This window comes from Polistes fuscatus, unplaced genomic scaffold, assembly GCF_010416935.1.
Source record: "Polistes fuscatus isolate 324 unplaced genomic scaffold, CU_Pfus_HIC Scaffold10, whole genome shotgun sequence".
NCBI lineage: Eukaryota > Metazoa > Arthropoda > Insecta > Hymenoptera > Vespidae > Polistes > Polistes fuscatus.
This window is the reverse complement of record NW_025112998.1, coordinates 1,368,011-1,512,189: the sequence shown is the minus strand read 5'-3', so window position 1 is coordinate 1,512,189 and position 144,179 is coordinate 1,368,011. Positions and strand designations below refer to the sequence as shown.

General features: G+C 32.8%; 8 protein-coding genes across 18 annotated transcripts in view; 3 read left to right on the top strand and 5 right to left on the bottom strand.

Moving 5' to 3' along the window:
• The window catches only part of LOC122526113 (transcription elongation factor B polypeptide 3-like), a 5,647-nt gene extending 17 nt beyond the window's left edge, over positions 1 to 5,630 (top strand). Inside the window, exons 1-9 of the mRNA XM_043649284.1 lie at positions 1 to 272; positions 935 to 1,221; positions 1,303 to 2,255; positions 2,356 to 2,540; positions 2,657 to 2,826; positions 2,917 to 3,008; positions 3,255 to 3,454; positions 3,539 to 3,818; positions 3,933 to 5,630. The exon at positions 1 to 272 is cut by the window's left edge and continues 17 nt beyond it. Of these exons, the coding sequence (XP_043505219.1) occupies positions 201 to 272; positions 935 to 1,221; positions 1,303 to 2,255; positions 2,356 to 2,540; positions 2,657 to 2,826; positions 2,917 to 3,008; positions 3,255 to 3,454; positions 3,539 to 3,818; positions 3,933 to 4,009 (2,316 nt within the window). The 5' untranslated portion in view covers positions 1 to 200 and the 3' untranslated portion in view covers positions 4,010 to 5,630. The remainder of the gene's footprint in view (positions 273 to 934; positions 1,222 to 1,302; positions 2,256 to 2,355; positions 2,541 to 2,656; positions 2,827 to 2,916; positions 3,009 to 3,254; positions 3,455 to 3,538; positions 3,819 to 3,932) is intronic.
• Positions 5,631 to 6,861: 1,231 nt separating this feature from the next.
• On the top strand, positions 6,862 to 15,425 carry LOC122526112 (mitochondrial glutamate carrier 1-like). The gene is made up of 8 exons (XM_043649283.1): positions 6,862 to 7,115; positions 8,260 to 8,329; positions 8,815 to 8,949; positions 9,183 to 9,332; positions 10,732 to 10,868; positions 11,146 to 11,331; positions 14,822 to 14,972; positions 15,046 to 15,425. Exons 2-8 carry the CDS (start codon positions 8,286 to 8,288, stop codon positions 15,182 to 15,184), a joined length of 942 nt encoding a protein of 313 aa, XP_043505218.1. The 5' UTR covers positions 6,862 to 7,115; positions 8,260 to 8,285; the 3' UTR covers positions 15,185 to 15,425.
• Positions 11,819 to 14,795, bottom strand: LOC122526109 (nuclear cap-binding protein subunit 1). The gene has a single exon (XM_043649277.1). The coding sequence runs from the start codon at positions 14,515 to 14,517 to the stop codon at positions 12,133 to 12,135; it is 2,385 nt and encodes a 794-aa protein (XP_043505212.1). The 5' UTR covers positions 14,518 to 14,795; the 3' UTR covers positions 11,819 to 12,132.
• LOC122526111 (peptidoglycan-recognition protein LC-like) lies at positions 15,122 to 22,976 on the bottom strand. 4 transcript variants are annotated; one of them, XM_043649281.1, is made up of 5 exons: positions 21,071 to 21,636; positions 19,681 to 20,392; positions 17,405 to 17,563; positions 16,614 to 16,886; positions 16,364 to 16,533 (listed from the first exon to the last, which is right to left on the bottom strand). In XM_043649281.1, exons 1-5 carry the CDS (start codon positions 21,077 to 21,079, stop codon positions 16,502 to 16,504), a joined length of 1,185 nt encoding a protein of 394 aa, XP_043505216.1. In that variant the 5' UTR covers positions 21,080 to 21,636; the 3' UTR covers positions 16,364 to 16,501. The 4 variants fall into 4 exon arrangements, with proteins under 4 accessions (XP_043505215.1, XP_043505213.1, XP_043505214.1 ...); XM_043649280.1 differs by lacking the exon at positions 21,071 to 21,636 and adding an exon at positions 22,754 to 22,976 and having other exon boundaries at positions 15,122 to 16,886; XM_043649278.1 differs by having other exon boundaries at positions 15,122 to 16,886.
• Positions 22,977 to 24,678: 1,702 nt separating this feature from the next.
• On the top strand, positions 24,679 to 31,201 carry LOC122525138 (transcription initiation factor TFIID subunit 4-like). Of its 4 annotated transcripts, none has more exons than XM_043647804.1 (10): positions 24,679 to 26,024; positions 26,342 to 26,557; positions 27,874 to 27,990; positions 28,210 to 28,542; positions 28,629 to 28,775; positions 28,852 to 29,114; positions 29,250 to 29,416; positions 29,516 to 29,646; positions 29,737 to 29,919; positions 30,055 to 31,201. In XM_043647804.1, exons 1-10 carry the CDS (start codon positions 25,167 to 25,169, stop codon positions 30,331 to 30,333), a joined length of 2,694 nt encoding a protein of 897 aa, XP_043503739.1. In that variant the 5' UTR covers positions 24,679 to 25,166; the 3' UTR covers positions 30,334 to 31,201. The 4 variants fall into 4 exon arrangements, with proteins under 4 accessions (XP_043503739.1, XP_043503732.1, XP_043503722.1 ...); XM_043647797.1 differs by having other exon boundaries at positions 27,871 to 27,990; XM_043647787.1 differs by having other exon boundaries at positions 26,342 to 26,620.
• Positions 31,202 to 52,033: 20,832 nt separating this feature from the next.
• On the bottom strand, positions 52,034 to 62,520 carry LOC122525888 (BTB/POZ domain-containing protein KCTD1). Of its 4 annotated transcripts, XM_043648915.1 has the most exons (7): positions 62,188 to 62,520; positions 57,065 to 57,242; positions 56,507 to 56,640; positions 55,995 to 56,081; positions 55,488 to 55,691; positions 53,354 to 53,559; positions 52,034 to 53,268 (listed from the first exon to the last, which is right to left on the bottom strand). In XM_043648915.1, exons 4-7 carry the CDS (start codon positions 56,021 to 56,023, stop codon positions 52,661 to 52,663), a joined length of 1,047 nt encoding a protein of 348 aa, XP_043504850.1. In that variant the 5' UTR covers positions 56,024 to 56,081; positions 56,507 to 56,640; positions 57,065 to 57,242; positions 62,188 to 62,520; the 3' UTR covers positions 52,034 to 52,660. The 4 variants fall into 4 exon arrangements, with proteins under 4 accessions (XP_043504850.1, XP_043504851.1, XP_043504849.1 ...); XM_043648916.1 differs by lacking the exon at positions 56,507 to 56,640; XM_043648914.1 differs by lacking the exons at positions 56,507 to 56,640; positions 57,065 to 57,242.
• An 11,322-nt stretch (positions 62,521 to 73,842) lies between these two features.
• Positions 73,843 to 75,657, bottom strand: LOC122526085. The gene is made up of 3 exons (XM_043649249.1): positions 75,438 to 75,657; positions 74,098 to 74,199; positions 73,843 to 73,999 (listed from the first exon to the last, which is right to left on the bottom strand). The coding sequence occupies exons 1-3, from the start codon at positions 75,502 to 75,504 to the stop codon at positions 73,872 to 73,874; spliced, it is 297 nt and encodes a 98-aa protein (XP_043505184.1). The 5' UTR covers positions 75,505 to 75,657; the 3' UTR covers positions 73,843 to 73,871.
• A 3,070-nt stretch (positions 75,658 to 78,727) lies between these two features.
• LOC122526084 (discoidin domain-containing receptor 2-like) lies at positions 78,728 to 143,654 on the bottom strand. 2 transcript variants are annotated; one of them, XM_043649248.1, is made up of 18 exons: positions 143,471 to 143,654; positions 143,124 to 143,409; positions 108,566 to 108,696; positions 96,022 to 96,124; positions 93,769 to 94,000; positions 92,844 to 92,991; positions 86,824 to 86,991; positions 86,042 to 86,175; positions 85,742 to 85,949; positions 85,429 to 85,530; positions 82,142 to 82,317; positions 81,828 to 81,999; positions 81,244 to 81,644; positions 80,878 to 81,015; positions 80,233 to 80,603; positions 79,827 to 80,064; positions 79,565 to 79,714; positions 78,728 to 79,447 (listed from the first exon to the last, which is right to left on the bottom strand). In XM_043649248.1, exons 3-18 carry the CDS (start codon positions 108,648 to 108,650, stop codon positions 79,298 to 79,300), a joined length of 2,976 nt encoding a protein of 991 aa, XP_043505183.1. In that variant the 5' UTR covers positions 108,651 to 108,696; positions 143,124 to 143,409; positions 143,471 to 143,654; the 3' UTR covers positions 78,728 to 79,297. The 2 variants fall into 2 exon arrangements, with proteins under 2 accessions (XP_043505183.1, XP_043505182.1); XM_043649247.1 differs by having other exon boundaries at positions 143,124 to 143,654.
• Between the last annotated feature and the right edge of the window lie 525 nt (positions 143,655 to 144,179).

The window sequence follows — 144,179 nt, the reverse complement described above, 5'->3', positions numbered from 1 at the left end:
CGTGAGAATTCGAATTTATCATGTAATAAAATTCGTTAATTTCGACTTTAAAAAATATTAGTTTAAAAGTAAATATGTAACATGTGAATTTGACATAAATAAAATAGTAACTTTTGTATCTTAAAATATAGTTAAAAAAAATCAGTGCATACATTTGGTAACCGTGCATAAACGGGAGTTAGCAGCTGGAAGTTACAACGATGTCGTCTGTTGTAGAGAAAATACGGCATTGTCAGCGAAATATTAAGAAATATTCTGATAAAGAAGAAAAAGTCAGTATTTTTAATTATTATTATTATTATTTTTGATAATAGAGAAGATAACAAATTGTGATATGAAAAGAAATAATTTAACAAAAAAACCTTTAATGTATACGATAACCTATGAAAGTTATCGAAAAGAATGAATTTGAGATATCAATCTCTTAATGAAATGATGTTACATTTAGAAAAATGTATATTTATATTGAACTGCTTTTAAATGACTTTGTAATAAAATGAAAATATATTTAACTCTCATATGTATGTATTTACTTAAATACATATTTATGAAGAATATAAATTTAACATCTTGATCTCTTGCTTATTTATGAAAAAAAAAAAGGAAGAAAAAAATATTGTATGCATATTAGTTTTAAAGATAATATTTTCTTTATAATTTTCATTTCTATTATAATTATACCGTTAATATTAGTTTTTTTCTTTTTTCTTCTAAATATAAACACATGCACAGACACATACAACTGTCTCATATATATATTTATTTGTCTATAAATTCAGATAAAGATCTGAATGCTGTTGTTTACTAACCAACAAGGAAGATTTAGCAATTAATATAAATAGTTTTGAATAATGTTCTCGCATATTTCAGATCTAATGAACAGAATTAAATTTAATTCTATTTTTTTTTTTTTCTCTACGATTACTTATTATAGATGCTGCATTATATACAAAGACTGTATAATTTACCGGTAACAGTACAACATCTTCAAGATACAGGAGTAGGGCGTACTGTTAATGGATTAAGAAAATATGAAGGCGGCGTTGGGGATGCTTCCAGAGCTTTGGTGGCAAAATGGAAAGCTATGGTTGCAGATGAGGAAACAAGTGAAGGGGAAGACGATGAAGCCTGTGTTCCTGATGCTTCTGAGAGTTACGATAGACCGGAATCTCCATTATTACAGAAGAAACAAGAAGCAGATAGTACGGTGAAAATATCAAGGTATGTTATAGAAATGAAAAAGTATAAATACAAATAATACCAAAGTTATGTGTATTAACAAATGATAATTCCAAAATACAGACACGAACAAAAATCAGAGAAAAATGAAATATCAGAGCACAGTTCGAAACATTCTAGTAAGCACGATATAAAAATTAAATCTGAAAATGAATCTAACGTAAATAAGGATTCATCGAAAAATTTGAAACATGAATCGCAGAAAGAAAAACATGATAAAAGTCATTCTAGACACGAGTCAAGGGATAAACGATCTTATTCCAATGATGCAAAAAGCAGCAGTAGTTCTTCTACGCATGTAAAAAAATCTATTGATAAATCTTCTTCTCATAGTAATAAATTAGATAGTACTGCAGACAAACAAGACGAATATATCAAAAAAAGAAAATTGGATAATTCTAATAGTGGAAAGAAGAAATGTAAAAAACCAAAACTTTCTGAAAATGAAAGTGATGATGATAGAACTAGTTCTTACAATACAGATAAACAAAATGTCAACGATTTTCAAACGGAATTAAATAAGAAAACACATGTTACAGTAAAACAGGAAGATGTAAACAAAATTGAATCCAAAAGAGAAAAAAGTAAATCTCGTGAAAAAGTTAAATCAAGTTCTTCTAGTAAAGAGGACAAAGTACATGATGATAAAAGTAAAAAGAAATCAGAGGAAAATAAGGAAAAACAAAAAACGGACAGTCATCGTTCTAGTAAAAGTTCTAAATCAAAAAGTCACCATAGTTCTAGTAGTAAAGATCATGCTAAGGATAAGGACAAAGACAAAGATAAAGATAAGGATAAGGATAAGGATAAAGACAAGGATAAAGATAAAGACAAAGAAAAAAGCAAAAGAAAAGAAAACGAAGAAAGAAGACATAAGCATCAAAGTAAAAGTAGCTCTGATTCGAAAGAAAGCAAATCTGATTCAAAAGAAAGCAAATCTGGTTCGAAAGAATCAAAAGAAAAAGTCAAAATCAAACAAGAAATCAATGGAGACGAAGGAATCGATTGTAACTCCGGTTAGTTTTTATATTTTTTATATTACATAATATATAAAAAGAAGCATATATATATATTTTAAGATTTATATATATAGTACACATCTTATCTTATTTGCAGGTGCAAGTTTTGCAGAAGCTCTTGGAATGTGTACAGTTGCACCAGGGTTAAAGAAGCGTCATAATAATTCTCCTAATTTAAATTCTTCAAAATGTTCCAAGTTAGAAACAAATGTATCGTCTACTGTCAATAACAAAAAGCAATCGTCTGTGAAATCCGAAGCTACAAGCAGCGATAGTTTACATGTAAATTATTTTTGTATATATGTTACTAACATACTTTTAGTAATAACACTCAATGAAATTACTTTAACAAAATTAATGTTCAAGTTTGTGCTGTTCATAAAGATTTTCATTTGCAGCCTTTGCCTCTTTTAGCACCAAATGTAAAGTTAGAGCCATTAAGTGTGAATCTGGCATCTACATTACCTGAAATAAGTCCTAATTACAAACCACTGTCATACATTAATCCTGTACATCGTAAAGAGGAAGATAAGACTCTTAATGACGTAATTCATGTTAAAAATCAAAGGTAATTTAATAATAAATCTAGATATGTTCGGGAGAGATAGAGAACGTTGTCAGAAAATGAAGTTATATTATATTATATGTTCTATTTTAGGACCAAAGTATACTCGGGGAATAAAACTGGTTATACAAGTGTACCTTCTCTTTATGAAATTTGCATAAGAGTGCTGATAGAGAATATTGATGGTAATATTTTATTTTTATTAACTCTTAAATACTTTAACTAATTTTCTATTTATATATGAAATACATACATATATATTTATATATTATATATGTGGAATTCGTGAAAAAATTAGGCCGTTGAATAACTAAACTGGGACTTGAACCTGGGTCATTTTTTGTATCCTTCGGTCATAACTTCTTCACAAATGCCTATTTATTTGAAATGAAATTTTTAAGTTCCTATGTAAATATGATTTTATTCTATAGCGCTTGAATTTACTGGTGGTGTTCCATATGACATAATAAAGCCAGTCTTAGAACGAGCTACGGCAGATCAGTTATATATGTTAGAACATTATAATCCTTACCTAATTGAAGATACGGATTCTTTATGGCAATTTCATTGTAATCGAGAATTCAGAAATAAACAAAGACAGGAAATAGAAACATGGCGTGAGATGTACATGGTATAAGCTTTTTTATTATTTATAAGATAATAATAATAATAATTATAATAATAACAACAATATTTATGTATTTTTATAATATAGCGTTGTTTGGATGAAAGAGAAGAAAAATTGAAAACCTTAACTGCCAATATAAAACAATCTATAGATAAGACTGTACCACTACGATCAGCTAAGCTTGCATATGTTGATAATGTTGTTAAACCTCCTAGGAATATTTTAAAAAAGCAAGCTAAGTATGGAACTAATTCGATTCCTACATCCACATCTGATTTGAAAAAAAAATTGATTGTTGGTGGTGGACCTACCGCAGCAACTAATATATCTGTACCACCACCTCCAATGAATCGAGTTAAACCATCTTGTAAGTAAAATATATGATAAAAAACATTTGTATATTAAAATTATTATTCGATGATAATACTTTTACATCTTTTCCTTCTTGAATTTTTAAAATTTTTATCTGTTTCATTAATAGCGAGCGTGGTAAAGAAGACAAAAGCACCTCTTATGGCAAAAGCTCTACAATTAATAAAAGGGCGTTACAAGCGGTAGTTTGTATAAACATTTGTAGGTATATTTTAACTATAATGTATAAATAATGTTTCCACTATAATATATTTTTAAAATTATGTTGTGATATGGGTAATATTCTTGTATTTTGAAAGAAAAATTATGTTACAAGATTATTTAACATTTATATTTTGGTAATATTGATTTTTAACTTACACATATATAAATATGATCATTATAGAAATCATTATAGAAATATTTGATGCATTTAAAAGGAATGATCTAAAAGGAAGAGAAAATTGTTAGGCTTATATTATCTGAACTATGAAATTATTATTAATTTACTTCGGTTTGAATAGTAAAATATTAATTTGACTAATTTTAATAACGTGTGCTCGTTTTCAAAATTTATATGCTTCCACATTTTATTATGTGTTTTATACTAAATATACGTATTTCTGTTTTGTGACATTACATATACCGAAACAGAGACGTGCAAATTTTTAGTTCGAAAAGAAATTATTCTTTCGCTAATGTTGTTTAATCGTCCTTAGTCAAGCATGTTTACTTTTCCAACAATTCAGATAAGAAATATTTGTGTTGGTAATTATGACAGTAGAGTAAGTTAAAAAATGGAAAATAAAATGATCCCATATTTATTTTATAATATAAATAATTATAATATGTAGCCAATCATAAGATTCATTTTTTGATTCATTATTTAATTTACTCTACTGTCATAATTACAGGCACATTTATATAAATCGATCATTTTTATACTAACACAAAAGAGTTGTGGCTGTGAAAATATAACGATGATAAAGAGAAACAAAAAGAAATCTAATAATAAAAGCCAATCGGCTTAGCGAGCTAATCTTGTGTACGTCTCTGTACCAAATCATCGTAAATATGTGATCAAATTTTTATTTACTTTTAATTTTAATAATAAAAATTTTAGGAGTGAAACATATACACATTTGATCATAATTTATGATAAGATAAAAGAATAATTGTTAAGAAGTATGCGTTCTCATTTTAAAGTTTTAACTTAAGTTTAATTTAACTCTTTGTGGACAGAGTAGCAAAATGGTCAGTCTCCTTTTAATGCTACTATTATCATTTTAGTTTGTTAAATAATATTCAAATATTATATTCATACAGTATACTTATTATTGATTATTTTGTATTAAATAGTAATTTAATTTTTAAATTCATTAATATACCGAACGTATATATGAGTTTATTAGATACCCAAATGGTTCACGTTGAACACGCATATGCCTCTTTTGTCCGCAAAGGGTGAAATGTTTTTAAGTGTCGAGTAACATCAGTATATCATTTTCGTGTTTAATATTCAATTGAGTTGTATCAACTTGAAATTCCAAAGTTTTGTTGATCTCTTTGACTATGGCATACTCTTGCATGAAACCATCAATTTATTTCGTAGGTCAGTTGATATGATTTATCTTTGCAAATCGTTATAATTCATCCTTCTCTATAAATAATGTGTATATACGTGCCTTTTTTATAGTCAAAGAGTTAATTAATTTTTCTCAATACATCTACGATATTTGTTAAATGGTTTTGCGTTCGTATATAGAATAATTGTATGTGTTATAGAAAATCTAATTTTAATAAACACATAAAAAGAATGAAAAAAAAAGTAAAAAACAAAATACTTCAAATTGAAAAATGATATAAATAGTTGCCATTTTAATTAATCATTATGCTATTATGGAACATTGGAAATTTATATTAATAATTAATGAAACGTTAGTGTTCCTACAATTAATTTTAAAGTATAATTACCTCTTGTACATATAACATTATTATAAAATAATAATACATTTCTGAATAATTTCATTCGTATCATAATAAGTGGATTGCAATGACATCATGCTCTAATATGTTTAACAATAAGTTAATAATTTTGTAGCATAAGAAAAATATTTTATATACGCCATGACATTACAGTTATTTGTAAAAATACAAATATAATTACATCACGAATCAAAATACAATATAATATAGTTTGAATCAATTTAATTGTAATATTTTCTTTATTTATAACTGCAAATCTATTGGTTGATAAAGATACTTTATTAAAACATGTAATTAATACTTTAGTTTTTTATAAATAAGAATGCATACATTTTACACATTTAATTTCATATGCATAAATTTCTCCGTTTAAATGAATATATCATCTAGTAGTAAGTGTATATTATTAAAATATGTGCATGAAAATTAAATTTCAATATGTGAAAATTTGCATAGAATTGAATTGAATAGTACTGAATATTTTATTTTACATTATAATTGATATTAGCATAATATGATATTTTTGTGCGAATGTGATAAAACATAATAAATGATCAGGTAAATTAATTTTACGTTTATATATATAAATATATATATAATACGTATATAATATATACGTTTCCATATATTTGTATATAAAAATAGTATTAGTTATATTAGTATTATTATTATGATATAGTTAATATTCTGTATTTATAATAGGGAGTATTTAGAACAAAATTATTATCCTATAAACTGATGTATGCATCGAAAATACTAAAATTTGATTAAATTCCACATAAAATAAAATGTGGAATTTACATCATCGTGTGAACATAAATTCTTTCAACAATAAATGTTTCTGATCATTTATTTTTTTCCATCTCAGCGTATACATAAATATATACATGTAATTATGATTTACAAAAATCATAAATAGAATAAAATCAAATTGTCGTGTAAAATATATTTGAAAAGCGCGCTCAAATTGTTACTGTGGTATTGTACTGTGAATTTGTATTCGTATAAAGTGTTTACAATGTCGTCCAATCATGTGCCAGTATTAGATAGAAGATTTCATTGATTAGTTGATTTCAGTTGATGCAAAAAGTTATGCAATTGTGAGTGGATACTTAAACGTTATAGCCAAAGTTTATCACTCATTATTGTATATCAGATGACATTTCATTGAGGATCAACCTTAAAACGACGACAGAACTTCAGTGGCTCCTGTCAAAGGTTGAACGAATGGGTTTTAATGTCAGTGAACGTGCACTAATCTTATAATAAATTAAATTGTGAGTGATAAAACAAAAGTTTTATCGTTATCATCTGTTCTTAGTGTGAGGTAAGCACCACCTATCAAGTTATATTCTTTTTTTCCATGACATTTTGATATTTCAAGAAGAAATGTGTTGCATTTTCATTAAGAATATTATTCGCTATTCTAAGAGATGATCATAGTTAAATAATAACTATAAATCTTTGCATATATACTTCCCGTTAAATAAATTTCAATGATTTAATGTTAATGTTATTATAACAATTTAAGTTTATGTTATAAATTTTATTATTTAAAAAAAAGAAAGGAAGAAAATAAGTCTTCTTTCTAATATTCTTTCTTTCTTTCTTACTTTCTTTCTTTCTTTTTTTCACTACACGTGTAAACGAGCTTTAATTGTATGTACATACTTATTATTGATGTGACACATTTCCCAAATTTTGTATTCTCAATTTAATTTAGCCTCAATTCACTCTATATGTCTACAGTATCGTTTTATTACTATTGAGAAATACAAGCTATAATAATCTTCAAATCAGAATCTCAACTGATTCTCTTATATTCTATATATATATTTGACAAACAATTTATACATTTTTAAACAATATACCTATCTCAGTCTAAATATATATTGAATATAAATGTGAATGTGTATGATAGTAATAATAATAATAATAATTGACTACAATGATGTAGAGATGTCTAATAAATATTTTTAGAACAAGTAGAAAAAAAAACGATTTTAAATGTAACTCAATTCTTTGAAAGAGAAGAGAAAAATTATACATTGATATTATAAAATGATTATTATTATCGTTTTATTATATTTGCACATGATTAATTAGAGATTTGTGATTATGCATAATAGCAAATATTTTATAGATTTAATGTTACAATTATTGTTTTTTATTAAGAAAAATAGGATATATAATTATTTAGATGAAATACACACAAATAAAAGAATATGAATTATTATTAATATTAAAAGGAATTCTTGTTAAATTTTCTCTGTAATCTGAGTTCAACATATTTTATCTTTTATACTATATTTTTTTTATAATAGTTAATGATAAGAGAGTATTATGTAAGTCTTATATATATATATACAACAGTAAATTGTCTCTTGTATATTGTAAGAATAAAAATGAATATTTTTACAATTATTAAATAAAATATGAATATTATTTAATTATTACAATATGAATTACAGATATTAAATAGAAATACTGATTTTCAATGGCGCAGAAAGATTCACCAAAGTCAATTCCTGATCAATTTAAGTAAGTAAGATTATTGTACGATCGTCTTACAATTGCCAAGAAATAACTGCTTGCTGGTTTCAATTGTGTCCCATTAAATACGAGATCGTTTATTTAAATTGCTACACGAGGTCGACTGTATTAATAAATACAATGTAATTTGTTATTAAATTAAATTGCGTTTAGATTTAATTTATGTGTTATAATAAATTGACACTAAAATTATATTTTTATGTAATAATAAATTGTATTATATTTATTAATATGATTTTAATGCAATTTTATGTAATAATGAATCGCATTACGTATTATTAAATTAATAATCGTATTAATAAATTGTCTGTGTGTGTGTGTAGATATTTTATAAAATATCTTGCATTCAAATCTCGCGCGTTTTTCTATTTTTGGTGCGGATATTTGAAAAATATAGAAACTCGATGAACAAGTTGTAAATCAATATATATATCGTTTATCGATTTATACAATATAAAATGTTTTTATTTTAGGCTTTTACCAAAGATAATAAATGGAGGAATTGCCGGAATTATCGGCGTATCTGTAGTATTTCCTTTGGATTTGGTAAAAACGCGGTTACAAAATCAAGTAATTGGACCAAATGGCGAACGAATGTATAGCTCGATGTAAGTTAAAACTTGGATAAATGAGAACTCTGCTCAATTAATTCGTATGTATGCTAATTAATAGTGTTTAAATTTTCAATGTCATTTTAAAAATATCACTAACACGACAATAACGTTTTATATTACACAATTTTATTTTTAACTTCAATCGATAATTTTCTTGTTGACGAATTTAATTGAAAAAGAAAATAAAAAAGAAAGGGAAACTTAATAATAAATAAATATTTTTATAGGTTCGATTGTTTTAAGAAGACTTATAAAGCGGAAGGATATTTTGGAATGTACAAAGGATCCGGTGTAAATATTTTATTGATTACACCGGAAAAAGCCATTAAACTCACTGCCAATGACACATTTAGACATTACCTCTCCACTGGTCCTGGGTATGTTTATGTGGATGTTTAAATACGTATCAACTATATTTTTATCAGGTACGATGTCTCTAACAAGGCACAACACAAATCGACAAATTTAAACAAGAGAGTCCAACGTTTATAATATATATGTATATATATTAGATGTTGGAATTATTTTGTTGTATTATTTGTCGAATTTACCATCGTTTTGCCCTTTTTTTAATTTTCTTTACAAATTTTCAATTGATTTATTTAATTTTCTTTTAAAATATTATTATTATTATTATTATTATTATTATTTAATTAAAAAAAAACATCGCACTTAATTGTTTGATTACAATATTTGCCTATACGCAAGTATATCAAAGAGAGAAAGAAAACAAATAGATTATGCACGTCAATTAATTTATTTCACTATAAATTTTTAACTGCACCTGCATTGATACAAACAAAAAAAAAAGAAAAAGAAAAAACGAAACATTAAAAAAAAAAAAAGAAGAAAAAAGAAAAAAACAATTTACAAATTTCTTTTTACACAAAATTTTATAGATTATTATTTATATGATTATGTTCTTCCGTAACAAAGCGTATATCATGTATGGTATGGATGATACACAAGCCTGACAAGAAAAATAGAAAATCAGGAGGTGGCAGTAAAAAAAAGTATTTTATCACTGAGGGATGTGTGTACAAGCATACAGGCAGAGTCATGAAGAATCTCTATAGCGCAAATGCAACATACACTAACAAAAAAAGTACGTGTAAAAAATGTCAAATGGTTGAATTGAGATCCGTAGAGCATTTTTTGGCGAGTTCCTCCTATACTAACAATAAGAGATTGCAATAAAATATTATAGAACTTTTAATATTATCTTTTTCCCTTTCGTGTTTTTATTCGTAAATAAATTTGTCTATATGATTATTAATATAATTAATTATAAATTCTCGCTAAAAAATGTCATTACAATAAATTGTCAACACTGGATCTTTCCTATTCCTCTATCTAATCATATTAAGAAAAAAATATGGTTTTTGACAATATTTTTAACATGTAATATGTATTTATGTTATTTGTTATAATGTATGTGTAATACTGGTTTATCATTGAGATGAGTTTATCACTGCGCAAGCAGTGTACTTTTATTGCAATTGTTAAGTTACAATATATAATGAGAAAAGAACATATGTTAACAGATAAGGCATATATTAAAAAGAAAAAAGAAATTTGTGCGATTTCCCCCACAAGTAGATGTGATTGTAATCTTTAATCACACGAATAGTTTCACCATTTCTAAAGCATATGACCCAATTATGATAGCCCCATTTGTATTTATTAATTTAGTGTGAAAATTTGTTCAAAACAAATCTTTTCAATATGTTATCTTTTTATTTGTTCTATTCTTTTTTTCTTCGTTAATTTCCATAGCCAACAACTGCCATTAGAACGTGAAATGTTGGCTGGAGGATTAGCAGGAGCTTGTCAAATAGTTATTACTACACCAATGGAATTACTTAAAATTCAAATGCAGGATGCAGGAAGAGTTGCTGCAGCTGCAAAAGAATGTAAGTAATTGAATATTTGTTAATTATATACTTATTTTATTTCTTTTTTCTTATTTATTATATTATAAAAATTATATTATATTATATATATAAAATTATATTATATTATATAATTATATATATATATATAGAAATTTTTAAATTATATTTTATTACAATACTGACATTATGCGCCATGTATATAAATAATTTAGAATATATTGAGATATAAAATATTAAAGATATGACTAAACTATTTGTCAAATTTGTTTTATAATATATTTCTTCTTTGTTATAGCTGGAAAGACTGTACCGAAAACATCAGCGTTATCTTTAACTAAGGATCTTCTTAAACAAAGAGGAATACTGGGACTTTATCAAGGAACAGGAGCAACGGCACTAAGAGATGTTACGTTTTCCATTATTTACTTTCCTTTGTTTGCTAGACTAAATGATCTTGGGCCAAAACGAGAAGATGGATCATGTAAGTTATTGATCTACTTATTTCGTATAAAATATATTTATCAAATATATTTTCAACAAATCCTTTTCAAGAGTCAATTTTACAGAAAAAGTACATTTAATAAGATTTTAAAAGAAATTCTTTTAGAATTTATAGATATTATTTTGAAGATTATAAGTTTTTCGATTCATTATATAATTAGTTTCTATTGCCTATCTATTATAGATGCAATGAATTTCTTTGGGGCTCGTAAACAATACAGGCTTGTTACAGTGAAAGATTATATAATATCTGTTTGGTCATCTAAGATTCTTTTATTAAGATTTATTTTGTGTAATGATAATAAGTCTTTCTACAAAATTACAGCAGAGTCGAGCATGTATTTAAGATACTTTAGATATAAAATAGTCATAGTTATAGAACATATAGTTTTAGTCAGAAAACATGTATACGTTTGGTATCTCATTAATTTAGTTAAATTCACAAAATATTATACGAATCCCCATAGTTATGTATCAATCGAAGAATACTTTATTCTTGCTAATACTAGTTCCCATACTTATAAATACTTGTACATAAATGCATTATATATAAGCAATATATTTGCCTTGTTATTTTTTCTGTCATTGATATTATAATTAGGAGTGATAAAGCAGACTTTTCTTATATTACTGTACAATTACATCGTATTGTACAGTTACAATATAATTATGAATGTAAATAGGATCTTTTACCAACTCATGGTAATCATGATTTACAAATTTAAGCCACTTAAATTATTTGTTTTTGAATATAATTACAATTATGCGTTTTATATTAGAATTATGCTCTTAAAGATACAAACTGATGAAATACATCTAAAATATGAGGATCCAAATCTGGAGTAAATAATAATGTTTCTAAAGTTGATGAATATTTCTGTACTTGTTCGTGATGGGTCAAGAACACTTGTTGTAGTCGTCCTATAGTCCATTTATACCAATGAGTATTGTAATCAATATTATCTGTATCACATCTAACTAAATGCTCTGAAAGAATCATTATAAATCGCTGAAATATGATGAGAAACAAATTTTTCTGATCTGCTTGTGCTGCTTCTAGTTTCTCCTCCATTCTTTCTACAACATCTTCTGATGGTTTCTCTCTATTACGGTCTTTATTAGTGTCATCATCCTCCGAAGAAGAACCAGATCTACTTTCAGCCCTTCTTAATTTTTCTCTAGCTTCTGCCAATTCTGTGGTTAGTTTAATGACGTGTTTATTTTTTTTCCTTATCGTAAGATGCAAGATTTCCCATATATACAGTTTTGTAAATTCTGATGCCATTTCTTTAGAAAATATCCAATTAGCGATAGCACTGCATTCTATTATGCCAGTTTTCAAAAATTTATCCGTTAATACTGTCATCATTTGATAATGATTCTTCCATAATGCATACATATTTCTTAATATACATATTTCAGCTTCTTCCGTTTCGGCAAGTACTTTAAAGACATAATGAAATTTTCCTATAGCTGCAAAACTGTGACTAAAACTTTTAGAACCAAGATTAAGTAACGTTTGAACAAAAACATCTATTTTCAGCGGATTGAAATTGTTTGTTTCTTCGTGATCCTTAGGTCCTGGCAAAGTATTTAGAACATTTAAAACTTCTTCAGGTGTACATTTACGTCTTATTGATACAACTAGTTCATGAGCTGCAGCAGTACCAGGTAGAGAGCTTGCTCCTTCTGATGAATATTTATATACAGGTTCTGGTAGTGCAGGTATTAATTCCGCATACGATTCTGGCATCATATCACGAATCCTCTGATAATATGATAACCGTAAGGCTTTCTGCAATACTTCTCTAATAAATTTAGGTCTTGGATGCTCTGGATCACGTTGTAAACAAGAATCCCAATCTTCCCAGGACCATCGGAATTGAAAGTTACTCAAATGATATGAAAACCACCAAACAAAACGGTCGAAAGCAGTAGCTGCCATGCTGTCTATTCGACGAAACAGAATTTCCGTTGCTTGAGCCAATACTTGTGGCATTGTTGAAGGCTGTAGTTTGCAAAGTTCTATCAAAATAGATCCATAACAAATTTCAAGATGTTTAGGCGTTGGTAATCTAAATAATTCTCCAAATATTACTTCAACTATACAATAATCCAAAGGAATTTTGGCTTTATATGGAAAGTTCAATAATTGTGCAGCACAGTCTTTCCTTTCAAAATAGTAATTGTTAATAATTTGGCGCAAATGTTCCTCTATGAGAAATCTTTCAATGGCATGGCTACCAGGTAATAGAGGTCCTTCTGCGGGACAATCTGTATAATCAAACATACGAAAGACAGCAGTAGGCAATGGATAGGTACAATTTTCATGATGCGGAGGGGGTATTATTGCAGGCAAATTGTGTTGTAACGCTTCACACAAAATAGAGTCAAAAGCAAGGTATGGTCTGGGAATATGTTTCTCTGCCCAATTGTCTTGCCTAAGTTTTCTAACTTGTGCCCATAAGCAATCCAAATATTCTTCTTGGGGATGAGGTGTGTCGCTCGACCAAACTCTTAAAGCTGGCTGATGTTTCTTGCTACGTTTGTTTAAAAATATTTCAATGGTTACCATTAAATGATCCAATTCTTGTTCTTTTTTCTCGTAGAGTTCTCTTCCGACCCATGGTAATGTCGATAAAACAGCAAAAACGTACCAATCGCGTCTTACTTGTGGTACACTATCTTCATTTGCAGCATCTAACATATTATCAAATAGCTGCATTAATGAGCCACACGATAGAACATGACAATTAACTAAATCTGCAAGGAATCTCAGCGAATATCTTGCTACATTCCATTTGCATGCTTTCAAAGCATCTTTGAAATTCTTTACCATGTAATCAACAAATTCACCCCCAAAATTGAAATTTTTTGCATTTAGTAAGCCAACTAAGGTTGTATAAATGGTACATTTTTCTGGCATTTTAATAGCACAATCTGTTAAAATTCGTAGTATCTTACTACGAAATAATCCAAGATCAGCTTCCAAAACCGAAGCAAGACCTTCTAAATTACTTTCTAAGGAAGATGTTGATTTTTCGCCTACTCTTAGAATTAAAGATTCTAAACGATCTTCAATTTCTTGATTTTCTGAAACACGTCTTCGCTTTTTATAGACACGTTCGTATCCATCGTCTTCCTCGTGTACTCTTCTACGACTCATTTTGTACTATTTCAGTCGTAGAAATGAATTCTTACAATGTGATCTTTATTTCGTGATTTTATTTATAGCAAAATTTAATAGTTATTTACGGTTAACTTGAAACTACACTCACAAATCTATGCATTGACGAAACTTTTCAACATATCGCCAATGATGACTCGACAACGAGAGAGAAAAGATGACGCTATGGTAGCTAAATTCGAGGTTAAAGTTTCCACGATAAACTCATAGGAGGCGCTGTATGCACTTTGCCGCCATTTAATTTAAAACATGCGACTAATGTATTGTGCTTTATCTTTTCTAGCTGTATTTTGGTGTTCATTCCTTGCTGGATGTGCTGCTGGTTCCACAGCTGCATTATTAGTTAATCCTTTTGATGTTATTAAAACAAGATTACAAGCTATTAAGAAGGCACCTGGTGAACCTTCATACGATGGAGTATTAGATTGCATTAAGTGAGAATACATTTTATATATTATTATCTTTTTATATTAATATCATCAAATTCATATTTTTGTTATTTTACAGAAAAACATTTGTCAACGAAGGACCAACCGCGTTCTTTAAAGGAGGTGCATGCAGGATGATAGTAATAGCACCGTTATTTGGAATTGCACAAACAGTTTATTACCTTGGAGTTGCAGAGAGGATTTTAGGTTTAAAATAAAGTATAATATATCTATAAACGATGCCATTCGATAACTCTGGGAAACCGACAATAATTGGCATAGAAATATATTTAAATGTGTTGTTTAAATGCTATCACTGAAATATTACATCTAATGTTATATTAGGCAGTCGCATATTTCCATATCTTATATACAACTGCTTGTGTCATTTTTCTTTATATTATTAAGAATTACAAATATCTATTTTGTAGTTCCAAGTGATCAAAGTTATTCCGAATACGTAGCTTATATTATTTAATCGAATCACTGCTTATATTATTAGCACTAAAGGCGAATTTAACTTTGTATTAATTTTGAGAATTTTTATATGTGTGTTTGTATGTATATATATTTATTTATTTATATGCATACATACATACATATATACATGCATACATACGTATAAAGAATAAGTAATTTAGGAACTATTCAGAATAAAAATCCATGCTGGGTTCATGGATTATTATAATTATGTCGTTTTATGTTGCCTTAAAATAATATTCATGTAATCTTTTAGACATATATACACACATATACATATATATATGTAATGTGTAACAAAGTTTACAAGGAAATAAGAAATTAGGAATGTTTGTCATATTCACGTTACGAGCCAACATCGAAATAATATACAAAGAGTTTATGTATAAATGTGAATATTTTCTTTTTCAATGAATTACATTTATTTTACATTTTCTTTTTATTTTTTTTTTTCTTATAATCGCTGTATAATATTTGTGATGTAAAATTTAAATTAAGTATAAATAGTATAGTGCATTAAATCGTTGCATGCTTCCATTCATGCATAAAAAAGAGCGAAGGATATTCGAGCTCATCAGATAAAATGTAAGATACCCAAAAAAAGATAATCCCCTATGAAGAAGCCTACGTTTAAAAATAATACACATGCAATCATAAAAATTTACAGACAGGCATACACGCACACGCATATACAGAATGTAAAACACGCAAAAGAAAAATAAAATCAGAATGTTCAGTTAACAATTAGGAACCACTGAGAATGAACACGTTTGTTCGTTCAGTGTTTAAAAACTTAGAGAGAAACATAAAACAAGAACAAAAGGAAAAAGTTAGTAGAGTATTCAGATAAATTTATTGGAATGATACTTTGAAGAAAGAGAGAAAAAAGAGTTCTACATTAAGATTCTAAAAAGATGTATTAAGGAAAAGGTACCCAATGAGGCCATGTTTTTATTTTGCTGTAAAGTGCATCGCCAGGACTTAACGTTTTCGATACTTGCCGGTGGCCAAGTAATTTATAATCCTTGTCGATTTTTCCAGCTTTAACGCCTAATTCAATAATTTTTTCTGCGGCATGTAGCTGAACCTTTGGCGGTAATACAGAGTTAAACGTACCAATGAATGATATTCCTATGCTTTTATTATTATAACCAAAGGCATGTGCACCTATGTAATCCCAACTACGTCCAACGTAAGCAAGACCATCACCACCAACGAGAAAATTGTATCCAATGTCCGACCAATTTCTTGATTCGATGTGAAACGTTTGTGCGAATCTCACGTGGAGAGTACATTCCGATTGCGTCGTACAAAACTCAGTGGCCGTATGGCTGATGATAACGTAAGGGACAGGTAGTTTCAATTTTCCCAAGGGTTTCACTGGTGGCTGTGCTCCCCATTCATTTCGCTGAATGAATCTCACGTTATTTACTATGACTCCTGAAATGTGAATTTTTATTTATTTATTTATGGATAATACAATTCTCCTATTTTTATATAGGTAAGTCGGTTTTGTTAATCATACGTTGGATGCAGTAAAATAATTTATTTTTCAATTATACATTTATTTCTTTGAAACATGGTAGAATTTGAAGTGTCCCTCGTTAATATGTAAGTGTCATAGTGGGATATTGTTTATACCACAGTATTAAGAGATTATTTATATTTCATTCTATAATTAAATATCGAAATATAATTTCTATTTTATTTATTTTATATAATATAAATTCCTTGAAAGATAATATTAGAATGAATCTTAACAAAATAGGATACGAGAGTTGCAAATGGAAGGATCTTGTATTTCTGTATCTCTTATATTTATTTATCTATTTATATAAATATCTCTAACGAGAATATTAAAAAAAGAACGGCACCGTTTGTCGATTATGTTCAGAAAGAAAATATATCAAACGAGAAATGATTTTGATTTTGTTTCAAATTACGAACATTGATATTACCCTCGAGAGAAGAATCTGGTATTTCCGGGAAAACCAAAGCTGGTGGGACATCGTGTCTGTGTGTGAGAAGTACAGAAGCCACGACGATTGTGGTCACAACTATTAACGCTATTGTACACAAAAGTGCTGCGCATCGCCACGTCCATAGCCAGTTTTTTACTATAAAATAGTGATTAATTTAAAAAAATAGAAAGGACACAATAATACACAATGCAAAAGATCAGAATTATTTGATTTTTATATTTTTATCGATCAATATGTATGTGAGAAAGATAAAGAAAATGTTATTTGAATGTGCATTAATAGTTCATTATTATGAATAAAAAGATAACGTCATACATGCCGATTTTTTTCGTTACTGTTGCAAGATCAATAAAATTAAAAATAATTTAAATAATAATGAGAGAAAGAGAGAGTAAGAAAAATACTTTTTATACAAGTCAAATATTTTCAATTTATAATTATATAAAATCCAGAAATGTTAAGTTATTCGTAGAAGACAAATTTTATTAAAAAAAAAAAATATATATATATATATATATATTTATCTATTTTTATTGGTTCTATGATAATTTAAAAGTAGGTGTCTACTTTTATCGAGTTAATCCTATCCCGTTAGAATCGATGATACCGTTAGTTAGAAAAAGAACTTTAAGATTTGCAAATATTATTATCTGATTAGCCACGTCTATAAATTTAGTACAATGGAAGACAAATGAAAGAGATTGAAAAATTGATAAATTTACCATTTTCTAAACAATTAAGGCGTTCCCTGTAAAACTGAATCGGTTGATTTATCTCTATGGAAGTACAATAAGAATCACAGGAGCAACATTTACTGTACTTTACGAAATGATATTTGTTCCAGGAATAATTAAATAAATTAAATATGTCGGTGAAAAAACATAACATTATTGAATGTTTAATAAATAAATAAATAAATAAAATGAAAATGCAAGAACGCGCGTTCTATTATTATCGTTACTGAAACGGCTTTTGCTTTTCGACTTTCTTAAGTTCCATTCTAATCTTCTATTATATATAGATTTCGATAGGACCGTGTAATCCATTGTCTACCGGAAATTAGATCAAGATAATATTTTAAAACTTGTACAAGGATTGATAACAAATTTGATTATACATTTCCATCAATGTACGTATTGTTGTTGTAAAATGAAATATCTCGACAAAAATGAAAGATAAAAAATTATTAAATCGCAACGAACAAATATGTGACACATACGATTTAAATAAATCCACTTAATGCTACTTTATATCGAATGTTAAGTACGATATAAAAATAATCTCGCGGAATAACTGATTGGATGTTATTTTATTATTATTATTATTATTATTTTTTTAGGGGGGGTTTTTTTATTCCTTCTCGTGGCCCTTATCGCTGCGATGTTTTCTTTTTTTTTTTTTTCGTTAGAAAGATAACGTCTTCTTTGAAAAGATAAAAAATAAGAAAAATAAAAAAGAACTAGACATATATATTTTAAAGATTACATCCAGCTAATAAATATTCTGATTGAAGTATTTATAGTCTTTTTATACAAAAGTGATAAGTAAACGAAATTATTGATGATACCAATAAATTTGATAATTATTAATTAGAATAATAAGAAAAATAACTATTTAATGTAACAATCATGTACACATCTGTAATCTATGTCTGACCTTTATCATAATTCAGGCCATTTTTGATGTTCGATTTATTCCGAATAAACACACGTGCCTAATGTTCAAGTTCATAATTTTTGAAAAAAAAAAAAAAAAAAAAACAAGAGAAAAAGAACAATTTCTACGATTAGGAGCCTAATCTATCCAACCATGACGATATCTACATCATAGATAATTATAATTTCCTCGCGTTCTAATTTAATAGTTTTATTTTCAAGATCTAACAAAGAGTTTCTCGAATGAATAAATTAGGTAATAAATAGGTAAAAAATTACATGTAAAAGATTGAGAAAGCTAGCCATAAACAAAGATGATTAAAGTGAAAATTTTCTCTCTCTCTTTCTGTCTGGATGTATACATGCGTCAATGGAATAATAATAATAAAGCGAAAGTTTTTTCCTTTTATCCTCAATTATCGAGATAAACGTTTTTCTCATCGCGGCATGTCAGACGCGCCATATTTACGCAGCACATTCTGCAACACGGTAGAGAGAGAGAAATTTGGCATATTGGTACTAATGAACGTGAATAAATGAAAAAAAAGAAAAGAAACAAATAATATAAATAAATGATTATTATCATAAAACAATTACCTCTCTCATAATCATTCTTTTGTGATAAAATAGGCCTGCTGAGACCATTTCCTCCTGTTTTACCTAATGATAAATCGGATGCGTTAGCGTCCGATGTACGTGGTCCATCAAATTCATTTGTTTCTTTATTTTCCACCGAAGGTGGATTCGAATAAATGAACTGTCTTATCGTCACCGGACCCTTGTACAAAGTTTTGTTACCCAGATGAACGTTCGTTGAGTTTTTCACGCATATATCACCGAAAGTTGATGGATCAGCATTCGGTAAGACCACTTTACCATTTGGCACCAAAATCTGTTGTTGATGTTGCACAACAGTGGACACTGGTAAATCTTTCGTCCATTCTTCTTCCTCAAAATCAGTATCATTTTCGTCTTCATCATCGTCATCATCTTCTTCTTCTTCTTCTTCTTCTTCTTCTTCAACGCTTCCATTATTTGCACAACGATCAACTACATTTTTTGTATTATTTATGTCACTGCACTGCGTAGGAGTACTGTTAATAACACCATTAGAATTAACTGCTGTTATCACTGTATTATTATTGTCTTTAGATAATTGTAATTGTTCGAATTTAACACGACTATTAGGCGAATTATGTGACGAATCGATTTGTGACAATTCGTTGACTGTTCGATTATCTTGTTCTTTTTCATGTAGATTATTGTCTGCTGTTTGTTGACATTGGATCAGTGTCACCATACCCGTTTTCTGTTTCAAAAATTTACATTAAAAATTGCTAATATTTTATATCAAAAAAAGAAATATATCTACACATGTATTATAGAAACTTATGCAACTGTTAAAATATACGCGACCATAGTTTTAATCGGAAACTGTACGATCGTACCAAGTAGAGTCGTCTTCTCTCGTTTTTTTTTCTCCCCACCACGGATTATTCGTAAGTTTTATACAAGATAAATAAGCACAATAGTAAGACATATCGATTATATACTGAATATATTTAATGACCGATACAATATATTTACCATAATTATTTGATTTCTTAAATGAAGTATAACGTCGTTAAAAAATTCATAATTGCCGTCGTAACGTCTCGTTGATATTTAATTGCAACAAATAATTAATATATTGACAATATTATCAATACATATTGTCACTAGTTAAATATATATTTTTATCGAAGTTCATCAAATGCATGATGATTCATGTCTACTTGAAATTACAAATGCAAAACTGAATAATTTTAGTATTCTCTCTTCTTTATCTTTCTACTACGCGAAGTTAATATTTATCAAATGGTCACGAGTTTGAAACTATTAATTAGATAGGAAATGAAATGAAATATGTAGATATATTTGACGAAATATCTTTTGAAAAATATGTTATCACACCCGGTTACATATAAACACATACATACATACATACATCATACATACATCGAGAGATAATGAAAATCGATTGATCGATTATTACCTCTCGCAAATCATCATTTTCATCTAACGTGGCCTCCACTCCTGATCGATAAAATAAAACGTCGTTGTATTTTACTCGTTATTAATATGTATATGACAACAGATCTTCCTCGATTTTCTTTTTTCTCTTTCACTTCCACTTGAAACAACGATTTCTTCAATGGCGTCGTTGAACTTAGGCGTACTTGCAATTATAGAAACAAACACCTGTTATTGCGATCTCGATCATACCTATTATTTACGACAAACTAATTTCAATGTAACTTTCTTTACTTGAAAGCTAACGATAATAAATCGATACACTCGTTTTGTTAAAACAGCCTTTCGATACTGTTCTTCTCTTTGTCGTCGTCGTCGTTGTGTCGTCAGCGTCATTGATGACGGCACGATTTTTAACGAAGGTCGTATTCGAGAATGTCGAATCCAAATCAAGAGACAATCAAGAGTGAAACAAAAAACCTAGAGGGAGAGAGAGAGACAGGAAAAAACTGGTTAAGGATACGCAAAGAGAATACTGAAAAATTTTTCTCTTCTTATTATCAATATTGCTATCTTTTTCTGCTTTTTCCTGTCTTTCTTTCTTTTTCATTCTTTCCATTTTCCCTCTATTACTTTCGATATCGATTGCGCGGGATAATTTACGTTTTCAAATGTAGAACGTATGCACGTAAGTATCTTTGTATTTGAAAAAAACAAAATAAGAAAAGAAGAAGAAGAAGAAGAAGATCGCATGCAAATCTTATTATGTGTGTGTGTGTAAGATCATACGATAATTATAAAATATAATTAAAAATCACGCATTGTTCGTCCGTCTTATCTAAGTTTTTAATATTATAAATAATTGATACCTTATTAGAAATTGGTCGATGCTTGTATTTGTTTGATGCTCGATCCTAAAAAATTATATTTAATACACATATTTAAAGACCTTTTCTACCCTTCATTTTCTGCCATTTTATATGTACTAAGTGGTTGCCTATTTATTTCAATACTTGACTGTATTTGCGCGTTTTTATATGGTTATCATTAAATGTGATAATTTAAAAATATATATTTTACCGCACCATAAAATAATAATAACATTAAAAGAAAATATATAATTTTCTAACTTACCTGCTGAATATGCATATACGAAGATTGTCGAAAGGACAATAAATAATAATTGAACTAGAGTAATCGTAGGCCTCATCTCTTTGTTTTGATGATTAAACGATTTAATAAATTAATTTCTTCGTATAACCAATGTCTTCACATTTATATACTTTTGTTATCATGCGATAACATTATTGTTATCAAAAAAGAAAGATTTTGGATATAGATCGATATTGATAAGAGAGTAATATAAGAAACATATTTAGGGTAGCTTAAATATAATTGATTCTTTTGTATATAAATATGTTTATTATTATGTAAAAGAATAGCTTAAAAGATTTAAATATAATGACCTATATACGTAATTTAAAGATAAGTCAATGCTATAATCATATCTGATATATAATCTTATAAAAAGTATATATTATATATTATATATTATTATGTGTGTGTGGTGTATGTGTACGGTGAAGATGATTGGACAATTAAAGCGAGTTTACATTTCACATATCACAGAAGTATGCGACGATTAATAAAAACGTACCTTTAACGAACTGAAGATCTGATTGGTAGAAATTTTCTGTTCGCTGATTGAACGTTCTCTTTTACGCGCATTGAACTCTTCGTTACGATTGGTTGATGTATTTCTATACTCTAGTCCATTGGGTTGCCACTTCTTACCCCCTCCACTTTCTTATTTGACATCGGTTCATTTTTAATGCCACAATAATATAATATAATAAAAAACTGGTGTGTGTACTTATGTACGCACGTAAGAAGTTATACTTCTTTGCCGTACCAAAACGAATATAACCTCAATAACCTCAAAAATAACTTCAAAAAAAAACTTCAAAGAAAAAAAATAACTTAAAAAAAAAATAATTATTATTATATATATATAAGAAAGAATAAAAAAAGAAAAAGAAAATATCAAAATATAGATATTAGTCCACACTAAATATAAGAGAGATATATCGAATTACTTCACGCGTCAACAGCCATGGCGCGGTTACAGCATTAGTTCTCGCTTCGATCATTTGAGTAAAGCGGCGCTGAGTACGATTAGTATTTGGATGGGTGACCCGCTTAAGAAAAAAAGGGGAAGAAGAAGAGAAAACAACTTCATGCCGTATACTTGAAATCGCTTTGCCGCGTGTCGTAAATACTGACAAACTTCATGGTGTCGTTTTTCCAGACGCTCGGAACAAAATCACTCCCCATTACATTTTCCCCAACGCGCTAAAAGAAGTATAACTTCAATAATATATAATAATGCACTAAAACAGGGTTACCATTAAATATAGTGGAAAACCTAAACTAACTACTAAAACTTAAAAAATTTATTGTTAAAGATAATTGAGTTGGTATTACTGTTGAACCCTACTGTTTAGCATTGAGCACCGCTGGCATTGAGTGCAACACGCTGTTGGTTATAGCTATAATACATTTGAGAAGTTATTTGTGAACTATATTTAAAGTTAAATAAATATTCTTTTAAAGTAAATTAACAATAAGAAAAACAATAGTTAAATAAGAATCGTGTATATATAAAGATTATAATTATTAATATAATGTGAACTTATATATAAGATATTCACAGATTATTCATGTGCCATTAGAGGTTATACTTTAACAATAATTATTATCAGTTGAAGTATTTTGTTGTTGTTTTACAATATATATGTAAGTAGAAATTATGAAATAAAAAATTTATTTTTTTCTCTAATTTTTTAAAATAAAATTCTATGAGAATACAATTGTAAACATTCTTAATTCTATGATTTAGATGCTGAAATTGACTTATTATATTTTATGTATAGAATTTAACTTCTGCTATTTTTTTATCTTAACAACTTTTTCTTATTCTTTGCATATAACATTCTAAGTTTTACAATTTAAATTATTATGAATAAAAGTTAAATGAATATATTTAAAAGTAACCTTTTTTTTTTATATAACTAGATATTTATTATATTATTCTACTTATTTACATAATCTTTTAACCATCAAATTTCGTTTATAATTGAGATATATTTAACAAAAGTACTTATAATTATAATTATTGTTGTATGAAAAAAGTAGAATGTTTGAAATATGATATACATAAAAAAAACAAGTACAATTTGTGTATAGCATTGTATTCAATAACATTGCAGAAGTTACATGATATTTCACTTATGAAACTACTATTCATTATCATTATGATCACTTTTTATATTTGTTGGTTATATCACATTATTTTTCTTTATTCCTGTAATAAAAAAATTCTTTTTTTTTTAATTATATGGAATAAATCTCACACACAAATATACAGTATATTGTATTATGTTATATCTGTATATATATTATTAAAAACCAAACAATTTTATCTAATATAAATCAAATAACGTTTCACTTTTGTGAATGAGTCACACATATATACATGTCCATATCATATCATATAAATGCATATGTTATATGCATATACATTTTTTTGTTAAATAAATTCACATACAGTCAATTAGAGAGAGATCCATAACAATAAAAAGAAATAATAATTATTATGAACGTTTATTTGAATTATATGAAAGTATAGAAAATATTATTGAATAAATGAAATAAAGTAACTAGTGCGTGTAGTTAGTAAAAAAAGTGGCCATTTTGGCGGGGTTGATGTTTTCACGGCGTGCATCGAATAGTCGTAATACACGAGGTAGATTAATAATAAAGAAAAATAAATATGAAAAATCTTAAAGAAATAATCGGTACACGAATGTTACACTAAAAACCGTAAACGAATACCGTTATTCGTAATGACGACTAGTCTAGGAACAAAGCGTGCGATTTAAGCCGACGACAAACGAGGACACGTCGTGTAAAATTTTCAACCACGCTAGGGTGGGGGAGCCAATGCACTATGGGAAGAATTTACGACAGACGCATGCGTAGTTCAGTTTACAGTTGGAGCTTGGAAGAAAATGGCGTCTGCTAAGTTTCTGGAGGAAGCTCTGAGTACGGACATTGACGAATCTGCAGTGAACGCAATAGTAGGCTCCCTCGAAACACAGCTTGTAACATCGACGCCAACCGTTTCTGGCCATCAAGCAAGTTCTGCGACGGCTAGTCAACAGAATCATCAGGTGAATAGCAGTATTTCCAACGGGGGCACCATTACTGCATCGATACAACCACAGAAACATGGGGTTTCCAACGGTGGCGGTGCCACCCTTGTGAACAATCTTTTGACTCAAGAAGTTACAAAATCGATCACCACGAGTACTTTGCTACCAGTGAACGTAGTAACCTCGAACGCGGTAGCGCCAGGACAAGAACCTGTTAAGATAATATATCCTACGATCGGACAAGTTATTGCTACAACGGGAGTAGCAACGGCTAATAACAAGCTTCCTTTCCCTACACAAACTGTTGGGCAATTGGCTAATGGTACATTGGGCATAACCTCACAAGCAGTGTTACAGACAACATCCAACGCTGTTTCGAACGTTGGTACCATCAGTCAAACTGGTAATCAGGCAGTGACCGGAGTAAACAAGCAGACAGGCACTGCTTTAGTGATAAAGACTAGTGTAGCACCTGGTGGAATGGTTTCCGTCCCAATGTCTGTTCCGGTCTCTGTGACTAGCAGTGTCGTTAGTTCGGCACTGCAAGGTAAAGCTGGTGTTACACCAACGATAGTACCCAGCAATGTGCAAATTCTCAATGTTAATGCGATGAGACCAGGAACACCAGTAGCAGCTCAACAGGCAGGAAAGCAAGTTGCACCAAGAGTGGTTATCGGTCAACACATGGTTGGAACAAAACCTGGAGCTCAAGGGGTAAGAGAAACATACTTTAAATACCATTACATTGTTGAAAATCATTTTGTAATGCATTACATTGATTAATTTCTAACTATCTTATAACGTTTAATCACATTTAATCTTTTCATAAGCAATTTATTAAGTTTCAATATATGTGTCTTGGTTTTTTAGTAAGTAACATACACAAATTTTATAAAATGTTATCTGTAAGTAATTACCATTACATTTATAAGTGATTTAATAAAATTCATTCTAATCTGTATATGTAGATATATGTATATATTAGCATTGTATATATATGTGTATATATTGTTTATTGTTTTTATTTACAGATTACATTGCAAGCACTGCATGGTCTCCAACCTGGAGCTCAAGGTCATTTATTGTTAAAAACAGAAAATGGTCAGTATCAGTTATTAAGAGTAGGACCAGCACCAACAGCGGGAACACCATCCGGTACTGCTGTTACTCCAAATAGTATCACAGGAAATGCAGTGGTTGCAGCACCATCCCCTGGCACTACCTATCGTCTAGCCTCTGTGCCGGCTGTAAGTAGGCTGAACACTCAGTTCACTGGTCCACCACTCGCCACCTTAAGAAAACCCGTTCAGGTGACGCTCTCTTATACCTGCTATAAGACTCGATGTAGTAGTTGTAGAAACTTATTGGTTTGTGATTTTAGTTTGTTGGAATGGTGTTCTATAGTAGACTATGTATTTTATTTCAATATTATTAGATTTGACTGCGTTCCATTTATTTAAAGTTTGAAATTACTTTGTATTATAGATATTCTATTTAGTCGTTGATCATTACCAAATTATAATAGTCTTTTTATTATTTGGATATGCTTGTATTTTTAAATATGCTATTTTTCAATATTTCTAGATCTATAGTAAATTATTATTTACTTTTTCTTTTCTTTTTTTATTCTTTTCTTTTTTTTTAGTATCATTGATACAAGATATATCATCTATCAATGTGATAGAATTTTGTTGTTCATTTATCTGTTGGAATGCTGTTCTTTGTTTAGAGTAGTTTATATCTGTTTGTTAGTAGTAGTGAGTTTGGTAATTGTTATAATATATTTATATATTTTATGTGGTATTATATACATATATATACATTTTTAGCGTATTTTATAGGGATGTTGGAAATATGAATTTAATTGTAAATGTGGCTATATATTTAGATTTTTTACAGATCTATTTAAAAAGTAAATAGATAAATATATTGTCTAAATAATTTGATTTATCGCTGAAAGTATTTTGATAGCAACTTCATTTTTTAGATCGATGTAATATGTTAATCGATATAATATTATTATTATATATCATATTTGCCTTTTATTACAATATTTCAAGTCATTAATTTTGCTTGTTAAACGTAATTATTAGAATTAATTATTACGAAGTGCTAAATTCAAATACATTTGTCAAATATAGTACATTACTTCTGCTAATCTTTTACTTTTAATAAGATATTAAAATGCATTAAAATGCATTAAAAGAGAGAATTGATAATAAGCGAGTCTATATAAGGTACAAGTGCGTCTAAGATTATACATCAACATTATTATGATAAATGATTTTAACTGTTTAATACAAGGGAATATTCGATTTAGATTTATCTCAAGTATAAATTTTGTTTGTGCATGTATACAAGTATATATATACACTTATAATTTTATTAGTTATTTAATTAAAAGAAAATGCAATACGCTAAAAGTAAATTTATTTTTTTAAATTTATCTACTTATGTTATTTTTTAAATAAATATTTCTATGTATATACTGTAAAATAATATGAAACTATATCAATTCTGTTTATTATAGTTATGCTAATATTATTCTTGTTTATTAAAGCAGACGGTGGCAGCTTCCATCGCTACAACAATTGTAACTCCTCCTACTCTTACTACCGCTGCTACTACAACAGCTATTCCAACCGCTACTACAGTTCAAGCAGTTCAGACGCCGGCACAGGTGAGCTTATTTTTATATTAAATTGTCTTATTAAATCTGTGTTTGAAGAATATCTAAGTTATCATAATAATATAGACAAATATGATAGACCTTAAGTAGAATAAGATGCGATAAACAAATTTGTAGAAATGATCTTAGAAAAACTTATGTGTATTAAAATTATATTATGTAATATTTGTATATATTTATATTATCTGTTATTTTCTTTTTTGTTTTTAGCGTCAAACTTTAGATAATACCAAAGAAAAGTGCCGTAAATTTTTAGCAAATTTATTAGAATTGTCTAGTCGTGAGCCTAAATCAGTGGAACGAAATGTTCGGACTTTGATACAAGAATTAATTGACACTAAAGTTGAGCCTGAAGAATTTTGTGATAGACTTGAAAAATTATTGAATGCATCTCCACAGCCATGCCTAATTGGCTTTCTCAGAAGGAGTCTACCACTTCTACGTCAATCTCTTGTGATGAATGAATTAGTCATTGATGGAATAAAACCTCCTCCAGCTAGTGTTGTGTTTACTATAGCATCTGCAGCACCAGTAGTAACGCAGGTAAATATTTTTTTGTTTAACCCGTTAGCTGTATTCAAATATCATTATATAGTGAATACTTTAGCTGTTCATTTTGTAACGTTTAGCAACAAAATCAAATAAGACCAACAGCAGCAATTGCCCCTACAATTCCTGTTGCAACAACACCAGCTACACAAGTGAAAGTAATGGCGCCATTACCTACAGCAACAACGACAGTACCTCGACCTACCCAACCAGTACAACAAAGGGTGGTAAGTATGTTTGTTCAATATATATATCTTACGAAAATTTATCTTGAAATTTACGTAAATATTAATTTTTTCTTAGATGCGTCCTATGCCAACTGTTGTACGCAGCCCAGCTTCTTATGCTGTTAAATCAACAGTAGCTGTTACTAATATACGTCCTACACCACCCGTCGTTCAAAAGGCACCAATTGCGACGACTGTTGTTAAAACAGTAACAACTACTGCACAAGCTAAAACAGTTAACACACCTTCTATCGTTAACAGGACCATAGTGCCTTCTTTGGTGCCAAAACCCACTGCCAAAGAAAAAGAAAAGAAGACTTTTTCTTCAGCTGGGTATACGTAAGTATTTTGACTATTATAATATGGATTGAAATAAGAAATATATTTTTACAACAATGTTGATATAAAATATGATGTCGAGATAAATATTCTAAAATGATATGGAGATGTATATAACATGTATTTTAATTATAGCGGAGATGATGACATTAATGACGTAGCAGCTATGGGTGGTGTTAATCTTGCAGAAGAATCTCAAAGAATTCTTGGCTCAACAGAGTTTGTAGGGACACAGATACGTTCTTGTAAAGATGAAATATTCTTACATATGGCACCGTTACAACAAAGAATTAAGCAAATAGGTAACGTGCAATGTTTATATTCAAAATATATTATTTATCTTTTTATATAATCCATTATACTGATGTTTTCAAAGGAAACATTAATTTTTTCCTCTTTAGTTTCTAATTATGGCTTAGAAGAACCTAATCAGGAAGTGGCTGCATTGATTTCCCATGCTACACAAGAAAGGCTAAAAAATTTGGTTGAAAAATTGGCATTAATTGCCGAACATAGGATAGATCTTATAAAGGTAATCCGAGTTATTCATTTTTAATATTAGTTATTAGACTGTATATGTAAATGTTTGATTTATTAATCAAATTATACGTGGAACGATCAGGTGGACCCAAGATACGAAGTAACGCAGGATGTAAGAGCACAGTTAAAATTTCTGGAAGATCTAGATAGGGTAGAACGCAGAAGACACGAAGAACAAGAAAGAGAGGTACTGCTGCGCGCTGCTAAAAGTCGTGCTAAAACAGAAGATCCTGAGCAAGCTAAACTGAAGGCCAAAGCCAAAGAGGTATTTATATAAATTTAATTATTTCTTTGTTTTTTTTTTTTTTTCTATTAATGAAATTGTCAATGAAGGGTCAAAATAAAAAATGAAGAAAAGAATTGGACGAGTCTTAATGATTAATGATTAATTATTTTTCAGATGCAACGTGCAGAAATGGAAGAATTAAGACAAAGAGAAGCAAATTTAACTGCTCTACAGGCAATTGGTCCTCGCAAAAAACCTAAATTCGATGTTGGAGGACCTGCTAATAGTCCAGGAAATAATTCCAGTTTAAACACCTCAGTAACAGGAATGAACAGACAAATGCCATTGAGACCGCGTTTAAAGAGGGTAAACTTTCGCGATTTATTGTTTCTTCTCGAACAAGAGAAAGAAACGTGTAGAAGCACAATGCTATACAAGTCTTACTTGAAGTGATGTTCTATGAAGGGCAGGAACTCGAATGATCCGCCCGACATATGGCGTCCTACATACACGGTCTTGTGTGAGCTGGTCTCAATGGACCTGAATGGACAGTGCGGTTTTACACTGTATGTTGTATCGTATGGCATTTCATATCGTATGTTTTACGATGACATTTGCTGCGGATCAGCCTTGTGATATCGCATACATTTAAAATGACGTTATTTCTACCATGCTTCCCTACTGTAAATGACTGACAAAAAATTTTTTAAATGTAATATAATAGATCGTTCTTTATTTTTCAACACGAAATTCACATTAATGAAGAAGAGTAATGTGTATGAGCACATCTCTCGTCGCGTTAGTCTTGAATAGCCTTTATGGCAAGGAGTAAATGTGATTAACCATATATGAATATTGTTATATGGTGGATGTGTGTTATCATAGAATGATTATATGAAAATGAATGAATGTGTGTACATTGTTATGCTATATATATATGCCTGCTGCATTATAATACTTGACCTATACTTTTGGACATTGTAGCGATAGTGTGTAAGAGATATACATGCGTGCAGGTTTTGTTAAAATAGTAAATCGTATTTTTGCAAATAATACAACATAATATGACACGAGCACATTGTCCAAAATGTATGGAAAATTTGTACAATATCTTACACGTTAATATCATATAGAGATAATTTCAATGTTGGTACAACAAAATATAGCTACGCTCCACCAATACGATGGAATTGTTATCAGTATATTATGTTGTAATCTACATTTTCAGTGTTTATAAAAAAAAAAAAAACAACCAACTAGCTGTTACGTTTTTTATTAAAGAAACATTTACAAAAGTATGAATAATGATGAATATTCTTTCGATCGATGTTAATTTAATTATTTATTTCCTGTTTGGGATTTAGTGCAGGTTCTATTTGAAAAAGCAAAAACCTAAAGAAACACAAAAAAAGAGAGAGAATTGTGCTTTGCATCATAATCGATTGAAAAAATTCAGAGTGTGTACCTGATTTGTATGTAAAAACAAGAAGAAAAAAAAGAGAGAAAAAACAAATTTCAATGGATGTACACGGGTGCCTATATTATAGAAAATATCACAGTGCAGTTGAAAGAAGAAGGAGAAAAAGAAGAAGAAGAAAAAGAAGAAGAAAAGAAAAGGAAATAGAGAGGAAGGAGATTAAGAGTAATAATAATAATGTGTACATTTCTCTGAAGGTGCTCATGAAAGAGCTAACTGCACAGGCGCTTTGCATTTTGTAGATATGCCCAAGTTAATTTTATTTTGCGCAATTATAGTACAATGTTAGTTGTATATACGAATCCTCTGCGAAGGAATTTATTAGGTGCGTTTATTATTTTGGGTACACGTACTAATATGTAGTCAATTGTCAGAGAGCAATATGTTTTTGCGGTGATAGTTTATCTACTAAATGAGTTTATGACAAATTTTTTCTTCAATCTTACGTGCAAATGATACTCATGTATAAAATATACATATAGAAATATATATTTATATACAGGGTGTCCTATAACTGAGGGTACAAGCAAACAGTGGATGATTTTAAGCGAAAAACTATAGTCAAAAATATACAATTAAATTTGTTCATATAAATCTTTGTTTCTGAGAAAAATAAGTTTGATAATTTGATGCAATCCTAGGGAAACTAAAAGTCTCGTTTGATAATTATCATACTGACAATGTTTGTGAACATATTAAAAAACAGAAAAATGTTCTTCGAAATATCCGAGAATAAGATAGTGAAATTCGTCGACCTGAAACTGAAACGCGCGTACTTGATACATTTTTAAATTTATTTTTCTCGTGAATATTTTATTGAACAAAAGAAATCATTTACATGAATAAATTTTATTCTACAGTCTCGATTTAGTTTTTCATGTAGAATCATTAATTCTCGCTTGTATCATCAATTATACAGGATACTCTGTATATATATAAAGAAAGAAACATCGGTCATAGATACATACGTATTTTCATCAAACGAGGGAGATACTACATTAAAATAACAGAATTTTTTTCTCCAAATTAATTGATAAGTTATCCCATTGAAAAAGACTGCCACAATTTGGTGATGTCCTTATCGATTGATAAGCATATGATATACAATTTATTTCTTATTGGAAATCTATTTATTATTACAAAAGCAGGATCAAAAAAATTTATAAAAATGATAGGATACATCGATGCGTATGAGCATCTGTAAAATTCTATATAAATAATGTAAAAAGTTTTAACGCAACCCATATATAGTATATCATAATATGGCTCAAATGGAAAAATTATTGTCTCGGCGGGCCATATATATATAGATACAGTATTTTATTCTTACGTGAAGAATTAACGCTACTACGATGTAGAGAAAATCATAGAACGTTATTTTTCACTTTGATAGAGCTATATATTACAAATGATCTCTTTGGTTCTAATTGAAAACTTCATTTGATTCTCATATTAGGGATTGAAAAGTTATATTAAACCATGTTAAAAAATGTTACGACATTTCTAAAACTAACTAAACTGTAAAATATACAATTTATATAAGATAAAATGAAGAATGATATAAAAAGATACATTTGATCTCATAAATTTTAATTATCTTTGACACTACATGCATATATGTATATATACACATTAATTATTTTATCGACTCTTTCTCTTATTTTCTCTATTTGTTTCTTTTTTTTTTCATTTCTCTCTCTTTTTCTCTCTCTTCGCATTGTCACATTTTTCATTCACTATAAGTTGAGAGGATAATTAAATGAATTAATTTTTATTTAGAATTAAATATATAAAAGGCCCGTCGATGCAAAACAATCAATATAAAGTATATATCGTGTAAATACTTTATTTTCCAGTAATAATATAATTTTTCCACAACACGCACACACATTTGCCATCATTCATATATCATATTTTTGTTGTGCACATCGTCTGTAAGAAATTGGTTCCCACTTAGATTTGTGCTTTCTTTTTTGCAATTATTTGTCTTTCTTATGAATTTGAGAAATGCAATGAATCCTTCAAAACATAGATTATAAAGAATACTTACTGCCACTACGTGGAATATGGATATATAAATATATAAATAGACAAATGTGTAAAAAGTAACAGTATAGCAATTTTGGTATAGTATGCTATTTTTACAAATTGTATTGAAAAGCAGTAATCGAGGAAAAATAAAATTTAAAACAAGTTTCACCAAAGAATCATCCAATTTTATTCTTCTTTTTACTTAGTTTTCTATATAATTGATTATATAATATTAATATTATAAAGAATTTTGTTTAAACATTCTTATGATATTTATATTTTGGTGAAAAGAAGAAAATAAATAAAGATGCATTGGAATAAATTAATTACAAGTATTGTGGTTTTAAAAAAACGATTGCACTTGGGTTTCATTGGCTAGAGCGCGCGCTTAGCCACGCCTCTTTCTTGCTTTATCTAACCTTATATCACAAGTATTTTTCTTATTGGCAGAAAGGATCACATCTACTAATCTGAACGTCACAAAGGAAGAGAAAGGAAGAATACGTCAAGACAAAGTAGGATAGAGGGATAAAGTATTGTGGTATAATTATTTAAATGTTTTTATATCTACAATTAACTATAATATATAGATATGTTCAATAGGTGGTACGAGTGCATTTTTCTTCCCTTCATGCCTATAGTATACGCATACATATACGCATATGTACACGAATACTTATCCCATTTTACATCACATAAATCCAACGTTACAAAAATTAACACTAATTCAATCCACGTAAAACCTATAATTATATAAATCTCTATTATGCATGCCTACTCTTAATATTGTAATTTTGTCACAAAAGATCTACCCTGTCAACCCCAAAAGAGTCGAGGAACGAGCGCACAGTTCCTTTTGTTCCGGTACCTCTCCGAGTGTAATCTTTTTTATTAATTATTATACATTTTATGGGTGCTTTAATCGAATCAAGCTTGCTTTGAATTTTGTTTTATAAAAAACGAGTTAGAAAATATCAAACTATTAATTTTTCATTGGAAATAATCTAATGGAATAAAAGTATTCGTTTGTTTTTTTTAAATTAACGTAAGCATTTAAATTTATATTTTTAATTGATATCAAAATAACAAGGCACCCGTATTCTATTTCGTTTTTATATCAGAACATACCCATCATATAGGTTAAAAAAATATAGTTTTTAATTCTGTCTTAAAAAATAATTAAGAATTAATAGAAGCTTACAAGTCCCCCTTTTTTATCTACTGAGTTTCATTTTTGTTACTATCGGGACCACCAGTAAGCGATAGTGGGTACTTAACGCGATGACGGTTCAATACTATCAAAGAATAAAGTATTTTCTGATAGTATATGATAATATATATAGTATAGTTATATTGTAAAAGAAATTGAAACAATTATATTTAATTTTTAATGTATAAACATGTGTGTGCCTTCAGAAATGCTTTTAAACATATATTTTAAAAATGAGTCATTTAAGGCGTTCAAATAGAAGAAAATCTGAGAGGTTTGTTGTTAAATCCCACGATGATCACCTGTAACAAGAAGAAAACTATATTAGTCATATAGTCAAGTGATACAATAGACTGACATATAAATCGTCCAATTCGCAGATGCACTTTTCAATTGAATTCCCAATTTATTTTGATCAAATCTCTATTTACCGTTGCAATGAAATTAAATTTAAACGCGTGATTTTACATTTACATAAAGTATATACAAAAAAAAAACAGAAGGAAAAAGTACAAATATCAAGTTACTAAAAAATATAATATCTAATAATTATTACGAAAAACTTATAGAAAAGAAAAATTGCAAATTTAATAAAATACGATCACAATAAAAAATTTTAAAGACGAAACAAGAAAAAAGAAATTACTGTAATATTTACCGAACGTTATTTAAGCTTTAAAATTTAATAATACAAAAATTGTAATATTTCTGACTTTAACTAAACACATATGCATCTTTTAGACGATAGAGACACAAATTTGGTGTCCCAAGGAGATGGAATGGTCTATCATCTCCAATTACAACTACAAATTAATGACGAGCAAGAATGTAATATAATAAAATATAAAATATGACTAGAGAGCTATTCTCAAAAAGCTCTAACTTGCTGTTGAACCTTTGAAAATAACTCAATAGTCTATGTAGTTGCCCTCTTCAGCCACAATTAAGTGGGGGCCTCTTCGGCATTTAGCCTCTTCTTTCTTCATGCCCTAAACGCTGCTGTGAGGCTTTTTCTAAGCGTATTTTACTATACATTTCGTAAACAATCGCAGCCGAAAGAAATTCACAAATCGTACAATTACATTTACTCGAATGCCTCAACAGATATTTGATCTAATCGATGAACCTATTATTAACACTTTGCATTTAAAAAATTAAATAATATCAAACAAAAGCAGAAACTTTGTTTTACATCTTATGGTCTTAATTTTAAACTCGACCATTTTTATTTTTTATCTTTACTCTACTTTGTATTTACTATATATATATAACAAATGAAGTATTCAGTAGGAATTACTAAAAAGCAAAGCGTTAATATACTTAATATTAAGTATATTTTAAGTATAAGTAAGTATCCAACGTATTCAGCTATCTTCACTTATTCGAACAAAAATTAATTTTTAAGAAAACGCAAAGACTTTTGAATCGTTCGATACTGATTTATATCTCGTGGTACAAAGTATCAGCAATATATGGAAAAAATAAAAGAAATATTTAAATGATAAATGAATCTAAAGGTTGCTAAAACTTTGTATAGTATCCGGAGAAGAAATTTTCCACTCCTGAGTGAAAATTACAATCGCGCGACTTCTCCGGTCTCTACCTACTTACAAATTAAATAAACATTCAAACCTAAGTATGCTACCTGCCTGTATATTGGCAATATCTAAAAAGATCAAACATACGTACATACCCACCCACTCACTCCACGATTCTCTCACATACTACCAGGGTGCAAAAGCCTAAACTAGAGAGCATGCCCCGGGGCACCTCCGACACCCTAGTTCAAACGCGTGTTTTCTAAACTTATGGGAGTACGTACCAATGCTGTAATCGACTGCCAAGGCTAATGATTATTGCATAAAAGACTAAGACAAAAATACTGGTACATACTAGCATATATTGCATACTAGTTATATACGAGTATATCATAGTTTCCACAAATAAATGCGGTAACTCTACTATGCAAAACGATTGTTAAAAAAAAAAAATTTCGTATCGTACGCGTGACTCTACAAGTTATTTTTATTCAATAACTTTAAAAAATAATAAGCGTGGTATTACGTGTCGCGAAACGATGTACAATGCACACACCTAAACGCACACACAGGTGCAACGTACACCGTGCAATCACTAGCACAATGACAGCCGCCAATAAGGGAAAAACTTAAAACTAAACCTATACTAACTGTTTCTCACCTATACGAGTAGCACCTGGGCACACGCATAAATGAGAACGCAGAAAGTATAGGGGGGAGAAACGGGGGATTAGTATATTAGAAGCTGAAAATCCTGATCTAAAAAATATGATTAAAAACACATATATACATAAGACATAAATACATTTTTATAGAAATTTATCTAAGCGGCTAAGGACTCTACAATTTATTTAATAAATAATTACTTTGAATATCTTTTAATATATTTCAATATATTTAAAAACCTCGGACGACTCCTTTCATTAAGTTGGCTGTTCTAATAAAAGAACTGGGCTTTGAGCCACCACTTAACTGCTAGAATCTATCCGTCGCGAATGAGTTTGTCTTCTTGCTCATTTATTTATAATATAGAAGTATCGATATATTAAAATTAATCGCGATTAAATAAACTAAGTACGAAGCAATGCATGTAAGATATTTATTACATGCTTTTCTGGACGAAAACGAGTAAATTAATGCTCGGTTTCGTCACTACTAACCACGAACAAAACATTTAATAAAAAAGAAAGTGCATAATTGATTGGACTGTTAATTAAATGAATTTAACCGATGAGACAAGAAAACCTATCCTGAACTAATAAAACATGCAATACAATACAATACAATATATATAGTTTTCATGAGTAACTCCTAGAAGGGAACTACTCATGTGCTCGTCACTAATTTATTTAAATAATTACAACCAGTAACTCGTGCCGATTAGGACCTTTCATCTTCGACATGATTGAGCACCGGAGGTACTTTAAATTTTAACTCACGGCATAAGAAGTTCTACGATGGCTCCAAAACACTCCTACTTCGAAGCAAGTATTGTAGAATGCGAGTATCGAAGATCCATCGAAGATCCATCGAAGATCCATCGAAGAATTCATCCCACATCTTTGATAAGGTAGAAAGTCCGTCGTCATATCTGTAAAATAAAATAGAACAAAATGATAAGTTATATGTAATATGATCTAAAATCATAGCAAACAAAAACGAATGAAATGTTAATAAAAATGAATACTTACAATGCATTTCAATGGGATGAAGCTCAATGGCATCATGGTGATGCATCTCGCGTGAATCTAATAACGCGGTATAAACGAAAATAAGAAACTAGATGAGTTTCTTATCGCGAAACCGAAATTTTATTACACGGCGAACAACACTGATTCTAATTCGCGTTTGATTTTAATTTGTTTTACGCCCGATCACTGATTCTACACAATTTATTCAAAGACTGCTTTGCACACAGTCAATGCAATTAGAAAAATCTTCATTGATGCACTGAATCTAATGCGCGAACAGTCTGTGCGACTGTTTAAACATAAAAATATAACTTTACTCGAACAAACTCTAATGCAATTACTGCATTGGTCGCAGTTAATTTAATATATAAATTTCAAAAATAGTTCGCGAACGCGACGGAATTGAAATTAACGAACGAACGTGCTTCTAATCCGTGATTTTAATTTTATTTAAACGATACAACACTCCCGTATATTGCTTCGCGCACGATTGCAATGCACGAACACTTGCAACACTTCACAAACACAATTCACAAACGCTTCCAACACTGATATATTCCCATGATGATCTGAAACAGAAATAAAAACAAAATTATAAATATCATTGTTGTAAGTAATAAAATTATTATAATTATTGAGAAAATGTTTAATATAAAAATTGACTTACGTTCATCCTTCAGTGATGAATGCATGATGGGTCTCCTACCCTTAGGATGACGATGGGCACACGTTTAAATCAAATAAAAGAAACTTACGGAGTTTCTTTACCGACAAACGAAATTTTTACACACGGCGAACAACACTGATTCTACTTTCCGACTTTTTTATATTTTATTTTAACGATGCAACACACGAGTACCTCATTGCCTACGCGCTCGATTGCAATGATGTTCTGAAACAGAAATAGCAGAAGAACAATTAATATCATCGTTATAATAAAAAACCATTAAAGTTATTATAGAAATTTTTGATAAAAAAATATACTTACTTTTAGTCTTCATTGATGACTGCAGGATGGGTATCCTACCCTTAGGATGACGATGAATAAAATAAAATTAAATAAAACTCTGAAAAGCTAAAACATACTAAAAAGATTATAGAACAATATATCCTGTGAATCATTCCTGAAGGCATTGCACACTTTTAAAGATATTTTATCATAAAGAATCAATATAAATTCAAGTAATATTAATTGCCTTTATCTCACTACTTGTATAAAATTACATATAAAGTATTTAATATCAGTAAAAATTGTTAATAAAAATCGATAACGTTATATATATATATATATATAATAGTTTAATACGTCACGTTCGTTAGATCTTAGCTCGTTGAAGGACTGATCAGGAATGAACACGTACCGCGTCCTTCATGTCGAACGTTCGGCTGTCTTCGTTTTGTTTTCGGCTGTCTTCGTTTCTTCTGTTCTCACTTCGAGAAATTCCTGGAATATACGTAACATTCGTTATTGCCTGTAGATAGAATATTTTGTTTTCTTATTTTCTCTCTCTCTCTCTCTCACTTTCGTTCTCACTCTTTGTATACATTTCTGTATGGTTTAAAAAAAAGAATAACGCTTACCTCGATGAATATGAAGATAAAAAAGAGTAAACACAATTGTTAGACTGAGTATATGTATTCCTGCTGGACTCTCCTAATGCTCGGTACCTACAAAAGGAAAAAAAAAGATTACATTAGTATAACATAAAGAAAATCAAATATATGAGTGTATGTGTACGAGCTACCTATACTTATGTATATATGCCTGTATGTGTGTGTATGTGACAGGAATCAAATTTAATACGAAATACGATCTTAGAATACATAATTATGAAAAATAATTAATCAGAGCATCATTAGAGATGGTAGTAATTATCGATACCATGAAAAAAGCTGGAAATTAGAAGAAATATTGTTAAGTAACATTGGTGAAATTGGCGGGACGTCGAGATATATCGATGTTATATTCTTACAGATATCTATCGAACTTTTCAATATTTCGTTTTGAAAACACTCACATATGAAAATCTTGTGTGTAGCTATCATTTGATATATAATAGAAAGTAAAATACTTTTCAATTACCTGAGTTAAACGAGATGACGCAGTACACTGGAACATATACGGTTGACAGGTATACAAAATGGTGGACGCCGCTCTGTGTAGTAGCTCCGCAAAGAAACGAAACTGATGCGACATCTGCTGCGACCAATGGCTACTTGAGATTTTGCATTCTTTTCATCTATTATAGAAAAATATCGAATAGTTAAAAATAGGATATAGGAACATAACAATTGCCGAAATATATACTTTATTAATCCAAACAATAAAAATTGAACATTATAAGTCGATATCCTGCTGTATGTCGATATGCTCTAAAACAAGATATATATATATATGATTGCGTAGAAAAATGCATACCAATGTACATGGAATTTTTTTCTATGCAAATATTCTTTATCCTCGACATTATCGTAATCTTTCGATTATATCATTTGGAAGTCATTTGCTAGAAGAATCTATTAGTATATAGGAATATTATTTACGTTAGAAAATATTTTTAATTACCTGAGATTAACGGGACGACGTAGCATCCGTCCGATCTCCAGCACCGACGCCGCGGAAGAGAAAGAAGAATGATCAGCAAGAGCCCTGATTGGCTGATAATTATTGCAGAGATAAGTGACCAATCAGAAATTTCCAATTACCATATAGAAATGTATTTCACGCACACAAGCTTGCCCGTCACACGTACGTAACTTGCCTTTCTTTATGACCACTCTAGTCAAGCTTGATATAATAATTTATTTATTAAATAAATAAAAAATTTTTCTATTTTTCTATTTAAAGTACACGTATCTTGTTAATATTTAAAAAATAACGAAAAGAATAAAGACGATATGCACTATAAACCTTATCACACAGAACAGAAAAACATACATAATTTATTTATTACATAAATCAAAAATCTATTTTATTATTAATTGTAATTATCTAATTAATAATATTATTACCTAATCTATTTTTCTATAAGGTGTATACGTTTCTTGTTAATATTCAAAAAATAACAAGTAAGATAAAGACAATATACACTAAAAACTTAATCACATTGCAACGTTTTGATATAAACATTCCTTCAATTTTTATGTAATTGTTTAAACTAATATACATTTGTTTTAACGTCCCTGTGCAATGATGACGTTGGATAATAAAATTTTTATCCAGAAAAATATCACATTAAAATTATTTTATATTCAAAGTATATTAATAAGTATGTAATGTTTAAACCACTACATATGTGTTTAAACAATATGAAATATAAAGAGATTGCATTAGAATATTAAAATAATTGTTAAATAATCGATAGGAATGTCTATTGTTGTCTAAAAGATCGGAATATATGATCTATGTACCGTCCCCTTCGAAATCCACCATTGAAATGAGACCTTGTCCTCTATGAAAGTACTTTTATTAAATGTTGTTTATAAGACCTTCCAAACGATGCGCATGTGTATAAAGGGTGTCATACATCTAATACATAATCTTTAAGATTAAAACGTTATGATTTTCGTATTTTTATCTATTTTGTGTAATTATTTTAATGCTCCTGCGCAGTAAGGACTTCGAGGGTAAAATTTAGCTGCAATATAAGAAAAGTGCATTAGTGCATTAAAATAATTGTTAATTAATACGTAATATACACGTATATGGAAATGAAAAATGATATTATATTTCTCTAAACAATTGTACAATCAATATATTAAAACAATTAATAAACAATATACTAATGGAAAATGTGAATTATTAAAGTTTACCATTATGATAGAAGAAAGCTGAGGTGTTTGCTCGTTTGAATACCATAAAAAAATTGCCTGGATTCATTTTAAAATCCTGTAAACTCTTCTTTTATGTATGTAGTCGATATATAAAACGATAAGAAAGCCTAATCGATGCTGTGCTTCGCCAAATCTTCAAATACTTGCAAATCTACAAATCATAAGATTCTATTAGTAAAGTATCAAGTTATCCTTGTTAATATTTAAAAAATAAAGTGTTGAATAAAGACAATATACACTAAAAATCACACTGCACAGAAAAACACACAAAATTTATTTATTTAATAAATCAAAAACCAATTTTACTTTCCTATTAGGTGTACACGTTCCTTAATAATATTAAAAAAAAAAGGAATAAAATAAAGAGGTTATACAATAAAATCCGCACAGAAGAACATAATTATATAGAAAAGAAACCACGTTATAGAAATCTTTAAAACAAATGACATAAAGCACTGTAACCATCCTTAAAGAATTAAAATAACAAGAATTTTTCCATATCGATACAGAATATGGGAATTTATACTTTCATAGTTGGCATGAGAGATTTCAATTGTTTTGTTTCAATTTATTTTAATTCTTTAAGGATGGCTACAGTGCTTTATGTCAATTGTTTTAAAGATTTCTATAACGATGTTTCATCTCTATAAAATGTGTTTTCCTCTGGCATGCGATGTCAACTGTTTTAAAAATATCTGCAACGTGGTTTCTTTTCTATACGATTGTGTTTTTCTGTACAATGTGACAAAGTTTTTAGTGTATATTGTCTTTATTCTACACGTTATTTTTTAAATATTAACAACGAACGTTTTACAAGTATGCAAAAAACTCATAAATTTAATTTTCTTTATATTATACCAATGCTATATTACTTTATATTTTTTTTTAGGTTTCCAAACATTGGTAGAATACAGCACGAATATATACTCATTGTCAGTCTAATTGTGTTTACTTTTCTATCTAAATAATAATTGTGTTTACTTTTTTATATTGATATCAGTTATGGTAAGTTTATCTCTTTTCTTTTATAACATAAAGAATAGTAATATAAAAAGTATGAGAAGAGGAAAGAGAAAGAGAGAGTGACATCTTATACAAATATCATACATATACATATATAGCTCGTTCAGTTTGCTTGATACTTTACTAATAGAATCTTATGATTTGTAGATTTGCAAGTATTTGAAGATTTGGCGAAGCACAGAATCGATTAGATTTTCTCATCGTTTTATATATCGACTACATACATAAAAGAAGAGTTTACAGGATTTTAAAATGAATCCTGACAATTTTTTTGGTATTTAAATGAGCAAACACCTCAGCTTTCTTCTATCATAATGGTAAACTTTAATAATTCACATTTTCTATTAGTATATTGTTTATTAATTGTTTTAATATATTGATTGTACAATTGTTTAGAGAAATGTAATCTCATTTTTCATTTCCATATACGTGTATATTACGTATTAATTAACAATTATTTTAATGCACTAATGCACTTTTCTTATATTGCAGCTAAATTTTACTCTCGAAGTCCTTACTGCGCAGGAGCATTAAAATAATTACATAAAATAGATAAAAATACGAAAATCATAACGTTTCAATCTTAAAGATTATGTATTAGATGTATGACACCCTTTATACACATGCGCATCGTTTGGAAGGTCTTATAAACAACATTTAATAAAAGTACTTTTATAGAGGACAAGGTCTCATTTCAACGGTGGATTTCAAAGGGGACGGTACATAGATCATATATTCCGATCTTTTAGACAACAATAGACATTCCTATCGATTATTTAACAATTATTTTAATATTCTAATACACTCTACTTATATTTCAGGTTGTTTAAAAACATATGGACTCGTTTAAACATAACATACTTATTAACATACTTTGAATATAAAATGATTTTAATGTAATATTTTTCTGGATAAAAATTTTATTATCCAAAGTCACAGGGACGTTAAAACAAATGTATATTAGTTTAAACAATTACATAAAAAGAGAAAGAATGATTAAATCAGAACGTTATGATATGATTAAATTTTTAGTGTATATTGTCTTTATTTTACTCGTTATTTTTTAAATATTAACAAGGAACGTATACATCTAATAGAAAAATAAATTAGATAACAATAATTATTAATTGGATTAATAATTAGATGATTATAATTAATAATAAAATTGATTTTTCATTTATGTAATAAATAAATTATGTATTTTTTCTGTGCGGTGTGATAAGGTTTATAGTGCATATTGTCTTTATTCGTTTCGTTATTTTTTAAATATCAACAAGATAAGTGTATCTTAAATAGAAAAATGGAATAAATTTTTTATTTATTTAATAAATAAATTATCATATCAAGCTTGACTAGCGTGGTCATAAAGAAAAGCGAGTTACGTACGTGTGACGGGGCAAGCTTGTGTGCGTGAAATCATTTCTATATGGTTATTGGGAATTTTTAATTGGTCACTTTACGTGTGAATAATTATCTGCCAATCAGCTAATTTGCCGAAATAATTATCAGCCAATCAGGGCTCTTTGCTGAGTTTCCTTCTTTCTTTTCGCGGCGTCGGTGCTGGAGATCGCACGGATACTATGTCGTCCCGTTAATCTCAGGTAATTAAAAAATATTTTCTAACGTACAGCCTTCTATTATATATCAAACAATAGCTACAAGTAAGATTTTCATACGTGAGTGTTTTCAAAACGAAATATTGAAAAGTTCGATAGATATCTGTGAGAATATAACATCGATATATCTCGACGTCCCGCCAATTTCACCAATGTTACTTAACAATATTTCTTCTAATTTCCAGCTTTTTTCATGGTATCGATAATTACTACCATCTCTAATGATGCTCTGATTAATTATTTTTCATAATTATGTATTCAAAGATCGTATTTCGTATTAAATTCGATTCCTGTCACATACACACACATACAGGCATATATACATAAGTATAGGTAGCTCGTACACATACACTCATATATTTGATTTTCTTTATGTTATACTAATGTAATCTTTTTTTTTCCTTTTGTAGGTACCGAGCATTAGGAGAGTCCAGCAGGAATACATATACTCAGTCTAACAATTGTGTTTACTCTCTTTTAACTTCATATTCATTGAGGTAAACGTTATTCTTTTTTTAAGCTATACATATAGAAATGTATAGAAAGAGTGAGAACGAGAGTGAGAGAGAGAGAGAGAGAGAGAGAGAAAGAAAAAGAAAACAAAACATTCACCTACAAGCAACTATGAATGTGTATGTATATTTGTAGGAATTTCTCAAGGAGAAAACAGAAGAAAGACAGCCGAAAACAAAACGTAACAGCTAAGCATCGAACGTTAGACACTCTCAAGGATAAACAGTATGAGATCATCATTCCTCTTCCGTCCTTCGACGAGTTAAGATCTAACGAACGTTACGTATTATATATATATAAACAATTTAATTATTTTATTTTTAATCTCATCGTTATTGAATTAATCGTTTAAAAAGTTTATTATAGCATTGGACAGCATAATAAATGATATACTTGTTAGGTTATTCTATATTGAGTTTACTACTACAGTTATTGTCTTCTTTAGACTTCTTTAAAGATTTTTATTAACAGCTATTAATAATATTTTATATTTTATATGCAATTTTAGACAAGTAATGAGATTTAGGCAACTGATATTGCTTGAATTTATATTGATTCTTTATGATAAAATATCTTTGAAAGTGTGCAATGCCTTCAGGAATGATTCACAGGATATATTGTTCTATAATCTTTTTAGTATGTTTTAGCTTTTCAGAGTTTTATTTAATTTTATTTTATTCATCGTCATCCTAAGGGTAGGATACCCATCCTGCAGTCATCAATGAAGACTAAAAGTAAGTATATTTTTTTTATCAAAAATTTCTATAATAACTTTAATGGTTTTTTATTATAACGATGATATTAATTGTTCTTTTTCTTTTTCTGTTTCAGAACATCATTGCAATCGAGCGCGTAGGCAATGAGGTACTCGTGTGTTGCATCGTTAAAATAAAATATAAAAAAGTCGGAAAGTAGAATCAGTGTTGTTCGCTGTGTGTAAAAATTTCGTTTGTCGTTAAAGAAACTCCGTAAGTTTCTTTTATTTGATTTAAACGTGTGCCCATCGTCATCCTAAGGGTAGGAGACCCATCATGCATTCATCACTGAAGGATGAACGTAAGTCAATTTTTATATTAAACATTTTCTCAATACTTATAATAATGTTTTTATATCAATGGTCTATATAATCTTGTTTTTATTTTTGTTTCAGGTCATCGTTGGAATAGTGTTACAAATTATTAAATTAATTAAATTCAATTTATTAATAAATTAAATTCATTTGGAAATTCGTTTAACACTAGATTTTTTCATTATTGTTTCGTTTACTATTTTTTAAAAACTTACAAAAATTGTTTGCATGAAGAAATGGGTAGAGGGGAGGAATTAATATTTACATATGTTTCATTATGGTATTAAAAATCAATATATATTTAAAAAAAATATTTTAATTTTTTATATATGTAGCATATGTAGCAAAGAAATTTGAAATTGAGAGTCAAATTTTTTTATTGTTAGTCCATTAATCTAGTGTTAATTGAATTAACTGCACGTAATGCAGTTGTAGAATTAGTGTTAGTGCATTGTCATCGTCATTCTAAGGGTAGGAGACCCATCGTGCATTTATCGATGGAGATACAAAGTGAGTATATTTTTGTATTTAATAATTCAACAAACATTTTAATTGTTTTCAGTAATAGTAATTATATTAATAGTATTGTTTTTTATTTCTGTTTCAGATTGCAATCGTGCGCGAAGCAATATACGGGAGTGTTGTATCGATTGAATATAATTAAAATTACGGATTAGAAGCACGTTCGTTCGCTTATTTCAATTCGTTCGTGTTACGCGATTGTATTAGAAATTTTTCATATTAAATTAACTGCGACCAAAGCAGTAATTGCATTAGAGTTTGTTCGAGTAAAGTTATATTTTTATCTTTAAACAGTCGCACAGACTGTTCGCGCATTAGATTCAGTGCATCAATGAAGATTTTTCTACTTGCATTGACTGTGTGCAAAGCAGTCTTTGAATTAATTGTGTAGAATCAGTGATCGGGCGTAAAACAAATTAAAATCAAACGCGAATTAGAATCAGTGTTGTTCGCCGTGTAATAAAATTTCGGTTTCGCGATAAGAAACTCATCTAGTTTCTTATTTTCGTTTATACCGCGTTATTAGATTCACGCGAGATGCATCACCATGATGCCATTGAGCTTCATCCCATTGAAATGCATTGTAAGTATTCATTTTTATTAACATTTCATTCGTTTTTGTTTGCTATGATTTTAGATCATATTACATATAACTTATCATTTTGTTCTATTTTATTTTACAGATATGACGACGGACTTTCTACCTTATCAAAGATGTGGGATGAATTCTTCGATGGATCTTCGATGGATCTTCGATGGATCTTCGATGGATCTTCGATGGATCTTCGATGGATCTTCGATGGATCTTCGATGGATCTTCGATGGACCTTCGATACTCGCATTCTACAATACTTGCTTCGAAGTAGGAGTGTTTTGGAGCCATCGTAGAACTTCTTATGCCGTGAGTTAAAATTTAAAGTACCTCCGGTGCTCAATCATGTCGAAGATGAAAGGTCCTAATCGGCACGAGTTACTGGTTGTAATTATTTAAATAAATTAGTGACGAGCACATGAGTAGTTCCCTTCTAGGAGTTACTCATGAAAACTATATATTATATTGTATTGTATTGTATTGCATGTTTTATTAGTTCAGGATAGGTTTTCTTGTCTCATCGGTTAAATTCATTTAATTAACAGTCCAATCAATTATGCACTTTCTTTTTTATTAAATGTTTTGTTCGTGGTTAGTAGTGACGAAACCGAGCATTAATTTACTCGTTTTCGTCCAGAAAAGCATGTAATAAATGTCTTACATGCATTGCTTCGTACTTAGTTTATTTAATCGCGATTAATTTTAATATATCGATACTTCTATATTATAAATAAATGAGCAAGAAGACAAACTCATTCGCGACGGATAGATTCTAGCAGTTAAGTGGTGGCTCAAAGCCCAGTTCTTTTATTAGAACAGCCAACTTAATGAAAGGAGTCGTCCGAGGTTTTTAAATATATTGAAATATATTAAAAGATATTCAAAGTAATTATTTATTAAATAAATTGTAGAGTCCTTAGCCGCTTAGATAAATTTCTATAAAAATGTATTTATGTCTTATGTATATATGTGTTTTTAATCATATTTTTTAGATCAGGATTTTCAGCTTCTAATATACTAATCCCCCGTTTCTCCCCCCTATACTTTCTGCGTTCTCATTTATGCGTGTGCCCAGGTGCTACTCGTATAGGTGAGAAACAGTTAGTATAGGTTTAGTTTTAAGTTTTTCCCTTATTGGCGGCTGTCATTGTGCTAGTGATTGCACGGTGTACGTTGCACCTGTGTGTGCGTTTAGGTGTGTGCATTGTACATCGTTTCGCGACACGTAATACCACGCTTATTATTTTTTAAAGTTATTGAATAAAAATAACTTGTAGAGTCACGCGTACGATACGAAATTTTTTTTTTTTAACAATCGTTTTGCATAGTAGAGTTACCGCATTTATTTGTGGAAACTATGATATACTCGTATATAACTAGTATGCAATATATGCTAGTATGTACCAGTATTTTTGTCTTAGTCTTTTATGCAATAATCATTAGCCTTGGCAGTCGATTACAGCATTGGTACGTACTCCCATAAGTTTAGAAAACACGCGTTTGAACTAGGGTGTCGGAGGTGCCCCGGGGCATGCTCTCTAGTTTAGGTTTTTGCACCCTGGTGATATGTGAGAGAATCGTGGAGTGAGTGGGTGGGTATGTATGTATATTTGCTCTTTTTAAATATGGGTAAATTGCAGGCAGGTAGCATATTTCTCTGAGCGAATGTGAAAACTTTAATTTTAAGTAGGTAGGATCCAGGATAGGCACTAGGCTTGCTTTCACTCCGGAGTGGAAATTCCGCCTCCTGGTTTATACAGAATTATTACAAAAATTTTTTTTTTTATTCATTCTATTATGCTTCCTTTGTAAATTTATTTTGTAACTCTTCTGTAATTTTTATTATGTATCATGAGATTCAAAGGAATTTGCAACGATTTGAAAGATTCATTTCTATTTCGATTCTATCTCGAACGAGATAGAGTCGAACAAATTCGCAAATACTTTGATGAATTTGATACTTAGTTTTAAATATTATAACTAACATTTCGCACTATCGCGATTTAGTATTTGAAATATTTGATGTAATTCAGTATAAAGAATAAATTGAATGAAAAAATTGCAAGAAAATGCATAACATTTATTGCTTTATTTATTTCCATTCTATTTTTTTTTTTGACATTAAAAGTGCGACGTGTTATTAGGTCATCGATAATTGTCTGCTTGGACATTCGTTTAATTGTGCTCGTGTATATGTCAATGAACTTTAAGTTCATTGATAGTTTACAGGCTTTACTATTGAACAGAAAATGAAAATTAATTTTTTAATAATTGAGAATTAGAATTGTAACATAATGCAAGTTAATTTGCAAAAGTAGTATGAAAGATCTTATCTCTCTCGCTCGTAAAAAATGTCCAATGCAGTTTTCAGGGAATGAAGAAAGAAGAGGCTAAATGCCGAAGAGGCTAATGCCGAAGAGGCTCCCACTTAATTGTGGCTGAAGAGGGCAACTACATAGACTATTGAGTTATTTTCAAAGGTTCAACATCAAGTTCGAACTTTTCGAAAATAGCTCTTTAGTCATATTTTATATTTCATTATATCATTTTCTTGCTCGTCATTAATTTGTAATTGTAATTGGAGATGATGGACCATTTCATCTCCTTGGCACATCAAATCTGTGTGCCATATCATCCAAAAGATGCATATGTGTTTAGTTAGAGTCAGAAATATTAAAATTTTTCTATTATTAAATTTTGAAGCTTAAATAACGTTCGGTAAATATTACAGTAATTTCTCTTTCTTGTTTCGTCTTTAAAATTTTTTATTGTGATCGTATTTTATTAAATTTGCAATTTTTCTTTTCTATATAATGCAGTTTAAAAGTATTTTATAATAATTAATAGATATTATTCTTTTTAGTAACTTAGTATTCTTATTTTTCCTATTTCTTTTTTTATTTTTATTTATTTTATATAAATGTAAAATCACACGCGTTTAAATTTAATTTTATTGCAACGGTAATTAGAGATTTGATAAAAAGTAAATAAAGGATTCAATTGAAAAGTGCATCTAGGAATTGGACCACTTATATTTCAGGCTATTGTATCACTCGATTGTATGATTAATATAGTTTTCTTTATGTTACAGGTGATCATCGTTGGATTTATCATCAAACCTTCTGGATTCTTTTTTATTTGAGTGTCTTAAATTGCTTCATTTTAAAATATATTTATAAATGCATTTCTGAAGGCACACACATGTTTATACATTAAAAATTAAATATAATTGTTTCAATTTCTTTTACAATATAACTATACTATATATATTATCATATACTATCAAAGAATATTGCATTCTTTTATAGCATTGTACCGTCATCGCATTAAGTATCTACTATCGTCCATTGATGGTCAGGTTAGAGTAAAATCTCCCACTCATGACGTTTTCACATTTTCAATTATCAATAACTAATTAAATAATTAATTAAAAGAGTTAACAATTATGGATTTCGAATTAGCAAATAGCTAGCAATTATATATATATAAATGCATATATTCATTTTTTTTTAATTCTTGAAGTTCTATGCCAATTTTTTTGCGCTCCAGCTCTTGTATTTCTTTTATTCTCAAACCGAGAAATACAAGTCCTTACCCTTATCTCCTAACTACAACCCAACTTTCCTTGTATTTGTAATCTCTCCTTTTTGTATTCCTCTCTTATCCAACTGTAGAAAGGAGAGGGATCCCTTTTATCCGAAATTAATACCTCAAGCAAACTTTTTATGAATAGATTCTAATTCGATGATTAATGAAGATATATGACAGTGAAGACCGGGTGGCTTAGTAATAGCTGATGATATATTAACGAGGAAGTCGCGATGCTCGGTAACAAAAAGCAATCAAAACGAGAAAGAAGAAAGAAATCCGAACAATGGTATAATTATGAACAAACGTCTCTAAAGAGCATTGCTCGTTCGGTAAAGAAGAAGATGATGAGTGCATAAATAAAAGTTCAAAGATTAATGGTAGGGTCGTTTCATGATCACTACTGTTAACAGGAATTTAATTATTATATCTCATAATTCTTCTAATTATATTTAAGAATAGAATACTTAATGATAATATTTCATATTATTTATCTCACTGTAACGGCGATAACGAAATACAAAGGATTCTTTTATTATCCTAATTATTTTATAATACAACAGCAAACAACAATGACAACGAAAAAAAAGATCTAACATTTTTCTAAAAGGTTGATTGAAAGAAAGAAAGAAAGAAATAAAGATAGATAGATAGAGAGAGAGAGAGAGAGAGAGATTCGCATAAAACAATTAGATTATCCATATACTAAAATCACGAGAAATTCCAGAATTTCAAAGCCATCTTCTCTACGTTGATGCCAAAGGCTACTTCACCTCGTGTCGTGTATCGGAGGACCCGGTGTACGAGAGTAGTCCCTGCGGCGATCTAGAAATGGGATATAATCAAGACGAGGAAGAAGATAGAGGGGGGGGGAGAAAGTGAGGATGGGTAGGAGATAGGAAAGGGTGGTAGGGGGCCAGGGGGTAGGGAGGTAGGCAGGAAGAGAAGAGAAGAGGCAAAGGTGGGTTGCAAGGGAGAGATCGGCGAACTCGACGACGGCAGAAGCGGGACTGGTTCGAGGGATGACAGCCTGGGGCTAGTTGTGCCTGTGGGCGGCGCGGATATTGAGTTCATGGTTACCATGGAAACGGGGCCCGTGGCTACGATCTTCTCCTACGCTTTATTCCTCGTTCTGGAGGTTACGCGATCGGCGGCGCATCTTTCACGTTTTTTTTCTTCTTTTTATCAACCCAACGTTTTAATAAGTTATATTCGATCTTTTTATTGTCCGTTAAAATAGTAATAAGCAAGTTGAAAAATGTTATTTGCCAATTTTTCAACGCGGATACACGTGACGTGCGTATTATTTTTTTTTGGTATCGAGTTACGTGGGTCATTCTGAAAAGTAATATTTCTTTTTTTTTTTTTAGAAAAAATCAAAAAGATTTCTTTTTTTTTCTTTTTTTAAATAACATTCGTCGCATACGTAACAATTCGTATGTGCGTGTGTGTATATATAGACGAACGATAGTTTATTCGCGTTATTTACAATAATTAATATGGCATATAAATACATATAAGTACATCTTATTATATAATAACAAATTTGAAAGACGGGTCTGCATTTATAAAGATACGCTACTTATCTTTAAGTACAGAGTCTTTTTTTTTTTTAAAAAGAGCAATATCGAATAAAATATTTATCCTTGGACGAATGCTGACATGGTGTTCTTCCACTCCTTCATATTCTTTTTCTTTTCTTATTTTTGTCTTCTCTTTTATATATAATATTCCTTTAAAGCTAACATTAATTACGTTCATTTCACGTAAAGACTCTAGACGCAAAATATCTTTTTTCCTCGTTCGGGTTGTTGAATTTGGTCATTTGTTTTGAAGTCAAAATCAGGAAAGAGACAAGGGTACCGATATTTAATAAATCATCGAATGGTTTTTAACGTCATTAAATCGATCGTTCCAATCGCTAAGCAAAAATAGATTTAGCTTTGTAGATAATTGGTTATGAAAAAAGTTGTTTGAATCTCGATGGTTCGGTTCACTCACGTATTCCATATTAGAGACGACATAAATCGCGAAAATCGATAAAACGATGATGGGATAAAAGTGGATCGTTTTCCGTCAGGTATTAACAGCTTGTCTGACGAATAGGTACTCCGAAAATTGTTGACCTTCACCACCACCACCACTGCTGGCAACAATACGAAATCCTGCGTTGAGTAGTCGGGTAATAGCTTGAACGGAGTTGAGTTTGCAAAAGCCATTCAGTGGAAACCTGATGACATGACGGGTGTCCTGTTGATGCCAGGCAATGCCAGAACGTGCGTTAATCACAGCTTGCATAGCCTCGGGAAATACTTCATCGAGAAGTGTGTGACCACCCGAGAGCATTATTCTTTCACCGAGATCAGGATTGACGTGTAGGGCAACGCATTCGTAACTGCGGTTACCCTCGGTACCGCGAAATTTTTCGGCCTCGTGATCGCACGGCGACACGCAACTCGAACAACCCGTACACTCGAGGGAACAACTCGAACTTCCTTTACCGCGCATGCCAATTTGTCTTCCCGAGCCTTGTTTAGGCGACGAGGATGTCGTTGTTGTCATAGTGGACGCTGCCGAGGCTGTTGAGGTTGCCGTTGAACAAGCCGAGCCTGTCGTCGATGATAAATTCGTAATGCCATTCTTTATTCGTTCCTTTTTTATCTGTTCCAATTGCTTGCACATTGCTAAAGAAAAAATCAAAGAATAATTAGTATAGGTCTTACGGAGATTTAAGTAATAATATCTTGTAATAATATTTTGTCGACTTACGTGCAATGTCGAAGTATCGCGCCTCCTCGAGCAATAAATCCAAATCGGCAAAGTTGTCAGGTATCAATAATCGTGAATTTCGCATAAAATTCAGTATGTGTCGAAACATACTACCATCCCTGTCGATAAAATAATGTTGCTTTAAGGAGTCCAGAACAATAGGTATACTACCATTGAATAATTTGGCCAGCCTCGATTCTGGGTACCTGAAAATCAATTATTTCATATATATATATACATACTCTCTCTCTCTCTTCATCTTTTAAGTTTTTAAGTAAGATAATCGTTGACTCGTATTATTTACGATGTAACATCGATTCTCGATTCTCGATTCTCTGTTTCGTGTGTGCGCGCGATTGAAGGTCGACGTAATTTAGCATATAATAGACGAGTATGCCGGTGCTGGAAAAAAACGAGTTGAGGAAACTCGAGGAACGCGTTAAGAGATCCGCGAATCGGCGTTGAACGAACGAGCGAACGAACGAACGAAAGAAAGAAAGAAAGAAAGGAAGAAAGAAAAAAAGAAGAATAAGAAGAAGATAGGACTGAGACGGTGGTGCTCGTGTTGAAGCACAACCGGGTGCGTTATGGTATACGGGTTGGTGAAGAGAAGATGGAGGGGGGAGGCGAATGGGGGGCGGAGGGGGAGGGGAAATGCCGATGTAGTACCTAGTGTGCCTCCTCGAGCCGGTTCCCATACCTTCCACGGCGATAACATATAATAACGATGGCCTCGTGAAGCCTACGGGCAATCTGACTTTGTTGAAAAAGACAGAAACGAAAGATATTCTATCGTGCGATACGTACTAGTTTTTTTTTTTTTTTTCTTTTTTTTATTATTTTATTTTATTTTATTTCCCCCAACTATATCTTACCAACGTTCGAGAAATTCTTCCGATGGGTTTCCCCCTCCCCCCTCCTTGCCCCCTTTCGACTATGCACGTAGATATAATATATCCCTTATTCATAAAAGTATATCCGTGCCGATTGATCTCCCGTTGGAAGCACCCGTTCGGATAATAGGAAAATGTTCAATGTCAAGGTGTTGGCTGTTGTCAGCCCGGTAGCAAGGCACGTACGTATATGCAGTAGTTACACGTAGGGTAGTTCGTACATATCGTATATCGTGTATGCTAGTACTCAGATCGATAGGTCAGAATGTAAGATTGGTCAGGATTAGTCTATGAAGAATTATTATTGAGAAAGTGGACGCACGCGAAATGTAAGAGACACACATTCACACACACATACACACACACACACACACGCATACAGTGAAAGAGAGAGAGTCGCGTCAAAAAAGAGATGTTTAACAGTCGAAGTCAAAGAAGAAGAAGAAAAAGAATAAGAAGAAGGTAAAGGGGGAAGGTGAGGGGGTTGGGGAGAGGAGGAAAAGCCGCGGCCGGTACCAAGGGCGGAGAACGAAACGCCGTGATTACCTCGGGCGATTTCTTCGACCCACCAAAGAGGGGAACACACCGAGCGTGCCTCGACCGTACTTCGACCGGACCCGATCCCGGGTCAGATCCTCTCGCGCTATGGGAAAAGGCTAAACGATCGACTCACATCGGTTGGATTGCTTGCTCCGCTTTCGACGTCTTGTCCTTACACACGATTCGTGCGAGTTGGTTACACGGAGTAATATTATGTACGAGTTTCGTTTTACGATTTTACGATCGCGAATTGTTGTTTTCAAAGATAGATCGAGATTATATTTTTATCGGGAATTTAACTATAATCGTCTCTTTCACGTTGAAACGATGAAAATAATAAGATAAATTATAATGCTTTTTTTTTTTTTTTATAACGGTTTCATTTCATTAGAAATATCTGACACGTAAATTTGATCAATACGTTTGAAAAATTTGAGCTTAGAATTTTGGATATTATAGAGGGGATAGAATTGCGTTTAATATTGTTTAATTGATATAGGATATATTATTAGAGGATATATTATTAATTATATTATTATTATAGGATTATTTTTATGTTTGAACACGTTAACTCGATATATAACAGCCTGTAATTTTTTGTTGATATATTTGATAGATTGATAGTTATTAACCCGTTTCCTAGATGACACATAGATCACACAATTGTTATATATTTAGTATCCTCGGAGATGTTGACTTACTTGGTTAGAGTTTCAAGGGAGGATGTATATATCGTGCCACCGACGTCAATGTGAACCGGTGCCGTATACCTCGAAGCTGCTGCTACACACGGTATACCCGTCATCTTCTGATTGTAAACCGGGGTAACTGGAGTCGGTGGTGTCGGTGACGAGGAATTCGACATTGTGGGCGACGTGGCCGGCGAACTGCTTGGCGACAGCAATCTAATTAAAGGAACACTTTTTTTTAATTTTTTTTATTGTCGTTGAACTTTGGAAAATATCTTTACAAACATTTTTCTAACGTTTTCTTTTAGGGCTCACGTTCAGACGTATATATTTTATAGATTTCTTTATAATAACAGAACGTAGTAACTCATTAAAATTCTAACCGCAATTATGTCGATAATAATTTACACGGTGTATGACTCGTGGTAATAGAGAGAGAGAGAGAGAGAGAGAGAGAGATTGTAATTTTGTTTTTTATTCTTTTTTCTTTTTTTATATAATTTATTTCTTTATACTTGCCTCATCTTAATTTGTGCGCTAGGGAACATACTGCGTTGCGCCGTTAGCTCGGCCTTCGCCTCCTTCCCGTCGGCCTCACATTTCCGTCTGCAATCAGGGAAAAGAAAAGAAAAGAAAAGATGAACAGGTTGATAATTATGAAAAATCATTCAAACTAAAACGTATGAGCGATAAGTTGAGAAACTGTTTTAGATAACGTCGAATATTTTTCTTATATGTTATTTAAAAAATAATTAGGAACGTTTAAATATCGATTGGAAGTAAATATTAACGTTTAAAAACTCGTGGAAAGTGATTCGATATGTAAGTCGATTGGAAATTTGAAAAGATGTGTAATACGTGAACGGTTAGATGCGAAACAATGTTTGGAAAATGGGACGGAAAGAAAATTTCGAGAAATGTTTACAATCGTATAAAGTAAAGTAGTAGAGAAATATGTTAGTCGTAACAGTGCCGATTTACGTGTAACACGTGTATTTACATGTAAGAGAAATAAAATATTATCAATTTACCGAGAGAGAATTTCGTTTATCGATTCCAAGTGGTCAGGTATCGTTCGGTCAAGCGACGACAGCGTTGATTTTAACTGTTATATTGCTTTTGGTCGGGCACAATAGCATGGTTCACCCATTCCAACGTTACCTTTCTACCCGGGTCGAACATTAACACATAATTTTCATATATATTAATAAGCCAATTAGCAGAGAAACAATATTTAACTTGCGTTCAACTGAACGGAACCGGCTTCAACGGTTAAGAAGAGAGAATCAAAGCGCTTGCGCCAAATAAAAAAAAAACTAGACTACATCGTGAACGAACAATGACGATAAAATAAAATATAAAATTAAAAAAAAAAAAAAGAAGATAATTATATTATTAAATGAGAATAATTAATCGTAGAAAATATATTTCATTTTATTTATATATACATATTTATTATATATACACGAATAAGGAATTATCGTTTAGTAAACGATCGTAATTGTGAATAATGAAAGATACTATGCTCGACAAGACCGTCACATTATGATGATCGATTAGTAATTGCAACAACTCGTTTATGCATTTACCTACAACGGTACAATCGACGATGCAAATACCAGGATATCTAGCTAGGAACGTATCGTTTTGGATTAGCTTGCGGCATAGACACCATCAGTTTAGACTATTACTAAAACGTTTTATTGTCCTTTCCGTTGCGTCATTATCGTGTAACACTCCTCTTGGCTTTTCGCAATACATTTAGTCCTGAAATTTATGTGTAACGTAAATAACATCGTATTAAAGAGAATTATATCTACGTTAGAGAAACAACAAAACAACAAAATACAAAAAGTAACGTTTAACAATTTAAAAATACTTTTCTAAACTAAAATCAAACCTTTAATCATTTTTTTATCGTGCACCAATTTAATCAACCATTTATTCTCTATCAAATATTTACGATATTTATTAACAAAAATAAAATATTCATCGGATAAATATAAGGAAATATTATATAAAAATAAAATAATAAGAATAATCATTTAAACGAAAATGTAATCTTTGGTTTGATATTGTATACGTTTACGTGTATCACAAATGTATATATATATGTTATACGTTTAACGTCACGTAAATTTTCGTTCAGGTTTCTCAAGTATAAAAAATAAAAGTAGACAAATAAAAATAAGAAGAAGAAGAAGAAGAACTTCCGCGATAGCCTGCATAGATAGATGGGGAATAACTCGTTAAGAAATATCGACAGTAGGTCGGTCTCGGTCGAGGGCGTGGAAGAAAGACGCGTTGATTGATCCGGATTGTTTTGTTTTGTTTAGTTTTCTAGTGATGGTCTTTCATCGTCAGAGGGAAATAAATTCACTCGGGCAAACACACGAGTAAGTAGTAGTAGTAGTAGTAGTAGTAGTATGCGTTCGCGGAAGGCGGATATGCGTTTTAGTAGGCATCGAGATGTGTAACTGTCAAAGGTATTGTGCATGCATACACACACACGCGCACATACGCACGCATACAAATACAACACGCGTATTATTACTAGAAACGTGGGCGTATAATGACACGTGTTTCAACCGGAACTGCGAGAGATAAAACGCCAAAAAAAAAAGAAGAATTAAATAATCAAAGTAGAGGAGGCGTAATAATTGGCATTTAAAAATATTAATGTTGTGTTGTTAAAGATTAAATTGGATAAAAAAAGAAACTGCTATAATAATCCAGTTGAAAATATACATTTAACGTTAAATATGGTAATTAGTAGTTGATTTAACGAGCACGGTTATATATTTTCAAATTTGAAATATGAATGATCTTAAAGGATCATTAATATTTCACTTCATTTCAAATCATCTAACATTAGGGTATTTAAAAGATACGGGTTTATATGAGCGAGACTTTCTAACGAAATACAAACTACTTCAAACCTCCCCACCCTACACCATCCCCTTCTCTGAGTAATAGTATAATAGTATTTTTGTTTTCATAGATGTTGTATCGCACAACGACGTCAGATGAAATTTAATATTATTTTTGTCGGGTAAATACTTAAGAGTGTATTTTTTTGTATTAAACGAGACTATCCGCAAGTGAGATAACTGAAAAATGATGGCGCGCATACTTTATGCCACAAGGCATTACATTACATTCTTCAGCCGATCGTGGTCGGTCGTTCGTTCGTTCCTTCGTTCCTTCGTTCGTTTGAAAGAGAAAGAAAGAGAGAGAGAATGGAAGAAGAAAATCCACGAGAGAGAAAGAGAGAGTAAGAGAGAGAATCGTATGTCGATCCAGTCGTAAAAGGGGTACTAGAGAAACGAGAAACAAAATAATGTCAGAAGTAATGGAAATGTGTGTGCATGTGTATGTGTGTGTGTATGAGTGTACGAGCTAAGGGTATATCTGTGGTCATGCAAGGGAAAAAATAGAAGAAAAATATGTATATATATATATGTATATATGTATATGCATATATGTATACTTGCGGCATAATGGCACACGCGAGATGAAGGAGGTGGAGGAAACGCAAAAGAAGAGTCCGCGTGCGCGTTCGTTTTCTTCATTCTTGACGGTGAACGGCCTCCAGTTTGTGCGCGCACGAGCACGCGCCATATCTTTATATATATATATATTTCTTCGTGTCCAGTTTTCTAAATATTTTCTCGATAAGAAAAAAAAAATATATATATATATATATATTTAGACGTTTATTGCTATGGTACAGCAATTGGATGTTCAGATGATACTTGAACGTTACATTCAAACTCGACAACATCGCTAGTGTTTGTATTTGTTAGAAGAAAGACTTTTTCTTATTTCAGAATTTAGAAATTGGATTTCATTTGATTGGAACATAATCAAATCTCACGGATGATCTATCTCGTCAGTTGTCTCATCGATCAAATCCAAAGAGACGAAGATACCTCCAACTATCTTCCTTCCTTCCATCACGTCCACCGTTCAAGTTATTAAGAATCCTAGTTAATTACAACCGACAATGATTTCCGCATCCGCCCCATGCGGTGTTAGAGAGTTCCTTTGGCCTTTTCACCGGTTAACTCAAATCGAGTTTCTCCTCTTACGACGACCGATGCAAATCGTGCGCTTTCATAAAATAATCCTATTCGACGATACTTCTTATTTAACGTTAAAGACATTCCGAATAATACATATTGATTTTTAAACGTTCTACCTTCGAATAATCGGGAGGAAAAAGTTTCGATTAATAATGAAAATTAAGGAAAATATTCTATTAATTTGATTGACAAAAATCGAATGAAAATGTTCGAAGTAACATCGTAACATTTGTTTAGATTTACTTTGTAATTTCTTGTTTAGGCCATCTCTTACGTGTCCCAGTTGCAATGGGTGGGAGGAGGGAGGAGGTGGTGGAGGAGAGGGGAAAAAAATTTAAAATTATTTTGTAGTTTTGTTTCATTTTCTGTTTGAACTTTTTAGCCTTTCTTTATTACGGTCCATGGCCCCCAGGTATATATATGTACCTGCTAGTTTAGATTAGGTACATACGTACCTGCCCACGTATATATCTTGAGACCAGAGCAAGGAGGCACTCCCGATACGCGCGAATGCGTGTCTTGCTCCATTTCATCCTCGCTTATTCCCACCACTTACTCTCACCTACTTACCCTACGAGACGGAAACTCTGACCGAGACACGTCGCGCGGTTTTAAGCCTGATTGGAATTTCATGCACCGCGAGTTGCAGCTATATTATAGATGCGAATATATTTTAGCTCGGACAAATCTCGAAACAAATGTCGATTAGATTAGATATCAAATTGTTTCCTTCCTTTTGTAAAACGTAACTTTTATCCATCGATTTTTTGATTCATCTTCGTTTAATTGAAATCAATACAATCGAGAACGATTGAAAGACCAAATAAAATTATTCAAATATTTCGATTCGAATGAATTATCTCGTCTTGGAAATTTTTTAAATAGTTCGATAAATTTATAATATATCGAAATACACATGTAACTCTCTTTCTCTCAATCATGAATATATAAAATATCATTTAACGTGCGCATTTATGGTGTCGCGATACTATTTCGCGATGATATCTTTAAAAAAATATTCGTAACGTATCAATGGTAGAAAAAGAAGATAAAAAAGGGATTCTTTAGGTTCTTTTTTTTCTGGTACGTGTATTTTTGTTGTTTGATATTTTCGATAGAGACAAGTACAACGAACGAACGACCATTATATAATATACGTTAACGACTTATGAAGTCAGCCATCAGGAACGATAGCATTCTTTTTATATCTTTCTATCTACCTATCTATCTATCTATCTCTTTTTCGAGAAAGAAAGAGAAGAAAATATTTACGAGAAAATTTCGCCGTTGGTGGCGCGGCTTCGTGAATAATTTCGAGTCCGCGGGAGACTCGTCAGCCCAGGGCTAAATGCTCCAAGCGTTCGGTTCTAATTACGGCAACTGCAGAACGCGTCTGCGCTCGGGGCCATGCCTTCGGCCCCCTTTCCAACCCCCGCGTTCCTTCCAACCTGTGCGCGCGCGAACAACCCCTCTCTCACCCCCGTATACAGTCCTTCCTTTTACTACCCCAGCACAATTTCCACAGAGCCCACATCCGTTCTGAAATGCGAGAACCGAGGCTCACCGACCCTCTTTTGCGCCGCGAGCGTGCTCTGACACACACACACACACACACACACATACACACGCGTAGAGATAAATTTGAATGTATATGAAAATGCATATAGAGATGCATGCTCGCAAATATTCACGTACATAAAGGGATACATTTATACATACTCTTGTACTATACGTTACAGTCCAATAGCTTTTTTTCAAAGTTGCTGATATCGTATTGCATTTATCATCGAAATAGGACTGTTAGTACGTGCTTTTATATTCGATCGTTATTCGAACATTTGATTATTACATTTAGTTAATTTTTCATATCGTTTGTTTTGTTATTAATAATTTCTTTTTTTTTTTGTTGAGGTAACGTATTGTCATGTCGTTTCATTTTTGAATTTTATTGTGTACGATACTCGTCTATCGGATGGTAAAGGTATTATTTATAGCGATAGATTTCTAATGATATTCGAAAGGTAATTTTTTGTTCTTTAAATCAGATAGATAGATCCGAGATGATAGACGATATTCGAGAATGGCATTGATAATGAGCGTAGAAAATGTCCATGTAAATTTGAAATTATGATAGAAAAGATATCGAACAATGGATCGTAGGTAGGAAAAGTTGTACGTAACACGAAGTACGTGTTATGCATTTGAGAACGTGTTACACGTTCGGCGCATTGCTGTGTTTAACCATGGAATCGGCGTCACGCGATGGAATCAGAAAGTTGGCGTGAATATCCTTTGCATATAGATGTTGTCTTACTTTTAAGACACCAAACAGGTAGGTATATGCTCGTATCGTATACCTACTTATATGCTTAATTTCCGTTTCCATTGAATTTAATACAACTGTGCTTACAAGTGAAAGTCTTACCTCGATAAAAAAGAAAAACAATCTTCCGAAAACCATTAGATGTATATTTTGTAAAGTGAATTACTTTCGAGTACGAATATTATCGATTTGAAACGTAACAGAAGAAGAAGAAGAAGAAGAAGAAGAAGAAGTGGAGCAATCGAGGAAACAGAAACAATTCGTACGATTGCAAATGATTGAAGTTAGCAATGTTCGGACTCACCGTTTCTGGCACGTGGACTCCAGGTTGACGGTTGTTCTGATGTCCACTATTTTGGAATGGTCAGTCGGGTTACTCCTCGAATGAGACGATGAAAGAAAAAAAATAAAGGGGGAAACTCAACACTTATCCTCAACTCTCTTCTCGAGTTTTATTCAAAGATATAGAAAAACGTGTTGTCCATTTCGTATCGGTGTCGTAGGACTCATCGAACAATTTCACCCACCCACCCACCAACCCACGTGGTCTCGACGTTCACGTGTGTATTCTTTCGTTTATAGATATACGCAGAACTAGTTCATCAAGCCGCGCACGACCGCGGCTTCGATGAGACTGCGACTTGGTCGTCGGTTTCGAGTATTCGCGCTCTCTCGAGCGCCACCAGAGTAACATTGGGTGAGTGAGGCTAACGCTATATCCACCAATACAAGCAACGATCACGAGAGCATCGCCAACGGGCTTTTTTTCGTTCCTCTTCTGACCTCCTCTTCAACTCTCATCCCACAAGCTTCTTGCGAGAGCTTTGCCAGCTTGGGGCGTTTCGGCCCCCTCCACAGCTTTTGTAATACTGAAGTCACCCTTCTTATATACCCATCTACCTACGATAGATAGTAGGTACACCGGTATTATGAGCAGATGAGTCAAGTTTTTGTCTACATTAGATAATTATTAAGTAATCTTCAAATTAAATTAAACGTCACGCGTGTATGCATATTTTTATAATATTTAAGATTATTATCAGAATGATAATTCAATATGATTTTTGGAGGACGAACTAAACGTAAATATGTTAAAAAGAATCAAGTATTAGGCATAATAGGGCAGAACGTGAGGGTCGAGATATAAAGGGAAGCAACCAAGCAGCCTGCCTGCCTGCCTGCCAGCCTCGTTCTGTCCTATTCGAGATGCCCCCTGGCAAAACGGCCATGGCCAACAACATCGTTTCAGATAGCCTGGAGCACTTCTAAACCCACTGGACGATTCTGCTGCTCGCATACATAAACTTTGTCAGGGACAAAGCGACACGATCCGCGTATGTACGTGCTTCCAGTTAGAAACAACCAACGACATTCGGATACCTACCTACCAACCAATGCCTACCATGGCTATCATCGTAGCCATTCGTTTCCGATATTTTCTTTTAGGGACCGGTATTTCTCTATGGGTACCGTTGGATTTTCTACAATAGGACTACTGTCTTACACTCTGTTAGAAAATTTTTTACACCGTTCGAATACATTTTATTTTCAATATTATATAATATATTAATTATATACCTTATCACAAATGAATGATTCGTTAAATGTAAAACTTCAATATAATATTATTCTATTGTTTAGATTAGGTACGAGTATACCAATTGTCATTCCGATAATAATCGATTTAATCGTTCGATTCCATTATTACAATAACCTCTCTCAATCCTTCCAATTTCATAGCTAACAAACAACTGCGAACAGTTATATATTTCGGAATCCATTATACACAACCACCTCTCTTATTTTCCCTCCATTCGTATATACATGATTTATTACCCCGAGTGTTTTTCCCTTTGTTCTATCCTATTCTTTCATTCATGAAACCGAATGAAGGTGTAATCCGCGTTACAACTTCTAGAAAGAGAAAGGAGAGAGAAAAATGACAAAAAAAAGGAAGACAAAAAAAACGGAAGATGTTCTCGGAGAAGCATAATAATCGGTCGTAATTCAAAAGCATGATGCTTCTTCTACATATGGAAGAACTCAGGAGGACAAGAAAAGGGGGGTTGAGTAAGAAAGGTAGGGAGTAGCGAACGAGATGAGTCGTTAGAGTGGGAGGTACTGAGGGATACAGAAAAAGAGAGAGACAGAAAGAGAGAGAGAGAGAGAGAGAGAGAAGGAGAAACAGAGAGAAAAAGAAAGAAGAAAATAATGTCATGTTTTTGTATCATACGATATACAGACTGCCGGCATAACGGACGAGTATACGCTCGGAGCGTTCAGCAGGATGTAACGCGAAGAGTCCGAGTGTAGCCCGTGGGTTCACATATTTTAGGGAGAAGCCCTCCCCCTGAGCCCCTTCTCCTTCCTCGTCCTCGTCCCAGTCCCCTAGCCCTAGCCCCGGACCCCCACCTCTTCCTCCTCCTCCTCATTCTCCTCCCTTGGTTTTGCTCAACGTGTCTTTGAAACGGGTCTCTTGCTCAAGGCGAGAACGTTGGCTGCCCACCTCCGATCCCTTTCTCTTATCTTTTTTCACTTTCTCTCTCTCTCTCTCTCTCTTTCTCTTTATCTCTAACTTTTTATCTCTTTCTTTATCTCATTCCCGAGCGATCATCGCGGATAAAAAGTTATCCCCCCGAAGAATCAGCTTTTGAGAGTTTTTTGGCATTGACCAATAATCATCTTTGACGACAGCGTTTACGAATTCCTTGGGTTGATATAATGATTTATGGTTAATGTTATTAAGTTTATTTATCTTAAGGGGACGAGGGAGGGGTGTTAAATCTTTTGGATTATCGATCTGTATATAGATTTTGATGTCATAATATTAAATTATTATACGATTGAGATAAGTTTTTCGAATATAATTAATTCGTTAATGTTGTACGAAAAAGAAACGCGTTAAAATCTACAGACATTTGTCGTATTATTATTAGAAAATGGCAATTGTGATGACAATGTAATGTCATTTTCAAAGAGAAGAGGTAATCGAGAGGATTAATGTAAAAATAGAGGAAACATCGAAAAAGGATTTTTATCATGGAAAAGGAACTCCAATGATTCTTTTGTGTTGGTATATTGGATCTATCGAAGGGTGAATAGATGGGTGAGCATGTCCGTGATATCTTCTTGGTGTGTAGGCGTAAGCGTACTCGCGAGTTACAAAGAAGAAAAGAAAGACAGAGATAGGGAGATGGAAAAGAGAGAAAAATAAAGGAGAGAATGGTTAAGAGAGAATGTCTATGTATGTGTATGTATGTGTGAGAGAAAGAGAAAGAGAGAGAGAGAGAGATCAGAGGAATGAACGTACAAACGAACGAACGAACGAACCAACGAACGAACGGTCTTTCTCTTGGCCGCTTATGTGACCTCTGGTGGGTGTATGTTTAACCTTTTCGATGGTAGTCGACGAAGAGGAGAATATGGCCGGCGGGCCCCCCAGAAACGACGATCACCCACGCAAGCGAATGTAAATTACCGGAGGCTGTGAATCATTTTGAGAAGATCCCAGACGGACCCCGAGGTCCTTTTTCTTCGTCCTCGATGCCCCCCTTTTTTCTCTTTCCTCTCCTCCTTCTCCCGCCCCCTCCCCCCTCCACCCTCCACCTACTCTCTTCCTTTTCCTTTCTTCTTCTTCTTCTTCTTCTTGTCTTTGTCTCCCATTCTGGTACTTACGTAAGGTTGAGGAACGTTCCTTGAGAAAAACAGGCGGCTCCCATAGGTGGCCGTGGGACGTGCTTTAGGGCCCCCCAGTTCTTCCCTTCTTCCTTCCTTCCTTCTTTCCTTCTTTCCTTCCTTTTCTTTTCTTTTCTTTTGTTTTGTTTTTTTCTCTTGATCTTGACTCTCTTTGTCTTTCTCATTCTCATACGATCGAGTCCATACTCGTAGTAGGTAATGCTTATTAACTGCCTCGAGTGGTACGTGGTGGTGCCTTCAGAGAGAAAAATCAAAAACGAGCACCCGCGGGTGCAGAACGAGCAGCCCTTTTTTTCTTCCCCCACTCCCGTTTTCCATGAGATCTATCATACTTGCTTCTAGTCACGCTTCTTATACTCATACTTATTTTTCTTTTATTTCTCTTCCGCTTAAAGTTCGTTCGTTATTTCGATGATTTTATTTCATCATTTTATGGGATAATTATAATATAAAGATTTGATCATTTTATAATAATCAAAATTAGATTCGTTTTTTTCGTGTTAAGATAATTGTACATTTGTCTGAAAATTTTCGAATATATAATCTAATTGTTTATTTAAATGAATGTTGTAAAATAACGTGATTCGTTATAGATAACGATAGAATATCGTTTGAAAATCTGAAACTTATGCGTAATTTCAAGTGTCTTACCCTAAAGGGTTAAGGGAACAAGACAGAACAAAAGATTCGCGTAATTAGAAAGCACGAAAGACATTTCGCGGTGCGAAGATCGTTCGTACCGGAGTACCGGAGGAGTTACCAACGTGTAGTATTGCCTTCAGCTAAAGTGCAAGCCGTCATTCTTAAGCCGCCGCCGTAAATTCTCTTGGCCTCCTCGTTCGCTCGTGCGAGAGGTACTTTTTTATGGGACACCCCCGTTCGAGAGGGCTGAAGGAAGGTGAGCAGGAACCGGAGAGAGAGAGAGAGAGAGAAAGTCTACCTATTACGTTTTCCATTCCAACAAAATAATTTTTTATTCTACCAGAAACTTGGTTGACAGAGAAATTTATATTTTAATAATCTTATCGTATAATATTACATATTTTCACTCGAAATGATTCTCTTTAGCAACGATTAATTATGTCATTGTGATTGGTTCGCGTGATAATCCCCATAACTCGTATTTCAATGTGTTTTTTTTTTTAATTGAGCAAGAGAAAGTGAGAGAGAGATAGGAACAGTTTGAAGAAGAGGTTGTTGCTACAACTAATATTAATCTCTAAGTCATGCTTAATAATTATCAGATATATAGCGTTAGGTATTGCCATAAGATGTTAGATACGTTTAAACAACGTTAAGATACTTCAACGTCATTATATTAAACGAAACCTTCTAGAAATGATGCACTTTCTTTTATAAGATTAGTTTAAAAACGAACTTATCAAACAATTTTGAAAAATTACGATAAATTATATTTACAACGAGTTTTGGATAACGGTTTAAACGATAGAAATCATTTGTAACTGTTATTTATTATAATATACAAGTTTAGCTAAGTCATCTCGCGACATTTGATTAAAATATGATTTTCATTTTTTTTTAAACGTATAATATAATAAATATACTTCTCTGATTAAATTCTAATACGTTATACCTGTAATTAATGTTGACACACACAAAAGTTAGTTTCAATTTTTATTAGATAAAATAGAGTTGACTTTTGATGTTTAGTTCGTACGCGTGCACGAGAATTAAATGTGCGATGAACAAAGGCTCCTCCTTCTTTTACTTTCGGAGGATAAAGATGAAGAAGAAGAAGAAGAAGAAGAAGAAGAGGAGGAGGATGAGGAGGTGGTTGCGAAGGTGGTGGTGAGGGGAGTAGTGGTGGGGGGGAGAGTCAGGAGGGGTGAGTTAGTATCAGAAAGAAAGAAAAGGAAAGAAAGAGAAAGAGAAAGATAGAAACGGAAACGTTGTTAGAGTCGGGTTCGTCCTTCCGGCTCTCTCTCTCTCTCTCTCTCTCTCCCTCTCTTCCCCACCTCTTCTCTTTCCCCTTACTTCCCCCTTCCTCCTCTTTCTATCTCTTTCTTTCTTTCTTCCTTCCTTCGGCCAAAGTCTGCTTATAGGCAGGCAAGTCCTTAGGCGACTCGTGAAGATCGTGAAGATCGAGCGAGATGACTATGCACGACGAAGGTTATGTGTGCCCACGGTTAGTATAGTTTCGCGACTCGCGCCTCTACTTTTCTATCTCTCTCTTTTTCTTATTGCATTCTTCTTTTGGTTTATTTAAAAAAGAATTTAAAAATCCAAATAATTTTCTTTTGTCTCTTTTTTTTTTTTTTTTGACTCCAGACAATACTCACAATGATGTGATTTACTGTGAGAATAATCGAGGGGGATTAGGGGGGGGATACACGTAAATATGTTCTATTTATATATTTTTATTATAACGATTTATTTTTCATGTGATTTACCATGAGAATAATCGAGGGGTTAGGGGGACACGTAAATATTATGTAAATATTTATGGATTATAATTATAATGATTTATTATAGGTGATTATTGGTATTTAATGAATTTTAGATAATTTTTTCTAGATCAAAGATATATTCAATGTTTCATTACGGTTAATACATCTAACGTGAAATTGCAGTAAGTGTATGAGTAATTTTTATTTTGTTTTTTTTTTACTAATTAGATGTAATTAAAAGATGTTGTAGGATTCTAAAGTTCATCGGTTTTGAATACATATATTTATATATATATATATATATAATAGTTTGTAATATTAGTTTAACATCAACGAGGACAAAAATAACGAGGAAAGTATGCTAACAATGGTAAAAGATACGCAGGAAGTATATTCTTGTAATGGATAGAATATTTTAGCGTTATACCAAGTACGGATAATTCGTTATCTTTCTTTTTCTTACATATTTTTTCCTTGTCCCTTTCTCTCTCTCTCTCTCTATTTATTTTCTTTTTTCTTTTTTCTTTTTCGTTTACAAGTAACTAATAATAATTATTAAATTGCCTCGGGTCAAACGTATTTTTAGCGTGAGCAAACTTGACACGAATCCTCGTCGTATAGATGCACGCGTCATTTTCATACAATCTTTCGTGAAAATTGTTTTGTTAAACGCTTATCTTCTTTCAAAGTTAATTTTCGAACGAGTTTGAAGAACCATAATTAATCTCGACTCTAGTTAACCCCCCCTCAAAAAAAAATACTATTTGGAATTTAATTTTTACTTTTTATCTCTCTCATTCACATGTAAATTGAATTACTTAACTTATCAATCAAATCAAAATATCTAAATTAAATTGTATTTAGGATATGATATATTATTTTGTTAAAAAAGAAGGGCAAATATAGACAAATGTAAATTCGAATAATTTTCGATATCGAATTAATGAAATCAATCGTTTGATTTTATTTCAATCGTGAGCTTGAAATATAGTTGACAGTTTAAATAATATTTTTGTAAAATAATACAAATGTACAGTTATCGGATTCTTCTTAACACATAGAACTAAACTATAAGTCTACTTTCGAAGTTTTTCCTGAGCTGGTAGGGTTTCAGAACACGCGTGAACGTTCCTCGAGGGCATGACACTTGGTGGATATCGTCGAAGTAGAGAAAATTATATTTCGCTTGTCGTCGCTTCGCAAGAGAAACACGATAAGCTTGGACAACATGCGGTCATTACTTAGTCCTCTTTAATGAATCAATTTATTGGCGCACATAATTATTACACCGAGAGAGAGGGAGAGAGGGAGAGAGGGAAAGAGGGAGAACTGGTATAAGTTACTTGGCTCATACATATAACAACAATTTATCTTGGTTTCGCGAATGAGTCAGAGAAGTAGTATGCTTCTTTTACACATACATAGATATTTATTTATTTATACAAACTGTTTATGTCGTAAATTTTTATTTTTCAAAAGAAATAAACAAAAATAGTTTCAGTTAACTGTCAAATTTGTTTCTGTAAGAAATTTGTCTTAATTTCAAAATCGAACGATGACGAGTATACTTTCTTATTATTATTATTATTATTATTAATATTATAATATTAGGAAATAAAGCAAATATAAAATTAAGCATTTTTCTTGGCAGTGGTCCGATGAGTAACTCTACTAAATAAAATATTTATACGAGTTGATTATATGTTATAAATAAAATCTAAGTATTCTCAAAATGAAGAAAGTAAACTGATGAACATTAAAAAACTGAAAACTTCAATATAATCGGTTAACCTGTTATCTAACAATAATTTTTCGTTGTTTTCGATTTCACTACAAGTATGTTACTACGTTTTCTTAACTATTTAAGATTCAACTAACACAATCTATTTCGTAACGAGCATAGAAACACGAAACGTTTACGAGATTTGTTTCATTAAGATAATACAATTCGATTTAATCATAATCGAATGTAAAACGTATCTACATATATCTGTATATTATTGAACGAATTTCTATCGATCATATTTTTCCTAATTCAATATTCAATTATATTATAAATGTACATAATATTGCATAGAATACAAATGAGTGATTCGTTCGTAAATAAATAAAATAGTATAACATTGATTCTAGAGAAAAATGTTAAAAGATGGAAATACGTGAGAATACGTGCGAGAAAGTGTTGGTAAAAAAAAAATTAAAAGGAGAATAATAAAGAACAATAAAATACTTTTGATTTTTATGGGGATTCCTTAGGTCGTGCGAAATAACAGTTTAGTATTTTTCTTGTTCTTTGTTGTTGGTGTTGTTGTCGAATAATTCCGTACTCCCCCCACTACCTCCCCCCCATGAGATTTATTCGGCACGCGTCGAATGGAATTACCGGATTGATCGTCGATGACTTCCGTGATATTCAGGAACGTAATCGGTGGTGAAACGTTAGCGAAAAACGGTCGCCGTGTGCCGGTGGTACTTCATTAATATTTCATTTGGTTGCTTATCGTTACGAAGCCGCAACGCACGAGGGAAGCCTTAGGGCATCGTTACTCCCTCTAAGTAAGCGCACTAGAGTGCGCACGCGCGCGCGCGCGCACACGTCTCTTGAAAGAGGATAGGATATTTAGCCGGAGGTAAGAAGAGTGGCCGGGAACAACGCGAATAACAAATGTGTCTTATCGAAATTTCTTTCGAGAAAATATTTAAAAACCGTGGAAGAAAAAAGAATAGATGAAAATAAGAAGGAAAACATAATTTTGAGACCAAAATTATTAGAATGTAAATGATTAATTTGAATAATTATTGAGAATACGAGTAACGAATGTGTTTCTTTCATCGAAATTTTTTTATTCTAAAAAAAAAAACCAACGAAAATAGGATAATAATAAATAAAATTATTCGAATGTGTAAATAATATGTTTGAATTTTATTGATAATACGAGTAACGAATGTGTTTCTTTTATTTAGTGTTTTTATTTAATAGGATAATGATAAATAAAATTATTCGAATGTGTAAATAATATGTTTGAATTTTATTGATAATACGAGTAACGAATGTGTTTCTTTTATTTAGTGTTTTTATTTAATAGGATAATGATAAATAAAATTATTCGAATGTGTAAATAATATGTTTGAATTTTATTGAGAACACGAGAGTAACGAATGTTTTTATCGAACTTTTTGTTAAGAAAAATAAAAAGATAAAAAATATAATAGACAAATTCTGTTAGAATGAAATTGACAATTTAAATCTGTAGTTACATAAAATACGATCTGCAAGAGAGATCGTTGTTATAAATTATATCGATCAATTAGAATACCATCGCGATGCTAGTACAATAATTTATATAATTCATTGCATATAACGGTAAATTCAATTGACCTCGTTTCCGGGCCATTGCAATTGTCGTAATAAAACGTTGACTCGTTTGTAATTGATTGTCCAATCGGATCGAAGTAAAGGAGGGGAATTTTGACAAGGACAAGGACGATCTTATGTTTTCATGGTTACAGTCGTATATTATTTTTAGAAAAATCTGATAAGATTAATTATTACGAAATAAAATAATCAAACGACTGTTTATGACTGAAGTTATAAAAAATATTAATTTGATTCGATAAAAGAAAAAATATCCTGCATGTTTCGAAATGTATCTCAAATTTTCATGAAAATTGTTAACACTAGATTTACGAACTGTGCCAATTTGACTCATTAAAAATGTCATTATATGTGTAAAACTTAAATATTATATTCCTTCCCTCTACTGAACTACCTTCATTCAAACAAATATTTGTAAATCATTAAAAACTAACGAACAATAAAACATTCGTCAAAATCTAGTGTTAAACAAATAAGAAATTGTATGGAAAATCATAGAACACTAGAAAAAATCTTGGCGGTTGAATTATTAGAGGATCAACGGGGGTTGTTCGTTCGAGAATTGAACGAACGAGAGGAAGAAAGAGGAAAATAAAAAGAATAAGAAGAAACAGAAACAGAAGAAGAAGAAGAAGAAGAAGAAGAAGTGGAGGAGGAGAAATGGGTAAGGAAGAAAGAGCGTGGGTAACGGAAAGGAAAGATGGGTTGGGGGTGAGGAAGAATAGCCACAGGTCAGGTTGGAAAGGAGATAGAAAAAGAAGGTTTAAAAGGAGTGGAGAGGAGAGGAGAGGAGAAGAAAAGGAAGAGAAAGAGAAAGAGAAAGAGAAAGAGAAGAACACGGTATGGTGTTGCCCGAGGCATTGCAGAGCGCATCGTCTCGTTGGTTAGCCTCAGGGTAACGTAGTTTCTCTTTCTCTCTCTTCTCATAACCTTCCAGCATAGTGAGGAGGAGGTGGTGGTGGTGGAGGTGGTGGTGGAAGTGGAGGAAGAAGAGGAAGAAGAGAAGATCGCCGCTATCTCTCCTCGTTTCCGTGCCGGAGGCATGGCGACCGTGGCTCCCCACCGCACTCGCGATGGAATACACACCTCCACGTTTACCCTCGGGTTATTCTTCCTTCCATAGTTAGGGGTAGAGGGGTACAGGGGAAAGGGGGTAGCAGAGGGAAGAGAGACTGCATGATTCTGCTGCCGCTTCTTGGCCTCCGGGATAACCGAACGTCCTCTTCTTTTATGTACGTACACGAACTTCCCACACATACACACATACTTATGTATATATATAGTTATTCAAGTATATATATATATATATACGAGCTATCGGCGCGTTCGACTGCATTGCCTTGGGTGATCTTTCTCCTCGTTTTCTTCTTCTTCTTCTTCTTCTTGTTCTTTTTCAATCTTTTTCTCTTTTACTTTCTCTTCTTTTTCATCTCTCCTTCGTTTTCTTACTTGCTCTCTTTTATCTCAGGTTACTCCCGTTTCTGTTCTTCTTACCTTTCTCGTTCTCGAACCTTTCTCTCTTCGTTTTTTTTTTTTTTTTTATTATTTGTGTTTTCTTCTTCTTCTTCTTTTTATTTTTTATTATAATAGTTTTGTATTCTTCTATCTCGTTGTTTTGTTGTATTTTATTTTTCATTCACCTATGGTATAATATTTCAAGTTTCGATGATTTCTTCATAGTTCACTTGGAGTCAAGTTTACGATGGAGATTGTTTTTTTTTTTTTAATTATTACACGTATATATAATTTTCTATAATAATAACGGATAGATAATGATCGCGTTTGCTATTCTTGTCTCGCGAAGGATTTTTTTTTTTAACGAGTTATGTAACCGATGACAATTATTTTACGTGGACTCCGAGATTGATTAGGATGATTAGGTAGTATACATATATGTGTTTCGGTGAAGTATCATTAAGTTTTATTAACGTTATTTATTTAACATTCTTTTTTTTTTTCTTCTAACAAACATTAATCTCTACTATCAACGATATTATTTAAATATAAATATAAAATAATAGATATATCGCGGTCGAAGAAAAAACGTGTTGATTTGGAAGACCCATTTAAACGAACGAGTCACGCAAAAATGACTCGTTGTAAATCGAATCCCGTTATAATTGTAAAACCAGTCGGACTCGCTTTCATTTTGGCACACGATCGTGAACACGGCACGCGTCTCTGAATTTAACACGGAATTTCTTTCTCTACGTGTATATACACATGTGTGCGTATGCGGGTATGTGTATGCGTTATAATGATTATGCGTTTGTTGTGTACGAACCAATTACGAAAACTTTCACATATACACACGCACACACACACACAATTTCCCTTAGGGATTATTATTTAATTACATATATGTGTTTCGTATAATTACGTTCCAAGTGACCTGTTACAGATCGGTAAATGAAAAAAAGAAAATCCTGTGGTCGTTTCTCTTTTAGATTCGTTTCTTCTTCTTCTTCTTCTTCTTCTATTTTTGGAATTTTTCGTGGTGTATGAGATTTAAACTAAAACACAACATCGTTTATTTTTCGGACAATCGACAGCATTCTTTGCCCAAATATCGTCGTTGCAATCGTTCATACAAGCTCCATGAAAATGATTACAATGCGTTTTGTATTCGGATTTAACTGTAATCAAATATGTGTATAAGAAAATATTATTTATCAATGATATTATACATTTGTTAAACGATAGGAATAATAATTGAAAGAATTTTTATATTCACCTATACTGCAACATTTATTGCCATTGTCGCAAGATGCATCTTTTACCGTACTTTCGCATTTTTCCTCGGGCAAACAATTCTCCGGTGGACAATATTCCTGAGCTGTAAATAAATTCATTTCATTTTCTTTTTTTCACACATGTCACATATCATTCGAAACGTTGTTTCAATTATTCTTTCAAATGGTTTTAAAGTTTTCTTAAAATATCTTTTAAACGAAAACGAGGGGGGGTGGAGGGGAGGGGGTATTATATCGTCAATTGGAAATTGAAAATTGCACGGGAAAATTGAGAACGATATCGGAGAGGTTGTGACGAGGATGAAGAAAAGCGAAGAAAAGGAAGAAGGGTAACAGGAGATGAAAGTTTCTCGTTACCGGGGAAAAAAATTTCAATTTCTAGCGAGTATAAGAAGATACGAAAAGAAAGAAAGAAAGAAAGAAAGAGAGAGAGAGAGAGAGAGTGAGAGAAAAAGAAGAAATAAAAAGATTGTGTCGTTTCAAAATTAGTAATAGACAAAAAGTGACTTTTTTTTTCTATTACTCATATTGTTTGACAAACGAAAATAATATGAATACCGAAACATTATTTTTTACATATACATTTCAATAAAAAAAAACTACTGAAATATATATATATGAATATAAAGTATCATTCGTAATAGAAATTGAAATGGTTCGATAACAAATGAAGAAATATGAAACCGACACACTCGATCATTTAATATAATATTTAGAAGGATCATTTATCTCGTGATATAATATAAATAAATAAAGAATATAGATATTTTAATTTATACGTTTTAAATAATGAAACATACCTATACCAAATGAAAAAGTATGTTAGTACATTATTGACCAAACAACATTATATTCCTGTTTGCATACGAAACCAACTTATACGAATTTTTTTCAATAGAAAAATTGTTAAGTATGTATTACATTACGTTGACTGCTAAATCAATATTATTTCAGCCATGTAAAAGTATTAAAATGTTATCTATCAATTACAAATATCCTCTTGCTTGCATGTAACCAACTTATGTAATTATCAAAATAGAAAATAGTATAAGTTTGTATTACAATTAGATTCATACGGTATTTTCCTGTTGTCATTAACATATTCATAGAAAAAAACACGTACGAATTTATTAACCAACTTAATCAAATGATTGATTATATTTCATAATTAGCACGAATACATATATTTCTAATAATTTTAATCGAATTATTATTATCATTAATATATAGTTATATCATGAAAAACATATTAAGGTTTGTGTATATTAATTTGACGTGTGAAAAATGTGTTAATACGAGGAATAAATGGACAATGATTTACCTGTTAGATGTACTACAGCAACTATCAGGATCAAAAGAAGAGTTAATCGGAAATTGTAAGACTTCATTTTGTGTGTTGCGTACGAGTAGTGTGTCACACTCTGGCAGTCAACGTTTTAATGCTCTCGCTTTCCCACCTCGTGGGACTATATAAACGTATAAGATAACTGACTATCGCATACTACACGCGCGCGCATCAACGTTCCAATGAAAAAGTGAAAGAGTGACTGAGATAGAAATAGGGAAAGAGAAAGAACATAAATACATATATAATACACACACATACACACACATCTGTTTGACTTCTTTGTATTTTATTATCTCTCTCTCTCTCTCTCTGTTTCTCTCTCTTTTTATCTTTATCTTAATCTCTGTCAATATTTTTATATCTATTCCCTTTCTATAATATCTTCTTCTCGTAAAAACATTATCATATAATATAAACGTTTTGATCATTGTAAAAGCAAAGGATAATGCATTGATCTCTGTATGCAAGTATAGTACTTATACTTTTTAGTATCTTTTAAATCATTGTACGATAATATTTCTGAGATTGTTCGAGATTTTTTTTCTTCTTTTTTATATTTTACCCGATTATATTTGGAAATTTGGTTCAAATCTTTGAACCCGTGGTTTGTTATTTATTATTAACGATTAATTTGTTATCGTTTGTGTGAACGTTTTTCTTGTTCTTTTATTTTAATCTTTCTCACGTGTGACACGTGTTTTATTTTCAAGTTTGTTCGGATCAAGGTAATTGGGTATGAAGATTTGAAACGATGGTACTATGCCCATTTTTAAGATTGTTAATTGTTTTATTATTTATTTTATTTTATGATTAGTTTATTTGCCTCGGTATTCTTTAATGTTCAACGTTCATGATGGTTGCGATTAGACACTTTCTATATTTTCTTTTATTATTTTTTTATGGGGTTTTTATCGTAATATTTATCTTTATCTTATTTGAGATTAAAATGAATATAAACGTACGCGATAAAATGATTTCCAAGTAAATGAAGAGATTAAATAGTTATTTTTGTTATAAATCAGATGTCTCTTAGTTTCCTCTTTTCATCCAGTGTGTATCTATGGATTATGATAATTTCTTAGAATGATTATTATTTATTACTTTGCCAATGAAAAGAAAACATTTGAGATAATTTTTTCGGTTAAACAAAAAAAAATTCAATAAGGAAATCTCCGAAGTATATTCTTGAAACGGTTCTTCACCGTAGTAAAAACTGATAAAACTTATTTGAAATACTGATGCGTGCATATAGACACATAAATGAGTCATAGAATTGTACAAGGTAAAGAGAAAATGGGTAATTTACCGATGTTAATTGTTGTTCCTGTTGACGATGAGAAAAATTTATTTTATTATTTTAGTTCCTGCCATTTAGAAATATGTAATATCAAGTCTGGTGCATCATATAATTGCATACGATAACGTACGACATTGTATTCTCTGTTATTTGTTGTATCATTAGTTTTCCGACTAAAGTTTTGATAAGAATATGGACGATAAATGAGCATAAAATTACTCGCACATGTTCAATTATGCGTTTTATTAGATAGATACGTGCACACATATTTGTCCGAAGCATGGCAAATAAAAAACGAACGAATCAAGATATCAAGTAGAGGTCAAAGTTAAATGATTAATAAAAATCACGCGATGTTATCTTCTTTTTTTTCCTTTTTTTTTTTTTCCTTTTTATTTTTATTTCCTTTTCCGATAGAAATTAATTCGGTGCCTTTCTTGTTTTTTTTTTTTTATTTGAAAACAAATTTGATATATTTCTTTACGACATCGAATTAATTTCTGTACTTTAATATCGTTACATAGTTCTTTTTCTTTTTGTTTTTTTTTTTTTTGTTTTTTTTTTTTCAATTAATTTTATAAGGATCTCTGCGAAAAAAGTAGAGACAAGAAAGACGAGACGTGGCTTAATCTACATTTTTTATTAATTATCACTTAAAGTATAATAATTGTCATTGCTTTTTCTTTCACTGTGTGATTTTTTTTCCTTTTTTCTTTTTTTTTTTTTTTTTTTTTAAGTGTAAATGAAATGATAGAAGAAAATTGTACAGAATAAGAATTAGAATTAGAAGAAGAAGAAGAAGAAGAAGAAGAAGAAGAAGAGAAAGAAGATGAAAATGTAGAAGTAGATTTAGAAGAAGAAGAAGAAGAAGAAGAAAGAGCGTTCGGATAGCGGATTTCACATAAAGGCATAGCGTTTCTTATTTTTCTTTTCTTATCAACGTACTCCTCGTTTTTCGATTTACACGCTCATCAAATTTTCCTTCCTGGATATACATAATACATATATGATATAATAATAATAATAATAATAATAATACATACTAAAAAAAAATTATAAGTACACGTATTGCTGTGTTAAAAAAAAAAATAGGTCAAAAAATAAAAAAACAAACTTCTCGACGAAATAATTGTTTTAGTTATAAACAATGTTCTTAAATATATTCGATCGATTTCGATTAGATTATAAATGATTAAACGAAACGATAATAATTTTCGTATCACGTACGCACTTTCCTCGCTCTCGTTATTATTATTATTATTATTATTATTATTGCAATAATTATTATTTAAATAAAAACCCGATAATTTCGATCATCCGACTCTAACAAGCGTAGCACCGTAAAAATCTTCACGATTTCGATAGTTTAATTCGCTCATATTGTTTTAAATTATTTTTTTTCTTTTCTTTTTTTTTCTTTTCTTTTCATTTTTTTTCTTTCGTTTTGTTCTTAATATGTACAGTGTATAGACTTATCGTATAATCGTGATAACGTGCTCATTACACATTACCGATTTCACAATACTGTACACAATGAAATTTATGCTCGTGGTAGAAAGGAAATAATTCCAAGTGGCTGGGGGGAACGTTTTACGATTGTTTGAAATTTGATCGGTCGTTAGGATTTTTAAATTGTAACAACATTTACATTTAGATCGTAAAAAAGAAAACAATTCAAACAAATCAGAGAGGTGGGGAGGATTAATTTAATTAATTTAATTATACAAATATTGTGAAATATTTTAAACGAATTTAAAAGCATACGAATAAAATTTTGATTGCCAGTAAGAAGAAGAACAACAACAACAAAACAAATGATTTCAAGGAAGGATTTAAGTCATATTTGGAAAAAAGATAATGGCATTTAGTTATCAGGCCAAGATGAAGATTTTCAAGGAAAAAGTAATGATCCTAACAACTGTCTCCCACGTAGGAAAAATACATAAGTTTACCTGATATTTTTTTGTTTGTCCAATTTACACACATATTACGCATATACGCACAGCATACATACACACACGCACACAGGACACAGACACAGACACATGTACACGCACACACACACACACTGGCAGTCTCTCTCATTTGACACGTTTATCGTATTAACGCGAAACGTGTAGCTAATTGTTCGCAATCCAATCAGCAGCAAATAAACCGTTAGTTAGCGTTTACGGAAGTTCAGTTGACGGATCTAGAGCGATAGGTTAAGGTTAATGCGTTTTAGATCTATGACATTCTAACGCAAATACGCATTTCTTAGATCGTTTTTCTTTTTCTATTTCTTTTTCTTTTTTTTGCGTGTGTATTTTCGTCGATGAAAGTTCATTTCATACTGGAACATTAAAAAACGGGGAAAATGTTTTGTGCCGGTCGTGTACTTTTTCAAAGATTTCCTAAAGATTTTCACCTAACAATAAGTGCCGAAGCTCAAATGAAAGGTATGGCGAATACCGCGTTTCAGATTACTCATAGCCCCCCATCATCCGATAACGTTGTCATTCGATACTCGGAACAATTCGTTCATTGTTTATCGATGTTATGTGCCTGGTCGATAATCCGCAATTGTGTTTTTTAGGAAGGAATAAATATCTTTGAACGATGGTCTAGCTTCTTCGTCTCTTCTCCAACAGGAACACATCATTTTGTAAACGTCATCCGGACACATCGTTGGTTTTGGTAGAAATACCTACAAATAATCAAATTAGTTTTGTTTTTTAAATATTAAAAATATATATTATATATAGTGTTTTATATTTTATATGTTGAAAAATAAAAATAAATGAATAAAATAAAATAATAATACTTGTGATTCTTCCCCGTAATACATATGTTCGGCGTTTCTAATAACTTGTTCATTGGTAAGATGTTGGAATGGTTTTTCTCTAGCCAAACTCATAACTTCCCAAAGCGTGACTGCGAATGACCAGGTACTACTGGCACAGGTATACCTGTCCTAAAATAACAAGGGATGTATATTCGATTACGTTACTTTCGATATAATAACGGGGGAGAGTTTTGAGAAATGAAGGAAAAAAAAAAAGATAAATATATATATATTTCCTTACCAAGAGAATACTTTCCCATGGTAACCATCTGATCGGTGCTGGTGGTCTACCAGCACCAATGTCGCTGTAATCCTTCTTGTAAAGATCGCTGCACATTGCGATATCGGTAACTTTCACGGCGTAGGATCGGCCAACCAAGCAATTTCTGGCAGCCAGATCCTTGTGTACCAGATTCTTTGATTCGAGGTACCTCATACCCGAAGCTATTTGCGTACCCATGTATAGTAGACAGTTTTGACTACGGAGAGAAGAAAGTCATTTATTATTATATATTTTTCTTCTTTTTTCTTTTCTTTTTCTTTTCTGAGGACGTTGCACGAAAGATTCCCCGAGGGTTAACCAAAAGGTAGGGGCGTACCAACACACAAAAGCACATGGTATACCATTTACTTTATTTATATCGTACCTGAGGGTCTTTAGATTGCAGGTCGGTCTTAAAGTTCCTGTAAGCGGTACGCTGTACTGAAGATAATGGGCAAGATCACCGAGTTCGGTGTACTCGATGATTGTCCACGGTGCTGGCTCCGCTGCACAGACACCCAAGATCCTTGCCACATTTGGATCGGACAATCCAGATAGAAAGCTCACTTCTCTCATTTGATCGTTCGTACCGGGCATGCCGATCCCTCCAGCGTTGTTGTTGCCGTTGCTGCTGCTGCTGCTGCTGCTGATGTGCCCACTTCGAATGTCGTTGATACAACTTGGTACACGGGCCACGACCAATCTTGGGGCACTCGGTATAACATCGTCCAGGTCTACGGTCTCGCAAACGATAGCCTAAAGGTTCCAACATTTCATACATTTTTTAATTTATGTCTACTTTACCACATTTTTCATTTGTTTCTTTTCTTTTGTTGTCTTTAGATAACTGATAAGTTGAAAATTGTGTTTGTAGAATAGTTTTATGGAATATAGATGTTAATTAAATGTTTTCTCTGTCTCATTGTATAAATACTACTTTAGTACTATTTTAATTAGAGAATTTTGCAATAATTCAATTAAATCTACAATGTTGAATATTAATTTAATTGATATGAAAATAAATAAATACTTCTCCGATAATGCTCGAGCCAAGTTTCTCCGTAGTTCTTAAGCAAAGTCGATTTATACCAGTGGGTTCGATTTCCTTGCATTTGTATGGCTTGTTCATGCTAGGAGCTATGTTCCAAGTGACGACGGGTGCGGGTATCTGGAAAAGTAATTTATGCCCCGTCATGTTCGTCGCGCCATAGTTCGCCACCAGCGCCGTAAGGGAAAAATAAAATCGAACATAATGGTGTATAGTTGAGAGAAAAAGAGACAGAGAGGGGGAGAGAGAGAGAGAGAGAGAGAATACACGTTTAACGGTATTCTTTGTTCTACGTCGAACGCCTTTAGATATATAACGATTTTATACATAAGTATAGTGATAAATTACCTTGTTAATTGACGTAGCATTGTTATGCTGCAACCCAAGAGATTTTTCTTTAGGTGTTGTATGCCAACGTTTCGAATGAGTTCGATCGATATCCCGACGATAATTTGTTGTTGTCGTTGTTGAAATTGTTGTTGCTGCTGTTGCTGTCGTTGTTGCAATTGTTGTTGCTGTTGTTGTTGTCGTTGTCGTCATCGCCGTCGTCGTCGTTGTTATTATGTTAAATTTGTTATTATTAGAACTGCTGTAACTTTGCAGTGTTCTGTAATGTTGTACGTGACGGGAAGTTGATTCGGTTGGGGAAGATGAACGACTCGGCGGTGGTTCCAATATCGAATCGGTTCGATTGTTCAATCGTACGTTTTCTTCCGAAATCGTTGAGTTGTCCGAATCTTTCGATGGTTCTACGAATTCAAACAGAGAACATTTTTATATTTCTTTTATTTTTTTCTTTTTTTTTTTTTTACATATATATTAATCATGTAATATACTGCGATATGAATTTATATCGGAAATGTTATTAATATCAATGATATAATTATTAAGATATACATATGAATGAAAATAATTATTATTAACACACTTACCAGAATTAGCTACGATAGCATAAGTGGATTTATAATGAGGACTAACCAACGGAGAATCGAATTGTTCCATTGTTAATGACTCGTGAACACTGACGTCTTCTGGTGCGTCAACCGATGCATGATTACCTCCATCATTCAACATGCTGCCAGGTGTTAAATTTAAAAGTAGTCCCTAAATAATTTCCAAAACTGTTATTTCGCGTTCATGAATATGAGAGATATGGTTTCGTAATTAGAAATAATGTTGTTACTTTACACGTTTCTAGTGTGATTAATATACTTCGAAAGGAAAATTGGTGAACCAGTAAATGTACCTTCATATTAATCGTAAATCCAAACGGATTTTTAAGTACGGTTGGTGAACTTTGAAGCTTTTGTCGTCGATTTAATAATAAAATCACTAGGAATACCATCACTAAGAGAAGTATAATAGCTGTTAATACGCCAATCAATACTTCTAAATAATCTTGTCCTTCGCTTGGGGCTGTTACTGTAAAAGAAATCAAACGTAAAATATTAAACAATGTAATAGTATAACGATTAAAATATACGTATGAATTGTTATTAATTTAATCAGTATGAATTTTGTTTTTTTACGAGGCAACTAGTCGAGCGTAAAAATACGATCATCATCGTTCTTTCTCGTCGGAATAAAAGCAATCGGAGGAAAAAAATTCATTCGATTTTTCAACGATGCGCAAGGGGAATATTTTTGGTATCCTACGATACTCGAATAACATTATTGTATATTTTTATTAACAATTTATATTTTATATTTACAATACTATGATCAGTTAAATACTTTTTTAAATATTTCATACGTTAATGTACGATTATATAATTATTTTTATTATAAATTACGACATTGCTTATCGTAAAAAAGGTTTTGCAATTAGGTTTAATCCTTTAATCGTTTAATATTTATTAACCTTTTAGTAAAGAATAGTAATTGTACTAGCTACCAGTATAGAAGATAAGGAACATCGATGAAGATCTAGGTCTAGTTTTTTTTTTTTTTTCTCTTAGTCTTCCCGTTTTCTACGTGTTTCCACGAATGGTCACGATTCTTAAGGAATAAAAAGGGACGAGTGGGAGAGGAATGTAACAAATGGTTCGATTAAAATCCCATCGGGAAGATACGATTCTTTCGAGCTAATAGTCTAAACACTAATAGGGTATTTTCCGTACCGAAAAGCTGCTTTATTGATCGTAAAAGAAGAAGAAGAAGAAGAAGAAGAAGGAGAAGGAAAGAAAACGAGGAAGACTATCAAAAGGTAACCTTAGCATACCACCCTATATAAATCTTATCGTCGATTTGTATTACCAAAAGCAAACGTTTATTAGTCGTGTAAAATAAAAATCATCGATCTAAATCGTAAACAAATATTTCAAACATTTATCATCGACACTTCGTTGAATATTTTGCGTTGACAATAAATTGGTAATGCGATCTAACACGGTGGACATAATTATTTGTTTCTTTTTTTTATTTTTTTATTTTTTAAAAAGGGTGGGATCGATCCAAATCGTTTAAATGATATTATTTACGTATAATTTTCCCTTTTCTTTTCGCGCACGAATATTAATTTGTTTATTCAATCGAATTGATATCATTATGTAAATGAATATTCATGTTATTGAAGTTACGGAATTATCGGAACACTTTGAAACAAAGCTTTGTAATAATACCGTTATAATATAGTGTATCAAAAGTAATATAACCGATATTTATGTAATTACTTAATGCGAATACTGAATTTAAAGCTGGCCGTTTAATTTATCCCGAAAGGACATTAATGTCAAATTTATTTTCGACAGAAATACCTTTCTTTGGTTCTCGTACACGTCGTTAACTTATTTTGCATTTTCCAACGTAAAATCTCCTCCAACCCCCTCCCTCAGCCCTTCCCCCACCACCTTCTCCCCGTTCCTGTAAACTTCATTTTAAAGAAAACTTTTCAAAAGCGTTTGTTCTCTCTCCTAGACGTCAGATCTAGAAATTTAAAGGCCCGTACAGACTTAGCGACCTTCTTTATTTATAATTAACGCTTGAAATAAAAGTTTAAAAGTTCGGTAGAGATAATCTACTCGAATATTATAATATATATATATATGTATTTAAATAAAAAGTAAATCAAATAATCCCTAACAAAGTTTCCGTGTATTTTAGGTATTAACTGTGGAAAAAAAAATTTAATTCCGTCTTTGTAAAAATTGTTAACCGGTTGGTTGTGTGTTATTTTTGAAAAAGATTTGACTAAGCATATCTTTGAAGTTTATATCACCGTAGTGGTACTTTGAAGTTAAAATTATGTTCGCCAAAATACACAGTACTGTATAACATACAACAGTAGTAGTACAATGGTAACCACAGTTACATGTTACAGATATTATATTTGCTTATATCTTTCCCCTTGTATATATAAAATTGCTTTGGAAAGTCAGTTATCGTTTTAGTCAGGTTCATTTTCAACCTTTTTCGAATGAAGACAAACAAAAAATGAATCTACATTTACAAAGAGTTACGGAGGGAAGGGGGAAAAGAGTAAAGATAAAAAAGAAGAAAGGAAAAAGGAAAAAGAAAAAGAAGAAAAATACTACTTTTAAATCATTGTTCCATCGCAAATCGTGTATAATTATGTTTGAATTGAAACAAACCTTTTTTTTTTCCTTTTGCTATTACCTTGCTTTATCTAATATTGTTTTTGCTAGATTTTTTCTCTCTCTCTCTCTCTTTCCCTATCTTTTACTTTCTATCTGGGCTTTTTGAAAGTCTTCCTTTTCCACCCAGCCACCATTTCGTTCGTATATCCACAGCCAACAGCAAGCTTTCCATTCTCACGTAACGACTACCACTTAATCCGACTAATTGTTTACGTTACGCGGAAGTTGCTAGCTTGAATTATAAAAGCACACCATCCCCTCTACCTTTCGTATCCCGTTTTTCTCTATCACTGTATATATATCTCTTTCTTTCTCGTTGGATTTCGACGGTGACACACCAGTTAAATCGTATCTCTTTCTTGCTGAAGAATAGCGGCCTCGTTTCGTTAATGAAGTTAGTTCATTGGACAAACCTACCCTTACTTTTCTTTATGAGAGAAACTTTGTGGGATATAAGTAGTCAATGGTTGCACTGGTGGTGGTGATGGTGGTGGTGCTGGTGCTGGTGGTGATCTTAGTGATAGTGCTATGTGATGATGATGATGATGATGATTATGGTGGTTTAGTTTCGTGGTACTAGTTTGCGGTTTTGACACACCCAGCCGACGAACTTACCCGGCCAACTTATTCCTCGTTTGTTTTAAGACTAGGCAGCCCGATGGCGGACGGACGAGGAAAAAGATTGGCTCGAGTTGAGTTAAGTTACCTTCTTCCTTCGCTTTCTCGAGAAGGGTAGGGTGGGCTAGGTGCACGATTACGAAATTCGAGGAAGAAAAGTAAAAGAGAAATTGGCGTTGGTTCGAGAACTCTTTCCAAAGGTTTTCCAAGATGGAAGAAGAAAAAAAATCAAAAGAAGTAAAATAAGAGAGAGAGAGAGAGAGAGAGAGAGAGAGAGTAGTAATAACGAAAACGACGCGATTACACTTTTTTTACGTACCTGTTTGCAAATTGAGATTGAGATCTGCATTTGGACTGACCGGGGTTTCACCATCTTCCAACACCAATGTAGTATCCTCCGTTAAATTTTCGTATGGATTTGCTGCGAGTTATATTAACTTATGTTTAATGGTTTTTTTTATTTTTTTATTTTTTTTTTATTTTAAGAGGATATTGTGTGTATGTATGAAATTATTCAAACGAAGAGGCTTTTTGTGTAATATCATAAGAATCAAAAAAGATCGAATTTTGGTGTTACGGAAAAATATAAGAAACATTATTAAAATGTAACAATGGTTCATCGTAAAACTTACATTTATCGAACATGATTTCACCGATCATGATCCAACGTGCTGCGAAATAAAGATGAAATTTAAGAAACTTTCCCTGCCTACCGCGAAGATCTATCGTCACATTTCGCGCATTTTCCAATACAATGTCTGGTATGTAAGAATAGGCTATAGGTTCGTTTTCGTAATATTCGCCATCTTGACTGAACCAAATATCGGCTTTCGAAAATACCTGAAAAACGATCATCAAAATCATAACGAATGATTGTACAAATTAAAAACATGAATCCATCCATTCGATCGAATAAAACTGATTGTTTTTACCTGAACATCTCGAGAAAAGTAATTGTTCGTGTAAATGTATACAGCCTCGAATATCCAGTAATTTTCAAATTCTAAAATAATTTCTACGAAATCGTTAGGAAAGGTATCACGCATCCAAGCAACCCAACCGGTTCCTGTAACGAAAAATATGTAATCGATATTAAACGATAATAATTCAAATTGATCAATAGTTATATCTATTAATATTTCATCGATTGATTGATCATCGTTAAGTTAATTATTAATCTGTTAAGATCGTTTGCGATCAGATAATAATAAAGACGTTTTATTGAACGATCCGGTAAATGGAGTACTCGCTTAGATATTTTGGTACGGTTATTATCATTGGGGCAAATACGAGTTTGTCAGTTAAGAGTGCAAAGTGTCAAGTATCGATATACGTTTGGGAAATGATGACGTTAATAACAGTAAGCCAGTCTTAAATTTTGTATCGATCGATTAAACGATTTATCAACAATTAAAAGAAGTTAATTGGAGTCAAGTGTAGTAATATCACGAGATTGAACGAATTTATAACCGATAAATGATGAAAACGATATATTTCCGTTGATATCGAGTTTAGGGTTGAAATTTTTTCACGCGTCGATCAATTTTCACAAATTTAGTGTACAAGAAAAGAAAATGTTTTCTTTCTTTTTTTGGTTTTTTTTTGTTTTTTTTTCTAAAGAAGAGATTACGAGCTCCGATAAAGTAGAAAGATTTTGTTGAATCTTTCGATTTGAACGTTCGACACCCTGGGCGTATATCCACCCACCGATTACCTCTTCCATCTCCCATGTCCAGCCTGTAATTATCCGCACCGACCTCGCCATCTATCAGTCGACCCAAACCATCGGTCAGCAACGAGTTGTACTGCCTTTTACCGTCGTACGAAGTGTCACTGAGTTCCTCCATAGGTGATTCCGGTATTGTGTAACTCACGATGCCACCTTAAAAATATATTTTATATATCTATAATATAGAAACGTCAATTAAACAAAAAAAGAAAAAAAAAAGGAGAATATTTTCTTATAAAATGTCGTATTATTATACATAATTATCAATTTAAATTGCTTATCAATTATTGCAATCAAATTTTATTTCATATTAATTATATATATTTTATATATTTTTATATTTTTATTTTATAAGATTGACGTATATATACTCGTTATAAACAATAATATTACTAACGATAAATTTTTGTTCTATTATAAAATCAAAATTCAATCCTTTCTCTTTTATTTCTTCCTTTCTTTTTTTACTTCATAAGCATTTGACTTAACAATATAAGTCAGACGCGTATGACTCGACCATATATATATAGTTTCATTTTAATTACGCGTCCCGCGAGAGGAATTTTTTTATAATTAAAAAGTCTAAAGTTAAAAATTGCTGGTTAATGGATGAATAAGATACAATTGAATATATGGTCGAATAAAAATGAACAACAAGATGGCGTCCGCGCGTCACTCGATTTGCTATTTCGCGCTAGAAGCCATTTAATTGCTTCTAATATTTCACGGTTATACACGCAAAATGTCGGCTGTTTTACTACCCCCTTTCTCGTCTCCCTTCTTTTTCTCTCTCTCTCTCTCTCTTTCTCTCTTTTTCTTCCTTTCTCTTTTTCTTTTACTCTCTCGCGAGTTACGTTGTCACGCGATGCGCTGGTCAAGCATGTTACGGTCAAATTATAAGTGACCACGTATAATAATTTTTTAACATTTCCATGAGCAGCACGCTGATGCGAAGTCGCAAAGCACGCACTGTTCATTTTGATTTAATAATCAGCAATTAGCGTCGATGAATCTTATACTTGACGGTTTTTTTTCCTTCTTCTTCTTTCCCCGCCCCCTCTTCCACCCCCTTTTCAAATCCCTTCGCTTTTATTTTCATTCCACGAACAAGGGAAAATAATCAATTTTTCGAATTAGCCTGAAAACTTCTAAACTCGATGATCAATCTTAAGATAATAACAATTTCATTGAGGGGAAAGGGGGCGTTTAATGTTAATTCTATGATCGATAAATGTTATATACTCTCAAAATTAATTATACGTTTAGCGTAAAGTTAAGAAGAAATCGTTCGTTTGACTTATGCAAGAAATGTAATGCACGTATTATTATTGTTTTTTTTTTCTTTCGTTTAGATAGATTTATAATTTTGTTGTTATCAGTGAATCAAATGATTCGTTGTTACTAGGAATAGCGAAACGGGAAATGCATTATCCAAAAGCGGACCACGAATCATCGCGTACGATAATAACGGCGCTCTTACCGGTAATTCTACTCTATCACGTTAATCCGGTTATTTGGTAATTGAATTAAAGTGGCAATCTTCCATTCGTCCGTCATCTAAATTATTGCCGGGCTTCGAAGTCGAGATCTCTTGAGTGTATCTGAATGTTACCTGGATATCTATCATTGACATTTGAACTCGAAAACAAATTTAATTCGGGACGGATCAATTTTCGGATAAAATTATTTCTTTGACGTGACCTACTGTTAACTATTGTATTTTCTTCGAGGATAGCCCAATCATGTGATTATTAATTATTTCATAGGAATGAAAATATAAATGGAACGCGTCTTGTATTGTTACAGTTTCGAAACAAACTATTAATTACCCGAACTGGGTCATATTTTGCTATGTATAGGAATTATTTTATTTAAACGAGTTATATACGAAACTTGTAACAAATTGTTAATAATTTGGATCTATGCAGGATGTTAATTTATTGTTCCTGAGGTGTTTTTGTTTTTTAAAAGTAGAAATGTCGAAAGTTTTTCGGATGTGTATATGATGTGTACCAAACGTCGAACGCAAAATTCGCGCCATTAGTGAAAATGTTCGTAGCTATCACGTGACACCACCATCACCCCTATGCATCGGTGGTATCAAGTTTTCCATTTAGATTCGTGCTTCATTCATTGCCGATCGCAATCGGTGTCGCGTCGTGTCTGAAAGTGCAATGACCTCGTACCGATAGTGCGAAAGCTTTCATTCAAAACGCTTTGGTCTTTTCTAAACCGTAAACACACACACACATATAAATATATTTTTCTACAGATCTATCTCGATGATAGAAAATAAGTGGCATATACTAGATATATCACGAGAGTAAGAAGTATGAAAAGTGACTGGCGCGTTAAAAAAAAAAAATAGAAAAAAGAAATACGTCAACCAGATAAAAATGAAATAAACTATATAACGGAGAGAAAAGATATAATAAAGTTTGAAATTTTGTATTAATCGTACGATAAAAAAAGAAAAAAAGAAAAGATCCGAACCGTGTGTTAAGAAAGATTATTTGAACGTCAGTAATTACCGAAGGATGGGTTTGAACATGGTCAACGAGGGAAGACCGAGAAAACCGTGGACGATCGAAAATGTCAATGCCGGAGAACAATGGGTTTAGGGTTTGGGTTTGGATTTTAGCGGTGACCGTGGCGAGCGTTAGGTGCTAGCCCAATTGCTGAGGTACCCGTTTGCTGTTGCTACTGTTACTGTTGTGTCATGGTTGTGCTATTGCTGTGTTGCGTTGCTGTTGTGTTACTGTTGCTGTTGTGTTGCTGTTACTGTATTAGTGCTGGTACTACTGTGCTAGTAGTGCTCGTTTTGCGAGATTCCAGATTCGGCTAGTCGGAAGTAATCGCTGGTGTTCAACGTTGGGGTACGGCATCAACGTTGTTTTAACCAGATGCCGTGCACGACCTCCATAAATCTGCCATTCCGTAGACCAAGCTCGATCTCGCACGCTCTTCTCTCTCTCTCTCTCTTTTTCTTTCTCACTTACTCACTCACTCATTCATTCTTTCTTTCTCTTTCTCTTTCTTTCTTTTTCTCCTTCAAGTATTTCTTATGTCGGCGTCGGCCTGAAATTTCCCTACTTCAAGTTCTCTCTCTCTCTCTCTCTCTTTTTTATTCTTTAAAACCCTCAACACTTTTCATAATTTTCCTTTCCCCTTTTCTTTTACCTTCTCATTATTAACGGTTTAAGAAAATCATTTACGCAAATTTGCTTCAACAAGGTTTAGCTACCTTTTTACATTTTTCATTCTACTCAAAATGTATATACATATATTATTTTTCTTCAATTACTTATACCAACATTTTTTTCACTCTCTCTCTCTCTCTTTTTCTCTCTTTCTTCGTTGTAGGTTTTACTTTCCTTCTTTTTTATTCACTTAACATAGACACACACACATACTCACATAGGTACATACGCGTAAAGAAAAGTAGTTATAAATACGAACAGGTTGCATTCATAATCCTTTTGTTTCTTTCCTTTTACGCTCGTATATTTTGACTCAAGATACTTAAAAGTATTTTTTTCAATGTGCCGAGCCAAAGAATATCCAAGAAGTCCTTGGCTCGATTTTCCTTCAAACTCCAAAGATGAAACGGGGAGGGGGAGGGTATGGGAGTGGAAGGAATGGGAAGTTCTCATTCTCCGTCTGCGGATTAGTATAATTTGTAGAAAACCTTGTTCCGTGTTCAAGACTCTCTCTCTTTCTCTCTCTCTCTCTCTTTCTCTTTTAATGTGGCTAAACTGAGCGGATAAAAGGTACATGCAAATGTATGTAAATATCATTACGGTGATGTACTGCAGCATTTGTTATACGCGGGTCACGCACCCATACATAAATTAACTAGCACAAGGTGCTGCGACCTTTCGTTAACTCAGGAAAGAGAAAAGGAGAGTGCATCTATGTGTGTGTGTGTGTGTGAGAGAGAGAGAGAGTGAAAAAAAAAGGACGAGAAAAAAGAAATATTCAGAAATAGATCGCGGAAGTGAACCAACCCTAGCGAGGAGTAGGTACTTGGGATAAAAATAAAACTGGAAAAGGGTGTTTGCAACTAGAACGCTTTTACCAACAAGAAAGGAATTACCTATACCGAATAAAATGAATTATATTCTAGATTATTTTTCATATTATCTATCTAATAATATTATCAAATTATATATAAGTAATATGAAATAGGTATTAGATAAATGATCTCGTTTAAAATTAATCGTAAGAAAAATACGTAAATTTAATCTTAAATTATAATACACGTTTCTCTCTATCGATTAATATTATATTATTAATTTAAAGGTAAATGGGGATTAAAGTAAAATTAATAAGAAATATAAAAAGTGTACTACCACACAAGCGGGGAAGCGTTATAATCCATGGTTTTGCTTCCGCGTGCTCGATCTTTCATTCTATTTATTCTAGACGGTGAGAAAGGGCTAGAAAATATGGTTAAGGAAGTGCGCGTTGTCTTGGTGGTATCGTATACGATAGGACGACGAGAACAAAATGGCTGGCATGAGAAAGGATATATAGTAATAGTAGTAATAGTAGTAGTAGTATACGATAGGATGTACTACGCCGTGGGTGTCTAGGGTGCCCGTAATATCGAAGAAATTATTATAATGCTCGCGGCAGCGTTTGGTGTTATGTATTCGTTATGTCGGACGATGAAACACAATGTCCTCTCTCCCCATCGATTCCATTAAGCAGATACATGTATGTAGTGTATGGTATACTAGAGAGTAGGGTTAGTATGAAGGGGCTATGAAGTAGGGGGTAGGAGGAACTAGGTCGAAAACAAATGTACGATGAGTCGAACCAACGAGCTAGTTCGTATAACGCCGTTACCGACGCTAATGGAATCCAGTACTGTAGACTGAGGAGTTTGCGAATTGGCACCCTGGCTGGAACCAGCACCGGTAACCAGCACCAGTAACCAGCACCAGTACCTGTACCAACAACCAGCACCCTAGCAAATGCAACCCAGCATCACCAACGCGAGCAACACTAACACCAGTATCAACAACAGTAGGATCCTACTACCTGCTACTCGTTGCCGGTTCTCAACGGCCGCTCTTTCGCCAAATTGAATCGAGTTGCAATTTGGAAATTAATCGACCGCTCCCCTGCCCCCCCTACCACCCACCACCACCACCAACATCACTACCGTTCGTCGTAACACCTCTTCTTCCCTTCTCTAAACTTTCTTCTACCTCTTTTTCTTTATCTTTTTTTGTTGCTATTTCTCTTTTACTTTTTATCCTTCTCTCTCTCTTTCTATCTCTTTCTCTTTCTCTTTCTCGTTTTCTCTTTTTCGTGCTAGAATAGATATCTACGGAAATAGGTGGATGCTGTTTCTCGTAGAATCAACACGACTTTTCGTTTACTTCTTTTCCATTATTTTCCCTGCTTCGTCACTTATTTCCAACGTTTTCTTACCTTTTGGAAAATGATCGGCTCGCGTGCGTGAAAAGCGTAGAAATTACCTTCTACGAATATATTTCTCTTCTTTTTTTTTTTTTTTTTTATAAACACGAGTGCAATAATATCATGGGATTTTTCTTTGCCAACAATTTTCCCCCAAGGTTTTTATTTGTTTGATCTATACTTCTTTTTTTGTTCTTTTCTTTTCTTTTAAATTAATATTTTGAAATAAAGGATTAATGCGTAACCTGCATCGATATTTAAAAACCCGATGCAACGACCTTGATTCCATTATAAATACTTGACATTTATTTAAAATTCCGATTAGATTGATTTTATTTATAAACTTAAATGCAAGACCAATGAGGTGATATTAAATTTGTAATCAAAAACGTGCAGGATACTAAAATAAAAATTGAAGTTGAGGCCAAGCGAATTGGGCCACGAGGTTCGAATTACAAGTCGCGAAGTTGTTTGGGTTACTTCATATTTTTATACATCGGTGAATATTTAATGATAGTTATTGTGTCATGCATTTAAAAATAATAATGATCATTTTAATTATATAATATACTTACTGGTATCTTGACAACCTCTCAACTCGATACGAAGACAAACCGTACGTCTGTGGACCGAATGTGGCAAAATCCGAATTTGACTAGCAAAAATTGGCGGTACGAGATTATGCGAGATCACCGTAGACGTGTCACTGTTGCCAGGGAAAACCTAAAATAAAAATATATAACCCAACATATTTTTTTCACGTATATTAAACAATGTTAGAATATTTATTACACGAACGTGTATATATATATTTATATTTGAATAATTTAGTCAACCGATTTAACCTCTTTGGATTACTAGTTCATTCTAAGTCACTAAATTCAAGCAACGTGGTCACGATTAGTAACACGAATGAGTGACCTGTCCGAAAAAACGACAGATAAGAACCGTGTGTCGTTGACTCCGAAGAAACGATAAAAAGATTCAACCTTTTAGAATAGTATTCTACATTATGAGAAAAAGGTCTTAACAAAAAAGAGAATATAAAAAGGATAATTCAATTTTCAAATATTTCATTATAATTTATTAAAGTAATTCATTTCGAATCAAATCGAATCTATTTGAAGATATATTTATATCATAATCGTTAGATAAATGATTAAATAATTAATAAAAGTTCCAATTTGAGTGTCAGACCATTTCAATCGATTTACAAATCGAATTCCCAATCGTCGAGTCGTATTTCTTTCAATGATAAAAATGTCTCTGCAAAAATAATTATTCGAGATCGTCCGATATATGAAAAACAGTCACGTGGTGAGTTGGTTAAATCGATTAAACAAAAAAAAAAGAAAACAAATAAGAAGGAGGGAAATGATAGAAGTTGAAGATAAATAATAATAAAAAAATAAAGAAAAACGAGAGACAGAAAGAAAGAAAGATAAGTAAAGGGTTTGTGGGGGAGGTAAGGGAGGGGGGTAAAATAAATGTTAAGTATACCTCTTGGTTATTTGAACGTTTATATCGACGCCACTCGGTAAATGTCGGTCGTCGATACTCAAGAGTATATTCCTCGACGTATTCCTGGCCACGACCATGATCGAAACGACCTTGCGTTTGCACCCCAGTGATCACGTGACCTCCCGGAAGATCCACTTGCAACCACTCACGAATTCCTCTTTCAATCTGACTCCTCGGACACCATGCGCCACCCGCCGTTTCCTTTCGCAGTCTGTTGTTGTGTGTACGCGTGTGTGTTTGTATATAACACGAAAAGCAACGTGATATTGATTTAATGTCGGAAAATACTCGGTGTTATACTGTGGGACGGGGCGGGGTGGGGAGAGGGGGTGGGTACACTTTGAAATCATTTTATTTTGCAACTGATGCTTTATTTCATTTTTACTCTCTCTCTTTCTCTCTCTCTTTCTGTCTATCTATCTATCTCTCTTTTCCGTTATTTTTAAACGAATCATTTTTCATTATCGTTCGTGCAACTGCATTTCTATGAATTCTTCATTCGCGCGTTATTTTTCTTTTTCGTTATATTTTTATCTTCAACTCCATTTGCGTTTGTTATCGTTTTTTCTCTTTTTTATTTTATTTTTATTTCGTCGTCCGTCTCAAAAACCCCGATCAAATTATTATTTATTAAATTAGATTTTTTTTATTCTCTCGTCGATATATAATTTTGATCTTTTATCGATTGTCTTTTCGTTCGAATGATTCTAATCGGAAACGTATGTAAAATATTTTCAATTGTTTTACGTAGTTTATATGATGAGATAATATAATATTTTTATTCGGCTAGTTACAATGTTACGAAAGTACGTGACCAATCGATAATGTGGCACACCTTAGCGTGAAGGAAATGCGCCTGTTGTTGCAAATAAAAGATAAGACAAGAAAAAAATTACATGTGTGTATATATATATATACAAAAAGTAAAAGAAAGGGAAACGTGAAAAATTAGAAAGAGAATATTAGTATTATCGGTAAAGTATTCGGTGTGCATGAAAAGATATTTCATCGGTGAAGTTTTTATTTTCCTTTAACCATATTTTTCAACGCTATTACGTTTTACAAAGTGGAAAATAATATCGTGTCCCATCGTGTTTCCTCAAAAGCCACCGATATATGTGTATATAATATACATATATATATATATATACACGTATAGGGGATATACCAATACATATAAACCAATATACATATATATTTATATATAGGTTTATATAAAATTCAATTTCACGCGTTCGACGTTGAAACGACGAAAAACAGAATACACCGACTCGAATATCGAAATCGACCGATATACTGTAAGCCTTCTAATTTTTTTTGTCCTCTCTCTCTCTCTCTCTCTATTTTTCTTATTTCTTTTCCCTTGAAATTTTCTCTTTCCGTTTTTATTCTTTTTCCTTTATCGGTTTCGCATTTAAAAAATTTTCAACTTGTCAAGCGCAACGTCAATTATTTTCGCGGACGTTGTAGATGACGATTAAAAACGATTAAATGTAAAAAGTATTTTGACGAAAGAAAAAACCCCGAATGGTATCGTTGAATCATAAATAGAATGTGCGGATGCACGAGGAAAAAAAAAAGAAAATGAAAAAGAGATAGAGAGAGGGAGAGAGGGAGAGAGAGATAAAAGCGTTACGATATCTTGTAGATAGGGGGAAGGGTAGTTTATTCAATTTCCTTTCATAAATATTAATGTCATTTTGTAAAATGATTTTCTTTCTTTTCTTTTCTTTTTTTTCTTTTTTTTCTTTTTTTTTTTACTTCCTTTTTTATTCTAAGAAAATGAAATTGCGAATTTCATTAAATTCGTAGTAGAACGTTCTAGTATTTCATTTAAATCTTCATAAAGTAATGCCATTTTGAAGTAACATATACATATTATATATATCTGGCAGCATTTTAATTTTATTTTAATTTTATTTTAATTTTATTTTAATTTCTCATAACACGAAAGTATTCGAATATTAGTTCGTATTTAAAAATAAGTTTATGTTTGTGCCAAAGATAAAATTGTATTATTAATAATATTTTTTAATTGCAACATTATTATATATTATATCTAAATTTTTTGTTTCAAACGTTTATTTTGGTGCTAGGCATCAATAAGAATAAAATGATCGTATAAACGATTGAGATTCATTTTATTTAATTTATTGAAATATTACTTTCTTTTTTTTTTTCTAAATTAGAAATTTGAATTTTTGAAAAATCAATTAAAAGATTTTGTTTTACCTTCCATTACGCGGACCAACATTAGTTACGTACGACGATGATGCAGTGATGGAAGAATCTGGAATATCACCGGATTCCATTCCTAACGACTGATTGCATGATCCTGTAAATTCAAGAAAATACAAGTGTAATTAACATACACATATATAAATGATAATATGTATATCTAGATAAAATAATCTATATATATATATATATATATATATATTTGTAATTTATAAATACGTAAATACACATCATAGTTTTACAGTTAGGTAGGAAAATGATATTTTGATCGATGCAAAATATGCATCATCAACATTAGTTATTCATTTCGCATGTAGTATGCACGTATTATAATTGCAAGTTGAACAATTTCCACAGTGCAATTTCCACAGGTACCGTTATCGACGTTTCGCAATCTCGCGTGTGATTTGTCTGGACGTTTGTGCGCAAAAAAAAAAAAGAAAAAAAAAATACAAAAGAAAGAGAAGATGAGAGGAGAACGCGCGCGTTTTCGTTTCACTTCGGTAAGGAAATTTACGGATGAGAATTACGAAGTGAAGTTGCATTTAGGTTTTTTTTTGTTTCTTTTTTTTTTTTCTGTGATTGTCGTTGTATTTTCTTCCCACCCCTTTTTTAGATAGAGTAGAAATGTACATTAGTTAGAATTTCCGAAGGTAAACAAACAGTAATTATACGAGCGGTTGGGCACTGCATTCGTTGTTATACTATTCGTTGTTATTCGCTGTTATTCGCGAAGTTGGGATAAGTGGCAAATGGCAAATGGCCCGAAGGACCGCAGGCGGCAACGAACGAACGCTTGCCGTTGTTGGCTTATTATCCAATCGCCTGTACTTATTAGTTGTCTTTCAGCTATCCTCATTCATGTTTCAATTTGCTTTTGCATTTATCATCATTGTTCGCAAGTAATTTTTCCATTAAACTTTCTCATAGACGAAATGAACTACGAGGGGTACATTAAGAACGTACCGAAAATCTCTTTCACCGGAACGGAACTACAATTCTACCCGAGGAAAGAGAGGAGGAGGATGAGGAGGAGGATGAGGAGGAGGAGGAGGAGGAAGGAGAGGTGGTTCTTTTGAAATATTTTTAATGGGCCAGACAAACATGCAAACACGAATCCAAAGACTTTTGAGCTTGGACTTGCGTGTTGTTACCTCGAGTAAAATTCATTTACATAAACAGATGGAATATTTGTCGGTATAGATATATTTTTGTGTTTATTTCTCTCTCTCTCTCTCTCTCTCTCTCTCTCGTTTTTTTCTTTTCTTCTTATTTTTAGGAGTAACGGTGGTAACGAACGTTATTCTACGCAAACTCGAATAGAACGTTTCGATTAATGTTTTTTTCTTCACAGGTAGCGCTATTTTTGGTTCATTTTTCTTTTTCTTTTTTTCTATATATAAAACGTTCCTCCTTGAAAGGTGTTACACTACTTTAGCGACGAACAAAGTTTAAAACGTGTTTATAAGTCGTCATCGCGGTGAAACGGAAGGGAAATAAAATGAAAAAATAAAAAAGAAAGGGGGTCAAGAGAGCACGGGACGAAACGGGCAAGATCGAGAAATTAACTTTTAATATTCCCAGGATATTTTTCTTTTTTCTTTCTTTTTCTTTTTTTTCTTTTTTAATAAAACATGATAAGCATTGCGACTTAAGGCCGATTAACAAATGCAAATTTAGACTTAAACGAACGAATACTTGGAGCGAATTTATGCTTTACGCTCGTAAACGTTCGTTGCCTTTTCTTCGACCTCCACATATTTCTTTCTTTCTTTTTTCATTGAAGGGACTGCGGAGAAAGGGAGAAGAGAAAGAGAAAGGGGAAGGAGCAGCGGGGGAGTGTACGACCGTTTGATGTTGTCCTACACAAACGTTTCGCATAAGAACTATGACGATGTAGATATAGCGTTTGGGTTTCTATGAGCCGCTTAACGATGCGACGTTCGAAAGCACGAGAGTGCCTTTAAGAGCAAACGGCACGCGACTCGCGTTCACCCAGAAAAACATAGAGAATGGGAATGGGTATAAAAGCGAGAGATAGTAACTGAGAGAGAAAGAGAGAGAGAGAAAAGTAGAACGAGGGATTGGGGGGTGGGGGTGGTGGTGGTGGGGGTGAAGAGGGAGTATAAGTTCAAGCCTTTGACGAGAAAGACGGGCTATGCTATGCACTTGCTCTTTATCTGTCTTTTTTTCTTCTTCCTTTCTCTACTGTTCCGTCTGTCCGTCTTTATTTGTCCTATAGTCAGGTGCTTACCTCTATCCGTTTCTTCTCCTCCGCCACCAATCTGTCTTTGTACGTCTAGTTTTACTTGGCTATCTGCCTGTCTGTTGTCACCTGGCACTTACTACTTGTTATTCATCTGTCGTTGCATGTCTGTTACTACTCGCATAATATCCGTTTATCTTTCTCTCACTCATTCCCTATCTGTTACTGATTGTTTCCTGTTTGACGTTACAATAGTCCGTGACTACTTGTAATGTATAATCCGTCTGTCTTAACTTTCTCTCTCTCTCTCTTTTACTACTTGCTATTTGTCTATCATTGTATGCCCGTTATTTACTTACGCGCGTACGTCTCTTTTTCTTAAACCTTTTTTTCTCTCCTTTTCTGCATCCGTCGTTGCACTACTACAATTTTCGTTACTATTAAAATATATTATTATAGTTTGTTTTCTTTGCAGTTTGTTTTCTATTCGTTGCCGATTGTTTCCTGTCTGACGTTTCCCGTCCGTAACTACTTGTACCGTCTATCCATCTATCTTCGCTCGCACTATTCGTTACTACTTGCTATTTGTCCGTCATTCTACGTCTATTACTACTTAACCCGTACGTCTCTTTTTTCTCCCACTACTTTTCTTCTTCTTCTTACCGCGTCTGTCGTCGTAGTTGCACGTCTGTTACTACTTTAACACGTCTGTCCACCCTTTCTCTGTCTTACTTTTTCTTTCTGTTACTACTTGTTAAACTGTCTGTCGTTGCACGACTCTTACTACTTTCATGTCTTATCTTTTTTTTTTCTTCCTACTCTTTCTCTATGTTGCTGGTTGTTTCCTGTCCGATGTGCACGTCCGTTACTATTTTCATGTTTGTCTATTTTTTCTTCTCTCTCTTTCTTTATTTTTTGAAGTTATACTTCATTTTGGGCGCGTTTGGGAAAATGTGATGGGGGTGTGATTTTTTTCCGATCGACATCACGAAGTTTGTCGGGTATTGTCGATGCGCGGCAAAGTGATTTCAAATTTACGGCATGAAGTTGTCTTTTTTCTCTTCTCTTTTTTCTTTTTTTTTTTCTTAAGCGGGTCACCCATCCAAGTACTAATCGTATTCAGCGCTGCTTGACTTAAATGATCGAGCGGGAAGTAATTCTATCACCACGCCATGGCTGTTGACGCATAAAGTAATTCGATGTATCTCCCTTATATTTAGTGTGGACTGATATCTATATTTTTATATTTTCTTTTTCTTTTTTTTATTCTTTCTTATTATTATTTTTTTTAAGTTATTTTTTTGAAGTTATTTTTGAGGTTATATTCGTTTTGGTATGCAAAAGAAGTATAACTTCTTACGTGCGTACATAAGTACACACAGCAGTTTTTTTTTGTACTTTTTTTTCTTTCTCTTTTTTCCGTATATATCCTATATCGAAGAGACGTTACTCAGCGTAGGTAGTAGCATTTTCTTAAAAACTTTGCTAATATTCCCGGCGCGTTGGTCCTGCTCTTGTACCTCGTTAAACTTCTTTCTCGTCCCGCTTACATCGTCGTTTCAAGCGTCAGCGAAACATTCGTCTCGGTCCATGCACGTAGATACATACATACATACATACATACATACATACATACATACATACATAGATACATACATACATACATGCATGTATGCATACGCGTGTAGTATGCGCGAATGACTTTTTTTTCTTTTTCTATCTCGTGCACGAACGCGCGAGAGAAGTGCCATTAAAACTTTCGGCGATTTAAACGTGTGTTGGCAAGGAATAAAATGGACGAATAAAAAAAAAAAAAAGGAAGAAAAAGAAAATGTGGAAACAAATTGAAACGAATTCTATCGTTTAAACGAGAGCTCGCACAACCTTAAGTGTGCGTGTCATTTAGCAGCTTACTACAAAAGTTAGAATTCAACGTGAACAAAACCGATTTGGATACGTTGTTGTTTTTTCTTAGAAAATAAAAAAAAAACAAAAAAAAAACCAGTAGGTACGACGTTTTGACTGAGAACGCGCGAAATATTTGTGGAAAAATAAAAATGTACGTAGTTGGAGAAATCGAGGAGGGGGGGGCGGGGGGTAAAAAATGATTGAGAGAGAGAGAGAGAGAGTGAGAGGGAGGAGGGGAAATAAGTGTGTGAGAAAAAGAGATAAAGGTAGAGTTTGGGGGACGTTCCTGCGCCATTGGCTTGGCTGCAACGAGCCATGGGCTATCCCCATCGTACCATCCGATGTCTGAGGGATTATAGTCTGAACACCTGACGCGTTCCCATCGCTTTCGAAGAGAACGGAAAAAGAGTCGTTGGATAATAGAGAGAGAGAGAGAGAGAGAGAGAGAGAGAGAGAGAGAGAAAGAGAGGAAGTGAACGATCGAAAGAGGATCGCCAGTATCTCTCTTGACTCTGACTACTTCCGATTTTCTACCAGCATCACGAAGTTTCAACAAAATGGCGGAATCTGTAGAGTATATTCAACACAGTACCACCATTTCCTAGCTACGATTCGAAAAGTAGCTGCTACCGATTTAGAATTCGATCCTCATTCCGTATGACGAAGAGTAAAAGAGAGAGAGAGTGAGAGATAGCGAGTGAGAGAGGGGGGAAGATAGAGGAGGCTTAAGTATCGGAATCGCAATGCTCTAAAAACATGCAAACTACGTGTGCATGTGTTAGAAAAATACAGAAACATAGAAAGCCGATTGTCGCAAAGTGCCGGACACACGGACTCTGTGAGAAACTTTCAAATCCGGCTTTCATAGGATGCGTTAACGATTTGACTATTTTAACGTCTCTTAAAAACTAGAAAAGGGGCCGACCTGTTTTACGTGTAAGTGGTATCAAAAATCGATCGAACGAACCAGTTCTGGGTACTTTTCGTTTTGTTTTTCTCTCTCTCTCTCTCTTTATTTTGGCTTTTTTTTCTTCTTTTTTCCCCCTCCATTTATTTCCGGTTCTGTAAATATGATTCTTTTATTTATAATATTTACAATACAAATAGGGGGGAAGGATAAAAAGTTACGATTAATAAATTTTGATAATTCGATAAATATTTATCACCGATACGTTTTAAACTCTCTAATCAAATGATTATCGTTGCAAGTATTATATTTAATCGATCGTAAAGTGATAAACACGTGTTCTCGATTATACGAAGTAATTCATTCAAATGGATTAAATAGAAACGTTATTGCATTTTCTTAAGTTAGACGACGCGTGCTACTAACTATTTTCGGGATATTCAAGTACCTTAACTTTGAAATAATCAAATGTGAAAGTATTATCTTTCTAGTATATGCATAAGTTTAACATTTTTAATCGTTAAACTATGTTTAACTTAGATTAACTTTATTTTCATTATACTCCAGTAGTCAGGTGAATAATAATGATAATGATTATTATTGGAACGTTAAGAGAACACGTATTTACCTCTACTTACGTATGTACATTTCTATTCCATGTATTTCGATCACTCTCGTATCGTATGTTCGATTTTCAAGTGAAAATGCCGAGAGAAACCACGGTATTCTTGTAGAAGAAGAGAAGGAAATTACGTATTCGTCTTTTTGCACCTTCATAAATCGTGAACTTGTGTGAAATACACGCGAAAAGAACAAGAGAGAATAAGAGAGAAAGAGAGAGAGAGAGAGAGAGAGAGTTAAAAAGTCGAAGGTAGAGAAAAAGAAGGAGAACAAAAGTTGGAACAAAAAGTGGCCTACAGTTATTTTCCAGTCGTACATTTTTATTCTTTACAAAATCATTGTAGAAGTATTATTAGTAATTTATTTTACGAGATACGAATTTGATCGATGAATTGAACATTTGTCAAATATCTATCTGTTCTTTATCGAATAATATATTTTGTTGTTTTTACAATTACAAGAAAGAAACATTGGCCTATAATAATCTATTAATTCTATTACATGTATAGGTAAAAAATAAAAGTGAATAAAAATAAATTATAAAAATTTTTAAATATATTATCAATGAATTTATCTTCTCTCGACAAATTTACATGATACAATTATCATTAACAATTAATACGATAATATTTAAATGAAGAGTTAACAGGTTTAAACGTTCATTATTTTTCTAATACTTGAGACTTGAGATGTTGATGTCAAGAAGACAGAAACTATCTGATATTTTCTACGTATTCATTGGGTGACACGTAAAAGTATCGAATACAAAACGCTAGGAGAATTTCAAATAAGGCATTAAATCATGCCGAGGAGTTTGAATAGAGAAAGAATGAAAAAGAGAGACAGAGTGAGAGAGAGAGGGGGAGAGAGAGAGAGAGAGAAATTCGCCGAAAAGGCCCCACCCCTTAGAACGTTCAGCACTCTTGGTAAGCGTCTGATTTAGTATGCATACTGGGCCCGAGGAATAAAAGACGTATCTGACGGAGATAAAAGTGGAAATATCGAAGTACGCTATGAATAACGTCCAACTGGATAGGTTATACGTATCGAACGTTGAAAGTATCAAGGAAGGAAGGAAGAAGAAGAAGAAGAAGAGGAAGGAGAAGAAAAATGAAAATAGAAAAGAACGAAAAGAAGATGAAAAAAGGTAACGTGCGTGTGGACTAAAGAAAATGTGAGAATTCCGAGCAATCCGTTCGTAGAAAAAAAAGAGAGAGAGAGAGAGAACTACAGCAAGAAGAACAATAAATCTCTACTCGGTTTTTTTCAGATCAACCGAGAAAAAAAAAGAGAGAAAAAGAAAGAGAAAAAGAGAGAGAGAGAGAGAGAGAGAGGGTTGAAAGTAATATTCCAATAAAAGCTCCAAGCTGTTTGTTCGGAGTTGCGTGTACGAGTGGGGAAACGTTAAGAAACTTCAGTATATGCTGTAGAAGTGGTGGGAGTGGGGGGGAGGAGGAGAAGGGACAAGGGCGGGGGTGAGTACTTTTCCAGTAAAAGAGTGCAAATGAACCGAATAGCGCTTTTTAACGAGTTTTCATGGGGTATAGGCCTGGGGTATTAAGCAGAAGTAGATTGGGTAGGAGTTGTATTCCGTATAGGAGTGAATATTTTCAAGCTTACTACTCGTTAGTTTTGGGGAGGGGATGCTTGTCTTTAAGCTTATTATTAAAAAACTATTGTCGGGTTTGACGTTTGAACAAAAGTATATATTCATTAATAACTTTGTTTTAGTATAAAATAATAATAATAATAATAATTATAAATTAAGGAGAGATTTTTGTAAAAATAACGCGTAGCGAAAGTATACAAACTTTTAACATAGATATATATTCGAAAAGTTTCGATAAGTTTTCAAAAGAAGAATATTTTCGTTTGGCGAATAGTACGAGTGTATTGTAGTAGCTGGTGCAAGTAATAATAGCAAGGACACGTAGCACACCTATAACAGTCAACCACCAATGATACTACTACTACTACTACTACTACTACTACTACGTTTTGAAGATGACAAAGAATACGAAGAAGAATATATCCGTGACTGTGCTTTGAAAAATAAGAAGAAGAATAAGAATAAGAAGGAACGGGTGTGGATTTTACGTGCAGGATGCTTCTCCTTCTCCTTCTACTTCTTTCTTCTTCTTCTTCTTCTTCTTCTTCTTCTTCTTCTTCTTCTTCTTCTTCTTCTTAGGATTGACGTGCTCCTTCTTATAAAGTGGAGAGGGGATTCCGTGAAAACGGATGCGGTACTGTCTGGTTTAAAGTAGGTAGAGGGGTAAGGGTTGAAAAAGGAGTAGGAGAATGAGCTCGGCAAGAAGAGATGAAGAAGGAACGAAGATATGGAATGAGAGAAAGAAGATGAAACGAAGAGGTTGGGGGGGGGGTAGAAGCTTAGGGTAGTAGAAAAGGTAGAAAGGCACGTCGCGGCTTCTGCCACGCCAGGAAGGTCGATTGTTCTTCGCAACCGACTGTGTCTCATTACTTCGAATTGGCTGGGCTTAGACAATGCCACCGGATAATACGGTTATCCGGAAGATGGTTTTCAGCGCGGGTCTTCTCTCGCGAAGCAGCTCGTTTCTCCCTTTACACTTTTCTCTCTATCATCATACTCTTGTGGGAAATATATATATATATATATTTTATATATTTTATATAAAATATTATATATACATGTATATGTGTATATAAATCCTCTTCCCAAGGCTATAGGAGAATAGTAGAACGAATGAGAAGAACAAGTAAAGAGAAAGAAAAGAAAGTGATGGAGAAAAAGGAAGACTAGTAAGGAAGGATGCAGTTGAAGAGGTTGAAAAGACGAGAAACGGGAGAGTTCGGGGGCTTGAGGGTTGGGGGTGGGGAAACTGGTGGTAAAGAAAGAGAACAAAGGGACGTTGACTGACAAGACAATGGATCAGCGCGCGCATAATCATTTGCTATATATATATATATATCTATCTATCTCGGTGAGATAAGAATCAAAGATTCTTTGAGAGAAATGGATTATTAATCTTAGGATCCAATTTGAAATTTCAAATCACTTTTTTTTTGTTGTCTCCCCCCCTTGTTGCTTTTGTTTCTTTCCCCTTTCTTTTTTTTTTTTTTTTATTCTAAACGAAGTTCCTGGTTATAGTTCCTGTGTCAAGATAAACGTCATCGGGGAAGGATCGATGTGGTGGTGGTGGTAGGTTGGTTGATGGGGTTCGTTGGGTTGGTTGGTTGGTGGGTTGGTTGGTTGGTTGGTTGGTTAATCGTTTGCCTTCCACGTCGATCGCAAAAGGAAGATAGTCCTGCGTTTGGATCGATGTTAGGAGACATTGATACGCTAATATACGGACGCGACATCGCGTGCCGTTTATAATGCAAGCTAGTAGCAAACGCTATTTCGCATGATATCGCCACGACAACGTCTTGCCTCTTAGCTGTATAAACGGGGCCACAATATTCGATGATTACACGCTGCGTCATACGGAAAACGAGAGAGTCCTCTGTATCGAAAAACTGAATATCTCGGGATTTTCAATATATTGTTTTATTATTATTATTATTATTATTATTATATTATTATTATTATATCTACGTTTTATATCTCATAGATTTATCAAGGAATATGAATTTTGAATAAGGTAATACCAAGATGAAGTATTGTTTAATGTATACTAATGGTTTTATATTAAAACGGGATACGCGGTGTTTGAATTAAGTGATAATTAAGTGTACATCAGGATGTTTACATTAATCCTAGATTTACCATGGAATATGATGAATTTTGATAACTTAAGGAAGATTCTCTCAAGTATTTTTTTTTGCGTGGGTGTGTTTATGTGTGTACTGGTTTAAGGGTACACGTTGTAATTAAATGATAGAACAAAAGATATTCCATAGATTAAATGTCAAAAGCCCTCTTTTCAAAAGAGAAAGAGAGAGAGAGAGATATTATCTGATTTGTAATAAAGTTTTCCTCTTTAATGCGACCCCTGTCTTCGAGAGTTTCGATTGTTCTTCTTTAACGTAAGACCCAAGTGACCTATCTCAATATGTCCTCGAGAGATAATGGTACTCTCAAGAATTTATATAGACGAGATTATATAGCCGTTCTTAGAAGAATTAGACCGACCTAAAAGATATGTGCCAAAGGCATTGGCTGGCGCGAGCCAATTCTTTTTACGATCATTTTATAATATATTATTAACGTTGAAAAATGATTCGTTATATTTTTCGACTACCCAAAATTGACGCGAGTATAATTTTGAATTAGAAAATTTGATCGTGAAATAAAATTCAAAAGTTCTGTAGCGTAATCGTGAATCAATTTAGATGATGATTATTTTGTACGTAATCTTAAAATATCTTATGATAACGAAGCAAAGTAATTTAAAGCATAGTATCAATCTTTAACATTACAAATATAAAACTGCAACGTGTAACAAATTCAACAATAAGAAGAAGAAGAAGAACAATCAAAAAATTCGTGTGAAACAACAAATTATCTTTTGGCAAATAATGTTAAAGTAGAAAAAATAATAAATTTTAAACCGAATTGAAAATTGTCTACGAGGCGTTTTGTTAAAGTTTAATAAACAAAAGACTTGGAATAGCTTATTCAGGTATTTTCAAAAGAGATTCACAAGGGATGGACCGTTGATGAGATCGGAGGATCACGATGGCCTGAAGCATCGGGGCTCTACTACTCAGTTTAAGAGCAAAAGGGACGAAGAAGGAGGAGAGTGGACAAGGGCCGACGGATTCCAAGTCCTCGAAACCATCTCGAGACGACTGCTCGAGCACTCTCCGTTGCCTTCGTTTATCTTTGTCTAACTGTTTGTTCAACCACAAAGACAGACCATTTACTATAACGAGGAAGACGAAAGTTTAAGAGTAGAAAAGCTCTCAGCGCATGCAAAAGGTTACGATGATGACACGACACCGTTCAGCTTACCGCCTAGTTTTGTTTTTCAAACTTATCTCTATATTTTTTTCTTTCATTCTTTCTTTTTCTTTCTCTTTCTATTGTCCTCTCTTTCTCTCTCGTTGGTATATATAGTTTTATTTCTTTGTGATTGGTAGATAGATCATTCTTGTCTTTTATTTATCATTTTAACATTGTATTTGTTAATTCTTTTTTTCTGATTTCTTTCTACTGTACTATTAAAACTAACAAGCAATAGGATCACTTCAATAGATGACATGACATATTCTTTATTTTCATCTTCTTTTTCTAACCTAAATAATATTCATCGATATTTTAAAAATAACTACTTCAATAGAATTTGATTTTATAATATGGAAGGAAAGAAAAACGAATAAAAATAAAATACAAGTATACATCGGGTTAGAGCTTTCAATAATTAATGATCACTATTAGAATTAATATGTCGGTACGTACTCGATATCAATTTGTAATCCTAATGCAACCCTTGCCGCAAATTTTAACTCGATTACAATAGACCGATGAGTTTATTTAAAAAACGAATAAAATATCAATTATAATACCTGTTTATATTTTGTTGAGTCAAATTTTGATACAAAATGTGTTTGTAAAATACTGACCGAATTAAATCGGAGTGAAAATAAAACGTGAAGGAAAGTTGTCCCTACCAACCAACCAACCAGTATTTCTCTTTCGCACGTTCACGAGAAAATCGGTTTTAAAGGTAAAATGTCGAATCTAACTCGATCGCGTTTTCATTCGGTTGAGTTAAACGTTCGCTCGGGGTATGGGAAGGGGGAGGGAAATGTCTTTGGTTGGGGAAAGAGAGAGAATCGTGTTCCTAACCTCAAAATCGTCTTTTCCCGTTTACCGACATTTCCTAGTGGAATTCTAGGGAGTTTCGAACGAATAGGAAAAGTAAAAGGGTAGCGAGCGAGCGAGGGAGGTTGTTGGGGTGGGCGTAAAAGGTGGTGGGAAGGTAACAGACGGGGTAAGGAGGTATTCCGTGGGATGCAATTTATCCTGTCGCATTAGATTCAAAATAATTGATCCCCCGGGCGGCCGGAGAATAGCGAGTCATTACTTCAGGACTGATGGGAACCCCCATCGCGAAACCGGGCCTGAGGAAAATAAAAACTCACGGAGATCACTTGCTCTCGATGAAAAATTTGACGGGCTAGCCGTACTGGCAAGTAGAGGGGTAAAAAGAAAAAAGAAAAGAGACGGGAGAAGAGAAAAACCGTTAGAAAATGGAACAGAAAAGGAAATAAGAAAGTAGAGAAGGATAGAAGTAGAAGTAGAAGAAGAAGAAGAAGAAGAAGAAGAAGAGGAGAAGGAGAAACCTTCAGATCTCTTCCTTCCGGGAGAATGAGTTTCTCGTAGTTGCAACAGCGGCAAATTTGCTCGAAAGAAAAATATCGTTCGACTTTCATCCTCGTGCTCGTACTCCTACTACTCCCACTACTTCTACTCCTATCGTTTCGTTTCGTTTCGTTCTCTTTTCTTATCCATTCTATTCGTTTTTAGTTGAGATTTCATGATCGGAAGGCAATTCTTTTCCAACCAAATCGTTCGTACTTTCTTATTATGCTCTAGTAAAAATATACTTTTCATGATATTTGATTATTGGGTGTATTGCTACTTAAATAATAATATATATTATAAAACTCGAAGAATTTGTATCTAACGATAAGCAGATAATCCTTAAAAGTTTGTCGAACCTTAAATATAAATATTCAAAGTTAGATTTTCTTTTTCAAGATATTCTTTGCATCCAAATTCTGATATTTGATTAACGAAGGTAAACGGATCTATGAAATTTGTAGTTTGGTTCGAGATCAACGAGAATTTTTGTTGGATTTTTGTTGCAGGAAACCCCGAAAATTTGTTAATACGTAAACATATTTGGATATCGATTATTTCAACTATGGTATATATACATACACACATATATACAAAAATAAATACATACGTATTTCCAGGGAACAGACGTCAGGTCTCAGTAGTAGAAGGAGCGCGCAAAAGCTGAGAATCATCGTCGGACGATCGTTCTTCATGTTTTCCGACGGTAGCAGTGGCCTCGTGAGAGCGTAGAACAACCGACTGGAATAAAAAAAAAAAAACGTAACAAGACGATAACCAGCATCTTAAATTTATGTCGTTTCGGGTTTGCCGTTCGTAAAATGTTTTCCTTTCTCGCAGAGTGTCGTCGAGGTTGGAGAAAGAGAAAGAGAAAGAAAGAAATAAATAAATAAAAGGGAAAAACGAGTCGAAGCTTAGCGCGTTGTAAAATTAAAGGTAAAAACGAGCTCGATTCGTCGTCGTCGGTGGCTCGTTCAGAGAGAAATACTTGAGATAATAATACGCAAACGGTCGGAAAACGATTCTCTTTCTATTTTTCCTGTAGACTTCTCTTTCCACTTGCCCCCCCCAACTCTCTTTCCTTTCCTTTCCTTTTCTCTCTCCTTTCTTGAAATTGTCAAGTTCTCGTAAGGAAAGAATTTTTCACGAGAGACTTATTGTCCTATAAAATATTACGTTCAGGTTTTTCAAACTGCTACAGACAATTACCATAATTTTTTAATCGTCCTAAGTACGAGTCTCGACGGTCGTTCACAATATCATCATCATCATTATCATCATCATCATCATCATCATCTCCCCTCTGTACGATAAAACGAACAATATATTTCGTTCGGCGTAAATTGTTACGACTCTTGCGATCTTTCGTGAGATATAATATTACGTCTGACTATCTCATTTCGTTCAATTTTACTTTTTCCATCTTATATATATTTTCCTCCCCCCCTCACCTCACGAAAAGAACAAAACTATACATACGTTATATCAATTAGGGTGAATCAAAAGTTGCGTTATTTCATATAGTGGAATCCTTTCGAAAGCCAATAAAATTACTTTACACGCGAGCGAGATGTTAATTTAAACAAAAAAAAACTCGTACGAATTCTCGATTCCAACCCTAATATTATCTCGTTTAATTCTTTTATTATTTTAGATAAGGTCCAGAGTGGATAGATGAATTATTTACATTGTAATAATATATAACATACGAGAGAGAGAGAGAGAGAGAGACTATCAGAGGATAATCAGTAAAATATTATTTTCCAAAATTCGTATCGCGTATAAAACAGTTGGAATGGGGTTGGGCGAGGAGGTGGAGGAGGAGGGGAGGGTCGGGGGGGATGGGGAGGATTTGAAAACATGGATAATTTTCATAGTGGATAAAATCAACGTAAAATCCAACATCGAGATAGAGAGGCCAGCGATTTCGAGTAGTTGAGAAAATAAAGTAAAAGCCGAGGAGTAGTACCTTAGAGATAACAGGAAGAGAGTGGGAGAAAGAGAGAGAGAGAGAGAAATAGTAGAGTTGGATATAGAGGATGGGAAAGAAAGGGTCACGAGGGTGCTATGTTGGCCTAATTGGACGGAGACTCGATTACGAGTAGGTCTTTTCGTGTTTCTTTAGGCGACACACGTAGTATATACTAACACGTAGAACAGAGTATACGAACTATCGAAGGCTGACCCCCGGTCCTCTGGCTTCTTTGCCAAGAAAAAGGGACGTTCCCGACGTGGTAGTTTTGCTCTTAAGTCGATTAAGCTCTTTTTAAAATCCCCCACCATCGGCTTTGGCATACTCTCCTCCCTCGAGGGTGGGAGGGTGGTTACGCCTTTCCATTACTAGCAAAACGTGTCGTTCATTTACTAGTTACTTTTTTACTAGTTACTTTTTTACTAGTTATTTTACTATACTATGTTGAACACAAATTTTGTTATAAAAAATGTAATCTTTGATTGTACGATACACACAAATACTTTTTCATTTTACAACGGGTAACGGTTAATTTATAAGATATTACGGGTTAACATATTATGTTCGATTGGGATTATGTAAATTTTGGATTTTAATTATACCCTCGGTAAAATCCGATGCAACTTGTATTCATCGTCACATAAATATGCACATATTACGAGTTTGCTGAACTTTGAAATATACTTTTTTTTTGTTATTTTTGGTATTACTGATAAAAAACAAAAAATCCGACTCTCTTTCTCTCTCTCGTCGGGAGAGAATATTGGAATTTTATTCATTGTGCAGTCTTTATAAAATGCTCTTAATTATCGTAGCTTAATATATATCACACATATATATATGTTTATTCGCAAGAAGAATATTTCATTGAACGAAAAAGCATTTTAATTAAACATTTTAACTTTGAACAATTCCCAACGTCTGTTCCATTTAATTGTCGAGAGGAAAGACGGAATAAGAAATAAAAAAAAAGAAAAGAAAAGAAAAGGAAAAAAATATATATTTTCGACTAAGGGACAACAAAGCATCGATCGAAATTTTTATATTCGTCGCGAGATAATATTTTGTTGTTTTCATTCTTCATTCGATCAATAACCAAAAAATATATTGTTCTGAATAAATACAATATAATTCTTACTCTCTTACGTGTTTAAAATAAAAAATTTAGACATATTATAATAACAGACAAATAATTATTTGTTTGTTATTATATTTTTTTGTTCTATTATAAATTTATAATAGATATTATTTTACACAAGATACCTGTACGATTTGAAGTACTTAACAAAATAATGAACGGGTGGTAACTATGATGCTGGATTTGAAACCTAGTCGCTACTAGAAGAATTAGCTTGATCATGATTACGTATTCCCGATCAATCGAGCCTAGCTCCAAATCGGTCCATAACCATCCATTACCGTCTGCCTATGGTTTCTGTGATTAATGATCCATTCCGAAGTCCGGTAAACGCACTAGCGAATCTCCATACACACCGCGAGAATGTACCTTTAATGCATTTCAATAAAACGCCGATAAACGATCCGTCTCTCGGTACTCTGTTTATCTAATGTTGCTGGCATTTCGTTGATAATGATCAAAAGATATTAAAACGCTTCCTCCCCCTCCCTTCCTTCCCCCTTTCCTTTTATCTCTCTTTCCCTCTCTTCTTCTCATTTCTCGTTATCGATAATAATAATAATAATAATTAGTAATAACAATGACGGTAACAATAATAGTAATAATAATAATAATCATCATTATTATCATCGTTATTATTATTATTACTATTATTATTATTATTATATGTATCAGGATAAGAAATTTGATAAAATCAACACTATTAATTTAAATTACGTGATTCGTTTGGTAATTCAATTTCACATCGGTGATTTGCCACGGGTATCTGTCAATTTTGTCCCCCTTTTTTCCTTGTTCTATCTTTTGTTTTTACTTCGATAGATAATTGAACTTTTCTGTCGAACTGTAGATGATCGAAAAACGGGATGCTCCGGGTAAACCGCAACACTGTCGAATAGCATCGTTCTGAGTTATTCTCTCTGTTATCTATCTTTCTGTCTCGTTTCTCTTGCCGATATTTAACCCGGTGCAAAGACCACGAAAGAAATGGAAATGTAGTTTGCGTGCAACGTGAAACACAACGTGGGAAGGAGAAGGAATTCAATGATACGTGAAAACGCGTTACGTGTTACAAGTAATTCGTAATAAGAGAAGATGAATTTTCCTTCGATTAAATCCGTTCATTTAAAGATTTATGTATAACATAAAATAACAAGAGATTCTCATTTCGCGAATTTCATTTAATTTTATTTGATATTAGATCGTGAAATTGTATGCAAGGATATTTCGAGATTTGTAGTCACCGTGAATTATGAATTATATATATTTTTGTATTTGTTTTATATAAGAAATTCAAACGAAAATAAAAAATGACGATTTTTGATGTTAGTTTGCCTGTCCGTGGAATTAATCGAAAAGTATATAGAAAAATTTGTTCGTCGTGGTAAACCAATTTGATGTAAAAACAAAAAGAAAGTATTAGAAGAAAAATAAAATGGAAAAAAGGAGCAAGGGAGGCTCCCTTTTCGGAGTAATAAATTATAAAAAAATCATTTACCATCTTATTAGGAAGGTAAATTGCTTTTTGAGTATTACCTACATCCTGTCGATATCAGAGGAGCTCGTTAATTTCTGCGGCCACATTTTCGCGTAAACGTGTATGAGTTTCGATTTCGCGGTTGGAAGCAGCTTTTCGTGATCGAGGAAAAGCGCAAAAGCTCGACGTGAGAGTATAGGGAGAGAGACAGAGACAGAGAGAGAGAGAGAGAGAGAGAGAGAGAGATAGGAAAAGGGCCGCTTAAGACGGCCGAACGTTCTTTTCATCTTTCTTTTCATCATTTCATCTTTTCATCATTTAATACCTTCTCGTAGGTTGTAGGTTACTTCCTGAAAGTAAGCGTTCATACGTTCTCCGACATAAATTCACGTAATCACACTGTGGTGATGATTGTCAGTATTTTATATTACGAATTACGTTGCTTTTGAACATTTTTTTCATTCATAATATTGTTAATCGTAAAATTCGAATTTCTAATACGCGCATTTAATTTTACATATCGTTTCTACTCATTTGTTTTTCTTTTTTTTTTCGTGATACAAATATTAGATTTCGTCAAGTATATCACATTTTCCTCTTACGATTTAATTAAGAATTTTCTATTATAGGCATCGACGGAGTTCTATTTCTTTTTCTTTTTTATTTTTGACATAAATGTAATATAACGATATGATATAGTAAATTATATCGTTCGAATAAATAGCCATTTCGAATCATATATTGCAAACGAATAGAATTATTGAATCTTAAATATGTTAATATTTCCATAAAATTTATATATATATATATATAAATTTGCGTTGTTACGTTCAATAATTTATAATAAACATATTAACGATTATTTTAATGTAATACTTATTATTTTCCAATCGGTTAATACAGGTATATTTATCGTGAATGAATTAATAAAATATAAGGGGGAAATATACCTACGCTAATCGCGTTAAAAGGTATTGTCGAATCTGCGGTGAAAAGGATGGGAACAAATATCATTCTCATCGAAATACCACACATGTCAATTTCGTTCTATCGAATATGCGATTACGGGATGATCCTATATATATATATATACATATTACAAAGTATTCTGTTATTTACGTATAAAGGTTTTACAAAATTATTCGACGAAATTTGATTATTGTTTTTTTCTTATTTTTTTTTATAAACATTTATGCGTGAAAGTTTTATGAATAATTTAGGTAATTAAATTTACTGAACCAGGGGAGGGGGTTCTCCCCATTTTCTAGACAACTACCATAATCAAAATAAAATATCTATTTTATTAAAATGAAGATGTTCATTTTTTATCGATTTTGGAACATCTTAATATCTCAAATCTTCTTTCGAACCTTTTCACCTTTTTTAAATTTAGAAGGTATAGGGCACTTAAGGGTATTCCTCTTCTAATTCTCCTTGGTTTTTAATTTTGAGTGTCCTGGGTGCTTGAAATTTCCACGAGCAGCCCACTCGACCGTTACTAACGTTGTCTCGAACCTTTACATTTTTCTATAATTAATTTTCCTCGTATAGTGATGCACAATTTTTAAGTGTTTAATGATAATAACCTTTTAGCCCTTCATTCTGGACGACCCATCCCTATTTTTAGATTTTGTATAAAAAAAAAAGTAATTTGCCCATATTTTTGGGCAACTGTTTTTAACCGATTGAGCTATCTAGAGCTTTTTTTCTTTCAACTATTCAACGAATGCTTCTATTTATCTGGAATGATGTTCGTTCTTACACACACACACACACACGCGCACGCATATATGCATATATATCAAATATATGAAGAGATTTTCATGCAAAGTTAGGAATTTCAATGTACAGTACATACGTTTGAAAATTCGTCATGGATATCGCCATGGAATGAAAACTTTTTGTTTTTCTTTTTTTTTTTTTTTTTTTTGAAATCCGGAACGCGATGAAATGTTTTAAACGAAATGATAAATGTATTCTCTGGAGAACAACGTGTTGTGACAAAAAATGAAAATGACAATGAGCTTTTTGTCGAGAGAAAAAAAATTCTCTGCTATCCCAAGTGTAATGACGGCGAGAAGTAAAATGCTAAAATTTATCTTTCGTTTTGTTTGTTTTCGTTTGTTTTGTTGTTTTTTTTATTTACGCATATTTTTTTTCTCCCTCTTTTTTTTTCTTTTTTTTTATTTAAAAACCGATTGTTGTCGCGATGTCTTTTGTCTTCTTTTCTCTCTCTCTCTCTCTCTCTCTTTTTATCTATCTATTTGTTTTTTAAATGATTATAAAATACGTAGGATACTGTTACGTTTATTCGATGTTTACGTACATTTTAATAATAGATTTACCAATTAAAAAAAGGTTATTGACAGAGTTTTTTTCGTCTCTCATTGTATAAAAAAACAATTAAACAACAGGTTCGTGCGTTTAATTATTAATTAAAAGCTATTAACGGTATTTAATTATACTTTTCTACGCGTAATAATATTGTATTGTGAAAGAGTATTGAAAAAAATAATGTGTTTCGAATTAACGTGATACCATTTGGGAAGGTATTTATTAAACTAATTGAGATGTATAAAATTTGACAAAGGAAGGAGCACGGATAGAACGATAATGATATACATGGTGCATTGGTATGCCATAACGTACTCGTTTTACACGTTAAACGGATTTTATGCAATTTCTCGTCGAATTCGTTCGTATCGTTACAACATTTTTCCCCCGTGAGAATTCTCGCTCGAACGAAGACGGTTATCGATTTCTTCTACGGGCACATTATCTATGCATAGCATTTATATCACACCAACGCTAACTTATACACACGCGCAAAAATAAAACGTGTACACAAATACACACCGTGACACACACGCACAAGCGTACGTGTTACGTGTATGTACGTGCGGGAACGCGTTTATTTTTATTTTCTCGCAGGAATACAGGTACGAGAGAATGTGTAGGTATGTGTGTGTGTGTGTGTGTGTGTGTGTGTGAAAGAGAGAGGGTGGGTTGCTTTTTTTTAAACTTGTGTACTTGCAAAAACGTGGCGTGGTAGTACCTTGTTTATCGTGCAACGAATCGCTCTATTATCCTATTGTATCATTAAAGGGATATCGTTCGTTTATCTTCAGCTTCGTTATTGCCTTCGACGAAAATTCCTGGTTGTTCTTACATGCCAAACGAAATCGTTTATCCTCTGAATAAATTTATATATACAAATATTAATATACCTTCGACCTTATTTAATTATTAAAACATTTATATTTGTATTTAATCGTCGAAAAATGATTACAATTTATTGCATTTCATTTATATTAAATAATAAACTTATGTTAAGGATAAAAAAAAAGAAAAACAACGGAGAGAGAAGAAATAAGAAAATTGAATGAAATCAATTTCAATTAAATGGAATAATTGAACAATTTTGAATAATCATCGAAATTTCTTTTTAAATAGTCAGTGAAACACGTTTGACGGATTTGATTTCAACGTGTTTCGTAGAGGGGATAAAAAAAAGAATATTTCTCCCTCTCGCACAAACACACACACACACACACATATTCATTTTATTTCGCTATCAACGAATAATCAGTCAGCCAACGTTCACTTATTAACCATCGCGTCGTCGCTACAATCTATCCTATTATCATCATCAGTTATTTCTCCTTCAGCAGTATTCTAATAACTCAACGTTCGTTCGTTCCTTCCTTCCTTCCTCCCTTTTTTTTCATATTTTTTTATCATTCTTTTTTTTTGTCACACCGGTGTGAATGCATTCGACGCCATTGTGATGGCGTCACGAAATCCCTATCATAACTTCGAAGAGTGATGCGAACGAACGAACGAACGAACGAACGAATAACCGAACGAGTTAGCTACCTAGCTACCTAGCTAGCTAGCTAGCTAGCTAGATATCAACCTACCCTACCTAGCTACCTAGTACCTAGCCAGTGATATCCAGCTGAAATCGGTGAGCGATGCGAAATCGTGTCCCATCGTACATTTAACGATACGTTCGACGCGTCATGCAGCTGCCGGTTTGCCATTTGCAGGAAGTAGAGCGAATACGTTAACGTTCGGCTGCGGCTGGCTAGGCTAGGCTAGGCTAGGCTAGGATAGGATAGGATAGGATAGAATAGGATAGGCTGGCTGGTTGGTTTGTGACAGGGCAGAATTTCGCGTGGTATTCTACGCGTAGTAGATAGATGCACAGATAGAAAGAGACACACACACACACATACATATATGTATATATATATATATATATATAGTGACAGGGGTAGGGGGAAGGGGACGGAACGAGAGAATGAGAAAATGAAACAGAGTGAGATGGGAAACAGCCTACGGCGGCCATTACGGTGATAAGATATCAGAAACGCTTTACCGTCTGTATTCTTTTGGGTTCTCTTTATATATCTTTTACCCCACCCCCTTCTCCCACCTACTACTCAAACCACCCCCCACCTCCACTCCCAAAGCCCATTCTAAGTTTTCTTCTGTTAGCTAGTTTGTGCTTGTCGTTCTTCACTGCGATACAACGGACGGATTTTCTTTGGTATATGCTAAGATGGGTTGGGGGAGGGGTGGGAGTATTGAATGGAAGTGTTTCTCAAAGAATTTCAACTCCTGGATACCTTGGAAAGTAGATGCTCTACAGTAGAAGGGTAAAGGAAAATAATAAGGACCTTGGGTAGGAACATTGTGCAAATAATATTAGAATTTTTGTTGTTTGAGATTTTATATCGTTCGTTCTTTTTTTTTCTTTTTTTCTTTTTTTGAAGTTATACTTCTTCTGGCGCGTTGGGGAAAATGTAATGGGGAGTGATTTTGTTCTGAGCGTCTGGAAAAACGACACCATGAAGTTTGTCGGTATTTAACGACGCGCGGCAAAGTGATTTCAAGTATACGGCATGAAGTTGTCTTCTTTTCTTCTTCCCCCCTTTATTTCTCAAGCGGGTCACCCATCCAAATACTAATCGTACTCAGCGCTGCTTTACTTAAATGATCGAAACGAGAACTAATGCTGTAACCGCGCCATGGCTGTTGACGCGTAAAGTAATTCGATATATCTCTCTTATATTTAGTGTGGACTGATATCTATATTTTGATGTTTTCTTTTTCTTCTTTTTATTCTTTCTTATATATATATATATATATATAATAATAATTATTTTTTGAAGTTATACTTCTTTTGGCGCGTTTGGGAGTGTGATTTTTTTCCGAGCGACACCACGAAGTTTGTCGGTATTTTTACGAAGCGCGGCAAAGTGATTTCAAATTTACAGCATGAAGTTGTCTTTTCTTCTTCTTCCTCTTTTTTTTTCTCAAACGGGTCACCCATCCAAGTACTAATCGTACTCAGCGCTGATTGACTTAAAATGATCGAGCGGGAAGTAGTTCTATTACCGCGCCATGACAGTTGACGCATAAAATATTTCGATATATCTCCTTTATATTTAGTGTAGACCGATTGAAAATATGTTTCCTTTCTTTTTTTTGTTAAATAAATAAATAATAATAATTAGTTGCTTATGTTCTCATACTTCCAATCCAATATTTTTTTGAAGTTATTTTTGAGGTTATATTTGTTTCGGTACGCCAAAAAAGTATAACTTCTTACGTGCGTACATAAGTACACACACCAGTTTTTTTTCTTTAAGTTATTTTTTTTCTTTGAAGTTCTTTTTTGAAGTTATTTTTGAGGTTATTGAGGTTATGTTCGTTTTGGTACGGCAAAGAAGTATAACTTCTTACGTGCGTACGTAAGTACACACACCAGTTTTTTTTTATATTTATTTTATCGCGACACAGAGATAAAAGTTTTTCGTTTGAAATTAGTTTGAATATTACGTATGCTCATAAATATCATAGCTTTATCTGATCAATCCGAGGGATTAATAGTACACACGTTAGTAATTTACCTATCGCTAGATATATCTATGTAATTATTTGATATATTATATTTTTTTCTAATTTTTTTTTTTGTAATTTACTCGTGATTCTCCATTGTGTTATAGTCAAGGGAGATAGAAAATTCAGTTGGAAAGAATTGAAATTGTCCTCGGTTGGAGTTAAAACGTGATATGAACCTCGAACGGAGAATAAACGTTGGCAAATATTGAGATTAGGTTGAAAAGAGAGAATTTGTGTATATATATATATGTATGTATGTATATGTGTATGTATGTGCGTCTATTGGATAAAAGAGAATATATTTTGTAGTGGTATTTTCGTTTTTCTTTTTCAGAACAAGAAACGTTTAGTAAAATGTCGGGTATGGAAGATCGAGCTGCAAAAAGAAAGAAAACAAAAAAGAAATAGAAAGAAAAAGAGGAAGAGAAAGAGAGAGAGAAAGAGAGTGATACGATAAGAAAAAGTGGTAGAGAAGAAGAGGTAACAATGTTGGTAAAATGTGCCGCGTTTCTCATATCTTATCATAACGAGCGTTCGTAGCTAGAGAAAATTTGCTCCCTCTTGAAATGGTTCTGGACGATGCTTCCTCCTTGTCGAAACGATTTACGTAACTTGCAGCCATTTTAGATCTTACTCTCTACCATCCGATTGTTTCCCTTTATTTCTCTATTTTCCGTTATCCCGTTTTATTTAGTTTTATTTTTTCGTTTGACTTTTTTTTTCCTCGCGTTATATCTTATCGTTAGACGTGTAACGAGTAAATGGAAGAAAATTAGAAAAATTAACAAATTTGGGTTTATTTAATGAGATAAATATTTTATATTTCTTATAGGGTTTGCGTAGGTGTCAATCATAATGATTTATATTTATTAGAAATTACGGATTCGAATGGTATCGGGAAAGTTTTTTGGGTTTGGGTTGATATCGGGCACGTTACGTAATTTCGTTACGGGATTATACAATATTAAAGATAAGAATTCTTACGTCTGATTATTATTAATAATTAACAAATACGATTTAGAAATGTATATGATTCTTTAATGTATATCATTCGTTGACAAATTTTCTAATCCCGACTCGACCCATTTCGATCGAAACTTGAATTGGCTTTAGCCTTTTCCAGCCTTTAAGCTTTGATACCCCTAATTTTCGGTTTCCTGCAAACCCCTTCTGTAAATACGTATTCAACTACCTATTTTATTTCTTCCAACGGTTGTAATCAAAATTCCAACGAATTTGAATGTTTTTCATTAAAATATCTTTAAATTTCTTTTCACTATTTTAAATAATAAATTTCAAAATAGGAGAAATGCAACTTATGAAAGAAAAAAAGTATGTAAAAGTTTTCTAGTTGAGTGAAAACGTTCGATAAAATGTTACTTAAGCTATCTCAAGAGAAACAGAGAGAGAGAGAGAGAGAGAGAGAGAGCATTCTATTTTTGGTTGTAAAGATTGCATCTGAATTGGAAGTAGTCGCTCACTGTCAGCATTTCTGTCGAGGCAATTACTTTTAAACATGGTAGTTTAACATCGAACGCTAGTTCTCGTGCACAAGTATTTTCGTTCTTTCCGTTAGATATTGCATTTTTAATTTTATCCCGCTCCCACCCCCTTTTTCTATTATTTATTTACATATTTTTTGTAATTTCTTGCGATAATATCGAGTCTCTCGAAAGAAAAGTTTGAAAATGTGAAGTAAACGTTGTAAAAGAAAGAACCCCCCACCCCACTCCACCCCAACTCCCCTCTCCTATATAAAAAGGTCGAACAATTAAGTTAACCCCGATATATCGAATTTAGTTTTATGACGAAGATTAATTTCTCTTTTCAAAAAGTATGCGTACATGTATTTTTTTTTAAACAAAATAGAAGATTGAAAGGAGTGGCAAGTTAGCTATGAAAGGTATAGGGTTCGGAGTTAAAGTTATAAAAAGGGATGGGGGATGGAGGATAAGGGGATAAGGGAATAAGGGGGGTGGGTGGGTGGTGACGAAAGGATGGCGGAAAGTTAATCGCAAGACCTAATAATCCGCGACCGTCTACTACTCATTTAGCGATAAGATTATGCCGACAAACTAGACGTTCCGGCTCGTTGGAGAATTCCTTGAAGGTACGCGGGGGTTTTCCACACTGATTGGATATAAGATCTAGTTTTAAACGGTGGAAGAGGAGAGGAGGAAGAAGGAGAAGAAGAAGAAGATTATCGTTTAGCGTGTACCTATATGTAGGCCAACAGTATTAATAGGAGAAAATAGAAGTTTACGTGGATGAGGTTGTGCTTAAGCTTAACGTTTGATACTCGATCTTTACTACGGGGAGTGGGGATAGGAAGGAGTCAGAAATTAAATTAGTTTATTTTCTTAAACGTTCATAAGGGGATTTTTCTTCATTGATCTCGATCAGTTTTGTTTCATATTTTTATTCGAAATAAACGTTGATTTTAATTTAAATTTAAATACTTATAGATTTATTTTTCTATCTTCTTCTTTTATCATTTTTCTTTACTTTACTTTACTTTACTTTACTTTACTTACTTTATAGATTCTATTAGATCGACGAATTTATTTATTTCTATTGTAATAACGTTTTTGATGAAATAATGTATAATATATTATGAATATAAATTTACAAATGAGAAAATATTCAAGTATATTTCTGAGAGCTTGTGTCTATCATATATTTTCTTTTTACTATATTTGCACATTAGATGCATTCTCCAGTTACATAACACGAATGCAACTAGAAACCTTATACTTGTACGAACCTTTTCTTGACCAACTGCTAAGATTTTTTACAAGCACCGTGTGGTTTGAATATCAAGTTTTGCTCGTAGATTAAAGAAAAAAAAAAATTGAAAAAATGACAATGAGAGAGAGAAAATATATTTTTGCGAGATGATTGAAATGTTTTTTGTCTTTTTCTGTATATTTAAATAAAACAATATATATATATACACGTTTGAAATATTTTAAGATCTCGGATTATTCGAGCGTATTTAAATCCTCGAGAAATTTAAAACTTCGACGACGAGGGGGAGGAAATAATTTTCTCCACAGTTTCGTTATAAGATCACGAAAACTTTCTTTTGTCTTCTTTCCTTTTTTTTTTCTTTTTGGGGGTGGGTGTTCTTTTCTTCTTTTTCTTCTTCTTCTTCTTCTTCTTCTTCTTAATACCAGTTCGCAATAACAGTTTTCCAGTAAGTATCATCAAAGGATCATTCGAGGATAGGTATGTACATATTTCTCAAAGTTATCCGCGAATATTATTCCTATTCTATTTTTTTTTTTTTTTTTTACAACTACTACTATTACCATTACACTTGAACGTAGAAATACTTGGATACATTTTCTCTTTGAGAAGATCATAGTAGGATAAGAGTACGATGTTGATAAGATACGGAAAGAGAACAAGATATTGAACGTGAAATAAAGAGAAGACTAAAGAAAAAGAAAAAATGTAGATGATGGTGGTGGTGGTGGTGTTGGTGGTGAGGCCAAAACTTGCCAGAGACGGGAGAATAAGGGATGAGAAAAATATAGTAGAGTAAGAGAAAAGAGAAAGGGGAATATGGGGTTTGGTTGTGGTGTTGGGAATGGAAGTGGTTGAGGTGGTGAGGAAGAGTAGGAAGAAAAGGAAGAGGTAGGGGGTGGGGGAAAGAGGAGGAGGAGGAAGAGCAGGAGGGGGGTAGAGAAACGAGAACGCGATTCCACGCAATGCATTTCGGTCAGAAGCGGCTTTTGAAATACTGACGCGCTTCGTCGGTTCTCTTTGGGTGCATTCCTCGAGTGGCATTATCGTCGCTGTAGTTACGAGTACGTATCGTGGCGTGGTTGGTTGCTGCTTTTCCTAGTTGCAGCTTCCAGAGTTTCGACTTTTTCCTGACGTTTCATTCGCACCAAGTGGGCATAGTTGGAATATAACGCGTACAACGCATACTACTTCTCTGCACGTACTACCTGTTTCTTTTTTAAGGATCACTCTCGGTGCTAAAAGTCCACTGCTTTACTCCTCATCCCCCCCACCCCACCCCACCCCTACTCCAGAACCGTGTTACTTACTAGTCAAGAAGACGAATCAAGATTTTTCTCTCTGCCGTTTCAAACTTAGGTGCCCCTTTTCTTTCTTTCTTTTTTTTCTTTTTTATTATTTATACATTTTGTTCCTTCTTCCTCTTACTATTGGCTCGCGATTTTTCTCTCTCGCATTATCATCATCTCGTTCCACTCATTTTAATATTTAATACAAAAGTATCGCAGCAGACGAGTGTTATTCTCTATTCGATTTCCTATTTTTCCCTTTTTTACTTTCTACTTTTCATTCGATCCTCAACTTTTAATCCGTTTCTTTCCAATTTATTGTTTTTTTCTTGATCAATTATAAATGAGTAGTATTAATCGTACGTTGTATGGGATTAACGTTCGATTTTATCTGAAATTTTGTTTTTCTTTTTTTTTTTCTTTTTGTCGAGACGACGACGGTATATTCGAACACGAATGAAATACGATAATGAGTTTGTTAAATGTGTCAGTCGGATAAGCAAAAAGTATTATTTAAATCGTTTCGTTCGTAAAATTGTCTATACTGTCGTATCTTTTTTTTTCGTACGAATCTCGCAGATGAGTAGCATCGAAAGAGGACGGGAAACGTATCTCTATGGTGTGATTATTATGACGATGCCACGAGGAAAGAGAGAGAGAGAGAGAGAGGACGTTAACATCGGCCGTTTATCGTTTATCCAAGATTATTTCTGTTCGATCGAGCAGAGAGCTTTCGACCAGCTCAGCTCAGCTGGCAGCCTTGTTATTCGCCTCTACGCACATTCCCGTTATGGTAAATAATGTATAAGAAAAAAAAAAAGTAAATGTTACACTGCAGTAGCGCATCTTCTTAAGCTGCATCATTTATATATTTTTTAAAAAATGACGTTAACTCTTATTTAGAATTTCGATGCTAATACATTTCGTTTATGGGGTTTGCTTTTTCCTTTTCTCCTTTTTTTTTTTAAAAGCAAGCAAAGAATCGCATCAAATTTCGAGTTTAAAAATGAATTTAGGTATTGCATTTGTGTGCTGCAGTTCGAGGGAAATTCTTTCGCGGTATAAAAACAGAAGAAAAAAAGAAAGAAAGAAACTAATAAAAATAAAAGGCAATTTAATTTGAATGAACAAAAAGAAAAAGTAAAAAGAAGAAAAAATTCGTAGGAAATATATAAAATTACTCTCGACAAAGTTGCGAATTAGTTGATACAATTGATGCAATATTAATTGTAGAAAGAGATTCTTGTGAAATTATTTTTAATTCAGGATTACGAGTTTCCCTTAGCGTGAACATTTTTCTAAAGAAATCGAAATTGCATGATGCGTGTTATTATGATAATATGCATATCACAATGTTTATACGGATTCTCGTTTAAGCATAAGTCTCGAGATACCTACGTGCTTTTGTCACAAACACACGTTATCTAACGAAATCGTGGATATAGCACGCTCGTCGATTTCATCAATAGATACATATACACCCACATACCACACACACACACATATATATATATATCTACATATAAATATATTCGTACGAGTACATACATTTACATGTAGAAACAAGGGGGGTAGAGGTGGGGTGGGGGTAAGCGGGAAATATATGAAAATATAGGAGAGAGAACAGGAGTATTCCTCTGAATGCTAAATACGTTCGTATTTAATAATAATAAATGGTTCGATCGATTACGATAGTCGAGAACCCGTTTAAATGCATTTATTTTGCTCGAATGGATAACTTTGGAGAAAGAGAGAAAGAGAAATGTAGGTGAACTCGAATACCGCCAAGTTACTACTACTATTCCAAACCGATCGGAATTCTCTGTTTGTGTGTGTGTGTCTGTGTGTGTGTTCACGGGCGCACGCGCATATTCACGCGAAACAGAGTGGAGGAGGACACGCGCGCTTTATTAATTTCATATCTCGAGAGGAGACGAGGAGAACACAGCTGCGGCAACGATAGTCGGTAACGCCATCAATTTAACGCGCTGGGTAGTAGGATGAAATGTTTACGTACGACCGAACGAACTCCCATTTGTTACGCGATAAAGTATCAGTTACTATTACGTCCAATGGTGAGGAGAAAGAAAGAAAGAAGGAAAGAAGGAAAGATTTTCATCCCTTTTTTCAGAACACCCTATATAAAGAGAATTTCGTTTAAATGTATTTTGTTATTCTATAGTGTATTATATTTATTAATATTTTTATTTGAGATAGGTAAGACTAACGGTAATTTATGAATTGTTGAGAAAATAATATATTGGGGGGGGGTGGTAGGGGAAAGTAACAATGGTGAGGAGAAAGAAAGAAAAAAGGAAAGAAGGAAAGAAAGGAAGAAGGAAAGATTTTCATCCCTTTTTTCAGAACACCCTATATAAAGAGAATTTCGTTTAAATGTATTTTGTTATTCTATAGTGTATTATATTTATTAATATTTTTATTTGAGATAGGTAAGACTAACGGTAATTTATGAACTGTTGAGAAAATAATGTATCAGGGGGAGGGTGGTAGGGGAAAGTAACTTGGAGTCCTTTTTAAAAAGTGACTATCTTTCAAGTTATATAAAAGTTGGTTTGAAAAAATACAAGATTACTTTTTTTCTAACCATCTCAAACATCCTACTCTTTGAACTATCCAAAATCTTTGTGTTCAACTACTTTCGAAAAGCTAGTCTTATTATTCGAGAAGAATTTTCAATATCTCGCATTAATTTATATCAGTTTGTAAAATATATATATATACCTCGGTAACTTGAACAATATTACCAAGAATTTTTGTAAAGTAGTTTTACATACTTTCGAGTTAAAAGAGGAAACAAGATAGAAAAAGATAGATACATAGATAGTCGGAGAGGGGAGAGAGTAGAAAAGTTAAAAGATATTTCAAAATGATAAGTAACGTATTAGAAATACGAAAAGGATGGTATTAGGACCAGAAGAGAATCTCGTAGCTGTCAGAAAAGTGAAATAAAAAGAAATAAAGAAAGAAATAGAGTAGGGATACTTTCTTTCTTTTTTTCCGGTGGCCCACTTTTCACAGCAATACAAACATAGGGGAGATCGAGTTGTAGGTGATGTTGGGGGATCGAAAAGAAAACTGGGGATGGGTCGAGTCAAGGGAATGGAAGGGAGGTGGGCCACAGGATCAAAGGGTCCTCTGGAACCCTACCACCACTATCACCACCACCACCACCACTAGCACCACTTCCAGTAGCAGTCAGGTTCGGTTCTCGGCGGTTAACTCGACGGCAGGGTTGTGGGTGGTCTGCCGCTACCACCGAGGGTGGTGGTGGTGGTGTTTCTACCAGCAGCAAGCACCCTGCTTGCAGTAAATTATGTAGCATAATGGCAAACGACTGAGAGAGAACAAGTGCGAGAGAAAGAAGGAAGGAAGGAAGGAAGGAAGGGGAGTGGAAGGGATGGAAAGGGTAGAAAGTAGAACCAAGAACAGGGAGAGACAGGGCGTACCTTTCTCTGGTTCATTCGTCAATGTCACGACTCACGACCCGTGTTCACCTTCCTTCCAAAGCACCATCCTGTCATTCCGAGGTACAGAGAGAAGCCCGCTAATACCACCCTATTTACTTTTATTCACGCATTTTTCCGCTCGACTTTCCATCCACGATACACGTTAAACGGGGCCCTCCCTTTCTTCTCTCTCTCTTTTGCTCGCGAGTTCGTTGCACTCTATCCTTCTCTCCTTTATCCGGCCTTCTCCGGCCTTTTGCCGTTGCCGAGATTAATTATCTTCTCCGAGGCGGCGACTCACGCTTCGAGGGCAACCTAATGAGGGACCCTTTTTTTTTTCGTGGCTCCTTATAACGGACTAGCACCTTTACAGATCGATCTATCTCACTCTTTCTTTCTTTCTTTCTTTCTTGCAATTTTTTCTATTTTGTTTAATATGATACTTTGATAACCGAATACAGAATAGCAAAGTCATCGTTAGATTATTTCTATAAATTAGAATTTCATTGATTACTTTTTATTTCTTTCGTGGAAAGTATATACATTTTTCAAACGGATAAGAAATGTATTTTTGTTTGTTTCAACGAGTAAGGATTTTGTATAAATTAATCATCGAATAAATTGTATTGCATTTGTCGTGCACGCGAATAAACGTGATTTTGATATGTTTTAATGTTTCTAATTAATTTAAATCGCGAGTATATATTTTGCGATACGGGTATTTCATTAAATTGAATTTTGTTGTTTCGTTTGTGTCATCGATCGATGCTCGTTTCGGAAAAATTCGATGGAAAGATTAAATCAGAGATCGTCGAGATAATATGATATGACGAGTAAAGAGGAGGGGTTTCCTTATTTAAATCACTTTTCGTTTATACTAGATCATTGGGGAAACAACTACATCTCTATTACGTCACTTATTTAAACGTACTCCTCCATCCAAACGAAGGCCTGTTGATCGTACGATAATTCACTTTGAGCCGCAGGCTAAATGAAAATTAGCGGGATCCCATTGTTCCGCGTCCGACCGGAAAAACGAGTTTTTGCATTGACTCGATAACGAGAGTTTGAGAGAATAACGAGGATAGATTGTGGTTTCGTCGAGGATGAAACATTTCGCGCTCTTCAGAGATTCCAGGATTTAATTCAACAAAAGGTTGCTACCGTAACACTTTTCAATATATAATTGGAAGAAAACATTGCGAATGTTATGTCGTGTGCGGAAAGTTAAGTCAACATTGCGTATACGTAAAATTAATACAAAAGGGGATTGTATTCGAAAACCATTATTATTTTACCTCTATCTATTTGATCATAACTTTATCAGAATATAGAAACAAAATGTGTGTGTGTGTGTGTAGAAAACATTCTTCCTTTGAACAATATATTTTGTATCGATTATATTTGTTACAATATTATCAAACTCTCCATGGATTCTTTGACCAATTATAATCCTTTTATTTATATATATTCTCTGGAATACGTCAAAATGAATCTAACAATATATTTCAACGAATATACATTTTTCTTAAAAACAAATGCGCGAGTTGTCCGTTATTTATCTTAAGCAGACAAAATTTACGATAACAATATTTGCACTCTATTATTTGTAAGAAAATACTCGTTTAAAACGTCACTTAATAATCGGGTTTTCCTTTTCTTTTTTTTTTTATTTTCTACGCGTATTTCTTGGTCAAACTTGAAAGTACATATTTCATTCGTCGAATAAATAATTCGAGCAGTTGCCGGGTAAAAAAACAAGAAGTGGAAGTTGGGGATGGCCAGGGGTGGGATGGGGAAAGGAAAGGAAAGGAAAGAAAAGACGAAAACTATACAAACTACGATAAAACCCCATGACACGTAGGAACGGCACATAACTTACTTTTAGTTAGATTTGTGTCAGACATTTAATACATACGAACGTATTACTCAGTTACTGGGTCGCACAGGTAAAATGTTCATATAGAAAGTAGCACACACAATACTAATACACAGTGTTTGGTGACAGCTCTAATTCGAAGAGAAGGAATGTAAAGGGCATAAAGGGGAAGAGGAAGAAACCCCCTTGTCTTCGGGGAGTAAAGCGGCAGTTAAATGTACTTAATATCCAACTGGGGAAACGCGACGAAGAGTCGTCGAAAGTTTAACTCGATGCACCACCACCATCACCACTACCACCATCACCACGAAGCAGCAACTGGCTTGTTCCAATTCTCTCATTCTCTCATTCTCTTTCTATTTCTCTTTTATTCATTCACTTTTCTCTCATTCACTCAGCATTATTTTGCTCTCCTTACGTTTCTTATTCGTTTACTCGTTCATTCGGTTTCCCCACATTCTCTTTTTGGTCAATTTGCTTTTTTTTTGTTCCTTCTCTCTCTCTCTCTCTATGACTTTAATTCTCTTTAAATTTCGTCTTCGTCTTTTAGTCACTCGTTGAAAGTTGGTTAGCAGCAACGTTCTTCCTCTTCTTCCTCTTCTTCTTCTTCTTCTTTGATCGATCGATTCTCCAATCTGAAGCTCACAAACGAGCTCTCTTTAAATTCCACGCACGAACGGTTGCGAGCTGCTAGTTTCCTTCGTTAGTTAAGAATTATATGCGCCGTAGAGGAAAGAAAGAAGAAGAAGAAGATGATGATGATGATGATGATGAAGAAAGAAGAAAGAAGAAAGAAGAAATTGGCCATATTCCAAGCGAAAAATCTCTATCGCCACGCGAAATCGAAGCCAAACGGAAATAAAAAGGGAAATCACTTGATCGAACAATTGTTCGATTAGAGAAACGTTTCATCATTTTCCTGTTTAATTATCTACGAATCTAAGTTACAAAGATCCTTCGATAATTCTGCTTTCTGTTATTTTTTTTTTTCTTTTTATTTCAGCCGATTTTCCCTTTTTCGAAACATTTGTTTCAATCAATATGGAAATACGTAAAGTTTTTGTCTGATTAATAATATCGGTTTTGGAAATAATTACTTTTGTGGGTAATAATAAATTATACGTATATTCTTACAGCTAAAGTACGAAGTAGTACGATGAAATAAGAGTAAATTGTACGGTTCTATTATTTTTAATTTTGTATTAGTTTCGTAGAGAAATTTAATGTTACTATTAGGTAACCAAGAAATTTCCTGTTACCTAAGTTTCTATATCATTTATCTCAATTTATTAAAACGCTACGAACTTTCTTGGTTACCTGATATTATATTTTATTGCTATATATTCTTTAGTAATGTTAAAGTAAACAAGAACAATTCTGGAAATGGAAGTAATGGAAATAAATAATTCGATTTATTTATACGTTTTTATCTTTCTTTTTTTTTTTTCGTTAAACTGAATTTTCGTTAGAATAAATTTTGTCCGGATAATAATTCAATGAAAAATTGTTTTTAATTCTATCATTATATATAGTTTTTAAATTTACATTTTAAATACATTTTTGATAATATCAGGTAACCAAGAAAATTCGTACTTTTAAGGATTTTGTCAGAGGGGTAAATTTAGGTATGGTCTTTATGAGTTGCAACCCAGAACTCCGTTCAATCAAAGGGCCACCTTTTAAAAAATGAAAACAAATTTGGGTTAATTGGATAAACCCACAAACATCGTTGCTTCGGGACCTCTTAAGCTAACACCGGTTAAGTTTTGCTGGTTCTTTTATACAATGAAAATAAATAAAAAGTCCTATTTACACGACATTAATGTTAATTTCATGTTGTATATTTTAATGATCGTAATATTGAAAATGATTAAGCAGTTTACAACTGACGGACGCTAATAATCGAGTTTTCTCTCCTGTAACTTTCGAATTGTTAGAAAAGTTAGAAAAATTAATCGTCCGTTTATTTTCCCGTATATAGGAGAAGGAGGAGGAGGAGGAGGATGAGGAGGAGTATAAAGGTTGGAATATTATTACGAGGGAAAAGTGCGTGAAAGAAAGTAAATAGTCATAACGGGATACTTTATACGAATTATGCTAGGCCGACGTTAACTAATGATCGCAGAATGCAGCGAACCGGACGAGAAGGATTTACCATCGTCTTTGTTTTCAAGAAAAATCTATTGTTTACCGAAAAACTAACTCGATCTTTGTCAGACTTATTCTTTCACGGGAGGAACGTTTAAATGAAGAAAACACAACAAATAAAAGAAGACAACGTATTGTTTTATTTGTAAGATACAAATGAAGAGACGTTAACGCGAACGAGTAACACGAGTGTTGCTTGAATGTTCTTTTTATTTATTATTATTTATTATTTATATATATCATTTATCGCGTATATAACGTTAAACTTTTTTGTGGATTTTAATTTAAAATAAATTATTTATCGATTACTAGTCAGGAATTTTTGTCTGCTTTTCTAATAGAAATTTACGTTAACTATATAGTAATATTTCAATATGAAATTTAATGAAATTTAATGAAATTTAATGAAATTTAAATATTTAAAAAACGACCTTTTATATATATATACTTTTATTTTATTTTCGTTATATTACAATGACAGTGCATACTCGAGAAGTTGAATGTTTAAGGAAGAAATGCACCCTTTGAAAAAAGTTGTTTTAAACAGGAAATATAAGAACACTTGTGTGTGTTTCGCATTTTTATTTCTTTTACATAGGAGCACGGGAGTTTTAGAAAAATTTCTATCTGGTTACTTTGAATATGTTTTTCTGTCGGTCAAATAAAAGAATTTATCTAAGAATATATATTTATCATATATATTATATACTATTAGATTGATTGTTTATTGATTTCGCATCAAAAAAAAAAGGAAGGAAGTTATATATATTGTTGCGCAATCCTACGCAAGCGAGTGAGTGGGAATCGTTTCGAGACATCTCGAGACGTATCGACAATCGCCGAGATATAGGGACAAAAAACATCTTAGTTACGGTGCACTGAAGGAGCGCATCAAACTCCGTGCAGGGCGCTTGTGTCGCCTGGCACGCGTTCTCCCACTATTTCTATTAGTCCAATCATATTCATTGACAGCTACGGTTTCTACGGGTTTTTCTATAAAAGCTCGTGCTTTCACGCTTCAACATTATTCTACCACGAGACCTGCAAGGGATCACTTCGAAGAGAACTACACTCCTGCGCTACTATTACATCAGCGGAACAAAGGAACAAGAGAAGAAGGCCACGTGGTCAGAATTATATTCTGCTTTGAATTAACATCATCAGCGATAGCTGCCGATAGGCAAGCCAGCGACACATCAGCAACAACTGTATTTTTAACCAGGGTTTTTATGCCGAAAGGCTTTTCCCTGCAACGAGCCAAATAAATCGTACTTATTAGTACTGACTGGGCTCAAAAAATATATTTTAATTTATTTTCACCTACCCTCATTCCTCATCCATCTATAAGTGCATTTTCAACGACAAGAAAACAACCGGAGTACCGATACAAGGCGTCGGTCGTTCAACATATATATATATAAACAAAGATATTATTATTAAATAATTATTTTCAAATTCTTTCTCAATATCCAATACGTAATATAAAAATTCAAAAGAAAATGATAAAGAAAGAGATAGAGTTAGAAAGAGAGAGAGAGAGAGAGACACAGAGAATGACGTCAATTTAAAAAGACCTTCGATATTCGATAAAAATGTAAATTACGTCTTCCCTTAACTTCCTTATATTTCTTATATTTTTTAATTCTTTATTTTTTTGTTCAGAAGAACCATTCCTCTCTTACAAGCTTTCGAATTACTCGATTCTTTCTTAATGCTTTCGAAAGAATCTTACGAACCTCTCCTCTCTCCCACCCCCTCTTTCTCTCATCGGTATACTTTCAACTAGTAACAATGATGACTCGAAATAAATCATCGTAGAACTTTATATAGATAAAATCGGTAATTATGGCCTTAATTATGGCCTTAACTAAGTTTAAATAAATTCTCGGGGTCAACTTGATTGCTATTGCGATGGTCTACGTACGGATTTAACCGTTTTTTATTGATCTTTTAATGTTAGAATATCAAGATGTGTGCGTGTGTGTATACGTTGATTGTGTAATGACGTGAAAATGTTGGTATTGGTGGTGATGTATGTGTAGATGTATATGATGATGGTCTTTCTCTCTTTTTCTATATAATCCATTGAAGTATTGGATATGTATTGGTGTATGTATAAGGATCAACTTCCCTCTTCTATCCCTCCCACCCCTCTTTTCTGGTTCTCTGTATGACCCATTGAAAATGTCCGTTTTTCCGTATGACCTCTCGCTTAAAAACGTACTTTAGTTCTCACATAACTTTATGTATTCGCAGTGAAGAGATTGGCACAGATCGGATTCGTCAACAAACGTTAAATTTTTCACGAGATAGTTGCTATCCTGTACCTGTCGTAAATATCCGTCGATGGATGGTCCTTTTTGTCCTTCTTTTTTTTTTTTCGTCACGCACATTTTCTCTTCACATTGACCTCTTTTTCTCTCTCTTTCTCTCTCTCTCTCTCTTTCTATTTTTTTCTCTCTCGTTTTATCTGGACAAATTTAATAATCGTTTATGCATTAAGTGGATATTATATATTGCTTCGTCGGTATTACGTTCACCGTACAATTTATTTCGTTAAGAGGTATATGTAAATTGAAATTCATTTTTATACAGGTCGTTATTTTAATCGTTTGATAGACGATTACGATTTTGAAGCGATAAATAAACATCATTATGTAAGATTCGAGAAAAAATTTGGCCGTTAGACTGACTGGACCGGGACTCGAACCCGGATCTTCCGCTTTCCGGGCGACTGCTCTTTAACCATTGAGGAGCTATCCAGGGTCCACCGTCCAATCTCCTCACGAATGCCTATTTAAGTATTTGGCTTGGAGGCGCTCGCATCCCACAATTAGGATACATTTAATATAATTGATAAAAATAAAATCAAATAAATATATAATGAAATATATGATATGTAATATAATGAATTATTAATAATATAATTTAAAGCGTATAAAATTTATTATTAGGAATAATAATAATAGTCAAGAAGCAATGGTAAGATCTGCGACTATAGATACAATTATAGTCGTTGCGAGACAATGTTTCGGGCTAACAGAAATGGGGACGCTAAGATCTTTCTCGGTGGAACGCGTTTAGAACTTTATGAGACGTAAACCTGTCGGGACGCTCGAAACAATTGCGTTTGTGTGCCGACTTAACACGAAGATCCACAAAACATGGAATATATATTCCCTCGACCCTTTGTGTGCATAGTTCTATACGCATCACTATCTCTTCCCCATGAAATGGGCTGGCCAATTTCTCTACGATCATCTTGCCGGAATATATCTCACATGAAATTATTACTTGAATACCTTCTCATTATATTGCCGCTAAGAGACACTTAATACGTCACGGTTTAACGAGTAAATCACACCTATCTACGTTTTACCTTACTATTATATCACAAACTTCTATAGAATTTAACCAGACGTCATTCTTTCGTACTTTCATCAATTCATGTATTATCGTATTGATTTTACGATCAGAATTTAAATAACAATACATGAGGGTCAAGTTGAGAAAGAACATCAGATTTTTTAATTTAAATTCTACACAGTTTGTAGAAGTCAATTAGGTTCGTACACAGTAAGATTCAATACTCGATCGTCAGAATAATTGATTTTTTTCTAATCTCAGTCTCGTGTAGCAAATTTGAATAGGAAAAGGATCAAAAATTGATCGATTCAGTTTAGATATAAAAAGTATAGCATTGGATAAGAAGAATAAGAATAATAAAAACAATCTAATTTCTAGTAATTCAAGTAAAACTCACTAATTAATATTCTCTAGCGAAGGAGGGTAAGAAAGTTGTTTGCTGTTTATGCGTCACGTTGAATTATTCAGTTAAAGTTTTCGCTTTACTCTTAATAATTTTCCTCGCGATACTTAAGTGAATAGCAACTAATATGAAAAGTATAGTCGAGCTTAATGTAGCGCTTGAGGAGAAGTAAAATCTTGGTAATATCTGGGTCGAACGTCTACCGTCGTCGTACGTCTCGCGAATGTAAAATGCCTTCTTTTGACGAACTCTTCGTTATTCCAGAAGGCAAAGTGCTTGGACCGGTTTCAGAAATCTTACGGAATAACGAACTTGCACGATGGAGATTACTATAAAATCGCGATAATAAAGTAGTACGCTTTAAGGACACCTCTCGCTACCCAAGTTACGTTCTTTGAATTTTGATGAGAAAATCGTTCGAGTTAGTTTCGATTCTGTTCCCCATTTTACGCGAATGAACATAAATATTTGAAAGTACATTTTGTATTTTTAAGATAGAAAATAAAATATAATCGATTAACCCGATCTTTAATTAAGTATTACAATCAAGAAAATTCTGATTACTTTGATCGAACTGTACTAGCTTCTTAAAATTTGTTCTCCCTGATACGTGCGTAAAGTAAGGAATGAAAAAAATAAGTTTGTGTTAAAAATTGCCAAAGAATATTCATCGAAATAAATTTGATATCCCAGGTGAATTGAAAAGCTTGATACAACGCGTCAACGCAAACGAATAATGTAGACATTACCAAATGAAATAATTAATTATGCAATTTTAGATTCTTCCAAACGTTCCTTTTTTTTTTTCCTTACTTCTTATACTCTCTTCAATTATATTCAAAAGGTTCGAGTTTATCGTTAAAAAAATTTAAACAATCCCAGCAGCAGTAGTCGTCCATCGATCACTTTGTTAAGCGTTATCACGCGAGTGCACCATTTCCTAGCCGCGTTTTATCAACGTATAGAGTCAAGAATCATCTCAGGCATCAAAAATGTTACATTTTCGATCCATCATCAGCCGACCGAGGTAAAGGTAGAAGGTAACAAAATATTATCCCAAAAAAAAGTGTCAAGTTGAAGTAATACGTTGACAAAATTTCAACGTGTTACTCTCTCTCTCTTTTTCTAGGTTTCTCTCATCTTTCACCTAAGGTTTTCCTTACATTTTTTATTTTTTTTTTTAATGACATATCCAAGGTAGAGAGAAAAGGGCGATCCGTTAAATGAACGCGTCGTCGTGTTGATAGACGAACGTAAGAGTCAAGAGAGTGAAAGAGAGAGAGAGAGAGAGAGAAAACGTACTGGAGGCGTTGGCCCTTGGCCAGATGACGAAAGGCAACGGTAGAGTTTGTCGTAGCCATACGTCGTAGAATCCTTTATGTCTCCTCGGTCATACTTAAAAAACACTCGTCACTGGAATCGAAATCATCATCACGGTGAAAGCAATTTGGCCGGAGTTATCTCGTCGTCCTTTAACGAGACACGGATGAGATAGGGAAAAAAACGGACAGCCTAGGGCCTAGTGTGACGTTTCATTTAGCGAAAGAAAAGAAAAGATGGAAAAGAAAGAAAGAAAAAGAAAGAAAAAAAGCACACACACACACAACCTGGAGAGTGTTTGAGAGTGAGAGAGAGTCCTACGGTGGCACGAACCATGTTCCATATTACGATAAGCAACGTTTTGTAGATGCGATAGTTCAAAGCTCGTATACGAGAGTCTTGCGTGCAAGATTAATTCATAGGAATCGTTACCAGTTTCAAATCTCATTCCCAAGATTAAAGTTAATCGATACGAGTACCTAGATTTTACAACCCTCCTCCCCCATCGCTACCTCATTTTTAGTTTTTTACTTTCGAATGAACACAAATTTAAACCCCTCAGTGGAAAGCTTTTTTCTCGTGTAGTACTTCTCTATACCTTTACTCGTCTTACTCACACATATATATATCTAGAATACGATCCAATTAATACTTTTAACCATTGTTGAAGTTCTCACTCAACTTTTTTTTTAAATTATTACATTTGATTATATACGTTTTATCATCGTTTATTCGCGTAAACAAATTATTATTATTATTATTATTGTTTTAATATACGATATATTATCATGCTATTTGATTATTATTATTACTATTATTATTATTATTATTATTATTATTATTATTATGAATTAAATATCGATGCGTCTATGGATATTATCAGATGTTGGTTAACGAGCTAAATAGATGCCTCGAGTTCGCAGAAGGCCTCGGAGAAGTTTGCCATTTGAAGTGTTCTTCAAGTCAATCTTGAGCCCTTATTACCGTATGCGCACTTAGGTAAGAGGGCTTTTCAAAGTCTGACCACTTGAACAAAGCTTCTACTACGGTACTCTTGCCGTTATTCGTAGAGGTACCTATCTTGCTTGAAAGCGGAAGCAACCGAATACAGACAATGCTCGTACGAGGGAAAGATTATCATTGGACGAACATTAACGAGCAGTTTCTCTTGTTATCGTCCACTTGTTTGCGATTAAAAGATCTTACTTCGACGTTCTCATAATGAAAAGAACAAAATATACATTCTTTTCTACGTTTTATCATCCTTCTTAATTTGAGGTAAATTAATCGAAATTTTAATTAACTTTCAGGTTAGATAATTTTAATTCTTTGAAATGGGTAAGAGGATTAGAAAAATATTTGGTCGGATTTTGAAAGTAATTTATCAAATTTTGGAACGATTGAATATTCGTTTTAAACTCAATACGAATTTCATTACTTTTTGTAAGCTTTATTTTGTTAAAATGTATCAACACGTAGAACGACTTTTGCAATATACGGATATTAAAAATTATTAAAAAGTGTGTGTTGTTACTGTTAAATAATGGGCACGAGTTGGGTCGACAATTTTTCGTTCGGGTTAAAACTGTAGAAATCCTGAAAGTTTTTCGATGTATAAATATATTTGGTGATACGCGTTTTTTTTTTTTTCTTCAGGACTCGATTTTTCATTTTTCATACTAACTATATCGACGTGGAAAATTTGGGTTTCGGAATAACAGGTTCGTATGCCAGATTCTGACCCGAATACGATGAAATTTCCTTATAAAATGCGAGACTGTAATTTCGGCTACTTATATAGCCCTAATATAAACAAAAGATAATTAAAATGTTAATAACAATGCTATTCGTTATTAAATAAACGAAAAGAAAAAATTTCAAAACAACGAGAAAGTAAAAAAATATCCAATAAATATGAAACTTAATTAATATAAAACAGTTACTTTCCAAATATGAAATTTTAGCCAATATCAGATAATTGAAAGTTGGTAGCCTAGTTGGAAATTTTGCATAATTTGAAATATTAGAAATTATATTAAGAGAGAGAGAGAGAGTGTCATTTGAATGAATTTAATAAAATACATATCAATTTATCTCATCGTTGATTTAAAATTGACTACGTCTTTATTACGTTTTGTTGATAGTTATCTTGGTTATATAGGGATTGTTCATCGAATGGCATCGGCTTCATTGGGATTTGATTTAATGTCTAGTATGAAACAGAAATTGCGTGGGAGTAACCTTAACGAGGCGAACGAACGTTGTAGAATGTTGAAAAGGGAAGTTTGCCATTAAATCATACGTAGTCCACCATACCATATTAATGGTTCTATTGCGATACCGTGTGTAGGTATGAACGAGAGAAGGTTGGTTCCTGGTGTTCATGGGGAAACTTGGAACCATTCAACCCTGACACGCGTTCAACGATTTTAACAATAAGTGAGACTTTATTTTAGCGTTGACAACGTTATCAAATCTGATCGATAACTACGAATTGATTTTCTTTTGTGTTTTTTTTTTTTTTTTTATTAAGCTTCATTAAAAAAGAGTCAGCGAATGTAATAACAATAATTGATTAATATATCCCGGTCAATTGGAAAATAAATTAATTAGCTGATTAGTAGTAGTAGTAGTAGTGCAAGCTAAATATTTAGAAATGTGAGATATGTTAATCAAGGTAAATTAAATTATTATTGTCGAACAAACACAATGTGGGGGATTAATATAATTGACTTATTAAATGTTGAAATAATTCCAATCGAATAATTAACCTATATATTTATTGAAACGTATTCTACGGACATAACAGGAAAAAAGGGTAACGGCACGTTAACGACAAAAGAAATTTCTCTTACAGATTGAACATTATTAAACAAACTAGATCCGGATAACGAGCATATTTATTCTACCTATATATATATATATATATATCAAAGGTATTTATGTAAAATCGTATTCGACTTTGTACACGTATCATTTGTTGTATACGAGAATTGAAAAACTAATTATTAGTGCAATTAAAATTGAATACTATCTGTTAATTAAGTAAAGGATAGATAATATGCCTGATTAAATGACCGATCATTCGGAATCCGTATTAATGTCGAAACCCGAGGGAAAGTTGTTTACCAGAGAGAGAGAGAGAGAGAGGAAATCAAAAAGGATCATTAAATAATTGGGTTAATTATAAAATTGATAAGTATACGCGATATTTGTATGATATCGGAATCGAAGAAATATAACATCATCGATAGGTACCGTATAATTATCGATACGGATTGAATGACAAGTTTTAATGAAAATACCTTTAAGTTTATTATAACTTAATTTTTTTTTTTATTTTTTGTTATTCTTTCTCGACTTTTTCTATCATTTTTCTTATATCTCGGGAGGTGAAATTTTTCTGAGAATCGCGTGAAAGTTAGAACGGGACAGCATGCGAGTGAGCCCAATGGCAAAATGGAAAGGCAAAGGAAGAAGAGTGCCCGTACGTGTTGGGAATAATGGAAAAGCTTAAGAGCTTATTGCGGTGGAGCGTGCTAACTGCACGACTCGAGACAGAACCGATCGACGAACTCTTTGTCGTCATACATAGTTATTTCTAGTCGTACATATACATATATATATTATATAAGTGTATGTATGTATATATGTGGTGTGCACTCAGTCGAATAGTCGCTCGTTTCCTAAGCGAGCTATCCACAGTTTAGAACACACATACACAATTCTCGTAGACGTTACTTGCAATCTCTGTTTTCTCACATCTCTATACAAGCATATGCATATACACATACACGCATAAAAACGCATTGACACAAATATCTACGTTTATGCAAACTGTGCTACGAATCAAACCTCAAAGATTGTTCCTCACAATTTTATTTCGGAAATAGCGTTGAATAATCTATTTTTATTTCTTTTTTATTTTCATAAGAATTGATAAAATAATTAATAGAATTTTGACAATGTGTGTATGTGAATTTGTTTTTAATATATATATATATATATTGAATATGAAATTAAATTGCTATTTGTAAAGACTGGAGGGTTGGAAAAAAGGGATAGGATTTTGTTTAATCAACCTCTATCAACAAAGTTAGCTTTTAATATTTGTTTTATTTTTAACGGATATATATATATATGGTTATACGTGTGTGTAAATATAAAAAAAAAAGAAAGAGAGAAAAAAAATATCGACTTCGTGACGAGAGATCAAACTTAATTTGTCACGGGGCTTGATTTTCACGGAATAATCTTTTTAAAGTTGTACTCGCGTGGTAAAGTAAATTTCGCGGTATCAAGAATAACGCGGAACGATGCTAGAGAATGAATAACCGAGGTGGCGAACTGTACCATACCGACACAAAGACCGGAAAGCAACCCCTATTTGTATTGCTAGACCGCAAACATAGTGCGTAGTTACTGTACATTGATGCAGCAAATACGTGTATACGAGTTTACCACTCCTTCGATCATTACTGATTCTCACTGAATTAGTTACGAAATCTTTGCGGATAAGTAGTTACAACGTGCGAGTATTATTAACTAATTCGGTTTATTGTCAGACGATTAACAGGCACGTATGAATGGTCAATGGAACAAGTATGAATATTCTATATATTTGTCATTATTATAGATATTGATTTTGATTCGTGAAATAAAATATATGTTTTTAATTATTATATAAAAAAGAACAAGAGAAAGGCTTATACGTGATTACAGTTTTTTTTTTTCTTTTCTTTTTAGATTTAAATGAACATACGTTAACGAACATGCAACGGTTATATATATATATGTAATTATTTTCCTAGCAAAGGAAAATATATTAATATATTATAATATATTTATTTACGTGTAACATTTGAAAATCGTTAAGATACGTTCTGTTCTCTGTTCTTGTTTAATTATTATTTTTATTATTATTATTAAGGCTCGTTAAGTAATCTTGACGAACGGTAGTAGAACGGTAGAAAAGGGGGATGAAATTTCCTGCGAATGCTGTTTCACTTAGTTACAAACTCGCGAATTATGTTTGCAATTGCAAAACGTTCCACGATAATTATGCACACATTTCAGAGATGTTTCCAATACATAGGCATAATTATAATGCGGACTAATAGTTCTCTCGTCGATACTTCGATTGTGGACCGTTTACGATCAGAATTCTGGAATGTTCTGCGTGCACGGTGTCAAATGTAATAATACATTTACAAACGTATTTATATATACGTACACGAACGTATATGAGAAACATGTACGTTGAAAAGCGTGCGCGCAATTGTTTCATAGATGTATTGCGTAATACGGATTTGTATCCTGCATTGCAAATATCATGGTATGGATTATATTAGTAATATTCTGCGGTTTGCAAGCAGTATGTTTTGGACGAGCTTATGCTGCAGATGGACAGAATCCCTTTCATTTACTTTTGTTTATTCATAATCAACTTGTACATTCGCATTGTGATCCAAAATATGTTATCAACTTGCGGGGAAAACAAGTACAATAGTTTGTTTTATTTTTGTTTGTTTTGTTTTTAAACTGTAAATAATAAAAATCAATCTACTTGACAGAGATCTCGAAACACGAAGAAATTTGAAATCACGTCTGAAATATATGTTGTCAAAATATGAAACGATTTTGATGTTTAAAATAAAGTTAGATGATATGAACAAATGCGTGTAACGAAATCTTTGTGAGAAAAACAAAATTACTTTCATTACGGCGATTCGTTTGTCGAAAAAGAAAAGAAAATCAAACTAACATTTGATTGATAATAATTAGATCACGTTTTTAACAAATAATCGATTTTAAATATTTCCATAAGAAGCTAAGATTACGTTGGGATTTTAAATGAAATGATTTTTTTTATTAAACGCGGTAGATTTGAGTTTCACATGAGTTTCACATGGGTGGTTTTATGTGTGTTGCACGTGGAACTCGTACACCGATATCAGTTTCATCGGTTAGCAGAATAATTTTCATACACTTTCTTGTTTTTATTTTTTTTTTATTTTCCATATATAAAATGGGGTACACTTTTACGTGTAGAACTCTAACGAGTTTTATGTATAACAACGGATAAAATGCATATGAGGATGGAGAGGAAAACATGCATTTTGAATTTCGAAGCTTCTAATCGTAGTTGCCGGAACTTAATCGGTGGACGATTCGGTGACACACTCGACACTAAAACCATTTCCATGTAATGCTCGAAAATCGTCTCTCGACGACTTATCCCGAACGTACGATTATCATTCCCGATAGCAGATACAGGAATTTGAGAGACAACAACATTTTTATTCGCGCATCTACTTGTTCGTTAAGTTTGAATAAAGAATCAACAAAGTTCGCCCAATAGAAATTGGCTGGTAGTTTGTTATAATTGAATTTGCTTATTGTTCAGTTTTTATCATCCCAAAGAATCTAAATCGTCGGTTTTTTTTTTTTTTTAATATTGTTAATAATATATTTTTCTTTAATTTTAACGAGAGAATTTTTAATGCTAAATTGCGTATATTTCATTAAGATTTTTCAATGATTGCATACTCTAAAAATGGATTTAGTATTCTGTAGATATAATGTCCAGATATAAAACACAAACAGTAACTGCATCAAATATTACATTTTTTCTTCCGTATTCGTAAGATAATATAACGTTGACGTAAATCGAATAAGTTAGTAAACAAAATGAAACTTGTAAATCGGGTTGTAAATTTCGATAAAGTATTGATACCGACAGGAGGGATCAATTTTTACGTTATAGTTTGAAAGTAGTAGAACGCGTGCCAGGATACCAAAAGTTCCACTTAGAAGTTAATCGAGAACTGATACGTATATACAGACTTTTAAAAAAGACAGTAACTGTAAAGGAGGAAAAAAATGAATTTGTACATGTGTGCGTATATACATATATTATTATACTATAAAGGGGGGGGGTAGAAAATGAAGGAGAAGAACTCGAGCTCATCGTTGGATCCTTACGTGCGAAATTTCGAGAATTGCGATCAATGCGAGAATGAAGAATGGGGAATAGAGAGAGAAAGGAAGAGAGAGAGAGAGAATGTGTGTGTGTGAGAGAGAGAGATCTCTTTGGTTGGCGAGCTGTCGCGGGGTTTTACCAGAAGTGAGAGAGAGAGAGAAGAGACGGGGGTAACGTTTGATATCGTTGGCCACGGCATTCAACGGGGCTAACTCTATCCCGGCAAATTACATTTCCATCCCGCTACGTGATAGGTGCAGCAAACATGCCCGTCAACGTCCGACCGAGTTTCTCCCTGATTAGTTACACTCGACGTGGATTATATTTCCGAAGCAATTAATTAACAAAGTTTCAGCGACTCGCGTTTAGCTACTTTCCCGCGAAACAGTTACCGGAGTATTGTACATTTTGAAGTGTGCAACGTGATCTAAGTATATATACTATATATACGTCGTGTTTCTCTGTATCTGGCTTTGCGTGACACGCCGAGAAGTGAAAAGGGGGGTTGGGTGAGTTAGGGTGAGAGGAATGGCGTGGATGTGTACGTGTATATGTGTGTATGTGGGTGTGAGAGAGATGGGGAAAGAGATAGGTGAAATTTCTTGCGAACATCAGGACAGCTTGGGAAAGGGTCGAGAGAGAGAGAGAGAGAGAGATAGAAGCGACCATCGTCGACGCATCACGTGGTATACCCTAATGGAAACTGTCACCGAAACGTCTCTGGTAAATCCTCCACCTATATGACCGTGGCATAGCACGGATTCGCATGGCATTTCCACAGTGCGACGTATCCAACGTAATACTGTGCGATCTATGACGCGTCGTCATCAAATTTTCCGTCATCCCATCGTATTTATGCGCACCCTATTATGTGTTCACCTTTTTCTTTTTTTTATCTATATTTTTATCTCTTTATCGTTCCCATTCGCCGCACCATTTCATTTGATTTCTATTGAATTCGTCGATAAACACGAGCAGCAAAAAGATCTCCGATCAAATTCATCTTTTTATCGTTATTATTTTTTTTTTGGTCTTTTTTTTTCTTATGTAGGAGCGTTGATTTACTCACCGGAAGAGACTCCAGGGACGACGACGGGTCTTCCTATTACCGTCCCGTAGGGTGAAAGTAACCCCAGTTCGCACATTCGCTCGCTTCAGGTTCTCTTTTTGGAGGTATACGATACGTAGGAGAAAGGATCACGTTGATGACATTTCTTGCGTTCACCTCTCCCCATCTTCGGAAGGAGGAACGTTTTGGGATGAATCTTTATGATGAAGATACTTGTTGCCTATCTTATCCTTACACCACGAGCCGTTAGTTGTTCTTTGTAAGTGATCATCACAAGGATCTAAAACTAAGGGGTCTTAACATTAAATCACGTTTTAATATTTCAATCTGACTCGATATATATATACATATAAATCCTCCTTAATCCCATAATAGGAGATTATCTAATATAATTATTATCGATCGGCGGCGACGGGGTGGTGCGGGGGGGGGTGTTTTAGGGTTATGATTTAATGACAGATTGTGGATTAAGGGAGAAATCCGGAGTTAACGCGTGTACGCGACGTAGAAGGCGCGCTGCCTAGTCGCAGACTGAACTTACGATCCGCGAGTAGCATCGATTTCGATGGTGGGAGCAAGGGCTAACACACAGAGAGAAAGAGAACCAACGCAAGCAAGAGGGGCGTGCTGTTAGAGGGAAAACTACGTAGAGGGGATAGGATTGCTCGACGAGAGGAGCAGTCCGTTGGCTATACGTGATCTCTCTAAGTGTATGTGTGGGTTGGTTAACGCGTGTTGTGTATACCGCCAGGTGACACACGTACGAGGATGCGCGCGCGTGCTCTAGGCGCCACGAGGAGCCACGCGCCGACACGCGGCGCAGCTACGACAGGAAAGAGGTATACCGTCAGACCCCTTCTGAGTAGCAGCTTTAAAACGTGCTACTGGAAGAATGGTCTAGGCTCTCTAAGGGAATAAAAGAGGACAGGAAGTCTTACTGTTCTTTTTTTTTTTTTTTTTTTTTTTTACCTTAACATTTATTTTCTACATTTGATTTCTCTTCTTTCTCTCCCCCTTTTTTTCTTTTCTTTTTTTTTTTTTTCTTCTATAAATATT

Excerpts from the sequence above, each read along its gene's own strand:
- LOC122526112 (XM_043649283.1), top strand. The coding sequence starts at position 8,286 with ATGGCGCAGAAAGATTCACCAAAGTCAATTCCTGATCAATTTAA. Across the intron at positions 8,950-9,182 it reads GAACGAATGTATAGCTCGAT|GTTCGATTGTTTTAAGAAGA; the intron begins GTAAGTTAAAAC and ends ATATTTTTATAG. Across the intron at positions 14,973-15,045 it reads GGAGTATTAGATTGCATTAA|AAAAACATTTGTCAACGAAG; the intron begins GTGAGAATACAT and ends GTTATTTTACAG.
- LOC122526109 (XM_043649277.1), bottom strand. The coding sequence starts at position 14,517 with ATGAGTCGTAGAAGAGTACACGAGGAAGACGATGGATACGAACGTGTC.
- LOC122526111 (XM_043649278.1), bottom strand. Across the intron at positions 17,564-19,680 it reads AAAGAATGATTATGAGAGAG|TAAAAAACTGGCTATGGACG; the intron begins GTAATTGTTTTA and ends ACTATTTTATAG. Across the intron at positions 16,887-17,404 it reads ACCAGATTCTTCTCTCGAGG|GAGTCATAGTAAATAACGTG; the intron begins GTAATATCAATG and ends TTCACATTTCAG.
- LOC122525138 (XM_043647778.1), top strand. The coding sequence starts at position 25,167 with ATGGCGTCTGCTAAGTTTCTGGAGGAAGCTCTGAGTACGGACATTGAC. Across the intron at positions 28,543-28,628 it reads CAGCACCAGTAGTAACGCAG|CAACAAAATCAAATAAGACC; the intron begins GTAAATATTTTT and ends TGTAACGTTTAG. Across the intron at positions 29,920-30,054 it reads TGAAGGCCAAAGCCAAAGAG|ATGCAACGTGCAGAAATGGA; the intron begins GTATTTATATAA and ends ATTATTTTTCAG.
- LOC122525888 (XM_043648915.1), bottom strand. The coding sequence starts at position 56,023 with ATGTTCCCTAGCGCACAAATTAAGATGAG. Across the intron at positions 53,560-55,487 it reads TCCCTTGAAACTCTAACCAA|GTACCCAGAATCGAGGCTGG; the intron begins GTAAGTCAACAT and ends ATTGATTTTCAG. Across the intron at positions 53,269-53,353 it reads GCGATACTTCGACATTGCAC|CAATGTGCAAGCAATTGGAA; the intron begins GTAAGTCGACAA and ends TTTTTTCTTTAG.
- LOC122526085 (XM_043649249.1), bottom strand. The coding sequence starts at position 75,504 with ATGAAGTCTTACAATTTCCGATTAACTCTTCTTTTGATCCTGATAGTT. Across the intron at positions 74,200-75,437 it reads TGCTGTAGTACATCTAACAG|CTCAGGAATATTGTCCACCG; the intron begins GTAAATCATTGT and ends ATTTATTTACAG. Across the intron at positions 74,000-74,097 it reads CAATAAATGTTGCAGTATAG|TTAAATCCGAATACAAAACG; the intron begins GTGAATATAAAA and ends ATTTGATTACAG.
- LOC122526084 (XM_043649247.1), bottom strand. The coding sequence starts at position 108,650 with ATGAAGAACGATCGTCCGACGATGATTCTCAGCTTTTGCGCGCTCCTT. Across the intron at positions 92,992-93,768 it reads AACGTTCAAATAACCAAGAG|GTTTTCCCTGGCAACAGTGA; the intron begins GTATACTTAACA and ends TTTTTATTTTAG. Across the intron at positions 86,176-86,823 it reads GGACATGGGAGATGGAAGAG|GAACCGGTTGGGTTGCTTGG; the intron begins GTAATCGGTGGG and ends TTTTCGTTACAG.